Here is a 144,179-nt window from a genome sequence, read left to right on the forward strand (position 1 = left end):
ATTTTGTTTAAAAAAATAAAGATGTGCTTTTTTCTCCCCCCCCCGGGACCCGTTCCACCCTGTCCCATCCCCCTCCCCAGTTCCTCTCCCCACCATTGTCCATGTCCTTCGGTTGTGCATATATGCATTTAAATTCTTTGGCTATTTTCTCCCCCTCCACCCACCCACCCTCCTCCATCCCTCTGACATTCGTCAGTCTCATCTATGCTTCCATGTCATTGAATCTGTTCTGTTCATCAGTTTATTAAGTTCTTTAGATTCCAGGTATAAGTGAGATCATGTGATGTTTGTCTTTCTCTGCCTGGCTTATTTCACTTAGCATAATTTTCTCCTGGTCCATCCATACTGTCCCGAAGGGTACAAGATTCTTCTTCTTTACAGCTGTGTAGTATTCCATGGTGTAAATGTCCCACAGCTTTTTTATCCACTCATCTACTGATAGGCACTTGGGCTGTTTCCAGATCTTAGCTATTGTAAACTGTGCTGCTATGAACATAAGGGTACATATATTCTTTCTGATTAATGTTTCAGGATTCTTAGGATATATTCCTAGGAGTGGAATCACTGGGTCAAAAGGCAGCTCCATTTCTAATTTTTTGAGGAACCTTCATACTGTTTTCCATACTGGTTGCACCAGTCTGCGTTCCCACTAGCAGTGTACTAGGGTTTCCCTTTTTCCACACCCTCACCAGCACATATAGTTTGTTGATTTGTTGATGGTAGCCATTCTGACAGGTGTGAAGTGATACCTCATTGTGGTTTTAATTTGAATCTCTCTGATGATTAATGATGTAGAGCATTTTCTCATGTGTCTCTTGGCCATCTGTATGTCCTCTTTGGAGAAGTGTCTATTCAAGTCCTTTGCCCATTTTTTAACTGGGTTGTTTGTCTTCCTCTTGCTGAGTAATATGAGTTCTTTGTGCACTTTGGAAATTAGTCTCTTATCAGATACATCCTTGGCAAATATGTTTTCCCAGACCATGGGGTTCCTTTGTATTTTGAGCCTGTTTTCTTTTGCTGTGCAGAAGCTTTTTAGTTTGATGTAATCCCATATGTTTATTTTTCCTTTTGTTTCTCTTTCCCTAGGAGATGTATCAGTGAAAATTCCACTACGTGGGATGTCTGTGACTGTACTGCCTATGTTTTCTTCCAGGATTTTTATGGTTTCGTGACTTACATTTAAGTCTTTTATCCATTTTGAGTTTATTTTAAGTTATGGTGAAAGTTGGTGGTCTAGTTTCATTTTTTTGCATGTATCTGTCCAATTTTCACAGCACCACTTATTAAAAAGACTCTCTTTACTCCATTGGATACTCTTGCCTCATTTGTCAAATATTAACTGACCATAATGGCGTGGGTAACCTTTGTCAGAGCTGTTGCTTACAACTATCTTCTCCCATTTGGATGATTGCTTTTTTGTTTTGTTGGCAGTTTCTTTTGCTGTGCAGAAACTTTTTATTTTCATTTAGACTCAATCATTTATTTTTGCCTTTACTTCCCTTTCCTTTGGGATCAAATTCATAAAATCCTCTATAAGACCAAGGTCCATAAGTTTGGTACCTATGTTTTATGTTTTCTTTTATGCAATTTATTGTTTCAGATCATATATTTAGGTCTTTGAACTGTTTTGAATTAATTTTGTCTATGGGGCAAACAGTACCCTCATTCTTTTGCATGTGGTTTCCCAATTTTTCCAACACCATTTATTGAAAAAATTTTCTTCATTGTATGTCTTTGGCTTATTTGTTGAAGATTATTTGCCCATATACATGTGTATTTATTTCTGGGATCTCAATTCCATTCCATTTGTTCATGTGCCTGTTTATCTGCCAATATCAAGCTGTTTTGATTACTGATGCTTTGTAGAATAATTTTAAGTCAGGGAGTGGGATACCTCTGGCTTTATTCCCAAGATTGTTTTGGTTATTCAAGGTATTTTGTGGTTCCATACAAATCTGATGATTTTTTGTTCTGTTTCTTTGGGATTTTGATGGGGATTGCATTAAATCTGTATATTACTTTGGATAATATAGACATTTTGACATATATATTGATTGCTAAAATCCACGAACGCCGAATATCTTTCCATTTCATTGTGTCTTTTTTCAATCTCTTCCAATAATTCTTTGTAGCTTTCACTATATAGGTGCTTCACATCAAATAATGAGGGCAAGTTTATTCCTAGGTATTTTATTTTTTGTTGCAATTGCAAAATAATTTTTTCCATTTCTTTTTCAGAAATTTTACTGTTAGTATATAGGAATTCAGTGGATTTTTGTACATTGGTTTTGTATCCTGCAACTTTACTGTATTTGTTTATTGTTTCCATTAGTTTTTTGGTGATGTATTTAGGGTTTTCTGTATGAACAATCTTGTCATCTGCAAAAGTGACAATTTTATTTCTTCATTCTCAGTTCGGATGTCTTTTATATCTTTCTCTTACTTGATTGCTTTCACAAGGACTTCTATTACTATGTTGAATAAGAGTGGTGAGAGTGGACATCCTTGAACTTTTCCTGATCTTAGAGGAAAAGCTTTCAGTTTTTGCCCATTGAGTATGATATTAGCTGAGGATTTGTCATATGTAGCCTTTATTATGTTGAGGTACTTTCTTTTTATATCCATTTCTTTGAGTGTTTTAATTGTAAAAAGATGTTGTATCTTATAAAATGCATTTGTGCATCTATTGATATGATCATATAATTTTTTTGTTTTTATATGTCTGATTATTTAGATGATGTATTTTTAAATTTATCTTTATTGTTGAAAGTATTACAGATGTCCCCCCTCTTTGTCCCCAATGACCCTTTCTACTCCTCACCTACCTCCTGCCCCAGGCCTTCACCACACTGTTGTCTGTGCCCATGGGTTATGAATATATGCATAAAAATTCTTTGGTTAATCTCTTCCCACCCATGCCCACCTTCCCTATGAGATCCATCAGTCTGTTCCATGCTTCTATGCCACTGAATCTACTTTGTTCATCAGTATTTTGTCCTTTAGATTCCATAATTTTTAATCTTTATTTTATTAATATGGTGTACTACATTCATCAGTTTTCATATTTTGAACCATCCTTGTGTTCCTGGAATGAATCCCACTTAATTGTGATGTATATATGATTTGCAAGTATTTTCTCCCTTTTTATTGAATTTATTTATTTTTATTTATTTATTTTTATTTTTGCTATGCAGAAGCTTTTAAGTTTGATGGAGTTTTACTTGTTGATTTTTACTTTTGTGATCTGTGCTTTTGATGTCATATCTAAGAAATCATTGCCAAGGTTCATATCCTGGAGCTTTTCCTCCATTTTCTTTTTGGAGTTTTATGGCATCAGTCTTATGTTTAAATCTTTAATCTATTTCGAGTTAATTTTTGTTTGTAGTTTAAGATAGGGTCCAATTTTATTGTTCAGCATGAGTTTATTCAGTTTCCCCACCACCATTTGTTAAAAACAATATCCCCTTCCCATTTAGTTCCCTTGCCAAATATTAGTTGATGGTACATGCAGAGGTTTAATTCTGGGCTCTCTATTATGTTCCCTTGGCCTATGTGTCTATTTTTATGCCAATACCATGCTGGTTTTTTGTTTTGTTTTTATTGAGGCATAATTGACATATAACATTGTATTCATTTCAGGTGTACAACATAATAATTCAATATTTGTATACACTACAAATGATCACCATGATAAGTCTGGTTACCATCCATCACTATGCAAAATTATAAATTTTTGCTTGATTGTTTTAATTACTATAGCTTTGTAGAATTGTTTCAAATCAGGAAGTGTGTGGCCTCTAGCTTTGTTTTTTCTCTGGATTGCTTTGGCTCTTCAGGATTTTGGGGTATCCATATAAATTTTAGTATTTTTTTCTATGTCTTTAAAGAATGCCATTGCATTTTTGATAGAAATTGCATTAAATTTATAGGTGGTTTTAAGTAGTATAGACATTTTAACAATATTAATTCTTCCAATCCATGAACAAAGACATCTTTCCATTTGTTGTCTTTGATTTATTTCAGTAAGTCTTGTAGTTTTTATTGTACAAATTTTTCACTTCCTTGGTTAAATTTCAGCCTACTCATTTTATTGGTTTTGACACTATTTCAAATGGAATAGTTTGGGTTTTTTTTCCAGATGCTTCATTATAAGTGTATAAAAATGCAATTTATTTTTGCATGTTAACTTGAGATCCTGAAACTTTATTGAATTCATTGATTAGGTGCAACAGTTTTGGGGTTAGGTTGATGGGATTTTCTATATATAAAGTTATATTGCCTGCAAATAATGATTTTTTGGATAAGTTTGAGGAGAATAGGTATTCTCCTGTGAATGTTTAGTAGAACTCCCCCGTGAAGATGTCCAGACCAGCGCTTTTGTTTGCTGGAAGTTTTTTAATTACTGCTTCAATTTTTTCAGTTGTTATTGGCCTATTCAGGTTTTCTGATTCTTCCTGATTCAGTTTTGGAATATAGTATTTTTCTATGAATTTGTACATTTTGTCCACAATGTCCAGATTGTTACCATATAGTTTTTCATATTTTTTTCTTACAATCCTTTGTATTATTGTGATGTCGGTTGTTACTTCACCTCTTTCCTTTTTGAATTTGTTTATTTAGATACTCTCTCTTTGTTTCTTGATGCATTTGGTTAAAGGTTAATCTATCTTTTTTGACTTTTTAAAGAACCAGGTCTCTTTTTCATTTATTTTTTGTATTTTTTTTTTTTAGTCTGTTGCTACTCTGATCTTTAGTCTATTTCTGCTCCGATCTTTGTTGTTTTCTTTCTTCTACTTTGGGCTTTTCTTGTTGTTCTCTTACTAAGTCTTTAAGTTGTAAGGTTAGATAGTTTATTTGAAGTTTTCTTGTTTTTTGAGTTAAGCTTGTAGTGCTATGAACTTCCCTCTCAAGACTTCTTTCATTGTGTTCCATGGATTTGGGGTTGTAGTGTGTTAATTTTAATTTGTTTCCAGAAAGTTTTTTATTTCTTCCTTGATGTCTTTGGTTATCGGTTCATTGTTTAATAACGTACTATTTGACCTCCATGTGTTTGAATGTATTTTAGTGTTTTTATTGTAGTTGATTTCTAGTTTCATGCCATTGTTGTTCGCAAAGATGCTTGATATTATTTCAATCATCTTCTGGAACTTGTAAAGACTTGCTCTGTGTCTTAACATGGGGTTTATCTTTGAGAATGTCCAGTGTGTACTTGTGAAGAATGTATATTCTGCAGCTTTGGGGTGGAATGTTCTGCAAGTTTCAATTAAATCCATCTTGTCTAGTGTGTCATTTGGGGTTACTGTTTCCTTGTTGATTTTTTGTCCAAAAGACCTATCCAGTGAAGTCAGTGGTGTGCTAAAATCCCCTCATCTGCATTGCTGCAGATCTCTCCCTTAAAGTCTTCCAGAAGTATTTTATAAGTTTAGGTGGTCTTATATTGGGTGCATATATGTTTATCAGGGTTATATCCTCTTGTTGAATAGATCCCTTTAGTATTATTTTGTGAGTTTCCTTGTCTCTTATTATGCTCTTCATTTTGAAGTCTATTTTGTCCGAGACAAGTATTCTTACCTCAGCTTTTTTTTTCATTTTCATATACATGGAAATTTTTTTTTCCATCTCTTCACTCTCCTCCTGTGTGAACCTTTTGTTCTGATGTGGGTGTCTTATAGACTGCATATATTGGGGACATGTTTTCTTATCCACTCAGCTACCCTATGCCTTTTGATTGGAGCATTTAATCCATTAACATTTAAGATTGTTATTGATAGGTACTTATCTATTGCCATTTTGGTTTTTTTGCCTATATTTCTCTCTCTCAATTTCTACTTCTTATTATAGCAATCCCGTTAACATTTCTTGCAATGCTGGTTTGGTGGTGATAAGCTCCTTTAACCTTTTTTTGTCTGGGAAACTCTTTTATTCACCATCTATTTTGAATGATAGCTTTACTGGATAGAGTAGTCTTGGTTTCAGTTCTTTGTTTGGCCTTACCTTGAATACTCATGCCATTCCCTTCTGGTCAGTAGCGTTTCTTATGAAAAGTCATTTGATAGCCTATGGGAGCTCCTTTGTAGGTAATGGATTGTTTTTCTCTTGCTACTTTTAATGTTCTCTCTTGGTCTTGAATTTTTGGCATTTTAATTATGATGTGTCTGGCAATGGGCCTCTTTATTTTCTTCTTGCTTGGGACTTTCTGTGCCTCCTACACTTGTGTGACTTTTTCTTTCATCAGGTTAAGAAAGTTTTCTGCTATTATTTCTTCAAACAAAATTCTCCATCCCTTGCTTATTCTCTTCCCTTTCTGGCACTCCTCTACTGTGTATATTGTTACATTTCATGTTGTTCCACAGCTCCCTTAAACTGTCCACCTGTCTTTTAATTGTTTTTTTTCTTTTTGGATCTCTGATTGAGTGATTTTTTTCCCCATCCTGTTTTCTAATTCACTGATCCAATCCTCAGCTTCCTCTAATCTGCTGTGTATTCCTTCCAATGTATTCTTTATTTCTGCTGTGCCATTCTTCATTTCTGAATGGTGATTTTTCATAGTTTCCATATCTGTTTTCATCCTGTTGAGCATCATTGCAATCAGTATCCTGAACTCTATATATGATATATTGCTTATCTCCATTTCACGTAGCTCTTTTTCTGAAGATTTCTCTTGTTCTTTCATTTGATACTTGTTTTCTTTGTCTCCCCATTTTGGCTGCCTTTTTGGATTTGTTTCTATGTATTAGGTGGATCTCTTAGTACTCTCAGTTTTTTTTAAGGGTCTCTGGTGCAGGCTAATGTCAGATGCTGTTTGTGACTGGTCTTGAGTACCTTGCTTGACCCTATCAAGAACCCACAACTTGTAGTTACCTCTGCTGGGCTGACTTGTTCCCTCTGCTGGGGCTGGGTGCTGTTGGACAGGACCAAGATGCACACCAAAGTCTGCTTTTCTAAGGCTTCGGTCCAGAAGCAGAATAAGCAAAGACTCAAAGCAGCCAGATATCTGCCTCTGTCTGCAGGCTGACTGATCTTTGTCTCTTAGTGAGCCTCAAGCTGTAGACTACAGCAAGGTATAAATTCCATAGGGTAGGGCAAGAGGTTTTCCAGAAGGGCAATTGCTTCCCTCCCAGGCAAAAGCTGTTTGGATAGTAAATATTTGCCTGAGAAAGATGTCCTCTGACATATGGGGGAATGAATCCAGATGTTCACTCTCTGAGTTCCATCTCCAGAGCCCCAAACCCCAGATTCTCCTCACATTGCTCTAGTCCACTCTGCCTTGCTTCTGCTAGAGCCCAAGGTGAGTGGTTGCACACAAAACTTTGTCTATTGGCTCTTTAAAAGTGTGCTTACATTTCCAGTCATCTCTCCCTGGCAGACAGAAATCCTCCTTCTTTTCACAGCCAGATGTTATGTGGACACCTTTCTTAGTTTTGGTGCTCTTGGTTGGAAAGCCCAGTCTGGGGTTTAGGCCCCAGAGTCCTCAGTAGGAACCCCCGACATCTGAGATATCCCTCCAGACCTTCAGCTGCTACCTGTGAGAGCCTAGCCAGCCCTCTCTCACTTCCACACTACCTAGCAGTCTCTATGCAGTCTCCATTTTGGTCTTTGGTTATGAGGGTGCTCTCCAGCTAGTCTTCAGTTGATTTTTCAAGATGGTTTTCCTATATGTTAATTGTAATTCCAGTTGGATCCTAGGAGGGTATCACTGTAGCTTCCACTCAGTCCACCACCATCTTGGAACCCTGGGTTGCTGGTTTAATCCCTGGCATTGGTTGGGCAGGTAAGGGAGGCAACCAATGTGTCTCACTCACATCAATGTTCCTCCCTCTCTCTGTCTCTGTCTCTCTTCTCTCCCCCTCTCTCTTACCCTTGCTCTCTCTCTTCCACTCTCTCTAAAAATTCAATGGAAAAAATATCCTCAGGTGAGGATTAACAATAACAAAAAAAGTAAAGTGTTGTCCCATTTGAATTGTCCATTTGATTTTGAATCATTTTAATAGTTATAACAAAATAAATTCATTAGAACATTCAGAAACCTAACTAACCTGCTTTATTTACTATTGGCAGAAAATGAAAGTGACTAATTATCATATATTTTTATATATTAAATCATAAAAATGGGCAGAGTATTCTATGGTTAAATTGTAACAAACACCTGTGACTCATGTGTACAGTTTTAATTGGATTTATTGGGGTGACACTGGTTAATAAAATTTTATAGGTTTCAGGTATACAATTTTACAATACATCATCTGTATATCATATTACATGTTTACCACTTAAATTCAAGTCTCCTTCTATCACTATTTATCTCCCCTTCACCTTCTTCTACTTCCCCAACCCCCATTTTTTCTGGCAATCACCATTCTGTTGTCTGTGCCCACGAGTCTTTCTTTTTTTTCTTTGCTTAATCCCTTTCCTTCCTACCCAGCCCCCAAGCCCCTCCCCTCTGACAGCTGTCTGTTCTCTGTATCCATGAGTCTGTCTTTACTTTGTTAGTTTATTTTGTTCACTTGGTTACACATACAAGTGAAATCAGGAGCCATTTGTCTTTCTCTGGCTGACTTACTTCACTTATAATACTATACAGGTCCATTCATAAGGTAAGATTTCCTTCTTTTTTATAGCTGAATAGTATTGAATTGTGTAAATGTACCACAGCTTTTTTGTCCACTCATCTACTGATGGGCACTTGAGCTGTTTCCAGATCTTAGCTATTGTAAATTGTGCTGCTATGAACATAGGGATGAATGTATTCTTTCTGATTGGTGTTTCAGGATGCTTAGGATATATTACCAGAAGTGGGATGGCTAGGTCAAAAGGCAGTTCTATTTTTAATTTTTTGAGTAAACTCCACACTTTTCCACAGCGGCTGCATTAATCTGCATTCCCTCCCACAGTGTATGAGGGTTCCCTTTTCTCCACATCCTGGCAAACACTTGTTCTTTGTTGATTTATTGATGACAGCTTTTCTGACAAGAGTGAGGTGGTATCTCATTGTGTTTTTAACTTGCATTTCTCTGATGATTAGTGGCATTGAGCATTTTTACATATGTCTCTTGGCCATTTGTATGTCTTCTGTTAAAAAAGAGTCTATTCAAGTCCTTTGCCCACTTTTAAATTGGATTGGTTTTGCCTGGCCAAGCGTGGCTTAGTGGTTGAACATAGATCTTTGATCCAGGAGATAGAGGTTCAATTCCTCATCAGGGCACATGCCAGGGTTGTGGGCTGGGTCCCCAGTGTGGAATGTGCAGGAGGAAGCTGATCAATGACTTTCTCATCATTGATGTTTCTATCTCTCTTCCTCCCTCTCCCTTACTCTCTTTGAAATCAATAGAGATATATTAAAAAAACAAACAAAAAACCCCACACCTATAAATAAATAAATAAATAAATAAATAAATAAATAAATAATTGGTTTTGGGTTTTTTTTGGTGCTAAGTTTTATAATTTCTCTTTTTGGAAGGTTTATTATAATGGATTCTAGTTCTTTTATAGATGCCGAGTTAATTGGTTTGTTTATTTCAACTTGGGTGGGTTGTAGTTTGTGGTTTTCAAGGAACTGATACATTTCATTTAATTTGGAGAATGTATGTGCACAGAGTTGTTCATAGGGTGCTTCATTATCTTCATGTCTGTGGAGTCAGTAGTGATATTTCCTCTTTCATTTATGATTTTGGTTATTTGTACTTTCCTTTTTCTTTATCTTGTTTGAGGATTATCAATTTTACTGATTTTTTTTTCAAAGAATCATCTGTTTTTATTGATTTTATCTATTCTCTTTTGGTTCTTAATCTCATTGATTTCAGCAATATTTATGATTTCCTTTCTTATGTTTGCTTTGAGTAATTTTGTATATATTTTTAAAATAATTAGATTACTTTAAAATTATTCCTATAATTTTTCTACATTAGAACACAGATATCTAGAATATATATCACAGTACTTTATCTTTTAACTAACCTTTTACACCTTAGCCAAGCTTTTCAAATTATAAATGACTGCTTTACAATCAAGCTTCATTCGACCCTCTCTTTTTTGTTAAGTTGCTTGAGCTTTCTCTGTTATTATGTCACTTGTAATTTCCCCACTTCTGTTGCCTCATATAATTCTTTATACTATAATCTGATTTCTATGTGCAAAACCACATCAAGCCCTTTCTTCCTTTCTTCCTAATAAAATCTAGAGCATAATGTTGAGGATTGCCATTATTTTGTAGCTACCAGGTACCAGACATTATGCTAAACAATTTACATCTATTTTATTTAATCTACACAACAAGTCCTTTGATAGTGGTTATCTGTTTCATTAAAAATAATAGAAGCTCAGAGAAGTAACATGATTTACCAGCTCATAGAGCTAATATGTGATAGAGCCAAAATTTAAATCCAGGTCTGCCTGATTGTAAAGCTACCCTCATCAACACCACACTATAAAACCTTCTGGTACACTGCAATATTCCCCTTTTATTAAAATAAAATTATTTTATTATTTTTAATATTAAAATAACTTAAGTACCTATTACTAATGTACTACAATATAGTTTGTTCTCATCCTAACTTCTCCATATATGTAGAAAAGTTTGACTTTTACCCAGGGTTGTAACTGAACTCTACTTACTCATAGACTTTTAATGACACACTTCTGAGATGCTTACAATTTTTTGCCCATTACATTGGAAGTCTTATCTTTCTGGTACTACCATCTTCCTCTTTTGTCCAAGCTTGCCTCCAAATATTGGTATAATTTGGGGATTTTCAGTCTTTAGTGTACATCAGAATCACTAGGAGGGTTTGTTAAACAGATTGCTAGGCCCCATTCCCCAGAGTTTCTGACTCAGTAAATCTGGAGTGGGGCCCAAGGATTTGCTTTTTTTTAAAAAAATCCCAGGTGAATCTCATTCTTCTAGTTCAGAGACCTCACTTTGGGTATCACTGGTATGGCAATATGGCTGATCAAATTGTCTTTGGTATGTTTTTTTAAACATGTGTTACAATTGAACAGTTTTATTTTTATTTTTTTATTTTAAGATAGAGGAAGGGAGAGAAACATCAATCAGTTGCCTCATGCATGTGCCTTGACAGGAGATTATACTCAAAACTTGGGCATGTGCCCTGACCTGGAATCAAACCTGCCACATTTTGGTGTATGGGATGATGCTCCAACTAACTGAGCCACACCAGTCAGGGTTGTCTTTCGTGTGTTTTTATGACATTGGTAGAATAATAGACTAAATATGAATTTCACTTACTTTATGAGTTTAATTTAAAGCATATAAAGGAAAAAAGTATAAAGATGAAAATAAAATCTGAGGAACATAAGTCACTGAATGAAGAGTTTTGGTCACAAACTCTTTTTTTTCCATGCAGAATACACTATGGACTAGTGTTATTCAGGACACACTTTGAGAAATTCTGTTCAAAATAATCCCTTTTGCAGGAAAGGTCAGACATCCTTGAAGGTCTGCCAGAATCGTAGAGCTTGGTGCCTGTTCAACTGTGTTCAGATAATACAGAGGAGTTATTTACTCTGCCCAGAATCTAGGTCTGGTTTCCTCTAGTTTGGCTTTTGGAATATTGGATTTAATTCTGAGAAAAATTATGCCACAGGTAAAATTTACTTAAGGACAGAGACAAAAGCCAAGATAGGGGATACCAAAGGTATTTTCAGGGATCACCTAACTCTATTCTAAGTATGTGTATCATCAGACAGCTGATATTCTGATGTAAACTTTTTACTTGAATTGATGTCACACTAAACTGTTTTAAACTTTACCATTTGTTTGTTTAAAAAATCAAGACAATATTTTTTCATATATGATATTCTGAAACATTGCCTAGTCAAAAGTTTCCCAGCAGCAGTTAAGCAAGCTCAACTTAAAGTTCTCTCAGAAGACTAGAATGGAGTTCTGTTGGATCAAGTTACTTGTACCCATTTAGTAAAACATAGGTGCTTTCATACAATCATCTCACTACCATAAGCTTCACTTCCTCTAACAAATGCCTATTGATCCTTTGTTTATGAACAGGCTTCTCCTTTATCATAGAGAAGGCAGAAGTAGAAAGACTAATCACTTTAACTACCCTTTTCCATTATACCATTAACCTCAAGCAGTGGACCTGGGCTAGAGATAGATTTGAGCATCATCCCCATAAAGCAGGAGTATAAAATTAGTCATACACATAAAAACTCCACTGTTGGTTCTGATGAAATTCATTTGGTGTTAAATTTATAATTACTTATATTGTTTCATATTCTAAGACAGTTCTGTACATCAATTTTGATACATTAATTACCAATCTGTTTACTTTAGTGGTTTTAGGTAGGCCTATAGCCTCTTGGGACTTTCATATTTGCTTTTCAATGCCTACTATTTCACAAAAATCACACTACACCATCTGTAAATAATATATTTTAAAATATTATGTCTGGATTGTGTATTATAAGTAGTGAGCATTTTCACATTTGATCCTAGTAACAATGTTATGAAGTAGGTAAAATCAAGACTTTTTCAGATGACCATAAAAACAGCTTAGTCAAAATGTAATTCACTGTGTTTTTTTTTTTTTTTTTTTTTTTTACCAATATGTATACAGTAGACATTCTTGATCTTTATTCCATCTCTTACTTCAACCATCAATATGGGAAGTTTCATATTCTACTTTATTTATGCCTTTAGTTATTTGACTTTTTAATTATTTTTTTCAGTTATAGTTTACATTCAATATTACTTTGTATTAGTTTCAGGTGTATAGCATAGAGGTTAGAAAAGGCTATAGTAATCAAAACAGCATGATACTGGCATAAAAACAGACATTTAGATCAATGGAACAGAATAGAGAACCCAGAAATAAACCCACAACTTTATAGTCAATTAATATTTGACAAATGAGGCAAGAACATACAATGGGGTAGACAGTCTATTCAATAAATGGTGATGGAAAAATTGGACAGATACATGCAAAATAATGAAACCAGACCACCTTCTTACATCATATACAGGTATAAACTCAAAATGAATTAAAGACCTAGACATTAGAATAGAAACCATAAAATTCCTAGAAGAAAACAAAGGCAATAAAATCTTGAATATTTCTCTTAGTCATATTTTTTCTGATGTCTCTGCTTGGGCAAGGGAAACAAAAGGAAAAAAATAAACCAATGGGACCACATCAATCTAAAATGTTTTTGCACAGCAAAGAAAACCATTAATAAAATTAAAAGAAAACCCAATAAATGAGAGAATGCATTTGTCAATGATACATTTGATGAGGGGTTAATATCCAAATTTATGAAGAACTCATACAACCCAACACCAAAAAAGCAATTCAATTAAAGAATGGACAAAGGACCTGAATAGACATTTCTCCAAAGAGAGTGTACAGATGGCCATTAGACATATAAAAAGATGCACAAAGTCACTAATCATCAGAAAAGTGCAAATTTAAAACCACAATGAGATATCACCTCACATCTGTCAGAATGGCTATTATCAATAAATCAACAAACAGCAGGTGCTTGTTGAGGATGTGGAGAAAAGGGAACCCTCATGAACTCTTGGTAGGAATGCAGATTAGTGTAGCCACTGTGGAAAATGGTTATTTGAATTTTTAAAGAATGAATTATTTTTACAGTCAGAAACAATAAAGTTTTTAAAAATCTATTAGAATTGAATTAGCTTCTCAAGGGATATCATTTCTAAGGGGAAATAAAATTCATTGTCATTAATTTTTTCGGTACTGAACACAAAATATCTATATTACTGAGTGAAACAAAGTAAGTGCAAAAATAAATTAAGGATTCTCTGAACAAATTTGGAGCTAAGAATAAGGAATCAACTCTTACTATCCCATTCACCAATATTGGAGGGGTAACATAATCATGAAGTTGGCAGAATGCATACCGTCAATCTGCTGGGTTTTTTAAGTAGAAAACAGAGGAAGTGCCATTATAAAACAGTCAAATATATTTATATGTATTTATTAATAAAATAAGTGAGCATTAGCTTCATCTGTATAAAGAAGAAATAAAACAATTGGAGATGCAGATCATTGAAGGCACACATGAATTCTCAGAGAAGAAGCAAAAACTTTGGTGAAAATGATTAATAAAACTCTCTGAAGTGAGTAAGGTTGTCAACATATGCATCACAGTTAGATGTGGTTTATCTTCCAGTTAGTGCTTAATCTCATTTCTTATAGACTTCATGAGCTTCAAGTTCTCTGTCTCTCTCTCTCTCTCCTTTCTCTCTTTCATACCCAGCAATGGGGAATAGTGATGGATTAGACGAGGATATTAATTTCACACAATTTTTGCCCAACTGCATCTGGGTGGCTGCCTTCAAAATACTATACAGCAAGAAAATATGGAGGGAAGGTATGGTCACCAATTAATGGATGGAGAAATTTTTAATCTTCATTTCAGTCTCTTTATTTACTAGGTCACCTCTTGGTTGCAGATATTAACAGCACAGTGTTTATGTGTTAACGTGTTTGTGTGTGTTTTAAATTCAGATTTCAATAATCAGAGCTAACTAGATGACCCCACTTAATACCCATATCTTGGCCACACATAAAAAACTTATTCAAAATGTTACTGTTAATGATATTAACAATTTATTGATTAATATTTTGCCAGGCTGTTTGGCATGTCACTTGTTTCTAATTAAGTTTTCATTGATTATTGAGGAACAGCAATAAAATAAACAAAGGTTAGATTTGGGATCTCTGCACACAACACACACAAATTTAAATGTAAATATATGGTAAATAATTTTAAAGAGTTTTAAGGTCTATTTTCAGCATTTTGGACACTTCTGCCCATAAAATATCCAACAATTCCTTTTAAAGTCACTTACGAGTTAGCAGTCCAAAACTGTTGTGTGTGTTTTTTCCATTTAGAAGATTTATTAGATGGTCAGATGCAGAACATACTTTTAAAATTTATCTAGCACTATAATATAGATAAGAGCTTAAACTCTAAAATGAGTTGCTCGATGTTCAAAACCCAGACCCACCATTTACTCATTGTTTAACTTTGGAAAGTTTTCAACCTCTCTGTGTACCTCAGTTCCTCATCTATAAACCTTCATAAAGTTGTGAGGATGACAGATAATCCATGTAAAGCTTCTTTCACAGTATCTAGTCATAGTAAGTGACCAGTAGTAAGTTACTATCTTTTGTTCACCCAGCAGATAAAAGTTGGCTAGCCAGCTTAACGATATCTACCTCCTCTCCAAAATGGTGGTGGTAAGCTATATTCAAATGTATATACAGACTAGAAAGATACCCCTTTCTGAAGACACCCTCAGTGGGTACTCTAGTGTTTAGTGGTGCTGAAGTATCTTGTAAGGCAAGATGTAGTGGGTTAAGTAGGCATTATGATTGTAATTTCAAGTAGTAATAAATATAAGTGCTGAGCACATTTAAATCTCATATCAAGACTTGCCAAACCCTTAACAACTAGATATTTAAAAGTAATCAAACTCAGTGTTTCCTAGGGCACAAATAAAATTGAGGTACATTCTACTGTAAAAAAATGCAAAATAATAAATCTAAATGCTAAAATGCAAAGCATTTGTGGAATTGTTAGGTTTTTTTTACCAACCCCCATGTATAAACAGACATACATGTCAAAAATTTAGACAAATCTACTTCAATGTAAGTTATAAAGCCATACTAAGCTTGGAACAAGATAAACAGGTACATAAATTAGAGAGTTTCCAAGAGATCCCATAATAATCTCTCTTAACTGCAGTTATCAGCTGGATTTTACAAAGAATGCAAATTTATCTGTGAATTAGTATGTTCCTAGACTAACACCATATTTTGTTCTGGGACTCAGGAATAATAATAATCAAGCCTTTGTTAAGTTTCAAAAGAACCAGGTCAAAGCCACTTCTATGTCATGTTTGTTACTTTTTGTTCTCTAATAACTTTTGGCATGGGCATCTCTTTGTCTGCCTATTTACAGTTAAAGTGAATTTCCTAGCCCCTGGACTTGGAAGCTCTGGCTTCAGCCCTAAAATTCCACATTTCTGCACTTTCCAGATTCCTTTACTTACTGGGCAGCCTTATAGCTATCTCCATGGCAATGCAGGGCCTCTCCTGGCAGGTAAACCTGTTTGGTGAATCCGCCCATCAGAGGCGTGTCAGTACCATTTCCTGGAGCAATTTCACAGGGTGGCTCCACTTTCCATTCGTTTTCAAATACTTTGCTGCCTCCTCTACAGCTGCCAGACCTGCTCCTGCTGCTGCTCAGGTAACTCTCATTTCCCCCTGGCACCACTATAGACAAGTGGTTGATAAAAGGCTTGTACATGTGCCTGCCTGTCTGCCTTCCTATCCCTTCCTTTCATGATCTCTCTCTCTCCTTTTCTCTCTCTCTTTGTTCCTTAGGGAGAGCATCTGGAGTGTACCTTACTGACCACTGAGAAGATGATGAGTTCAAGCTACTGGAATGAGATGAGCAGCAGCAGCTGTGGGACTCAGCAGCTCCCAGAGGTGCTGCAGTGCCAGCCCCAGCATTACCACTGCTACCATCAGTCAAGTCAAGCCCAGCAGCCTCCAGAAAAAAATGTAGTGTATGAGCGAGTGAGGACCTACAGTGGACCCATGAATAAGGTGGTTCAGGCCTTGGATCCCATCGGCTCACGGGAAGTGCTCTCCCCTCTCAGAACTTCCTCTTCATACCAAAATTTGGTTTGGAGCAACCATTCCCAGGTACCAAAGATAGCTATGTAAGGCTAGTAGAAAGGGGACATTTTGAACCTCATTTCTTGTCTTTCTGTTTCTCAGCCTCGGTTATAAAGGATGTTATCTCTCAATGGAATACAGCTACATATTCAACATACAGTAATCCAAAATTTCATCTCTTGGCTGTTCTTTCACTTACTAGTGCCTGTGGTTGTTTGTTACCAGTTCCAATGATTTGCATAATCTAAGTAGAGTATAAAATAGCTCATAATTTGTTTAATTTGAGTAGAATATCTGATCTGAGGTAGTCTTTTGCTCCTACTACAAAGCAATACTCAACTTGAATACAATAATTTTTATAGAATGCATTTTCACTGATTCACCTCATATCAGAAGTAAACAGATTTTTCTGTATCAAATATGATGGTTTAGGGACAGTGAATGGCGTGTATGGAGTGACAAGCAAATATTTGTGTTCAGCAAATAGTATACTGTTCTAGGATAAAGGACAGCCACAAATCCCTCTTTGAATTACCATATGGTTTCATATTCTGAAAATGACACATGGCTCTTGTATAGCTAAGGTGAATAATTTATGAATATTGGTAAAAGAACATTGAAAAAGTGGATATAAAACTAAGGAAAGCAAGATGTAAGCAATTGTGTATATGAAAGCTAAAAAGAGTAGACTTCTAGGACGCCCTTTAAAATTAAATAAATTTGTTTGTAAAATGATTATTTCAGCATCAGGATCTGTGCTAGTAATCATCCCAACGAATGTAAAGGAACATTACAAGACTATATAAAATTAACAACTCTACCTTTTCATTCTTTGACTTGCTTTACATTAAATTTTCATGTCTTTAAACTTTCTGGAAATTTCTGTCCAAACTGAAATTGTGTTTTCAAGATACAATTTGTACTGTGAAGAGCTCAAAAAGAGAGAAAGAAAAAATAATACAACCATTGCATATTATCCTATGTTGCATTATCATACCAATCTGGAATAATAGGAATTATTTTCCCCCAAACCTTAAAGTCAGATATAAAGTAACATTTCTCAAGTATATATTAAAACTATTTTTTTAAATAAATTTAAAAAAATATATAGGTAACCCAACAACTACAAAGGCCATAACCTTACTTTTTTTTTTTCCACCTTTAGCTTAATTTGAGGGGAAAATATAAAGAAAAACCCATGATTTACTGTTAGTAATTTCTTAGTTGAGAAAAACTCCACCTATATTGAAGTCAAAGGGAAGAAAAGTATAAAGGTTAAAAATACTAGTTTGTATAATAATGCAAAAGTACATGCCAATAATCTATATTAGATGTTGATAAACAATGAAGTGGATGTCCCCTGTGTTTCTTAGTAGCACCAAAACAATGAGAAGGTCAGAGACAACAGTTACCATTTTCATAAGAATGCTAAAACCACCCTACTTGTCATAATAGTTATTTAAACAATTAACCCCTGTTCTTGTCAACTTGCTAGAAAAAGAAAAATGAATAAATAGACAAAAATTTTAAAGCTGAAATTTGGCAAATCATAAATATTGACTAAGGAACAATTTTTAGGATCACATTTTGTTGTATGCTCCTTAGTTCAACTTACTTTTTTAATAATCCCGGAACCAAGTTGGCTGAGCTTTTTACAAGACTTTCCTTATTTCTACCTGATATTTGTTTAAGTGATCCTTACAAGACTGTCTTCATCTGGAAATGTTGTTCTCCATAGAGAGCTCTATAAAGAACCTTAGGGACCAAAAATATGGTCACAGAAACTAGGATAAGAGATTGGAATGGATGGTGTTGTAAAGTCTGAAATTATTTGTAATTGAAAAGAAAGAAAAATAAGGCCTGGGTGAAAATGATTGAGGTGAGATTCTAGACATGTGGTAAGGTAAAACAATAAGTAACTTCATTCCCTTAGTGAAACAAGAAGAGAGAAAATTTGACCATAACATTTCAAATTGAGTTAGATATCAAAGGGCATTCACAAATCCACTAAAAGATAATTTGTCAAAAAAAGTTTTAGATAGCTACCACAAAGAACATGACTAAGAAACTTTTCTATTTTATTTTTCTTTCTCCCTGTTTATTGGCAGGATGGCATTGTATAAAGTAGAACCTTGATTTGATCTGAAATTACCTTCATGCTAACAAAACGGTTAAGATGTGGCTGAGCAAGATGTGGTGAAGCCTTTGTTATGCACCATGCTAAGCACAAACAAGCAGTATATATTATTCAAAATTCTTTTGTTTGTCTTATGTTTTAAAAAAGTCTCTCCTTAATATGCTAAGTTTCAGAGACATTTTGAGTTGGTATGGGGCAATAATTCAGATGCCAGAATTTGTGACCATGTCACCTAGGAAAATGGTTGGTCATTATAAATTCAATTAAACTTTTACTTTAATTGTTTTTAGTATTTTGGTGTTTGGATGACATTCAAAGAGTTCATAGATTTTTAAAAGTATATAATTGCCAGTAGTAAAATATGTTCATTTTGAGAAACTGAAATTGATGTTACTCTGCTTTGCTTCCTGAATCTTAATTTTAGCTTATGTGTTTAATTTTAGATTTAACCAAATGCTTTTTGCAGCCTTCAGTATTTTCTATACCCAGCTTTTTAGTATATGTTTTTCCTCGATTGCCTTTTTGTGCACTAAAATGATGTTTTTAGATTTAAACATATTTTCAATTTCTCCAGATATAATGTTGCTTTCTTTCTTGTCTATAATTGATCAGATATATTTTATGATTCTCTTGGATATTATTTTGTCTTATTGATAGAGTATTCCTCAGAGTACCTTTACTATAGAAACCAGTTGCTGGTGAAATATTCTAAATTGATGGTATAATTAAAATTACCTGGTTTATTCATATGAACAGGTAAAATCGAACACAGGTGTAATCAAGGTCATGGGTGCATTTTAGAATGTGGTACTGTGAATAAAGTATTTCTAGAAATTATATAAAACAAAAGAAATCAAAAAAACTTTATGGCTCAACCTTTTTAAAAGCTTAAATATTAACCTACCCTCACAACCCAAAATTACATACTGTCTTAAAGGAACAGCATTGATGTTAATTATTCACTGGACATGTAATTTTCCATTCCATTAATTTAGCTTTTCATGAAATTCAAGGTATTTTTCTTGCATTCAGAGGAACTATGTGGTGTGAGAAATAGATGAAAATAATTTTTTAATACCAGTTATTCATTGAACAGATATTTATTAAGTACCTATTATGTAGTAAGTACTGTGATTATCTGGATAAATACCATTTGTTTATCTAAGGAGAGGCCACATTGAGGACAGATATACAGGACCTAGTCTGTAGGTATCTCATATGTCTATATTTCATTTTTAAATATTATTTTGTGCTTTGGCCATTGATTATTTTATTGAATACACCGAGTTTAATGAAAGAAGGAACCTCTTAATGTATGTGTTATATGGGTTACCATTCTTTTGAATTTTAAACTTGCAAACGAATTCATCTCTAGAGGGAGGGCCAGGGGAGAATGGGTGTTTATAATTGGCCTCTGCTTTCAGTAATTATTCAGCTGGGCTTATCTTTGTTACATGATTTTTTTCCTTTTTCTTTTGTTACAAAGATTGTGGATAGCTCTTCCTTACTGTGCTGGGATTTCTATCAGAAAATTTTCCTGTTCTGTGGGGAAAGATGTGGTGCTTTGATAAATTGTTATTCAAGGGTGTGGTTTGTTCAAAGGTGTGGTCACTAAAGTGAATGATTGTTCAGGGAAGTAGGTTACCTGAAAAAAGAATGAGGTCATAAGATAAAGAAGCACATATTTTCAACTTTGGTCATCCCCTTTGTGTTTACAATTAAATGAAGCTATAGGAATTGTGAGTGCAACTAATTGTTAGGTAAAATTCTCCATGCCAGTTGTCTTTGCCTTTTGTTTAAGGGAGGTCTGATAAATTTCTGGGGTCATTTTCAGTCAATGGCACTCACACACAAGCTGTTATTGTGTGTGTGTGTGTGTGTGTGTATGTGTGTGTGTGTGTGTGTGTGTGTGTGTGTGTGTGTGTGTGAGTGTGTGGCAAGGTAGGGAGCTTAGGGCAAGGGGAAGGGAGGTGAACTTGTCCTTTAAGTGTCTTGATCTAAATTTCTTTTCTTGACTATTCATGGTAAAACAACTGGGAGATTTGTCATGCTTTTAAACCCCATTTAAAAGTGAAAACCTTTCTAAACTGGCCTATTTGAGCTAACTTTTTCTTCCTACCAGCAGCTGTTTCAATAGTGACCCTTTTTTGGCTTCCAGTGGAGCATATATACTTCTCATTTTTTAAAGTCAAAAAGCATGCACTGCAAAGAGACTGTATACTTTATTTTCTCTCCTAGTTTCCTATAGGAAAAGAAGAGAAATTACCCTGGAATGAGTCTCTTAAATGAGAATTTCTGTTGGAGGAAAGGGATGAAGGGAAGTAGTTCTATTACTAGTACATTCTAGTAATTTCTATTGCTTTCTTTACATGAGAACAGAACCATAGACTTTAATTAAGGAAGTGTTTGTTTCATCTAGAGAGAGATTATTATAATTTACAAGTTTCTTCCTGTACAAAGTTCAGAATAACATTTCAACAATAACCTAAAGCAGGTGGTTAATCACGTCATTGGCTTTGAAAGGTTCTAACAAAACACCTCCCATACTATTCAGGGAATTTATTCAAATGGAAGTTTGCTTTGGCAAATTTTGCCAGCATAAATGTCAGTTGGTTTTTAAAGATATTCCCTCTTTGAAAACTGTTCAGCCTAGGATGTTACTATTATTACTTTCAGTGATTTTTCAGTCAATTAGGAATGACAGTAGCATCCACAAGGCTCCCATGATTTTTCTTCTTCAAAAATTATATTATTTACTAGTTTACAAGTAAAGTTTTAAAATTTAAATTAGACAACATGAAAAAGTCCCCTGTTCATTTCAACAAACTTCCAAATATTTAGAGAACAAAGTCCTGCACTATGTATGTAATCTTCTCTGTTTATTACCTAATTCTCATTCCCAGCCATTTCAAAGTCTCTCGTGCATCTATTGCACCAAGGTCTTGAACTCTTTGATCAGAGATATCAATAAGAGAATGAAAGCCAATAGGTATTTGCTGAAGAGGTTCATATTTTGCAGAATCTAAAGATCAGCCGCAGAGATCATTGTGTGTAGAAAATGTCCATACAAGTAAATCTATGTGGAATGTGTCTACACATGTGTCTCTGGAGACTTGCAAATAATAAATGTGCAGTGACTGTTTTGGCAGAAGTGAACTATGACACTGTCTAATGTAATGGTTAAGAGTGTGGTCTTAGGTTTTAAACTTCTTGGTTTTAATTCCTGGTTTGAGAGCTTGCTAGCTATATGCCTCAGTTGCCTCATCTGTAATATGGAGCATTAATATCTAACTCATAAGATAGTTGTTAAAGGCAAATGCAATAATGTATGATGGATAAAACAGAGCACGGTGCCCTGACACATAGTAAGTGTTAATGCTGCATTACCTAAAATAAATTACTTGACCTCTCAGGACCTCAGTGTCTTCATTTGTAAAATGAGGACAATAACACATTCCTTCGAGGTTGTAGTGAATATTGAGTAAAATAACAAGTGAAGGTGTCCAGCACAATGACTGGGACACAGTTGGCACTCAATAATTCTTTCCATTGATATTATTAACTTATAAAAATGTTGCCAACAAAAGCCCCTAGCTGCACAGACAAAATAAGTTAATAAACTTAATGACTAGACTATAAAATAAGAGTTCCTTTCACATTGGAAAAACGAGGTAAACACATATGCTTGAAAAGCTTGTTAGGACTCTACTAGCTAAGAAAGACTAATGAGGAAAAGCATTAAAGCATTTTCTAAAATGCATGGTATAGCCCGACCAGGTGTGACTCAGTGGTTGAGCAGTGACCTAGGATCCAGGAGATCACGGTTTGATTCTCCATCAGGGCACATGCTCAGGTTCTGGGCTCAATCCCCAGTCGGGGGAGTGCAGGAGGCAGCCGATCAATGACTCTCTCATCATTGATGTTTCTATCTCTCTCTCTCTCCATCTCCCTTCTTCTCTCTGAAATCAATAAAGATATATTTTTTAAAAAATAAAAAATAAATTGTGTGGTATATTATCAAAAGACTGGAACAGCAGAAATGTATTTATAATATTTACTGGCATAAATATCTTTTAGAATGAATAATTTGGAAGTTCCCATGCTCTTAGAGTCTTAGAACTTGAACCTCAATATTTGATATGGAGTATTTTTGCCTATTTTTTTTTCCTTTTTAAAACGTAGTGACACTGAGCATGAAAGTTTGTTTACAGTCTGCCTCTTACCTAATGTTTCCTATAGAATTGCACTTCCAATAAGGTAGCATGTGGTTATTTACATTTAAATTAATTAACATCAAGTAAATTTAAATACATACTCAGTTCCTCAGTGGCTCTAGCTACATTTTGAGTGCTCAACAGCCACATATGGTTAGTGACTCTGCATTGGACAGTACAGATAAGGAAAACTGAAGAGAAGTCTACTGGACATGGCAGATCTATATATTCAAGCTGCTCATTTAAGTATAGAAATGTCTCTAAGATAATCACATTCAAAGAAATTCCTGGAGGTACAAATGTGTGGTCAAAGTGCTGCCAATTTGCATGATCAGCTGTACTGGACACATAAGAATGAAACATAAAATGAATGCACAAACTCTCAAAGTATAAGTTTAGAGTGACTATTTCAGTAGAAGAATTAACTTAATAAATCTTCAATGAAAAGAACTTGAATAAAAAATTTTTTATGTACATATGCATGTATCTATACTTTTGTCAGTTTGTCTGTGAAATTTTCCCAGAATCTCACTTTTTGACAGAGCAAATGGTTAAGAATAAAAATAAGATTAATAATATCCCTCCTAAAAATACATCTTCTTTTCTTTTGGGCCCATGTTTTGTAGTCTCTCTGGAACTGCCTATCACCCTTAACCTACTGAATTTTTAAACTTTACTAAGTAAAGTTCAAATATCATAACCAGTTTTTGCAGATGAAGTAATCAAGGCAGAGAGATGTTATGTGACTTGCTCAAGTTCATACAACTAGTATGTAGTAGAACTAGAATTTAAATCTAGCAGTTTAGCTTCAGGTCTGTGCTTGTAACCACTATGGTAAACTGTGTATTCCTTGTCTACACATTTGACGGTTATTTATGTTACACAGTCTCCAATATCTGATTCCCACTTATACTTCATGATCATTTTCATATAGGTGCTCCCATTATGAGCCACTTAAAATTTTTTGAGACATAAACCAGGACATAAATAAATTATGTAAATGAACATTTCAATGCTTTTAAAATATTTTGTTATTTACCAAGAAGGCAGATATTTTTTTTGTCCTAGTTCAGAATTTTTATATTTTTTCTCATAAATTTTATTAATTCTTTTGTATAAAAATATATAAGATTCCATCACTGGGTAATAACTTGATTAATTTTTAGTTATTTAAAGCTCATAAATGCTTTGGCAGCACTTTAATAGAAATATTATGAAGAAATAAAATCAACTTGTACCTTATTGTAGAAATTATTATCAACAATAAAATAGCATTAGGTTTGTAATTTAAAATCTTTTAAAAATCTCTGATAATCAAGTTCCAAAGTTAGGTTCAGACTCCTTTCCTTGATGTTAAAGGACCTCTTTAAGATGGTCTTATCTTATTTTTACAGTCTTATCTCACAGTACCCAACCCCTCCCACCTTGTGTTCCAGACACATTATACTACTCTCAATTTCATAAATAAACTGATAGTTTTGCTTCCTTCCCACCCACTCCCATTCCCAGTTCTGGCAACATTCACCCTTCCCTCACATTTCTGCTGGAATTCTACCTTTCCCTCAAAATCCATCTGGAAAGTCATCTACCTCAAAACATCTCCAAACTTGAATCTTCCTACCGTCTCCTCTATGCAGGACTTCACTTCCAAATTTCTTCCAGATGTGGTCTTTTAAAGCAAGTATCACTTTTCATCATTTAACTATTTGTACTGATATCAAGTATTATATTATTTCTGTTGTCCTTCTTTTCCACCACCATGGTTTGTTGAGGGTTGAGATTTTTAAAAAAATTCAAAACACAAACACAAATTGAAATAAATTTTTGGAGAAATAGAATGGAAATTCTCTCTCTCTGCTCACTCCCTTCCTTTTCTCCCTCTTCCCCTTCTCTTAGTGATTATGGCTTGCAAAAATGTCTGAACGTGGCTGTCAGCACTGGCTATAATAAAGATATATGACTAGGATTGTTTGTGGGTTTCACTCTTCTATGCCCTCTTTTTTAACTGAAAATGGATAGTAGGACACAAATTTTCTCTTTAAAAAAGTGAGCAACACATTAAACATTAAGGACCATTTTATAAGTCAATTAGTTTTCTATTCCTGTTTTTATGTCCCATTAAGCATCTGGATTTGACTTTTTTATTTTTTATTTATATTTTTCCTATGGACAAATATTTATGATTACTTATTGTGTCCAGTGCTTTAAAGCATTAGTGATTCTGATTTATCATTATATTATCTTCCTGAGATTTGTTGTGATACTTCCTTTAAGCAAATAAGTTTGAAGGTGCTAATGAACAGTCCCTCTACCTCCCCTGCTATTGAAATTCTGTTTAAGTAAAGTGTTTTTATTTATTGAATCATATTCAGTTATTCTGTAGTTGGTTTAGTTATGTTTCCTAAAATTCCCTCATAAAAACTACTAATACTGTTCAGTACTTACCCATACACCAAAATACATTTAAAACATTCCAAGGAAATACTTTTGCCCTCAAAAATAGTATTTACCAATTTCTCTTCTAACACATACTTCAGCTTGGATGCATAGGTTCCTGCATACAATTATTTTAAAATCTTCACAAGCGTAGTTACATCTAAGAATAGTGCTTTAGAAAAGTTGCTTAAATCTCCTATAAACATCTCATATCACTCTTCTGCCCCAAAACCTTCAAAGACAATATCTATAAATTTCTCACTCTGACTTTCAAAGCCCTCCACTTCTGGTTCCTATGGACTTAATTCCTGGAAATCCCTGTTTGGTGTTATATGTTTCAGCCAAAATGTTGTTCTCTAAATATAGCCTCCAATTTTCCACAGTTATACATTTGCTCATGTTACCCCTGAAATGACTCTATCCCCCAGCTTCACCATCTAGATATGCTGAAATCATACCATTTTTACAAGACCTTCCTCAAGTATAACCTTGTGATGAAATCTGAAATTATCCCATACTGAAGTTATCTCTTAGTCCTCGGAAGTTCCATAGTAAATTCCTTAGAGTTCTTTTATATCTCTTTAAATACCATTACATAGCAAATATTGAACAAATAACTTTGTTGCACATGTAACTAATGGAGTAAAATTAATTCCTCATATTAATAGATGATATGTTTTATTTTTCAAAATTCTTTTACATACATTATTTGCTCACTAGAACTCCAAATATTAAGTACAAAAAAACATTATTGCAGCCACTGTACAAATTGTACAGTGTTTGAATAAAAATATGCTCTGTGTATTATTTGTCTTGGACAAATAAAGGAATCAAGGCTCAAATAGCCCAAAATAACTTTTCCAAGTTACACCAGCTAGTTAACAAATGTCCTGAGTTTAGAAACTAGCTCTTGATATTTCTACTGTATCAGCTATCTTATTTAACCTTACATACTAAAGTATTTTCATTTTAAACAAGTTTATATATTTTTTTGTTTCAAATCATTTGATGATTACCTTTACTGTATATATTTTTTTCCATTCTAATGGTCCATTAGCTGAGGGGAAAGTATAAAAAGTATATTAGAGGAAAAGTTTCTGTTCTAATTTTCAAGTTCTTACCCTGAGATAATCCTGGAATTTAGAGTATATGCTAAGTTTTTAAGGTTTCCCTTCTACTGAGGGGGGAGTAACACCTTTCCAGCTTCTGCTTTCCTTTATTTCTCTTACTGCACTGAGCTATTCAAAAGCTCTCTCAATGAGGTAAGTAACTGGGAAACTTGGGCCATTTCCATTTCATATGATTTGAGAACTCTGGAAAACATAGCTATTTTAACAAACAGAATAAAGATAGTATTGTGACTAGCTCTGATTTAGGGTATACCAAGTTATGGACAATTATCTCTAGTGATGTAATGAAATTATTTTATAAAGCAGACTGATTTTAATCCACTTTGATCTTAAAATTAATAATGTCATAACTAGTCTATACAAGGAGGAAGAACAGGTGGAGGAAAAGGTATGCTACAACTTTCCCAAAGTTGAAAATCATTACTTTAGACAGTGTTGGAAAAGAAAACCTAGATTTTACACTAAGGCTGAGCCCACCTAATTACAAATAAAATTATTTTTCACCATACCTCTACCTAAAGAAAGTTGCCAACAAAACAATATTTATGTATTTAGCAAATCTGAGGCACAGGAATAAATGACTGAATACTATGTTTAATATTTGTCACAAAAAGTAAGACTTTCTTGAAAAATTGAAGGGTTTAAGTGATATGTTTACTAAGTAAAAATTATTTTTTTAATTGAGAGGCTTCAAAGTACATGCTATAAATATATTGTGGGGGTTATAAAAAAATCTATTGAATTTGTAGAAGTTTAAATTATTATTATTTTTAAGTACTCTTTTTATTGAAAATTAACCCACACAAGTTTCGGCATGCAAATCATAATTACATGAATCATAAGCATACAGATGCAAGAATTTTTACACAATGAACATTTGTAGCTTGCACCTAGATTAAGAAACAGATCCTTAGTGGCATCTCAAAAGCTCTCCTTTGTACCCTCTCCCATCACCCCCTCACATGCACACACACACACACACACACACACACACACACACACACAAGTTTAAATTATTTAATCAGAGCCATTCTCTCACACAGTCACTTTCCAGTGGATCTCTTGCTTTTAGGCACTCAAAAGTTGCCTTTGACAGTAAATAATAGAACAAATATCTAACTTCCTATTATAAAGACTAGTAAAATTTAACAGTCAAATTATGTTCCACAACTTGAAAAGCAGAAAATATAATGACATATGCTATATATTTGTCAAAGTATAGTGATTAAGAGCATGAGTACTGGAGTCATGGTACTTGAGTTTCAGTTCCAGCACCATAGTATTAACTGTGTGGTCTTCATTTGGTTAGGTAATCAATGTTTGTCTAACTTTATTAATATGTAAAATGAGGATATAGTAGTATCATCCTAATGGGATTGTTTTGAATTTTAAGGTAATCTGTGTAACATTTGTCATAGAAAACTTTTAATAGGTGTTAGTTATCATCATCATCAAAAGAAAACAAGACTGACAAGTTTAAAGGATTTGAAATTGTTTTGTCTCTATGGAAAAATACATTGGGAATGATCTCCTCCTGGAAATAGAAAGGAGAGCTTAAAGTACTCTAGTCTACACTAACCCACACCCACATCCCATTTCCCACAGGAGAAAACTGAAGTTCAGGGAGATGACATGAGTTGTTTGACAGCACACAGCTGGCTGATAGTATAACTAGAAGTAGCACCCAGGGCTCCTGATTCCATGTCTAGGTCCCTTTCCACTATATTGTGTTACTCATCACCACCCCTTCTCCAACTTTTAATTATTTTGTCAAAAGGAATGTGGGGCTGTGGCACAGTGGAAGGGCATAAGAACAAAAGATGTAACTATTCATTGAATTTAATGATTTCAGCATGAAGGATTTAGGTAAGCTACCTACACATCAGTGATCACTGAAAATTAAACACTAATACAGGTTATCAAGAGGGAGGGCTAGACTCATTCCTGAGATGCCTCTAAAACTAAGGCATCCTTTTCATTCACATTTTCTATCAATTCCTATGGAATAAGCTATTATTATTTGTGGATTGACTTGCTGCAATTCATGCCTAAAGCTAGATACGACTGAAGTCCTTTCCATTACCAAGATAACGTTTATTTTGGACATTTACTCAGATTATCTTACTTAATTCTGTAGACTTCCAGGGGGGAAAGGGTTTTATTTCACAGGTCTTTCTGCAATTAATAAACTTGACATTAGATTGCTTTTCTCACTTTATAATCAGCTTGATACTGCTACAAATTTAAGTTCATTCTGGTCAACATAATTTGTCTTAATGTCTTTGATACATATTAAGCTGCCACCTTAATATTTTACCTTTTGTAGCTATCCCATTTTTCCTCTTTTTATGAGGGTGTAAGCCACATTTGCTTAAATCAATTCTGATAACAAAGACTCAAACTAATTAAGTTATAATCTATGGAATTAATGTGCCAATTTCTAAATATAAGAAATTTTTATATTTATTTTAGGATCAGACTAGTCTGTGCAAATGTACCAAATTACCTTTTTTAAATATTTACTATCTTTGCATCTGAATAAAGTAACCCTGCTTACTATGATAAATAAATGTCCTAAGGGTATGAGATAGATAGATGATATAGATATAGAGATAGAGATGATGATAGAGATAGAGATAGACAGAGATAGAGATAGAGATAGAGATAGAGATAGAGATAGAGATAGAGATAGAGATAGAGATAGAGATGATAGAGATAGAGATATAGGTATAAATATATATAATATTGATATTGATACAGATATGTATGTGTGTATGTTTTTGTGTCTAGGCCTACTTGTGTTAATTTCTGCAAGTTTGTAAAACTTCGCAGTACATTCTTTTATCTTAAAAGCTAGTCCACTTGGCTAGTAAGTTTCATTTAGTTTAATTTGCTGATGTCATCAGATTTGAATTGGTTAAAGAGAGGAGGAAAGAACTACCATTTATAGAGCATCTACCCGGTGCCAAGCAGTGTGCACAAACTGTCTTCCAGAAACGATTAACCAAAAAAGGTTAATGGTTGCAGAAAAGCATCCTCAGACATGAGTAGTTTTATACACTGCCGGTAGATGTGTATTAGTATAATCATTTGGGAATTGAATTGAGCAGTATCTGTTACAACAAATAGTGCATATAATCTGTGCCCCAACAATACCACTTCTTTGTGGGATGTTAGAGAAATAATCACATTGCACAAGAATGAATGCTCATTGTAGTATAGAGAAAACCCAGAAACAATTTAAATTTTGATTAAGTACTAAACAAACATTATGGAACATTATGTATTAATTTAAAATAATGAATTAAGACATATATCTAATCTATAATACAAGAGATATTGTTTGCTTCACATTGCAGAATAATAAAAGCAACAAATATTATTATTTATACATATATATTTATGTAAACATACACTTGACAATGATGGTTACTTTGAGGTAAGGGATTTGGATGTAATGAGGATGGTTAAGGGAAGGTTTTTGACTTCATGGAGAAAGATCTATATAAAATTTTATGTTAGAATGTGTTCATGTACTATTGCATAACTAAAAAGTACTCCCCTTTTTTCCTTATCTCTCAGAACCCACCTGAACTTGGTTGTATTTGTATCCATTTTCCCAAACTGAAGTACATGTACCTGTTTGGTCTGCTATCTTAAATTCTCTGCATTTGTCAAGCAATTTCCCTCAGCTACCAACAGGAAATCTGGGAACACAGTCAAAAGCTTCCTTGTAACATTAAGCTTGCATTATTGCTCTTTATGTAACAGGGAGAGGGAGAATGAAAATGCTACAAGTTGAACCAAAAGAAAATCAAAAGGAAAACCAGAGTGTGCAGAACATTTGGCAGTTTGAGTAAATGCATTTTCCTGTTTTAAGATCAGCATGTCACACCTACATTATGGCTATACTTCCATATGAGTCTGTGTTTTCTCTGTAAGCCCATATTCTGATATTTAATAGCCCCTTGTTCTAAAAGAATACTTTTATCATTATGGAAATATATCCTGGAGTTGTGTCAATTGTTTGTAAATTATAGGAATGTATGAAGAGGTTAAGTAATGTTATCAACTCTTTTTTTAAAAAAAATATATCTTTTTTATTTCAGAGAGAGGAAAGGAGAGGGAGAGAGAAAGAGAGAGAGAGACAGGGAGAGAGAGAGAGAGAGAGGGAAACATCAATGATGAGAAAGTCATTGATTGGCTGCCTCCTGCACGCTCCCCCCTCCCCCAGACTGGGGATTGAGCCTGCAACCCCCGGCATGTGTCCTGACCGGGAATTGAACCCTGATCACGTGGATCCTAGGTCCACGCTCAACCGCTGAGCCACGCCCAGTCGGGCTGTTATCAACTCTTTGCACACTAATAAAGCTAGGCATCTTTACTGTTTTGAGGAAAAATCAAGAATGCCAAGATAATCAATAGAGTGACTTTCAGCTACTCATTACTAAAATCATACTCTCACTTTTATCGATTGTTTTTAAACATCAGAATCTACTATTTGAAATTAAACCAGAAGCAGACCAGATAAAGCATGATTAAAAGTCAGCTTGAAGGAATATAAGGGGAGTAGTCTCAGTTGAGTTTTCAAAGGGAGTTTCCTATACTGGTTTGAGAATTTTTACACTTAACATTTTTGATTGATAAATATTGCATCTTGTTCATTGCAGACATATTATACACTGAGGTATATATTAGCAGAGTTCTCAAAAAAGAAAAAAAGAATGCATTATTATGAAAGCACTATTGAAATTATTTTCTCATTAGGTTACTTGCAAAGCTGACAAAGGAATTCAGTAATTTGCTGTTTGGATAGATGGACATCATGTAGGAAAGCATAAAATAATATTCTTATTATGATAAATAAGGTTATTATAAAAATAAAGACAATAATACCTCAAGAATGTAAGGCATTCAAATGATACTGCTCAGTAACAGTTTCTGAACCCCTTTTTATTTCTCTCAACAGGAACTCCATTCTCCAACTCTGAAAATATCTACTTGTGCCCCAAGTACTCTACACATAACCCCAAATACTGAACAGGTAAAAAATTTTATAAATTAGATTTTATTATTTTCTTTTTATGTAAGCCTTGCTCATATGGTTAAACAATCTTTAGGCCCTTGTAAGGTTTTACACATTCAAAAATATCAGGCACTTAAAACTAGAAAGGGAATTCTCACATGAGCATCAGCTCAGCCCATCAAAGAATGGGAAACAAGTGCTGAAATAATTGCTATGAACTGGGATTTTTCATTTCATTGTCTATTCTATCTGATTGCTTTTAGTTTGAGTGCAGTTTATTTTTAGCCAAGATCTCCTTGTGATTATGTATATTTTAAGGGTCCTTGATTTGAGCACAAATGAAGTACACAGATCTTGGATTGATTGAGCACCTAACTGTGTGTGATAGTACTATAAGTTTACATTCAGAGAGAATAACTTATAGGGTCAGAATTAGCCCTTCTCAAAAGTTCATGTTTTAAAAGACTCACCAGGGTCTAGATCCCTTAGTATTTATGACCTAATAATCCCACTTTTAGGATTACCCTTGAGCCTAAACATTATATCTTCAAAAGGCACTATAATAATGATGAAATACCATATGAACAAATATATGTTTAATGAGCTAGTCACCATATCTCAAAAAGTAAATTCTAAGAGCATAAAATATAAAACATTCAAACTTTGTACTACATACGAGGGGAATATAAAATGTGTGGGATTTGGAGGATAAGAGAGAGAAAGATGAGGTTTCAGGGTATGAACTTGGACAATATAGGAACAAATGGACAAAAAAGAAATGGTAGCTAGAACTTGAGTACAGTAAGGAAAAGGTGATATTGTGTAGAACAAATAAGATTATCAAAGAAAAGTTTGCCTACCTCATCCCAATCTGGCCTAACCTAGAGCTAGGTCAGTTAGTCATGCATTTATTCAGCAAATATTTTCTTAGTGCCAAGTATTTACTAAATATTGCACAAAGATGAATTAGACCCCATCATTATTCTCAGAGAGCTCACAAACTTGCATAGGTCACATACATGACAAAACATAAGACAGTGGGATAAAGGCTACAGTTGAATTAAAAATAAAGTTCTCTGGGACCACCAAGATAGAATTACCTCAGAAAAGTAAGTCCACTTAAATCATAGTGCTGTTCATTATACTCAAATCGAGTCAGAAAATTACATTAATTGGTATTTTTCATAATAAATGGGTTTTAAAATTGGGTTTACTGTATGTTTTATTTCTGATAGTAAAAATATGTGTTAATTGTAGAATTGTAGCACTATAAAAGAATATAAAGAAGAAAAAATAAAACTCAGTCATGATTTTCTCCCTTACTGAGATAGTACTCAGCATTTGGTTGTTTTCTTCCATTCAAATAAAAAACTGCACTCATGCCATATATGCAGTTTTATATCTTCATTTTTCACTTAACCTTATATATAATATTATGAGCTTTTTTCATGTAAATTTGTGTTACTCAAGATGGTTATTTTGGCGGCTACATATTTTGGCCTATATGTGATTATTTAATCTTTCCTTTCTCCATAGGAAAGTGCCTCTCCAACTGCATCCTATCAGCATTATTATTTTAAAATTTTCTCCAATTAAAATATGCTGTTATTTTGTTATATTTAGTTGATTCTTAGTTTGGTTGGATACTTTTTATTATTTAATAACCATTTGCTTTTCTTCTATTAGTGTGAAGATTTTTTCTTATTTAGGTATAACTCTCATTGTATTAATAATAACTCTTTTTTCATCAAAAGTTTGCAAATGACTTTGTTTTAGTGCTTTTAATGTTGTCTATGGTCCTCCTCAGCACTACACTGAAGATTTAAATGTTTAAGTATACATGCACATTTTTTTTCTCTTTGTATCTCCTTCCATGTTTTAAAATACAGGATGTCCTTTTCAAACAGAAGATCTAATTAATAAATATTATGTTATATTTTTCTAATCATGTGGAAGCATTTACAATGAAATATTTTGAAACTCTCATCAAATATAATTTAGATGTGATGAATTTACTATGAAATGAATATAATAGAAATAGCCAGCACAGTGCCAAGCACATAAACATAGGCTTTCATATATGTTTTTGAGACTGAAATTAATGGGAACATTAATTCAGATGTCATAATTTATGCAAAATGACTAAACATTTTACTCTGAAAATTGCTCCCTATTATTATTGATGGCTCCAAGGTCACTAAATAACTATAATTATATGCATTTTTTATCTTTTCTTTGTAGGAACTCCATTCTCCAACAGTAAAAGTCACTACATATCCACAGACCACTATTAGGAGATATATAGTGCAAAATCCTGAACAGGTAATCCATGTCATGAAAATCTTGTCCCAATCTGTAATTCCTTAGAAGTGTGAGTCAGTTACCATATCCCTAAAATCAGATTGTTGGACTTTCTTCTGGTTATAAAGTTAATTTTTAATCACCACAATTCTAGACAACTATGTGCCCATACATTCTGAGGCAGAGCTGCAATAGTTCCAAGCAGTATGGTTATAAAGTCTTTCTACTTCTATAACCCCACCCCTATGCTACAAAGAATTTTTGCGCACTTTGAACCAAAGAAAAAAGGAACAAAGTTCTTTCATAGGCTTCACATAAAAACTATCTGTTGTTACAACAGGGGTTGAAGTCTTTAGTGTATATAGATATGCTATTGAGATATGGGTGAGGAAGAAGAAAACAAAAAGTCAAAAGTTCAGAAGTGTCCCCATGCTTTTGTTGTATATGATGTATGGACTTTTGTGCTTATTCATGAGCTCTTTTTAAAATTACATAATTATATATTGTACTAAATCATATAACCTTATATTTTACAAACTAAGATATTATTATGTGTATATCTTTGAGGGTAAAATTAAGAAAACTTTTTCCCCCACAGTAATAAGCCTTTTTCAAACACACAGTACACACTTACATACACACATGCACATGCACACATGGCCCTTCTTTAGCTGCAATAGGAGTTTCTTCTATGGGGTTATAAGGACAAAAGTTTCACAAATAAAAACAGTATGCCCCAGATAATAACACAGCAGTTCTTTGCTTTGCTCTTTATTGTATAACTCCACTATTGCAGGAAGCAACCTTTTCCTTTCTCACAAAATAAATCTGGTCATTTGCTTCAGATGTGGGAAGCAAAGGGTTTAATTAGGGCAACACACTTGGTACTATTCTAGGTGGATAAGGAGGGTGTACTATTCTTCTGCTTGTATCACTCTCCCCTCTTCTTTCTTTCTTTATTTTAAAATAATTTTCTCATGTCTCTTTAGCTAAGGAGGCTGTTAGTTGTGCTTGTGTGTGTGTGTAAACCTGTGAGCATGCAGTCTCTGTGTTGGGGGTGATTGTTTCAGACATTCACTTGAGTTTTCATATATCTATGTAAATATCAAAAGAGAATATGGTTGCAGTAAAACAGCTGCTTGCTCCTTCTTTTGCAGAATCAAATGTTTAAGCCACAAATCTAAAAAGTATGGGGGGCAGATGCCATGAGGAGGGCCTGGAAGATGAGAGTGTGTCACTTTGGCCCACAAACTGAAGCATGTGCATATTAGAATGCATATTTTATTTGATAACCCTGGATTTCAAATAATTAATTCTAAATAGTGCTTTTTTTATATAATGTGAGAATTGCTGTGTTTGCTTAAGATATATCCACAGAGAGATTTAAAAATCAAATCATTTTAATTCCACCCACTTTGCCAGCAATTCTTATGTGACTTTGGATGAATTATTTATTTAATGGGGAAAGGGAAGAATTAATATTTATTGAAAATACACTCCATGCTAGGCAGTTTGCATGTTTTATGCCATTTAATTCTAAAAGGTGAGGAAACAGAAACACAGAGAAATTAGAAGTATGTATGCAAGTGTGTAACATATTTGTAACACTGCATCTGCTTATTATTATGGCTATGTTCAACTACAAAGAAGCAAATAGTTTTTTGGGAGCAGACCCAATAGAAGGTTAAAGAAAAATAATAATTTTAATGTTTTTAACTCTTTCCATTATTGAGAAATAAAACAAATTTCAATCCAATGCTTTGTAAACAAAAATAATCTAACCAGTTTTACAGAGCAGCTTGAAAATCCTGTCTAGATATATTCTCCACTTTATTTATCTAACTAAGTACATGCTTTTTTGTTTGTTCTTTTAAATTTCCCCAGGAGGAGATTCTGCCTTAATTACCATATTTATAATGAGTTGAGCCTCCTAAGTGGCAATTCCATCCTCTTTCACCTCCCAGTTTGTCTAATCTTTACTTCTCCTCCCTGTAATTAAACTGATATCATTCCACTTCTCTCAATATGATTGCTTTCAACTTCTGTTCAGCCTTGTTATTTTTGGTTCTTCCTGACCTTTTTAATTCTTCATTTATTGTCATTTTAGTCAAAGGATTTTTACATTATGGCATATAACTTGACCCAGAAATGAGAGAAGCATTTTTGTTGCTTTAAGTAGATAGAGTCTAATTGATATTAATCAGTTTCATTAATTTTCCAGAGTGGAGCTACTGCTGTGGGGAGGGCACTGTATAGCTTTCAAATCAAAAAGGGAAATAAGGCATCGTTCCCAAACCAAAGGAGCTTACAATTCCTCTGAGGAAGAAAAATAAGATGTACCCAAAAATAGCTATGTAAAATACATGAGGTGTATGAAAGATGCCATGAGAGAACCACGGATGAAGTCTTATTGAAGTTGAGAGGTTGGCGATAACACATTTGTTTAGGGAGAATCAGACAGGGATTCATTGTGGTATTTAAGGCATTTTTACAATTAACATTGTTATTAGTATCATTTTACTAATGAGGAAGCTAAAACTTAAATAAGTGTGACTTGCTCAGCTTTTCTCCAAATCTATCACTCTTTATCTTTTCTGACAGCTATTCTGGGAGTAGTTTTGACAAGATTTTATAACTTATATTGGATATGGGATTAAAAGACCAGTCAAATATGATTGTAAGCTTTTCAATTTTAGATACTGGGGGTGTGGTAGCCCAATTAAAAGGATGAAGAAGTTAGGGGGAGAAGAAGCTGGTTTGAGCAAAGCAGAGAGTTGATATTTCCTTGAACCAGTGACATTTGAAGTACATAGAAGGGAAGATGCCCAGTGGGCAGTTAAAAATGACTTAGAGAAAGGTCTTATTTGAGATAGAGACCATGGTAGTTATTCCTCTTAAAATTATTATTGTTGCTGGGGAATGGATGAGATAACAAAGGGGTAATAGAGAGGATTGAGGTTAGAACCTTGAGAAATTCCTACTTTCAGGGAACAGAAGGAAGGAACCACTGACACAGGCAGAGGATCTGCCACACTGTGATGTCAACATAGAGTAACTGAAGCAAATTCAGAATGGGGGTGATCAACTGACTCAAATGACAAAAAAGCCAAAGAGGAGGATGTTTGAGAATACAGTTTAACCATTAAGAAAGCAGTGGTGATATTCAAGAGAGCATTTTTGGTATACCTGTGGAAGCAAACTCCAGATGCAAAAAGTTAATGTGTGAATAGATCAAGAAGCAGGGGAGGAAGTAAGTGAGGGTTACTCTTTTAAAAAAAGGTATTGGTCAAAGGAAGAAGAGATGGAATAGTAGCTAAAGGAAAAAACAGAATTTTGGAAATCTGAGAAGATTTGTAGACAGAGGGAAAGAATCAGTAATAAGGAAGGCTAAAGCTGCATCAGAGAATGGGGACAATTGGGATAAAATTCTGGAAGGGACATGAGAAGATAGGATTCCAGGTACAGATAGAGAAGTGGCTTCAGGAGAACAAACAAGGAGCATGTCTTTCTCTGTAATGAGAGGAAAATGAAGGAATCTCAATGGATAGATTATCTTGACTTTCTCAATAAGTAGAAGGGAAATGAGGCAACATGAGCATAGATTATTGAGGAAAATTAAAATATTTTAACCATAATTATGGAGAATTTAAGAAATACAAGTATGACCATGAAGATTTGGAGGGCTTCTTAAATTTGGATAACTTGAATTTGTACTGAACCAATTCAGCCAATATTTTTTTTTCTCCAGTAAATTTTCATGGCCTTGGAACAGTAAAGTTGATGTTGATGTTGAGGTTTATGGACTTGGTTAGATGTGAGAACTATTGCCAGAGGTCCTAAAAGTAACAATTATAATGATAAGATAAGCCATCTTTGAAAACACCTGTTAATTTTTAAGGTGGATCTGGCACCATTTCAAATGTACAGATAGAAAAAATAAGCTGCCAAAACAGTAAAACTGTCCAGTAGCTCATTTGTGAGAAATCTATGACTTCTTCTTAAATTTACTTTGCTAACCTGTTTTATTCAGAATGATTTGTTCATAGTACCATTTGGTTTTACCTTCTTTTCAATTTTGGTAAAATAATGGTTCCCTAAATTTGAAAGTATTTTTTCAGTAAGTCATTTAAAATAATAAGTCCAACACTTATTTCAGAAAGAATCAATACCATCACCACATAAAACATTTTTCTTCTTAAAAATAATAATCGTTCATCATTTACAGTGAACTTTAGTTCACAGAGAACATTTCATTCTTTTGGCTAAATTTGTTTTTCCCCTCTTAGAAGATGCACATATCCTTGAGATAAAGGTTCAACTCATCCCTTCTCATTCAATCATCTGTTCATTCTCTGTGTGGTATTCAAGATGGATGAAGTCCCTGTCTTCAATAAGTCTACTTTAGTATATTTTTTAACTTGGTACCCTAGAAAAGTTCTAACAAGATTATCATAAATTATTTTAAATCAGTATTGATTTTAAATATTATATTACTATATTTTTAAAAATTATGTCCTTTGCACATTAAAATTATGGATGGAATGTATTTTAAAATATATTATTTTGCTTGATATAAAGTACCCTGCATTACTATCCCTATGATAAGAAAACTGAACCTTAAAGAAAGTAAATGACTTGCCTAACTTTCCACAGCAAGTATGTAGTATAGGAAGAACTGAATACAGGTTTTATGACTCTATAATTTTTTTCCCATTACACTGGCTGCCACTCATTTTAGTCATCAAATTCAAAGGATTTATAGTAGTTCAAAGTGAATCCACTTTGCTATTCTCACTTGTTGAGTTCTCTGAATCATTTACACCTTCAGTCCCTTCCCACTGATTCTTTTTTTGTTGTTGTTTATATTTTTTATTAAATTTATTGGGGTGACATTGGTTAATAAGATTATATGTTTCAAGTATATATTTCAATGATATATGGTCTGTATAGTGCATTCTCTTCTCTTGATTTTATGACATTTTTCTTTTCTGATTCTCATACCTCTTAAGATTTGTCTAGTTCTGTGTTTGATCTTCACTTGCCTTTTCAGCAATGCAATGGTTTTACTAAAACTTATAGGCATATGATTCTGAAATCTAAAACCATAGCCATGAGATTCTCATTAAGTTCTAGACATGTTTTCAACTGTGTGCTGGACATCTACATCTGAATGCCCACCTGCACATTTCTGTAAAAGAGTCTCTTTGCTAGTTCTTTGCAATAATTTAACACATGTTTAGGTGATTATTATGCACTATATACATTGCTAAGTGCTATGAGAAATAAAAACATGAATCAGACCTGGATTCTTACCAGGAACACATAAAACTCAGTATGTCTCAACTTTTTTTTTCTTCCGTTTTTGTTTTTGGCATCACTGGTCGTATAATACATTCCTCATGTTCAAGATCTCAGTCATCTTTGAACAACACTGTCCTTAATAATTTAGAATAACCTGCTAACTGTTCTCCTCACATGTACTCTTTCCATTCTTCAATTACTCTTCCTGAAATTTACCTCACACCCTGTTTTAAAAGCATTCTAAGACTTCTCACTTCTCACTACTTGCAGAACCAAGATTCATATGCCATGTTCCCTACATACAACTTATACTTTTCCAACGTTGGTGTCTTGACTTACTTTGTTCCCTTCACTTATAATACTATTTTCTTCCATTTCTCCATGTCCAAAGCATACCTTAACCTTTTCTCAAATGCCATCTGATCCAAGTAACGTACTGGATCATTATTAGATAAAACTCAGATTTTTCTCTTCTGAATTTTATCCCATAAGTTATTTTTCTGTACCTCTTACACTTGCAAGTCTCTACCTTGTATTATAGATATTTGTGTTCAAATATCTAGACTACTGATTAGCAAAAATTTTCTGTAAAGGGTCATATAGTAAATATTTTAGTCTTTGCTGACCACATAAGGTCTCAGTTCTTCTTTTTATTTATAGTCTTTTAAAAATATAAATACCATTCTTAACTTGAGGATATCACAAAAATAGGATGCTGGCTATAGTTTGATAAACCCTGATCAATATTCAATGCTCCTGGTAATAATCTAAGTTTGACTGATGCTTTTTAACACTGAGCAAAGTATATTGTGCATAGTAACTCTTAAACATGTTATGTGATTGCAAATAACTACCAAAGAGGCTTCCCCCCCCCCCCCCAACAAACAAACAAATATAAAATAGTTTCTAGGGGAATTTATCTAAATATATTTATCTAAATATATTTTCTTCAGCTAGTCAAATTTAATCACTTATATGCTTTTTACCAAAGTATCACAGGAACGTTTAGGTTAAAGCACCCTTTATTCAAAAGTGAATATAAGAAACATATAGCTTTGGGTTCAAGAATGTCTTGTGTTCTCAACAACCAGGGTTTTAGTTCTGTTGTTCCAAGATATTTTACATTAGCAGACTGCAAAAATACTAGAACCTTTTGTTGATTTTGAAATGGTTCTAAACACATTAACTGGTAACAGGTTTGGCCAATCTCTTTCTAAACTGTTACTCCTGTATCACAGAAACAGATCAGTGCAATTTTGGGTTTGTAACAAAACAACTCCAACTACCCATCTACAAGTTAAAGACTCATGAAAACCAAAGGGAAAGGAATATAATAAACATTATATTTATTTCAGACCCCTGGTCTGATTCTTATTAGCTCTTCCCTGGTTTCTTTCAGATCTTGGACATGTCACCAGCCTTTATTTCACTGGTTGGCATCTAAGATAATACTACATCAATTTAGTTGATTATATGGAGATACAGTGGCTCTTAAAACCTCTACTCTGTTCTCAGTATTCAAAACATATGTCGTACTGAGAGCGTTTGCTTTGATTATAATCACAAGTGAGAACTGTACACTTCAAGGGTACCCAAATTGAGTTCCAGGAAAAAAAGTTATTTAATATAGTTCTGCCTACTTTATGGCTCAGTGGTGCTGAATTGTGTTTATTTTTCATTTCTCCAATAATACTTTTTCATAGAGAGAAACTTGCCAGTGAACCCAATTTAAATGAGGTTGACCTCATGCCTGTCTACCTCAGAGAAAATTCATTATATCTTGCCTTAGAAACGGAAAAAAATGATCTTTACCATCCCCTTCTAATTTCCCCAAAACACTGTGCTAAGCCTCGTTAAATGGAGTAGGAGAGATCCAGATTTTTCGGATTGAGAAAATAGGCTATCTTTATTACTATTTCCTTACATCTCTCAAACCTTATTGGAATATCATTCCACTCTTCTGCTAAAGTCTGCCACTACCTCAGAGTTTATGAGAGACTGAATATTTGCTTAAGTTAATGTTTCCCTGAAAAGGTACCTTTCAAAGCAGAACACAGTTTTTACTGTCTCTATAGGAACCACTGTCTCCATTCCTAAGAGGAGGCCATTTCTTCCCAGGAAACAACGTTATTTATGAAAAAACAATACGAAAAGTGGAGAAGCTAAATACGGATCAGGTATGTAAAATTTAAAGCTTATTTTGTAAGTGTATACTTTTCAATTATGAATATTTTAGTAGAGCTAAAATGACATTCAAATGTCAAGTGCTAGGCAAGACCACTATGAGTTATAATAATATCTTATTATGTCTACAGCTCTTCAAATCATCCTTAACACTTTCATATCCATTTCTTCATGTGAAGTATTACTGTCCCTGTTATACTGAATGGGAAACTGAAGTAAATATATACCAACAAACATATAAAAGCAATGGTAGAATCTCAACTTAATACAGATATCCCATGCTTTGTATGTTTCTTTTAAACTGGTCTCACAAATATCATAATTTAAAACATTATAAATTTATCTTAATTCATTTAATAAAAAATAAAACATTAAATGAATATGTGTGAATAGAAACAGAAAATACTGTATACTGTAAAAGATCTAGAAAACTAAAGCTTCAAGTCACATTTTTAAAATTCTTTTAAGCTTAATTGAGAGATCAAGTAGAGGGTACAAAACTGCAGCAGAGGAATGCTAATTCCATAGCATCTAGAGCCCCAGTCCATCAAAGAAGAGTTGTTACTGTAATCAGCAAAGGTTTCCACATGATCTGCTTAGTGGATTGAAGCATGCCCAGCCCAGACAAAGCCTGAGGGTTATCTCTTGGACATTCTTGAACTAGATAGTGTATTATTTTCTTAGGGTTGCTGTAACAAACTACCAAACTCTGGGTGGCTTAAAACAACAGAAATTTATTGTCTCACAGTTCTGAAGGTTAGAATTAGGACATCACAGTGCTGGCAGGGCCATGCTCCCTTTGAAACCTTTAGGGAAGAAACTGTTCAATACTTACCTTCTAGTTTCTGGTGGCCTTACACTTATAGATACATAACTTTAATCTTTCATCTTTAAGTGACATCTTACCTGTGTGTCTTAACATCACTTTCCCTTTGTGCATGTCTGACTGTGTTGAAATGTCCTCTTTTTATGTGTCACTAGTCATGTTGGATTAGGACCCATCCTAATGACTTCACTTTAACTTGATTATACTTCTGTTTCTTAATAAGGTCACATTCGGTGGTACTGGGGGTTAAAACTTTATCATATCTTTTTGGGAGGCAGGGAGCACAATTCAACCTCAAACAGGCAGTTCAATAATACTGAATGAGGTTTGATTACAAAATAATGTTTTCGTATACAAAATGAAACATTAATATATACTAAATTTTCTTGGCATGAGGACACATCTTATTTTTATGAGCACTTATGGACAGTTGTTACCAGAATTATGAGAACTAATGCATATTACTTAGATGTTGCCGAATATAAATTAAATAGAGTAAACTCTCAGAATTATAAACATCCAAATCTTGAAGATTCTGGGATGCTGAGGAAGCTGGAGATAGTCTAAAAAATACGGTACATATATCTTCCACAGCAACAACAAAATATTTCTGAACATTATGATACCGTATAGAAAAATTTCGTGAAATATGTCAGTTCTTCAAGCGGCACTTTCCTCAAGCTATCAAATTATATCATTTTTCCTTTATCCAACTGGACTGACAAAACAAAGTGTAGCACATTTTAAATAGCAAGAAATGTTTGAGACACATCATTTCATGCTGCTTACAACTTCTTGTTTCAAAGAAAATAAAGAGCTTTTTTAAATTTTGGTCCCTAGAGAAAAATATTAAATATCCTGTACATTATTATTGCTTTGCATCTGGAACAATTAAAGAAGAACCCTTTTAGGAGAAAACTGCTGCTACTTACTATTAACTTAAATATCCACATTTCTATTTCCACTTTTCTTATGAGTGACCTAAATGATTTGGGAGTTTTAGAACTACCATGGAGATTGCCCAAGGTAAAAAAAACCATGCATATAGAACAAACTACAACTGCTTTGTCATAGTTGAGTTAACTAGTGATAGAAATACAGTAGGATGAGCTGGATAAAGCCATAGTCTGTATGAATCTGTTTAATATGACACAAGACTAATTCAGATAAGACTACTCTTAGGTGATGGGTCCTGTCCAAAAAAGAGATCTTTGTCATGGAAGGCTGTTATAACGGTACCAGTTGCAAGATATTATCCAATTCATATCAATTGTACTCTGTGTATTTTTTCTCTATCAAAGAAGACATAATATATGATAAGTCAGAAATGTTTGATCTCGTGTACATTAAAAATTCAGCTTATGGTATGCTTCAAAAGTATGCATAACATATGCATATCTTGCTTTGGAATAACAATTTTAGTAGTCATATGTGAGAATTGAGAACTGAATACCTGCTAAGACTGCAATGGTTCCAATGAGTGGGTCAGAGGCCAAACAGGCTCAGGGGAAACTTCAAGGCACCCCAGACTGTTACCATTCTATTCAAGAAACAATTGATATTTTAATAAAGGAAGATGAGTGAGAAATGAGTTTTGTTTTGTTTTCTTTTTTTTAAAGAAAAATCTTATTTTATTGATTTCAGAGAGAGGAAGGGAGAGAGATAAAAACATCAATGATGAGAAAGAGTCACTGATCAGCTGCCTCTTGCATGCCCCCTACTGGGGATTGAGCCTGCAACCCTGGCATGTGCCTTGACCAGGAATCCAACCATGACTTCCTGGTTCATAGGTCGATGCTCAACCACTGAACCACTCTGGCCAGGAGGTTTTGTTTTCTTTATTATTCCTTATTGATATGTCCTTTCAAACTGTTTCTTAACTTGCTTTTTTGAAGAAAAACATTTTTTTCCAAGGGAAATTCTATTTCAGTAGTGTATGAGCTCCCCATTGAGTGAAAATTTTCTCAGACTTTCACTCTGACTTATTCTAATCCAATGTATGAAAGTATTTTGTAACATAAAAGAACAGATGATACATTTACTTCCTAAATTAGTGTAAGAGTTCCTGATTAGTATACAGCCAGACTCCTAAATTGGAGACATCTTAGGGCTAGCATATTTGTAAAGTAAGTCATGTTTGAAAAGAGCCTAGAGAAAACAATTTTATGAACTGATTCTACAGCCTTTATTATCTCTGTCTACCAAGGCAGTTTCCATTTGTAAAATGTGTTTCTTTATATATTTTTCTTTCTTTCAAAATACTTTTTGTATATATAAAAAGATAATTTGTACACATGGTTAAAAACTTCAAGGCATAAAAAGTATTAAAAGGTACAAAAAAGTACAAAAAGAATAAAAATGTATACAGTGAATAAATAGCCTGCTTATCCTGATCCTCTTGTCCCTCAGTTCCTCTTCCCATAGTCAGTCACTCTTAGAAATGTTTTACTTATGCATTTAAAAGCTGTCATGATTTGTATGCATATATGCACAACCCAAAGGCATGGACAATGGTGGGGAGAGGGACTGCAGAGGGGGATGGGACGGGGTGGAAAAGGTCATTGGGGAGAAAAAAGGACATCTGTAATATTTTAAACAAAAATAAAATTGAAAAAATAAAAATAAATAAAAGCTGTCATGTATATTTGTAAATATACATGTATGTACATTTTAAAAAATGTTATACAAAGGGAGCATACTATATTCTTTCTTAGGCATGTTGTTTTTTCCATTAAGATAGTTTGAAATTGTTCCATACAAAAATTGAAGATTTTAAGTGTTTTATTTTATTAATACAGGTCAGCTTTCCACAGTCAAAGGAAATAGAGCACTGAATTTAGATTTTTACAGTTAATTGTATGTGCACGAATGATGCACTGAGTCAAAATAGATTAGTTTTTTCTTTGAAAGTTGTCTTTCAAATGCTTGTTATCAAAGTAGAACATTAACAAAATAATGCAGGAAATTCAAATAAACCTGAAGGTCCTCAAACTGAAATAACCAGATATCTTTTCTTATTCTGTGGTCTACACTTATGAGAGAAAAAAAGCTATGACAAATGAAGAAGCAAATAGCAAAGATCTAATTTAAAAACATGTTCCAGAATATTTTAAGGACAGTACAAATTTAACTTAATGTTCTGAAAAAACTCTAATCTAGAAATCATGAGTTCCAGTCGCAACTTTGCCACTGATTAGTTGTGTAATTTTAAGACAATCATCCATTAGTTCATTTACTCCTAATAGCAACCCAATGAGACACGTATTGTTTCCACTTTTGCAAATGAGGAAACTGAGTTTTATAAAGATTGCATATACAGTTTCTCAAGATCACAAGCAAGTGATAAAGTAAACTTAGAATCCATATTTTCTGGATCTGAATTTTTATTCACTGTTTTCGAATATTTTTCTTAATTCATGCTCGATTTTCATAAGAGTAAGAACTTCCCCCACCCCTACTGTGATTCCTAACATTGAATATCACTACATTATATTACTTCCTAATTTTATAATTCATCTACAGCTTCAGTATTATAGTATTATTATGTAATTAGATGCTGAAATACCTGTTGAATCATCAAAAAAGGTGATTTAATATTAATATCAATTATAGTTTTAGTGATAACTATTAGTGGAATATTAATTTAATCACAACATGCAAATTCATGGCCCATTTAGGTAAGTATTTGGATGGTCACAGCCACCTAATCAAGTAAAAATAGAATTCAATAAAATTTCCCTTAATGGAATACTTTGAAATTGATAAAAATAAACAAACAAACAAAATAGAAACAGATCCATAGACACAGAGAACAGATTGAGAGCTGTCAGTAGGGAAGGGGTTTGGGGAACTGAGTGAAAAAGGTGAAGGGGTTATGCCAAAAAAATGACTCATAGATACAGACAGCAGTATGGTGATTTCCAGAGGGAAATGGGGGTGGGTGAATGTAGAAGGCAGTAATGGGGGGATAAGTGGTGATGGAAGGAGACTTGACTTTGGATGGTGAACACACAGTATAATAAACAGATGATGTATTATAGAATTGTACACCTGAAACCTATATAATTTTATTAACCAATGTCACCTCAATAAATTTAATAAAAATTTTAAAAATAAAAGAAAAAGAAAAAATTAATACATCACTTCATAAAGATACAAATCCTTGAGCTTCAATTATCTTGTGAAAGAACACATAAAAATTTTAGAAATAGTTTCAGTTAAGTTTTTCTTGATAAGTAATTTTTATTCTCAGTGGCTGTTTTTGGCATGTGTGTGTGGTTTAGGAATTCTACCCTCCAGTTCAGTGCCATCATCACATTGTCCAACAGCCTCAGATCATCCACTCTCCGCACTGTCAACAATCCCATTCTAGCCAGCAAATCCAAACCATCATGGGAGGTGATTCATTATCTACAAGCACTGGAAGTGAACTGTGCCATGGTGAATCAAGCCATATACATGAACAGGTAAGATCAATGAGCTGATACCTTACAAAATTGAAATAATACCTTTAAACCCTTCTCATTCTGTCCAGGTACCCATATTAAATTTTCATAAAAATATTGAAGAGTTATACCACTGTTGTTTGTATTTTGTTATAGCATTTTTAAAGCTAAATTTCCATTTCCCCTCAGAAGACAAAATATTTCAACTCTATTAATGAATTAAATATATGAAGGAAGTCATGAATTGATCAATAAATACCTAATTTCTAGCTGATCCTCGGTTCTTAATTGGTCTAACAGTTGTTAAACATTAAATATTTTTAAAAAGCATTAAATATTTTCATGAGGTAAATGAACAGTGAATTGCAAATGATATTGTTGAACATGACTGTAATCACATTTCACAGGCTGGTAATTCCTATATGTCTTTTTTTTTTTTTTTGGTATATTAAGTCAATTTAAAATGCATACTTTTGATTGTATATTACATCAACAAAATAGAAACTAAAACTGAGTTGCTAAGGAATAATCTCTTTGGATACAATTGTCGGCAACTAGTTTATGTTCTGAAAGCTTTGGAAACTTGTAAACATCTGTTATACAAATGTTAAAGGAAAAAAGATTATCTTGTATCTTGGTAAAACTAACAATAATAACTGGAACAATGGGGATTCAACATTATTTGTATGTTTTCAGAGTGTGTTTTTTTTTTTTTAGTAAAGAATAACTTGCTCAAATTGACCCTTTCATAGGCAACTCTTGCTAAAAGACAAAAAGAATAAGAAAAAATAAAGAAAACAGTCCACGTAAGAATTTGATTGTTTTAGATTAAATACACATGAGATTACTTCTAAGGACTGTGAATTTAAAATATGCACCTCAGTTGTATTTGTCAAAAAGAACCACAATTGATTTTAAAAATCCACATTTTCCAATCTAAAAATGCCTAAAATGATATTTTCTCTGAATATCATGCATGAAAATATTGGCCTTTAGAATGACTCTAAGATGTGATCCAGATGGTGTTGAATTTCTTACATAAATTGGATTAATAAAAATCATTAAAAACCATCTTATTAGGTTAAGTCATTTGAAATAATCATTTTTATGAGTCAAAGCTGGTCAAATAGCAAACATTTCATATGGTTTAATCTAATAATTTGCTTCAATTTCCTCATTGTAAAATAAAGATCTATCATCCATTTCTTATAGGTTATTCTAAGAATAAATTATATCTTGTATGTTAAGCACTTACCATAGTTGAGTGTCATTGGTAAGTACCTAAGAAATAGTAATTATTAGTTTTTAGTAGCAATTATTATTTATAAACATTAAATCTTCATGCCAAATACTATGAAAAATACTAAAGTGGGTAAAACATTATCACATTTCTTATAGGTGTTTACTGTCTAGTAGAGGAAATGGCAAACACATAAAACATAATACAAAGCAAAATGCCTTCTGTCATAAAAGAGGAGAAAGCAATGTGCTTTGGGAACAGAAGAGAGAAGAAATTAATTTCAGCTGGGAGGTCAAAGAAAGCTTTGTTGAGGAGGCAGAAATTGAACTGGGATTTGACGAGTGAGCCAATTTTTATATGTGGTATTATGGTGTGGCATGGAGTTGACATCGTAAGAGGGAATTACATGAAAATGTTATAGATTTGGGAATTTACATTTTGGGCTTCAGGAATAGGCTTTCGGTTAGTGGTTTGGTTTGTATAGAAAGGAAGACATAGAATGAGGAGTACCAGATCATGAGGTCTAAATGTTAAGTTTAAAATGTTGAACTTTTTTGGTAAGCAGTGCAGAATGAGTGAAGGTTATTAAGTAGGAAAATACTGATAGGTGTGTTTTAGGTTAATCTTAGAAGCTTTGTACAAGATAGATTAGTATATTGATTAATTTTCTTCTTACAGTGATCATATGAAGAAGGCTCTTTGTTATTCTTACTGTTCAGATAAGGAAACTAAAGTTTAGAGAGAGGTTAAGTTACTTGCAAAGGCTTGCACAGCTAGCATGTGGTGGAACAGCCACGAGTCATACATAGGTAGCCAGAGTTTATTGAGAGTTTCCTTTTGAAGTTGAGTCAGAAATGTGGAGAGTATTTGATCAATAGTGTAAACATAAATAGAGCACTAGATTAAGAGTCTGCTAGTGGGGAGGTATTGGTGATATAACAGAAAGTGGACTAGCTTCCAGGTAGGAAGACCTGGGTTCCAGTTTCAGTTCTGTCCCTTTCAAGCTGTGTGTTCTTAGTAAATTTCTCAGAAACATCCTCATCCACAAAATTTATATAGTAATGTCTACTTCACAGGATTGATGTAAAGACTAAATGAAAATATATGCTGAAAGTGCTTCATAAACTATATAAAGTCTACAACATGAAAAAATGCCATGCAAGATTTACAGAGGGAGGATTATTAGAAGCTATTTCAGTAGTCTAAGTGTGACACTTAAGCTAGAGTAATGACAGTAGAAAGGGAATGAGGGACAATTATCAGAGATGGGAATAATATATAGGATTAAGAATCTTGACCAGTGGTGATGATGATGCTATATTGTTTCATTAGCTTAGTACAACTCATAATATATTTGACCAGACCAGATATTGTTTATTTAGAAAATGAGTAGAGTTGGGTAATTAATATATTACTTTCTATTTTATTATTCATACTTCAGTTCGAGATTTGTTAAACACTGGTGGCTTTTTGTATAGATAATATTTTTCCAGTTTTTCAATAGTTTATGATGATAAAGTTGAAGTGCTACAGAAAATAGAACAGTGCCCTGGGAAGCTTAGAACTGGTAATTCCACTTGTATGGGGTTACATAGAATTGGGTTCATTCTTGGACAGAGTGAAGATGGGGTAACCTGGTTGTGCAGATCCCATGGACAAAGGATGACAGGGAGTGAGTTCTGTCATCTAGGCTCCTTGGTGTTTATATTTCACTTCCACATGGCGGAAGAGTATCTTTAAAGAGTAATAGAGCAGAAGTAAGTTAGCCTCTTTTAAAACTAAAGGCTGGACAATTTTTAGTTTTGTGTTTAGAGTTAAATTGTAATTGGAAGTAGCATAATAAGGTGGGGAAAAACATAGACTTTCAATTTAATTATTTGGGGTTATAAAAACTGATTGTACTGAGCTGTGTGATCTTAGGTGATTGATTTAACTGGACTGAAGTCATTGACTTAACTGTACTGAACCTCAGTTTCCCCATCTGTAAAAGAGACAGAATCATACCTAATGTGTAGTGTATCTACAACACAGTTTAATGAAATAAAATATGTAAAGTGCCTGGCTTAGTGCCAAGCACATAGCAGTTGCTCAAATGAATGTTCAATTCTCTATCTTCTTCCTCCCCCAACACCAGGCTACAGATCTTTCCAAGTATCAATATAAGAACCAAGTATCAACTGGTTCTCATTGTAATGATATTTTTTAATGAAACTAAAGTGCTTTCCACAAAGCAAAAGATATTAAAATATTTTTGAAAATAAAATGCACCAAAATCTGGTTTCAAATTATTTTTTAGAAAACTAATTTATGTATGTTTTCCATGGTTCTACCTAGATGCATGCATCATCATTTTGGTTTCATATTCAAATGACATTGTACCTAAAATGTATTTAATTTCACAGGGATTAAAGTCCACTAGATTAACTGTGGTTTCAATCAGTCTAAAAGCTATTAAATGTACCAAATCAAAGCAAGATAAATGAAGCAGTAACCTTATCTAAAATGTTATCGTATCATTATGTGCTTTGCAGGATAGTAATCTATACATTGTAACCTTTTATTAATAGTGATGTTTTGTTTTTAGCAAAATGTTACTACCCACTAAAGTCTAAGCAGAGCAGACATTGTTACTTACCATGTTCATGACCTTTTAAAGGGGTAAGCATTTATGTATAATCCCTTTTATGTAACTGGCATTTTAAATACTTAATAATCTGCTAAGCAACCCTTCTAAAGAGGTGAAAAATGCACACACTTAAGCCAGTTACCTAGTGGGAATACATTTAATTAAGCCAATGCCCTGTACTACTGGGTTGTGACTGTACCTTGCCTACAAACTATCCCTAGTCCTGAGCAACGTTTCTCACAAATGTGTGGCACTAAGTTTGAGGAGAGTGGGCAGGTCAGAAAATTTAGATAGCTCAGCCAAAATCTATAATTATTGTGTGCCTACTATCTGCAGGGCTCTATTATCACTACCATTAAACTTTGTAAATATGGTTGGTCAAAGGTATCATCTTTGAATATGAAAGTTTATATAGTATAGATGTTAGCAAGAAAATTCCACTCCTGGAATCTCATAGACCGCAAATAAAAAAAAAAATGGGGGCCCGGCCGGGCGTGGCTCAGCGGTTGAGCGTCGACCTAGGATCCAGGCGATCGGGGTTCGATTCCCGGTCAGGACACATGCCCGGGTTGCTGGCTTGATCAATGACTCTCATCATTGATGTTTCTATCTCTCTCTCTCCCTCTCCTTTCCTCTCTCTGAAATCAATAAAGATATATTTAAAAAAAAAAAATGGGGGACATCTGTAATACTTTCAAAGATAAATTAAGTTAAACACACACAAAACCCCAAATTGGAACCAGGACAGGAACTTTTGAGGTGAGACCTATGGTTTCCCCTTACAAAGTACTTTCTTTCTACAAATTTTCTGAGAAATGATAAGTAATTTACCTCTGCTTTCACACCTAAACATTGTTGCCTTGCCTTGGGTTTGTGGCAGCAATTTTAATAAAAGTTTTTTGTTTTTTACCTGCACTCAGAGACAATATGTTGGACTGCTTGGCCATTATTATAGTCAAATAGTGATCGGAAGTGTACCTATGCTCTTTTTTGGGTTTCTTTTTCTTTTATTTTATTTTTAATAATTATTAGTTAGCTGCTTTAAGATAGAGATCTTTAAAAACACACACACTATTTGTAGAATCATCTGGCATCTGGGGTCACTTCTAACCAGGCAGATAACTTTTTCAATTTAACAAGTACTTAATGAGCAACTATAGGGTGCTCAATAAATATTGTGCTAGATACTATGGGATATACCAAAAGGTATGACTCATTCTTTTACTCTTAAGTTTGTTTATTTCTTTTAGTTAGGGAGAGGGTGCTGAGAGAACAAGGTTTACGTATGTAAAATAATATGAAAAATTCAAGATAATTGAGCACGAAGAGCTCAATTGAATTAGCTTACTGACTAGAATAGTTTCAGTTTTCATGGTGGTAGTAGATCTTGAGATGGATTTCAAAGGATGGGTAAGATTTGGATACACAGGAATTGTTAGAGTATTCGAAGTAGTCAAAATGTGAGTAAAGACTAGAGGCCAAAATAACATGATGTATGCCCAAGAAAGTGAAATCTGCGATTGCTGAAACAGAGAACACCTTGGGAAATAGAATGTATTACTATGGTCATGTAAGCATTTAAAGGTTTTATACTGAATACACACAACTTACTAATTCTATGGCATTTTAATATACTGTGTAACAAAGACTACCCTGTTTAAGAAGCAATCATTACTTCTCTAAGAAAGCAACTTGAAAGAGTACATGGACAAGAAAACATTTTCATGTATTCACTCAGACTTTTTTAAATGTGAAAAATGTATATCTTAACAAAAACATGATCATACTATACTGTATCTTGAGTATGGCTTTTTCCTATTTATCTGTATTTTATAAATAGATTATAATATCACAGGCGTAATTATGAAAGCTCATCTTTGTTTACTTTGCAATCCTTTTATTTGCCTCAGCATGCATGATTTTTTAGGGTTTGCAAACAGTGGACAGGTTGAAAGGAAGTATCATTGGTGAAATTTGAAACCCATTTATCATACATATACTTAAGAATATCTGTGTTTATAGGAAACCTTTGGTCCCACATGCAATATCAAAGATAGTATGAAATGCAACCTAAGTTATTAACCTCCAAGGTAGTGTTGTTTTGGGGATGAGAGGCAAAGTGGATAACAATATTAAAAAGATTGGGACCAAAGAATATGAAGTTAATAGAATAGGTCTTATTTAGGACACTATTCATAGTAATTTGTATTTAAGATTTCAAAAGTCTCTGGGGTCTAAGAATTTTCTCTTTGGCCCTGAGCTACTCTTTCCAATGTCATATTGATTGAATATTCAGTCCAAATAATAAATGGAGGGAATTCAACAAGAAATATATTAAAAACGCATTGCATTAAGAAGGTTTATTTAATCTAACTTAAAGATATACTAATAAAACAAGCTTTCACTGAGAAGATGCAAGTCCAAATGAAATTAATTCTTCTATAGTCAGTATAATTCAAGTAATTCACATTTTATTTTCCAAAATGGGACAGATGTATAAGCCAGGTGGTGATAATGGACAATTCAGAGATTTTCATTTACTTGTTTTACTGTTTTACTTAAGCATCTATTTTCCAGAATTATTATGTAAATTATTCAAGTTTTGCATTCATTAGGTCACTTAGACTTGTAGGAAATGAAATTGAAAATGTTATTACAATGTTGCTTTTCCTTTAAATTCCTCCCATATTGAAAATGTATACCTTAGATATAAAAAAATTTTGTAGTTTGATTCATAAGGTGAATTTGTAATTAGTTACTCATATTAATTGGTTATTTCACTTTTTTCATTTCATATCAAAACATCTGTGAATGTAGAAATGCTGACTATGGTTTATAATTGATGTTGATGTTTTCTTCAGGTGATAATTCAGGATGATGGCCCTGAAAAATTGGATCCCAAATATTTTGGAGAGTTACTTGCTGATCTAAGTCGCAAAAATACAGATCTATATCACTGCCTATTAGAACATTTGCGGAGAATTGGAGGAAGGTGGGGTAAATATATAATTTGCTTTGATGGCGTACCTATCAAACATTTCACAATACTCTAGTATTTTTAACAGACTATTTTTAGAGCCATTTTAGGTCCACAGCAAAACTCTAGTACTTTTAATGGAGAAACAGAACAATTATATGGGCAGATATAAGTAAATGTCTCATTTTAAGAGTTAATGTACTTTATGAAAATCATCAAAGAGATCACACCAGCCATTTTAGGATCAGTAAAGAATTCTATATACCTTCTTTTGTAATGTATTTTGATGGCAAATGCAGCCTCTTGGTCAAGGAGCTCAAAAATGCATGATAAACTATAACTTGTTTTAAGATATTACACTGATGATACAAGATACAATCCCATTGCCAGTACATTACTGTTTATCTTCCACTGATGTGTGCTCAACATATGAAGACCAGAGTTTAATATACATTCAATCTTATATATTACAAATATTATGTAATATTTTAAAACTATATTGTATATAATATATCAAATATAAATATGATTATGCATTATATTGTATATTACTGTGTAACATACATACTTTTATTGCTTTATATGTATGTTACACAATAATATACAATATAACACATAATTATATATTTACATACAAATAAACAATTTATCAACTGTTCATGTGTAGATAAGAGCTTATTATGTCAGAAATTCTCATAAGTATCACCTCAAAAATTGTCTTCTAATACATAGTCACATTTTACAGGGTAGGGCAAAAGTAGGCCTGCAGTTGTGAGGACGTGAAACAAAGTGTTTATACTTGTATTTTTTGATTAATTATTGTATTATTTTCCATAAGAACAATTGTAAACCTACTTTTGCCCACCCTGCAGATGTGATCATCTATCAGGCAAAATCTAGGAAAACCCCACAAATTCATAAAAATCTGGTGGAGAAAGTCAGTAGAATTTTTTCTAGTTGTGACTCACTAACTAGATTCTTGTATTTCTTAGAGAGCTTTAATCTGTTGTGCATAATCTGTTCTATCCATTGATTACATTTATTTCTCTCCATTTATTAGCTCCCTCCTCCTTTTTGTTGCTTTTATATTTATGACTGCAACCATTCTCTTATCATCACCCTCAACTACCTTGCCTCGTCTTATTGTCCTTCTCACTTAGAAAAATCTCAACTCAGGATTAGTTTAGCTCTCTGCTTTATTTATTGTTTCTTTTTATCACCATCCCATCCATCCAGTACCCAACCTGCACTACTAGAATTCAGAGAGCTCTATGAGGGTTGTTTTATTTACCCTGGTTTCCTTGGTGACTGGTTTAGTGTGGTACTCAATAAATATTTGTTGAATGAATGCCTTCTTTACTGTTACATCCATGCAATTAAGCACTGTTACAGCAAAGCACAGCATTTATTTGAATTGGGGTCATTATAAATGCATGATTCCCATTTTCGAAGCTAAGCCTTCATTTTTGTTTATACTAAACAACACCTTCTCTGATTACCCAAACAACTATTTCACAGATTGATCCATTTGTGTAACTCACTACCTTAAAACCTTTTCCCTCACTCTAAGTAGTTAATTATTTACTGTCTACTATGTGCCACTGTGTTTTTTTATATTATATAATTCACACAGTAACCCTAGAAAGTTTCAAATGAGGACTCAAAAAGGCTAAGTTATTAACTTAAAGTCACACACCTTCTAAGTGCTTGAGATGAATTAAAACATTTTTGAGTACTCTTTAGCTATAAACTACGATTTAGCTTTTCCACAGTCTTCCTTAGATGCTCATTTTTGTCTCGGTGTTCCTCTTCTGTTCATTAAGAATGCCCAGTGAATATTTCTATCAAAATGTCACATTATGAAATCAAAAGCATATAGAGACATAGTCTTAAGTACCCTAATTCTAGATCCAGAGTTCATAGGTTGAATTCACATCCCAGCTTTTGTTACATGCTAGATGTGTAATATCAAGTAACATGTTTAACCTCTCTGTTACTTGGTTTCTTCATGAGGAAAACAGGGCTTATAATAATAATGCTTATCTCATAGTTTTCTTATAAGCAATAAATGGTTCAAGATATGTACTCACAAGCAGCATCAGCAGCATGTGAAAACTTGGAAACAGACCTATAGAATGAGAAACTCTGAGGGTAAGGCCCAATAACAAGCACCCCAGAAGATTCTGATATTTTCTCAAGTTTGAGAACCATTGACCTGGGGCAGTGATTTTTCAACCGGTGTACCTCAAGTACTTTTAAAACATGCAGTGCTTGACTATTTTAGTCAGGGGCACTGACCTCTTTCCCTTAGATAGTTAAATTAAAAAGTGACAGCCGTCAACACAATAGCTGTCTGGTGTGAATGAATCAAAATTATACCTAATTTTTGTCACATTGGCAAAAAATAGAATATATTTTTTGGTGTGCCGCAGAATTTTAGTAATTAGTTTATGTGTGCCATGAGATGAAAAAGGTTGCAAATTGCTGACCTAGAACTACAAAAGTGGCAAAATCTGGGACTAGTACCTATACTCTGAGAGCATTTCTCTTTGGGCAAATCACTTAACCTTTCAATACTAGATATGTATCTCCAAATTTTTTAAGTATTGCTGACAATTTAAAGAAATTATCAAAATTTTGAATCATCAAATGTCTGAGGACACAGAATTTAGACCAATTTTATATTGTGCAAATTTTGTCTTGAAACAATTATGTTTGTATAAAGTACAGAACAAGATAATATTTGTGTTTTGTATTGCCCCCAAAGAGTTCAAAGAACATGGCTTTGACGAAGTTGCTACTCAAAAAGGTTTACAGAATGAGAGTTCAATATATTCTAAATGTATTAGTCTCATACTAAATAGAAGTAGAAATAATAACTAAACAAGGAAAGTTCAATTATTTCATAATAATCATCTAAGGAAAGATATAATCTGGGGTTTTGAAAGCACTTCCTTTCATTTAGGGGTTTTGATAAATATACATGGATGACCTAAATGTGTAATTAAACACTGCAAAGCTTTGAATTTAATTCCTAGAGCAACTAAAAATAACAAAAACAAAATCAAAAAATCAAAAGCTAGCATCTGCACATTAGTAAACAATCCAGGATGGAGAAGGTCTCAATTTTGGTGTTTATATGTTTCTGTTTGTCATAAGGTTGTTGGTTTCTTTCTCTTCATTTTTTCCTTCTTTCCCTTCTTTTTTTGTTTTTGTTTTTCTGTGCTACATTTCTTTCTTCCTAGGAGATGAGATCGTATAAATTGAGTGCCACTCTATTTTTTCCCCAATGTAATTCTAGCCACCAACCCCCAGTGCTGAATAGAGATGTAATTCACACTCTGACCTTTCCACCTGCCTGCTCTGCTCTTTTTCCACTTTCTCCCTCTCTCCTTCCCCTTTTGTCTCCACTTTTCTTTCCAAATTGCAATTCAGCAAGGAGTGGGCTCCAGGGTCAAAATGAAAGAAGGTTGTCTCATAAAAACATTCTGGTTACTGTTTAATATTCCAGTATTAAGGGCTGTTGACTGTTTCTTGTTTTGTTTCTTTGTATTATTTTCTTATTTGTAGAAAAAAGTAAGGTACTAGCGACATGTGTACTAGGTTGAAATTGGAATTGGAATTTTAAGCATAAAAGGCCTATTAATAGTGATGATTTAATTTAACAGTAATGCAACATTACTAAAACAGCATTATGATTCATATTTAACTTGTTTTACCTTCCAATATATGCATGCAGTTACTTTAGTAAAACACTAAATAAGTAGAAGATATTTCATTTTGTTTGCTAGGGCTTCCCCACAATTTCTATTATTTTGAGCAACACAGAAAATGCCACATACATACATATATACATACATACATATGATTGCACATAGGCAGTCATGTCTTGGTAAATGGAATCTTAATTTCTTCTCCACATTAGCTCAGATATTTTTTATAAATGCATGCAAGAGGTTTTGCACAGTGAGTGACTCATTTATTTCATTAAGGAATATATTACTCACAAGCACTTACTTAGAAGATTGTAAATGTAGGAGCTAATGTACTAGCTTAATATCTCTAAATCACTTTTCTGTTTTACTGAGGGTATGTCAATCATATATCTGTGATTTTCTAAGACTATCTTACTTTAAGATATTCTATTTTGCTGTCAGAACATGTGTACTGTTTGATTTTTTGTTTGAGAAATATGGTCACTAAATGTATTTAGGGCCCAATTCTTCCACTAAGTGCAGAAGGAACAAGTAGGTTAAAATAAAGCCCTGTCTGCTGCCACTTACAACACTAGAAATTGTACCCTTCACCACATTCACCACTCCCCAAAGAAGCAAGTGCCAGACTGATATAATTACTAGCAATTCTCTTCTAGTACTTGCCTACGTAACATGGCTTCAAAAAGGAGGTGAGTAAAGGGGATGATGGGGACATCTGTAATAGTGTCAACAATAAGGAAAACAGGGAGGCCTTCCAACCCTCGTGGCCAAACCTTCATTTTGATGCTGGAAATTCTATTATTATACTAAAATTTTAGTCATGTTGCTTAAGATCTATACCTATGCAAACATTCCAATATCCCTTTAAGCTCTGTCTCTGCCATTTATACTGTCATGTTGATTGAATGAATTACTCAATCTTGTCTTGCACTTTTGGATTTTGATAAAACTTGAAGACACTGTAGAGAGAAGCTGGAATGAGCGCTGAAAAGGAGCAATACAAAGAGAAAAAAGAGGTGTAAATACAGAACAACTATTATCATTATTTATTCACTCAGGTAGCATTTAGTGTCAAGCACTTAGGACTTATACATCTAGCTTCAAAAGATGGTTAATGGACGGTAAAAACCAATTCTGCATATTCTATTGGTTTGTTATTTGGGTATTGTTTATTTTTAACAGATTAGCTGGTTACAGGAAAATTATCTTTATATTTGTGAAATGACATTTTAGTTATTTTAAAATTTTTCATTTGGATTACAAATTGAATTGGTGCTATTGTGATATATTGAAAAGTGAGATAAAATTAGAACATTAGCATTTATGTATGATCAATGTATACATTTCCCTAAGGTTGTCTGTCCTTTTTTTTCATTTTTGCAGTAAACAGGAGTTTGAGTCCACAGATGAGGTAAGTGTAAAGAGTTAAAAATCAAACATAATTGGTAACAAAGCAAATTCTGATATTTGCACTAACAATATTATTTTAGTTTGGTACCTTTGTTAGACTGGGAACACAGGTTAGTTTGGTAACTTTACTAAACTTGGAACCAAAAATAATCATATTGCTTTTAAAATGATATAGCCATTTATATGTTTGTAATGAATGTAAAAATAATAATCTTAAACCTTTCACACAAAAGTGTTTATCAGCTACCACTTTATGATTTAAATTGTCTTTATCAGTACATTTAAAATTTCATTGACCACATATTGTCTGCTTTATAAAACTGAAATCTACATTAACTAAATAAATAGAAAATTCAGTTTTAAGGTATTTTGAAACCTTGTATGTCCTATGATAAATAGTTAGCAACTCAAAAAAATTTTCCAAGTATTAATTCTATTATATATTCACATTTTGTTAATAATTACTTTTAATGGAATAAGTCATCAAATAAAGAACATATTGCAATGTAATAAACCACAATGGCTTCTTTTGTGTTTTTATCTTTTTTCCAATTTATTGATATCCTGCATTTCTTACAATTTTTCATTAAGCCCTAAATTGCCTTTTAAAATACTGACTTCAGTTCACCTTCTCACTTAAAATTGGTTGAGGCTTCTCAGTATTGCTGTGGCAATATCATCTTTCCAAAATCACCACAGCTCTATGTAAATTTTTCATAAACCCTTAATATTATTTTATTTCTCCAAATTTTCATTGTTTAAAATCATCTTCTAAAATGTCATATCTACCATGCAACAAAATTTCCAGAAGGTTGTTGAAAGATACATTGAAATAAAGTGTTTAATGGGATTTAAGAGGTCATCCTCTTGTTTTTATCTTTTTTAATTTAGTTTATTGTTTTTAAATCCTCACCCAAGGATATGTTTTTGCTGATTTTAGAGAGAGAGGACAGGAGAGAGAGAGAGAGAAACATTAATGTGAGAGAAAAACATCAGTCAGTTGGGTCCCTTGCACGTCCTGACCAGGGATCTGAACCAGCAGCAACCTTTTGACACCCCAACCAACTGAGCACCTGGCCAGGGCCATCCTATTGTTTTTTAAATTACTCTTTTGAAAAAATAGAAATGGAATATATGATTGGTTGCCCAAAGCTTTTACCTAAAATGCCTGAAATTCAGGATTCTTTCCATGGTGCATGTAGTATAAACTGTTTTTAAAAAGTAAGAAGCTATAAGGCTAGAAACGAAATTTGTAGCAACTAATACCCAAAAAGTGAAATAAGCTTTTGATGTCCCTAAAAATAAGTCCGATGCACAAGTTTGTGGACTACTGACCCTAAGATTAAAATACTAATGTGTAACTAACTGTTCAATGGATAAGTATCTCTTTTTTTTTTTCTTTTTTTTTTTTTTACAGTCAGAAGACATTGAATCCTTGATTCCTAAAGGATTGTCAGAGTTTACTAAACAGCAAATTCGCTATATTTTACAGGTGAGATGGGGTCAAAAGTGGGTGTGAGAACAACACTAACAAACTGTTAGGTTAAGATGCTTCCCTTAATTAAGAACAGAAATTTTCAAATAAAAATGTTTTTTTAACAAGAACTGATTACACTGTATTTTGATGAAAAAAAGGTTGCTTTATAGTTTGGTCAGATCAGCAAACACTGGTTAGTATGTGACTAGCATTCAGTAAAGTGTTTGGGAAATACAGGGTGGGACAAAAGTAAATTTATAGTTGTGAGTGCGGGAAACACAGAGTTTATTTTTGCATTATTACTTATTTGTTACTGTATTATTTTCCATCTGAAAAACTGTAAACATACTTTTGCCCCATCCTGTATTATTCTTTAATGTGAAATGCCCTTAGCCTCTCCTCACTGCTATAGCAAAACCTGACTCTAATTTATATCTGCTGCCCTGCTCTTCTCCATTCTACTTTCTACCCCTTCCCCACCAGACCCCTGGCAGTGAGAGATGGAAAACCAAGTGCCTTGCTTTTCTTAAACTGTGGAAGGCTAGAGACCACTGGAGCAGTAAATTCCCCTACAATGAAGGGAGAAATAGACCAAGAGAGATTCTGTGGGAGTATGACTTAAAAGAATACATGTGTTTGCAAGAAAGGATTCTGAAGATAATCTGGTTTTGTCTAGTGAAGACAATTTCTAAATTTGATATTTGGTCTCAAACCTTTGTTACTCATACAAATTTTGGAACTGGTGTCATATTTGTAAAACTTAAATATTATATTTAGTGGCACACATTCTGTATTATAAAGAGACAGTGATATGGGGAACATATGCTCTGCAGAACCTGAGCCTTGGAAACATCCTTAATATTATCTCTGGATGTGGGATTCTCATCCGAAGTGCATTCATGACCTATTTCTACAAAAAACTCCTAAGGATTTTTGCATCTAAAATTATGAGAGACAATGGTCTGTAGTTTCTCTTTCTTGTATTATCTTTGGTTTTGTTATCAGGATAATAATAATAATAGCTTCAGAAAATGAAATGAGAAGTGGTTCTTCCTTTTCTATTTTTTGGAAGACCCTGAATAGGCTTGGCATTAATTCTTCTTTTTAAATATGTCTTTATTGATTTCAGAGAGAAGAAAGGAGAGGCGGGGAGAGAGATAGAAACATTAATGTTGAGACAGCCATTGATTGGCTGCCTCCTGCACGCCTCATGCTGGGGATTAATCCCCCAACCCGGGCATGTGCCCTGACTGGGAATTGAACCATGATCTCCTGGATCATAGATCAACACTTAATAGCTGAGCCACACCCAGCTAATTCTTTTAAACATTTGGTAGAATCCTCCAGTGAAAATATCTGGACCTGCATATTTGTTTGGGAGTTTTTTTTAATTCTAAATTCAATGCCTTAATAGTTATAGGTCTATTCAAATGATCTGTTTCATATTGGGTGAGTTGTGGTAACTTCTGATTGTCAAGTAAATAGTCTATTTCATCTAGACTGTCAAATTTATATGACTATAATTGTTCACAGTATTCCCTTATTACCCTTTTGATGTCAGCAGGGTCTTTATTACTATCCCTTATTTAATTGCTGATACTAGTAATTTGTGTCGCCTCCCTTTTTTCTTTGTCAGTCTTGCTGGTTTATCATGCTTATTGATTTTTTCCCCAAAATGACTATATTTTAGATTTATTGATCTCTTCTACTATTTTTCTGTTTACACTTCCACTGAAGTGTATTGCTTTTGTCTGTATTATTTACTTCCTTTGCTTGCTTTTGGTATATTTTGCTCTTTTTTGTATAGTATCTTGATATAGGAAGTTAGATTATTGATTTGAGACCTTTCTTATTTTCTTTTTTTAAATTATTGGGGTGATTGGTTAATAAGATCATATAAGTTTCAGGTATAGATTTCTATGATACAAGATCTGTACATTGTACTGTGTGCCAACCACCCAATATCAAATCTTCTCTCACCATATATTAGGCTCCTTTAACTTCCCACTCCCACTCCTTTCCCTCTGGCAAGCATTTAGTGCTGTAAATATCCTTTCATTATGGCTTTAGCTGTGTCCCACAAATTATATGTATTTATATTTTCTTTCAGTTCTATGTATTTTTATTTCCCTTTTAAAATATTTTTAATGAATTTATCGGGGTGATATTTATTAATAAAATAATGTAGGTTTCAGGTGCACAATTCTATAATACATCATCTATATATTGTGTTGTGTGATCACCACCCAAAGTCGAGTCTCCTTCCATCACCATTTATCCCTCCTTTACCTTCTTCTACCTCCTTCCATCCCCCTTTCCCTTTGATGCCTTTATCTCCCTTTAGATTTCTGCTTTGACCAGTGGATTATGTTTAAGTATATCGTTTAGTTTTCCAAGTGTTTAGAGATTTTCTTGTTGTCTTTGTTATCAATTTCTAGTTTGATTCTATTGTGGTCAGAGCACATTTCTATATGAGATCAATTCGTTTGAAATAGGTAAAATTTGTTGTATAATAAAGGATATGTCTTATTTTGCTGTATGTTCCAGGGGCACATGAAAGGAATGTGAATCTATTGTTGGATAAATGGTGATTAGATCCTTTGTTTTTGATAGTGTTCTTGAGTTCTTCTATATTCTTGCTCATTTTCTGCCAAGTAGCTCTCTATCAATTGCTGAGAAAGGGGTTTAGAAATCTTCAGTTATAACTGTGGGTTTGGCTATTTCTCCTTTTAGTCTATCAGTTTTTGTTTCATATATTTTGCAGCTCTATTGTTTGGTGCATAAAAATTTAATATTTCTATGTCTTTTTGTTGGATTGATCCTTTTATCATTCTGTAATGGCCCTCTCTGTCCTTGGTAATTTTCTTTGCTCTGAAGTCATTTTTATCTAAGATAAATATAGCATGCCTGTTTTCTTTTGATTATTTTGATTAATGTTTGCATAATATAACTGTTTTCATACACACACACAATGTTATTTCATCCTTCTTAATGCTGTGAATTCCTTCTATCATTTTCTTTCTCTTCAGAGAACGTCCTTCAGTGATAAATTCTTTTCACTTTTCTTCATCTAAAAATGTTGTGATTCCCCTTCATTCCTAAAAGATATTTTCATTAGATACAAACTTTGCAGTTAACAGTTCTTTTCTTTGAACATTTAAAAATGGTATGCCACTTTCTTCTGGCCTCTATTGTTTCTGATGAGAAGTCTGCTATAATTTGAAATGTTTCTCCCAACAGTAAAGATTTATCTTGCTGCTTTCAATATTTTGTTTACCTTTAGTTTTAAGGAATCTGACTGACAGGAGAAGTTTGACTTTTGGTGGTGGGCACATAGTGCTATATACAGATCTTGTATCATAGAAACCCACACCTGAAACCTATATGATCATATTAACCAATGTCACCTCAATAAATTTAATTTAAAAAATAAATAAATAAATAAAAAGGTGGCCAAAAAAGAAAGAAAGAAGAAAAAGAAAGGGAAGAAAGGAAGGAAGGAAGGAAGGAAGGAAGGAAGGAAGGAAGGAAGGAAGGAAGGAAGGAAGGAAGGAAGGAAGGAGAAATCTGACCTATTTGGGTGTGGATTTCTTGAATTTATTATATTTGGACTTTGCTCAGCTTCTTGAATATGCATGTTTATGGCTTTTGCTAATTTGGGAAAGTATTCAGTCATTATTTCTTCAAATACATTTTCAGCTCCACCCTTTCTTCTTTCTTTCTAGGACTTTGATGATGTGAATGTTAGATATGTTTTATACTCTCTATTTTCTCTCTGATGTTCAGATTGAGTACTTTCAATTTTTCTATCTTCAAGTTCACTGATTCTTTGCATTTTGTTTTCTAGTCCATCCATTGAGGTTTTTGTTTTTTAGTTACTGAGCTTTTCAATTCTACAATTTTCATTTATTTATTATATATATCTTCTATTTCTTTTCTGAGACTTTTTGTTTTGTTGCATAGACTTTCTATTTTTTATTTGTTTTAAGTGTGTAATTTCTTGCTGAAGCATTTTTATGATGTCTGTTTTCAAATTCTTTGTAGACATTTCTAACATTTCTGTTATCTTAATGTTGACATCTATCTTTTTTTTTCTTTCTTTCTTATCAAGTTGAGATTTTCCTGATTCTTGGAATGATGAGTGGTTTTTTAAATTGAAATTTGGACTTCTTGAGTATTATGTTATGGCTTTAGTTCTTATTCAAATCTTTTGTATTAGCAGGCTTCCTCTGATATTGAAACAACAGGGGAAGTGAGGGTACTGTCTGTTATTGCCAGTTGGGGGTTGAAGTCCAAGTTCCCCACTTAGCCTTTATTGACACTGATCATAAAAAGAGCTTCTTGTTCCTCCTGAGCAGGGGTAAGAATCGTGGCCCTCTACTAGACCCTCACATTTTTAGGGCTTGGTTTGCACAGGAAGAATGGCTTATTACTGTTCCCCACTTGTCTTCTACTGACACTGCAAGCTGAGTGGTCTTATTTCCGTTAGACAGTGATAGAAGTCCTGACTCCCCACTAAACATCCTCTGATATCATCTTAGCAAGGAGCTGGAGCAGTGCTTCATTACTGCTCAATAAAGCAAGAGCCTGGGCTCCTCTCGTAGTCTCAACTGACACCACAGTGCTTGTGGTCTCATTTTTGCCCAGTGGGGATGAAAGATCCATCTTTCCACCCTACCTTTTCTAACACCAACCTGGTGAGTGGTGTTGATGCACATTTTTAAGGCCTGGTGAGGGGGAAAGTCTACACTTCCTTCCTGGCTTTTGATGGTTTGAGTTGTAGTAGAGTTGCAGGGTTTTTTCTGTGGTGTTTAGCTGGAGTACAGTGATTATTAATAAAAGTTCTCCACCTTGCTAGGCTACTCTTTTCATGGTCCTTTGGCTGAAGAGAGTGGGTTTTTCTAGGGGCTTTTTTTATTTGTACCCATTGGTGTATCTGGGTTACTGATTTCCACACCACCAATCTGTGATATATGAAGCAAAAAGAAAACCCGGGAACTTACTTCTGTATCATTCTTCAGATCCCAGTGTTCCTAACCAGAATTCTTTCTTTTCACTTTTCAGAGTCTTTTTATACATAATGTCCAGGGCTTTTAGTTTTACTTAGCAGGGAAAATTATTTCTACTTCATCTTTCCAGAAAAGGCAATTGCCATAATTTTTTTCTTTGAAGAAAGTAGTTTATCCTAGTAAAAGGGCTTTTTTCCAAGTTCTTTAAAATTTGAGATGTTTCTATACTTTAAGGTTAAACTTAACTAGTATTATTTTCTTCTCAAGTTAGGCAAAATCCATGCATTTGGCAGCACACTTAAGAATGTGCATTTTATTATTTGAAGGTTGACTGCCTCATCTTTTCTAATCTTTAAATAAAGAATAAAAGTAAATTTGAGAATTTGCTGATAAATTTTTGTCTTGTGAAAAAGATGATACTTCATCATGGAAAAAATAATACACCCTGTTTTAATTACATAGGTGTGATCTCTTCAGGAGAATTGCTTGAATTATTTATACATGTTATTAACAATATTGCCATACTAAAAATAAAACTGTTAATAAGTTTACTTGTAGGAACAGAAAAATAAGATCACTATCACTTATATTGCCTATTTTTAAATGCTAATAAAAATAAACTATTAATTGTTTTCTTCCTTCAGATGAGGGGTATGTCTGATAAATCACTCCGGCTAGTGCTGTCCACATTCAGCAACATAAGAGAAGAGCTTGGACATCTTCAAAATGACTTGACAGTAACATTTATTTTGATTTTTCTTTCTAAATCCTTTCTAGTTCCTACCTTCCTAAAGCAGAAATCAAGGGGTTCAGTCTACCTTTTAAAAATTTAGTACAACACAAAGTTATACTTACCCAGACATAGTTATTTTCTTGAAACACTTAACTGAGCCTGAGAGGAGAAAAGAACTGCCCCATGTAAAAAGAAAGAAAATTGGGAATGCACTTATTAATTAGTTTACCACTAAAGTAATTTACTGCTTAAAGCCAGGGAGTAGTTTGGAAAATTAGAATAATCTGACTCATTGAATGGGAATTTCCCCATTTTCTGTAATAATAAAGCATACTGTGAATTTCTTTGAATACTTGAAAATGTCTTTCTCCAAGTATTTAACCTTTTCTATTTTAATTTGTGTTCTTGGTGCCATCAGCTAGATACATTCAGAATGTTTTTCATACAATTAATAATTCCTTGAGGACTTTAGAGTGGGATTTTTTGTTTCTGGGTTCTGATGAATACATTTAGACTCTGCTTTGAAAATTCATCACCTGTTGGGATTAACCAGAAGTCTTTATAGATTAAGGCAAAACATTAAAATCATTCAGAAGTTTCTGCTTCATTGCATTCAAATTAGCCAATCCATCAAGTTGTCTCTTTCAATATGCAGGTTTTTAAAGTTTCAATATTTTTGTATCCATACTTTGCTTAACTTTTAAGAATTCTCTTTATTAAGCAACTACAAATGAAAAGTGTTTATTTAAACCTTCCAATGTAAATAAATCTTTGTATTATGTGACTTTGGACAAGTTTCTATAATTCTGATTCATAACAAATAATTTTGTTTCAGTGCCTGGAAAATGACAAGTTAAGACTTGAAAAAGACTTAGTTTTCAAAGAAACTCAAATAAAAGAATATGAAGAACTCTTGGCATCAGTGAGAGCAAATAATCGGCAGCAGCAGGTAGCTTTATATTTTTATTGATGATAAACAATATTGATGCCCTTTCCTATGTATAATTCCTGGTACACTGGAGTTATGAGATACAATCCAGACACAATTAAGATATGATGACACCCACACACTTTACATCACACTTGTATGAGAAAATAAACATGGACGAAGTAAAAAATTTAAAAAAATATATAATGGAATAATTTGTTCATATGAGAATTGAATGGCTTTGCCTATTTCCAATGACTGAAAAGCCTCTCAGAAAAAGATAACCTTACATATTGTAGATATAAAGTTTATACAGTCCACAATTATCTATGCTGTTGGGTGACAAGAATTGCATAAATATCAAAAATCTAAGTTAACTCATTGATTTAATCTGCTAACGTGTCATGAAAAAAATTGTTTTTTGTTTGTTTTTGTTTTTCCACTTTTTTTATTTTTGTTTAAAATATTATAGATGCCCTTTTTTCTCCCCAATGACCCATTCCACTCTGTCCCACCCACTCTCCTCCATCCCTCTGAGATTCATCAGTCTGATCCATGCTTCCATGTCACTGAATCTATTCCATTCATCAGTTTATTAAGTTCTTTAGATTCCACAAATAAGTGAGATCATGTGATGTTTGTCTTTCTCTGCCTGGCTTATTTGGCTTAGCATAATATTCTCCAGGTCCTTCCACACTGTCCCAAATGGTATGAGATCCTTCTTTTTGATAGCAGTATAGTATTCCACTGTGTAAATGTACCACAGGTTTTTTACCCACTCATCTGCTGATGGGCACTTGGGCTGTTTCCAGATCTTAGCTATTGTAAATTGTGCTGCTATGAACATAGGGGTGCATATATTCTTTCTGATTAGTGTTTCAGGATTCTTAGGATATATTCCTAGAAGTGGGATCACTGGACAAATGGTAGTTTTATTTTTAATTTTTTGAGGACCCTCCATACTGTTTTCCATAGTGGCTGCACCAGTCTGCATTCCCACCAGCAGTGTACTAGGGCTCCCCTTTCTCCACAGCCTCTCCAGCACATGTAGTTTGTTGATTTGTTGATGGTAGCAATTCTTACAGGTGTGAAATGATACCTCATTGTGGGTTTTTTTGTAGATCTTAGCATGTGTTTGTTCAATGAATAAACGAAAGAATCAGCTCTAGAAGTGTTCTCCAGATGTTTGAACAGAGTTGGTTCCTAGGAAATTGTAATGAGTCTCTAAGGCTAATCCCTTCCTAACCTTCACTCCCATGACAGTCTCAGTTTTTTGCTCAGCTTCCACTTTCCCATAAATAATTAGGCATATGGTCATTTTGGCATCTGTTAGAAGGCAGGGTATAATACTGTCAAAGAGTAGCAAGAGTCAGATTGCTAAATTGGTACAATGATACTTCCTTGATTCCTTCTTATTCAAGATAGGTAACTCAGAATAAGGGCAAGAATCTAATATTTTACATGGCTTATTTAACTTAAAATTTATGGATCAATTCTTAAGAAAACTGGGCATGGAAAAATATTTGCTTTATTTCATAGAATTAATCAACTAAAAGAGTGTTCTTCCCCCAAAGTAGACCCCATTTGTCTTATTGTGTCTTCTCTACAGCAAGGACTTCAAGACTCAACTTCAAAATGCCAAGCTTTGGAAGAAAGCAATCTCTCTCTTCGACACACACTATCAGACATGGAATATAGATTAAAAGAACTGGAATACTGTAAACATAATTTAGAACAAGAGAATAAAAATCTTAGAATTCAGGTATTAAATTTTTGTTCTAAATACTTGTTATTGCTTTAGTTATATTATTGTGATCTTAGCACTGACAAATATATATATATAATTTGTATATATAAATTTATAATTAAATTTCATATATATACATATAATATACATATAATCCTATTCATTTTGAGAAAATACATGGACTGCTTTCTGATGTTCTCACATGCACTTAGGTCTTATCTCACTGTCATTTGGGCTGTATAATACAATTTCTAAAAATTGCTTTCATTATTTCAGTTTCTGATTTAATCTTGATTTTTATCTAATAAATCTTATAATATGTTTCCTTCATAACAATACAATTACAGAAAATTATGTTGTCTTGGGTAGGTTTCTGAAACATGCACAGGCCCGATGCTACAGGCTAAAATGGATGAGATTGGCAACCATTACATGGAGATGGTAAAAAACTTAAGAGTGGAGAAAGACAGAGAGATCTGTAAGCTAAGGGTAAGTTGATCCTACACTGCATAAATACACAGGCCAGCACAAAATTTGTAATAATATAATGATGGTTTCAAGTTTAAAGCTACAAGGAAAATCAAGTGAAGGTAGAGTTTTAGGAATACACCATAAAACCTTTCATTTAAATACATATCACTGTGTATAGAATATTGTTAAATTGTTTTCTAATTTAGCTTATTCTGTTCTAAGAAATCAAAAAATACATTAAGTTCATAGTTTTGGTTTTTAATTTGTATCTATTTATTTGATAGCAGGGGGACCCTTTATGATCTTGCCTAAAGCATGCTTATGCAGGAAAGAACAACATTTGAGATTATCCAGCAAAGCCACAGTTGGACCCATAAAAATCACTTGACTTTGATTTTTGTTAAGCATAGGTATCAAGCATAGCAAGGCCTTTGTTAAGCATAGGCATCAAAACAGTGTTGAATTATGTACATGTAATTGGAATCAAAATTAAGATGACATTTGTGAGAATAAGTATACATTGCCTTTTCTTATAATTTTAGGTCAAGTTGACTAACTTAATTTAGTGATTCCTAAATGTAGCTAAATGTACTTAAATATATATATATAATCCTACGTGAGGATATTTTTTCCATTGCTTTTCAGAGAGAGTGGAAGGGAGAGAGAGAGGTAGAGAGAGAAACATCGATGTGAAAGAGACACATCAATCGGTTGCCTCCCGCACGAGCCCGACCAGGGCCAGAGATCGAGCCTGCAACCAGGTCCGTGCCCTTGACCGCAATGGAACCTGGGACCCTTCAGTCCTAAGGCCAATGCTCTAACCACTGAGCAAAAACTGGCTAGGGCATATACTTAAATATTTTAATAGAAAAATTGACCACAGATTTTCTCTCCAAATACAATCTTGATCAAAAATCAAAATGAAACAAAATATAATTTGTTCAAATGCTTAGTGATTTTTCTAGCAGATTTCCTCCACTAGTTTCTTTTTCATCCCAAAATTACTAATAACACTTCAGCCTAACAGCATCTATGCACATATAATATACTAAAGAGGAAAACGGACAGGATGGAGTCAGAAGATCTGTCTTAGAGTTAGTTGCAGCTATGTTTCTTATTAGCCGTATAACTCTGTGTCATTTAACCTCTCTGTATCTCATCTGTTTTGTAAATAAGTATTGTAATAATATTTCACAGGGCTGCTGTGAGAACTGAGATAAGTCATGCAGGAGAAATATTTTGTGAATTACAAATCATAATATAATATTAGTTATTATTATTGAGTTTTCCTCAATTAGAATTTGAATGAATCTAAAGTGCCTGTTTTCTTAGCTTTATTTTCATTATTGTGGCCTAAGACTGCTACTTACAGAATGCATAGTCCTAAATAGTAAAGGCACTTTGAAAAAAATGAGAAATTTCTAATTTGCATTTTAATTCATATTTTGCATTCATAAAGCTCTATAAATGTTTATAACTATTAGTATCTTGCTCTTCATTTCAAAGCTAGTTATATGACTTTATGTCACTTAGCCTCTCTGGAACTCAGTTCCCTATTTTGTAAATGAGAATTATAATAATTCTTATTTCTTTTTAAATTATCAGACTCAGTTAAATCAGTACCAAAAAGATGTTTCAAGAAGAGAAGGAAGTTGCAGTGACTTCCAGTTCAAGATTCATGAACTGACAAGCTTGTTGGAAGAGAAGGATTCCCTTATAAAACGTCAGTCAGAGGTAAGAAAGGAAGGGATAAGGGTAGAAAGGAACAATGCAACTCAGTCCTGTAGAATAAACACTTCCCATGTATTAGAGGAGGGCACAATTCCAAGATTCACTTTATTCATGAAGCAGAATGTGAGTGTGAAGAGGTAGAAAATTCATATTTCAGAGGAAACAATTCAAGTGAAACTAAAATTGAAGCAAAAATAAATGCCATTGTGCACTTAATATTTTTAAGACATCGATTTTATCTCATTAGTGAAACTCCCAATAAGACTGTAAGATCCTTATTAGATGATTAGCTGTTTCAACAAGGGACTGTGTTATATTACTCTATGTACCTGTAGCATATAGCCAGGATCTATTATAAAATCAGTACCAAAGGAAGGAACTACCAAAAATGGTGGCTAATGTATTGCCGTTATTGAACAAATGGTACTTGTAGTCACGTTCAGTGATTGACTTTCTGTTAGAAAACAATACCTGCTTCCATATTGAAGTTTCAGTACTTTTCTGCTATGGCTATACTTGTCAGACTTTTTAGGACAAAAACTTTTACATCATCTTGAGAACTATGTCCACTCAATCTAATGTTGTCCCTCAAGTATAGAAATCCTATACCAGTTAGTGGATTGCTGCACAGACGTATAATGTAGCTTATTGGGTACCATGAAGCAATTATATATAGTATTCAACAAGTGGGATTAGAACATTTTTACCTAAAGGCTAACAAGGAATAAAAACAAGTAATTATTCTTAGCAACCTTGTTAAACGATCAATCATACTTCTTACCTCATCTTTCTACTGTTTTCAAATGATTTTACTGCCCTTTATTTGTAAGGAACTCTCGAAGTTGAGACAAGAAATATATTCATCTCATATCCAACCCTGCAGTAGTGGAAGGACTACAATTACTACTAAAAAGTAATGTATTTTTAATGAAGTTTAATATGATTTTGGTTATTACATAATTCAAGTTATAGCATTATAATATATGTGTATGTATATATTATACATACATATATCTATCAATGTATCTCTATCTCTACCTATCTCTATCATCTCATCTATATCTATATCACCTATATCATCTATCTATATTACCTATATCGATATCTGTATCTATATCATCTATATATCCATATCAACTATATATATATCTATATCATCTATATCTATATCATATATATCAATATATCTATGTCTATCATCTATATCATCTATCTATATCTATATCCTTAGACAGAGTTTAGTGTCTTTTGCAGACCGATAATTTTACTTAAGAATAAATATTCACAAAAACATATTGCTATTATGGTCAATAAGATTCTGTAGAACACCTTTCCTGTATTTACAATATATTAAGTACAATGGAAGTGAAGAGCAAATAATAGGTTGTTTTAAAAACTATGAATCAAGACTCTTTCAGTTGCACATGCCAGAAACCCAAGCTAAACTGGGAATTAGTTAACTCATTTAATTGGTATTGCTTGATGTCCACATGTACTCTTGTGCTGAAAATACATTTTCAGAAAGCTTTCTATATTGGCTGCGCTCTTTCCTGTTTAGATGTCATTCTTAGGCAGTGTTTCCCCTCATAGCAGCAATATGACCACAGCATACATTCCAACAATTTAGCATAACCAAATAGAAAGTGGCTCTTTATGCATAAATAGTTTCAGCAAACGTCTATTTTGGATATTCCATATAAACAGAATGACACAAAATGTGGTATTTTGTGATTGGATTCTTTCGCTTTGCATAACGTTTGCAGATTCAACCATATTTTAGCATGTGCTAGTACTTCATTGCTTTTTGTTACTAAATAATATTCCATTTTATGGATATACAACATTTTATTTATCCATTTATCAATTTATGGACATTTGGGCTGTTTAAAATTTGGGGGCATTATGCATAATGTGTACAAATTTGTGTGGACATATATGCTCATTTTTTGGTTTTTAGTATGTACCTAGGAGTGGAAATACTGGGTCACATGGTAACTATTTACTTTTTGAAGAACTGCTAAACTGTTTTACGAACTAGCTGCACCATTTTACATTCTTACCAGGAGCATACGAAGGCTCCAATTTCTCTCTATCCTCCCAAACTTGCATTGTCCATTTCTTGGATTATAGCCATCCTAGGGGGTCAGAAGTGGTATTTCATTGTAGTTTTCATTTGTGTTTATCTAATAATTAATATTTAATATTTTTTCATGTGTTTATTGGTCATTTGTATATCTTCTTTGGAGAATGACTATTTAAGTTATTTCTCCATTCTAAAATTGGATTATTTGCTTTTTTATAGTTGAATTGCAAGAGATATTTATATATTCTGGATAAAATACTCTTATCAGATATATTATTTGCAATTATTTTTCATTCTATGAGTTGCCTTTTCACCATCTTCATATTATCATTTGCATCACAAGTTTTTAATTTTAAGGAAGTCCATTTTTTTTCATTTCTTACTTGTGCTTTTGTTATCATATGTAAGAAATAATTGCCTAATCCAAGGTCATGAAGATTTAAACCCATGTTTTCTTCTAAGAATTTTACAGTATGTGGAGATATCTAGTTGTCCCAGCATCATTTGTGGAATATACTATTCTCTCCCCTGTTGAATTGCCTTGGTACACTTCTCACTAATCAATCATAATTGTAAGGGCAAATTTGTAGACTCTCAAGTAATTTATCAACTTTACTCCATTGATCTATTTGTCTGTTTTTATGCAAGTACCACACTGTCCTGATTACTATAGCTTTTTTTAAGTTTTGAAATCAGGACTGAGAACCTTCAAACTGTTCTTTCAAGATTGCTTCAGCTATAATCGATCTTTTGATTTTCCATATGAATTTTAGGATAAGCTTGTCAATTTCTGTAAAAAAATCCACTGAGATTACTATACGAATTTAATTGAATATGTAGAAAAGTTTGGGAATTACTGCCACGCTAACAATATTAAGTCTTCTGACCCATGAACATGGGATCCATTTCCATTTAGAACCTCTTTAATTTCTTAAAAAGTACTGTGTAATTTTCATCTCACAAGTCTTCCACCAATTTTGTTAAATTTATTTCTAAGTATTATATTCTGTTTGATGTTACTGTAAGTAGAACTGTTTTCTTAATGTCATTTTCAGATTTACATTGCAAGGGTATAGAATTAAAATTGATTTGGGAGCATTGACTTTGTACTCTTTAACCGTGTTGAACTCATTTATTAATTGTAATAATTTTATTGGATTTCTTAAAAATGTCTATATACAAGATCATACCATTTGCAAATAGAAATAGTTTCACTTTTTCCTTTCCCATCTTAATGCATTTTCATTCATCTTCTTATCTACTTGGCTTAATACCTCCAGTAATGCGAAAAAGAAGTGGCAAGAGTGAATATTCTGGTTTTTTGTTTGTGTCTTTCAAGGAATTTGTGCACTTTATCTAAATTATCATATTTTGGGGGCATAAAATTGTCATAATTTCCTCTATTATACTTTCAAGACAAAGGCTTTTTTATTATGCTTTAAAGACAAAGGATCTCTCTTTTTTTAAAAATCATTTAGATATGATTGACATAAACATTATATTAGTTTCAGGTGTGCAACATGATTCATTATATTTATATACTGCAAAATGTATAAATCTAAGTCCAGTTAACGTCTTTCACCACACATAGTTATAAAATTTTTTTAAGAAGAAATTTTAAGATCTGCTTTTTTAGCAACTTTCAAATATACAGTACAGTATTAACTATGGTCACCATGCTGTACATCACATCCCCAAGACTTATTTATATTATAAATGGTAGTTTTTACCATCTTCACCCATTTCACCCACCCCTCACCCTCTTCCTCTGGCAATCATCAATCTGTTCTGTTTCTGTGAGTTCTTTTATTTGTGTGTGATTTTTAATTCCACGTATAAGTGAGAGCATATGGTATTTGTCTTTCTCTGACTTATTTCACCTTGCATAATGTCCTCAAGGTCCATCCATGTTGTTATAAACGGTAAGAGTTCCTTCATTTTTTAAAAATGTTTTTATTGATTTCAGAGAGAGGAAGGGAGCGGGAGAGAGAGATAGAGACATCAATGATGAGAGAGTGACTGATAGGCAGCCTCCTGCGGGCCCCCTACTGGGGATCAAGCCTGCAACCCGGGCATGTGCCCTGACAGGGAATCGAACTCTGATCTCCTGGATCCTAGGTTGATGCTTCACCTGTGAGTCATGCCGCCCAGGCAGGTTTCCTTCATTTTTTATGACTGTATAATATTCCATTGTGTGTTTTTGTGTGTCTATACATTAATCGCTATATCGTATGGTAGATATATTTTTTATTTTTTTGAGGAGCCTCCATACTCTTTCCCACAATAGCTGTACCAGATTACATTCCCACCAACAGTGCACAAGAATTCCCTTTTCTCCACATTCTTGCCAACACTTGCTATTTCTTATCGTTTTTATAATAGCCATTCTAACAGCTGTGAGGTGATAACTTATTTTTCTTGTTTTTTTGAAATTTGTGTGCTATTTCTTTCTTTGATAATCAGTTTGGTTAGATATATATCAATTTTAGTAATATTCTTGAAGAACCAGGTTTTGTTTTAATTGGTTTTTCTCCACTGCTTTACACTTTTATATTTCACTGATTTCTTATCTTTATTTTCTGTCTTATGTTTATTTTCCACTTAATCTTCTCTTTTTTAGTTTCTAACCTGGAAGCATAAGGCATTGATTTTAGAGCATTTCTAATATAAGCTTTTAATGCTACAAGCTTCTATTTAACCACTCCTTTAGCTGTATCTCCCAATTTTAAGTTGTAGTTTCATTTGCATTCAGTTCAAATAATTTTAAATTCCCCTGTTGATTTGTTGTTTTGATCCATGGGTTATTCAGAATTGTATTCTTTAGTTTCCAAATCTATGGGAATTTTTTAGATATACTTCTGTTATTGATTCTTAATTTATTTTCGCTATGGTCAGAGAACATACTTTGTATTCATTATAATCATTTTTAATGTATTGATACTTGTTTTGTGGCCCAGAATAGAGACTCTTCTGGTAAATGTTCCACGTCCTTAAAAAGAATGTGTAATCTATTGATGATAAGTGGAGCATTTTTAAAATGTCACTTAGCTCAATTTAGTTAATACTGTTGTTCATAGCTTCTATATCTTAACTGACTTTGTCTCTTTCTAATATCAATTATCTTATAAGGCATGCCAAAATTCCAACTCACAATGTGAATTTGTTCATTTCTCCATTAATTTCTATCATTTTTTGCTGCATGTATTTTGAATTTCTGGTGGGTGGTACATAAACATTTAGGATTGTTATGTTCTATTGAATAAAAATGAAGGACTGTTATATCTTATGGATGAATTGACACTTCTATTATTATTAAGTGAACCTTTGTATCTCTACTAATGCTTCTTGCTCTAAAGGCTACTTCATCTGATATTATAACTACTCTAGCTTTCTTTTGATTACAGATTGCATGATAAATATGTTTCTATTCTTTTTAATTTATTCTATTAATTTCTTTATACTTAAACTTTGTTTAATAAATAATATACATAGTTGGGTCTTGTGTTTTTATCCACTGTATCAATATTTGCCTTTTAATTGGAGTATTTAAACCATTTATATTTAATGTGATTATCTTTGTTTGAGTTTAAATTTACCATTTAGCAATTTGTTTTCTATTTGTCCTATATTGTCTTTCTTCCACTTTTCTTTTTTTTCTTTTGGATTAATCATTTTTTTCATTATTACATTTTATCTATTTTACTGGCCTATTAAATATACTTCTTTTTTTATAATGACAAAGGCTTAAAATATTTGTCTTATCACACTCTACCTTCATATAATATTATTATACCTCATGACATATAACATACAAACTTTATGATAATATACTTCTGTTTCCCCCCTATGATCTTTATGCTACTTTTGCCATATATTTACCTTTACACATATTATAAACCCCCAATACAGTATAATTTTACTTTCAATAGTCAATTATCTTTAAAGAAATATTAATAAGAAAAATGTCCAATCTTGTTTTAAATTTACCCACTTATTTTTCTTTTCTGTTGCTATTCATTATTTGGCTTAGCTCCAAATTTCTATCTGATATAATCTTTCCTCTGCCTGAAGAACTTCCGTTAACATTTCTTGTCATGCTGCTCTACTGGTGAAGACTTCTCTTGTCTTTTTATGTCTGAAAACCATCTTTATTTTGCCTTCATTATTCAGTTATTTTTACTAAGTATAGAATAGTAATTCAATAGTTATTTTTTCTATCAGTACTTTAAAGATGTCATTCCACTGTTTTCTGACTTTCACTGTCTGATAAGAAGTTTGTTGTTTATCTTATGATTGTTTTCTACTTTGAGTAATGTTCTTTTTTTTTCTGGGTGTCTTTAAGAATCTTTATCACTGGTTTTAAACAATTTGATAATTATGTGCCTCTCTGTGTTTTTCTTCATCATTCTTTTCCTTGATGTTCATTAATCTTCTTGGATCTGTGTGTTTGTAGTATTCAAAAACTTTAGAAACAGTGTGGCCATTATTTATTAAATTATTTTTGTCTCCTGCCAATCTTGTAGGACTTCAATTACACATATCCAGGACACCTGGTATTTTCCATAGCTAACTCATACTCTGTATATTTTTTCAGTATTTTTACTCTCATGTTTTGTTTTGGATAATTTTTCTTGATGTCTTCAAATTTAGCAGTATTTTCTTCTGTAGTGCCTAAATGTTGTTAATCCCATACAATGTAACTTTCATCTATAGAAGTTCAGTGTAGATCTTTATATCCTTCATTGTTCTACACATATTGTTCATACTTTCTTCTATTTTTTTTTTTGTATAAATTTTATATTTTTGTATTTCTAATAGTTATACCCTTGCTTACTTCTTTTATCTACCATTTCTTGGACTATTTATACAAATTTATTTTCCTCTTCATTATTAGTCATACATACTTGCTTCATTGCATGCTTACTCATTTTTCATTGAATGCCATATATTGTGATTTTTACGTACTAGATTTCTGAATATTTTTGATATCACTCTAAGTATTTTGTGGTTTTATCCTGAGATAAAGTTGTTACTTGGAAACAATTTAATACTTCAAACAATTTAATACTTCATGCTTTTAAACTCTGTTAGAACAGCCTGCAGGCTAGGTCTAATGTCATCCCACTAGTAAAGCAGTACTCTACTATAGTCTCTGCCTGTTTTCCCCCATACTAAGAGTTCTTTCCACTCTGGTTAGTGGAACACAAACTATTTCCATTACTATGTGAACTCTAAGAATTTCCATGCTACTCCTTTCCAGTGGTTCTTTCTCCACTCTCAGTAATATTTTCACATGCTTACAATGATCAGTACTCACCCAAAGACTTGTGGTGAACCCCCTACAAGTCTCCTGACCTCTCCTCATCTATGTAGCTTTCTCCTGTCTATTATTCTGCTCCACAAATTCTCACTGCTTTGGCATATTTTTACTTGAAATTTTGTCACCTCAACTTGGTGAGACTGCTAGGAGCTGTTTGGCTTCCCTTTCTCTATCCTGTGCCCAAAGAAATCTCCAAGCAGTTGTAGAACTTATGTCATTTGCTTCCCTTCTTTGTTATCACTCTCTTGTGCTGCCTGTGTTCCATCATTTCCAGAAATAGAAGTACCTCCCTCTTACTCTTTTGAAAATAATAGTAAATCTTTGTACATTAACAGGGGATTTTTTTTTTTTTTAGAAAAAGTTAAAAGTTATGCAGAGCCAAATTAATTTAATAAGGGGAATCAAACTAGGAGTGACTAAATAGGAATGAAAACTATTTTTTTGTGCATCTTGTTAACTAACTTTTTTCCTGTGTAGGTACAGGACACAATATCCAATCCTAGGCCTCCTGTACGATGATTATGAATATATACCACCAGGTAATGACACACAGACGATTGTGATTGAGAAAACAGAAGACAAATGGACCTGTGTAAGTTCACTTGTGTGTATCTAATCCTATTAGTACTAAAAATTTATACATATTATTTATATACAATAGCCTTCAAAAATTCTGGTAAAATATCAGAATGAACTAAAATCTTATAAAATTTGTTTTATTCCTAAGACTTTTCCATAATTCCCTTACTGATATGTATTAAAAGATGAGAAACTTTGAAATGATTCATACATGGGGTATTATAATTAATTATCTAAACTATCATAAATTAGATATGATTTCACCCCAAAGAGGAACGCAATTAACATTGGCAATGTACTAATTTTATTTCCTTGTACATCTTAGGAGTTATTGAATCAATTCTATTCAAATTTTCAAAAAACATTATTGTTTCTAAAGCAGATTAAAAATGTTATAGACAATTATGAATGGGAATGGAAGATGAAGAAGCAGGTTTTAATATAATTTTCTTGCAATCTTGTATGTGGTACTTATTCCTGTAGATTCTAATTTTTTAAGATTTTGAAAGAGAAAAGGTGTGTGTGTCTTTCTAACTAGATAATAAGATTCCCTAGCTTTAAATCCCGTAGTTATATAGTTAGGCTGATGAAAAGTACTTTAAATGTCATGTACTCTAATATCTACTTTCTACAACATTCTCCAGGATGACAAGATGATACATACCTTAACATCTTTCTAAATAGTCCTTGCTAGGGGGGCCAATTACTAAAACTCCTTCTAAAAGACTGAAAGTTACTTTCTTAAAACTTCTACTTATTTACCTATTAACTTTTAAAGTAATAAACATCAAACAAAGAATATATTTTTTCTAGCTTAGTGGCTTTCTACCAAAGGCAACATTTCCTCTTAGGGGACATTTAGCATAGTTTGAAGAGAGGGGGGAAGAGAGAGAGAGAGGGAGAGAGGTGTGAGAGAGACACATGGACTAGTTGCCTTCCACACGTGCCCTGACCTGGGGTGAGGAACGAACACGCAACCCAGCCATGAGCCTTTGACTGGAAATCGAACCCACAACCCTTCAGTGTGTAAGCTGACGTTCTGACAACTGAGCCACACTGGCAAGGGCTGAAGACATATTTGGTTTTCTCAACTGGGAGTTGAGTACTATTGGCATCTGGTGGGTAAAGACCAAAGATATTATTAAACAAGCCTACAATGTACAGGGCAGTCACCACCAACAAAAAATTATCTAGCCCAAACTACTAATAGAGCTGTGTTTGAGAAACCCTACTAACACAACAGAATGACCTCGAAGTTCTTTTTCTCTCTAATTACATACTCCTTAAAGTACTTCCAAGGGGCTGTAACAATAAGCCATTGATAGTAATGGGAATGTATAATATCCTTCAGGTGCAATGGACAGAAAAAACTGAGAATCCTAGCTCAGAAACAATACAGTATCTGACTTTAACACTGAAAATGACAGCCGTTATTTTGTTAAAAACTGCTTAAGTACTAAAAGCAGATAACACTAACCTATGGTTATTAAAGTAAGGAAGTGGTTATCCTTGAGGAAGGGAGCATATGGAAGACTACTAGGGTACTAATAACATGCAGTTTTTCAATCTGGGTGATGGCTGCATGTGATCGGTTTGGGAAAATTCATTTAGTTGTAAAATTATATGTGCACTTTTCTCTACATGTTTATTATACTTCAATAAAAGTCTTAAAATGCTTAAATATGCCATGATGAGCAATAGGTAAATATACAAATGCCAATCATTTGCAAAAACTTTTGAAGAAAATTTAAAATCACAGATTTATAATTAATAAAATACTATAGACTTATAGTTAATGAATAACTGCAGGTGTATAGTTAATAAAATTAAGCATCTATTAAATAGTTCCTTTAAAATTACCTTTTGGTTGAACAAACTCAAATATTTAATTTAAAAATAATTCAGACATTGTTTAGCTTTGAAGCTCTTTTCTAACTACAATTAGGCCATCAATCTTGTATACATGATTGTCTATCATCAATAAAAGCAACCAACATTTAGCAACCCCAAAATAAAAATAATTTGAGCTTTGACATATTTTGTGTTTCTTGGGTCATTAATTAGTTGAGAATTACTTATTACTAATTGTTAATTAATAAAGGGTACCTGATAGCCCAAGAACTGCATGAACAGCAAGAGAAAGTCAGTGTAGGATTTAAAATTTGTCACTCAAAGATTATTTGTTGTTGAAATTTAAGATTGAAAAGCAATTGCTGCTACTATCCATATGTGCCCCAGAGGTGGCACTAATGTGAAGATCTGTCAAATAAAGGGTCTACAGAATGGTAGCCATTCTTACTCTCTCCATTAAAAATTTGCAGCAATAAATATCAAACTTGATATCTTAAAGGACTAGATACTGATAGCAAGTTCAAAATATATTTAAATTCACATATGAAATAGCATATATTTATTAACAGTTAAAGACATTTGGATATATTCAACCTCTAAATATGACACCAAGGAAGAACTCTACTGAATCCTCCCTCCCTACTGCTTGAAGTTATTTGAAATATATACCTTGACTAAAGTCAGACAAACCATTGTATCATTGAATATACATATAAAAAAGCACCACAAAAATGTAGTACATTTCCTTTGGTTGTATATCAATTTAAATCATTTTTCAAAACTGTGTTCATAGCATGACAATGTCTAAAATTAATTATTAGCCAGTTGTAAACTAACATTTTTTGTCTTTTCTAGCCATGAATGACTCTCCAACTCAGAAGAAGTTTTTTGGGGATCTGCATTAGTACTTTAATTTTTATTTTTCCACAAGAAAATGTCAATCAAAATTTTGAAGCATGGTACTACCCAGTGAATCTAATGGAATGAATTAGTTCTGCAGATGAGTGCCTCCAACCATTCATGAGGCCTGTATCCTTTCTATCACATTCTTGTATTCAATATAGCCACACACCACTTATTTAAACTTCCATTGTAGTCAATGTAGGACATAATTCACTATTTTTCAATAGGATGCTTCCTAGATACTAAATTAATTTGCTGGGGTAGAGATCTTACAAGTTATTCCATTAGAAGCTTTTCTCTGATATTAGATATGCAATTCAGCTACAAGGATATATATTGTTTATTACCAAAAAAATAGGCAAAAGACTATTGGATTTAAAAAAAAACAACAAAACAGTTTCATGCATGGTATATACAGCATATATTTGTTTTTCTCACATTGAACCTTGTGACTAAAAGAGCTGCTTCATTACATGTTATTTATACCTCTTAGAGACATAACTAAATCAAGGGTGATGGTTAATTTCATTAAGTAGGGAAGTGGGATAATATCTTTTTAAATGAATAAATCCACTAATTTGCACATTGTGCTATTATGGTTCTAAATACATATCTTTGGTTTGGCAAATCTGTTCTTTCAAAGCATATCATCCCCAAATGAACCCACCCACTTCCTTGAAAACATATTACAATATATTGTAGTAGTGAGTAGAAAAAAAGTAGACATTTTTATAGGGGGATACATAATGTAACATTGAAATATTGTATAAAGGCTTAAGAAATAAAAATAGAAACAACAAATTATTGATATCTGTATCTTACTTGGGAGAAATATTTTATAGTAGAGTATTTACTGTACTGAGAAGGTGGTTGATTAATTAGGTTCTAATGACCTTACAAAGTGAACAAAGGATTTTCTAAATACATTAGTAAATAAGAATGACATTTCTTAAATTCAAGCCCTTTGCTTAAAGTTAAGAATTAGCAAAAATTAAAATGTTTGCATTTGACAAAATATAGATTAAGGTAACAAATATATTTGGGTTACATTTGAATGAGATTTTACACTGAAATATCTCTGCAAATATCTATATAGAATCTGTCATGCTTTATAATTATACTTTAATACTTATTCATTATACTGTATTAAGATAGGAACAGGTGAGGCTCTACACTAAATCAAACCATAAATAAGAAAAATGCTTTTAATACTCATAATTTTCAAATAGGTTTTGATATGAAGCTAAAAGCCTTATTTTATTATCTTAATACTTTGACTAAAATATCAAGTTCTATAATATGGGTTGATACAATTCCAATTTTATCAATATTTTGTGATAGACAATGTTAACATTCTTCATGAGCTATATAGTCTTTACATTTTCTTCCTTTGGTGTGGGAACAACAGGGCAGTTTCTCCTTTGCTAACTACTCATATATGTAACTGTAAGAAAATTATGTCATGTTATCTGCCCATTACATATGATATAAATGAAATTTTTAGTAGCCTAATAGAAAACTGCAACCATAACTGTTTGAAAATTAGAACAAGTGTAATTTTCCCCAAATAAGAATCCAAAATAACAATCCATAACTTCTGGCAGTTAAGAAATCAGCACATCATTGTCTCACTTGATCCATGTATAGTGATTGAATTTGGTTGTCATAACAAGGTATTTATTGCACTTAATACATTTAAATGTATGTTTTTCTTTTCCAATTTGTAACTAAGATCAATAAAAATAGTAATGATTTCCTTTCCCTTACAAGTTTCACATAGCTTATCTCCGAAAATTGCAAAAATGTTGTCAGGTGAGAAATGCCTATCATCTAGTTTCTATTCCCGTATGTTTCACTTTAGGTATTGAATAAAATGGAGACTGTGCAAGAAATGCAAAACAATCTATTTAAGCATCTAAATAAAATATGTGAATTATCTGTATCATCTTTACGGAAGTCCTAGTAAGAAACATGCAGGATGGATTTTTAGCTTAGCTGTACATTTTTGTCAGGAAGTTACTATTATGTGAATAGTTTATGTTAGAGCTAAACCCCCCCCCTCTAATTGGGAAAAAAAAAAAAAAAAAAAAAGGCCTGATGTGATGTACTAGTGACAACAATTCAACATAGTTAGAACTCTGTTTGTTGCAGGTTTCTGCTTTAAAAGACTAGCCTTACAAACCTAGTCGTCTAATTTCCATAACTCATTTATTGTAAATATGATTCCATAAAGCATTCTTCCCATCCTTGGAATAGTAATTTAACTAATATTTTTCCTTAACACAAACAGTCCAAAGGGATCAAAATGAAGCTTAAAAAATTTCATCTTACCTGAAATTTAGATTAAGCAAAAATCCATTCTCACTTCTTTCTGGTTATTTTAATCTACAAAGATGACTTGTAGACATCATTTTTTTGACTAAGTAAGAAGACTTACCACCACACACCATTACTAAATTTATTGGATTTCTATAGTACTTTCTGTCCAATAAAAAATACAAAATATTTCATGCCCATCCTAGGATAAAATAGTAAATATGTTTTTTAAATAAAGTAATAAATAATTGCATCTGTTTTAATAAAACCTTTACTATTGTGTCAAATAAGACATACATCTTTTGAGTCTACAAAGGAACACTAGAATTGTTATATGAAATAATTGATAGCCAGGCAGTCTTGGTAATCTTCTTGGATTGGTCTCTTGTAGATGAGATGCTAAGTCCAGGGTCTTTGGTTTCCCATCCCATTACACTGAAATAATTTTTTGTTATTAAATTTTATGTTCCAGAGCTCCTTTATGTTAAGGGATAGCTTTTGCAATATCATATTGTGATTCAATATCTGTTTTGCTAACATAATCAGTGTTGAACGCCCCTAACTCATGTGTGCCAAGATATAACAAGTCAGACCAATTTCTGAAAGTGGAAGAATATATAGGTTTTATGAGGTATTTCCCTAAAGGAGTCCAATGAGCCAACCATGTTATAATGCGCAGGTGTTATTTGGAACTAGGATGACAAGGTTTTGGAGTCAGATGGTAGGTGACTGTTACTTACATTATGGGCTAAATGGGATAGTTTAAATATTGCCAATTGGTACAGAATTAAAAATGAAGCAGAGCTCTCTTTGAAATAGTTATTTGGGTAATGTTCAAAGAGAAAGGCTTAACAACTGGAACAAGGCAGGTGAAAATGTTTTTCATTTGGGATTATCTAGTGCTACAGTTTTGACCCTACAATTGTCACAATTTCTTTTCCAGGGCCTCTAAACTGCTACTATCACTAGCGAGTTCTTATCTAGGATCCAAGATTCTAAGAGACCTCCTTAAACCAGTATCAGATTTACAAGCTAATTATTTTGGAGGAACAGAGTGGAACTGAACAAAGTTGGAAACATTCCCTAATCCAATGATATTCTAGAATACTAATCTAGTTCTGCATTTTCTCCAAAAGAAGACTTATTAGCCAAAACACCTTATTGGATACAATGCAAAGTCTAATTAGCTTTTTTTTTTTTTTAAATTCTCACAACAAAGGGAAATAGTCAAATATCTGAACAAGAGGATTCTTTTGTTCTTCTGACTTTATGTGAGTTGAGTCACTTTTTCTGGAAGTAAGCTAGGCATAGTTAAGATTAAGAATTTTGCTATATATTCTTCCAAAAATTCTTTAAAAGATGTCTGAGATTTACTTCAAATTAAAACAGTGAGATTAAGGGGCTTCGTAATAAATCAGTTGGGTAGGTGAGTGCATGGAGGAGTAAGGAAGAATATAAGTGAAACAAAACTGGCCACGAAAATGATTGTTGAAGCTGGGTGGTGGCTATATACTATAGAGGTTCATTATATTCTTCTATTTTTATATGTGGTTGAAAATTTTCTGCAATAAAAGTTATACAACATGTCTATCATACATATATATATATATATATATATTCTCAATCCTCACCTAAGGGCATGCTTAGAGAGAGGAGGCGAAGAGAGAGAGAATCAGGGATCGAACCCATAACCCAGGTATGTGCCCTGATTAGGAATCGAACCATCGAATAGGCAGCCTTTCGGTGCACAGGATGACACTCAACTGACTGAGCCACTCCAGTAGGGCTCTATCATACATATCTTTAAGGGCAATTCAAGTTTCAAATTGGTGGTTGTCCTGTATAAGCATGAGTTGAATTTGAGAGCCATACCCGAATAACTGACAGTAACAATCCTTTCCTTTCCACCATGGTATAGGACACTTAGAAGTGAAAGTCAGAAAAATCCATTTCCACAAAATGGTCCTGAACTGTTCTGGGAAAAAGCTTTTAAAATAATTACCGCATTATTTCTCTTCCTTATGATGGCATTTTGACCTGCATTTTCAGGTGAAATCTGTTTTGTCATAAGTCTGTGCCAGGAAAATTTGTATTTTTAAGACAATTTTTGTTTGTAACATAAGCTAAGTTTTCATTTGTTCTATCTTGAATGAGGTTTTCTAGATCCAATTTATAAGTGAAAGAAAGAAAACCCACCTATTTTTCTCCAGCTCCACTGTAACCATGAATAACTGGAATAACTTTTTTACATGGCTCCCTATTTCCTTCAGCTCCTTTACAATACATTCTTAACACAGCTTCTACAGTGATCTTCAAAATATAAATCATATCACATATTCCCTTTCTTAAAATCCTCCAATGGCTTCCCATTCCAAATTCTCACAGGTTTCATCTCTCATCAGTCTCCCCCACCATGATCCAGCCAAAGCTGGTTCCATTTCAGGTTATTTGTATTTGCATGTTTCTCTGCCTTGAATGCTCTTCCACAGGATCTTCACATGACTTGGTCTTTCTTGCAGCTCATATGCCATGTCCCTAGTACAGAGTACCTCTGTAGACTCACCCATAGCTATCTGTTTAAACAAAGTTGCCAAAGTGTACCAGAAACACACTGAGGAGTTTTTGTCTAACACCTTATTACTCTTATGATGGAAACACTTGGGAGCTTATTAGAAATGCAGAATTGAAAACCCCATCCCACACTTGCTGAATCAGAATATGTATTTTCTGATACATTTTAATGAGATTCCTAGCCTAGGCAAACTCTATAGATATTAAAGTTTAAAAAAGCACTGGTCTAACATGTAATGACTAACATATTCTTTTTTTAGACATCATTAAAGAATAATTAACCAAACTCACAGAGTCTTAAGCAATAGTGCTATATATCTAGGTACATGAATTCTACTGAATGGTGACTAGTTTGAATATAGCAGATTATTTTTATGCTCATTTGCAGAAATCTTTCCCGAATACTTGACTTAATAGTTTTCCTTTTAAATGTACATTGCTCTATTAGGAACATTATTTTAGATTCATTTATCAAGATTGTGTTACTTAAGCAGGTTAAGAATTTTTAGTTTTCTCTATAATACTAAATATCAAATCTTAACATGGGCACTTTTATAGTATTCTGTCATGGTTTTAGCAAAAACTTATATTTTTGAGGAATAATCATGTCATAGTCATTATAATTGTTTAAGTTATTAAGTCATATTGTTGCAAACGCACAAAATTCTACAACACGTTAGACTGCAGACCAAATTGCCTAAGAGAAACTTTAAGTGAAAAGTCTCTTAATGGGAATGAACATTACAACAAAACTTTAAATAAATTTGTACAACCTTGAAGTGCAATAAATGCTTTTTATTGTATGCTCATTTCAATGAGTAACATTTAGAAATTATAATCCCACGTAACAGTGACAATCTTATTTTACAGCGTGTACATAATTTACAGCCACATAACACACAATTTTAGATTTTCCAAATTTAATATTCTGAAGTTAAGAAAGATAAAAAATTTATTCTCAAGAAACTGATTCTTATCTGGTGCAAAAACAGAAAGGTGAACATTAGTTGAAACACAAAGCCACAATATAGCATGAAGTAAAATTACATTTTAATAATGTTAAACAGCTGAGTGTAAACATGAAGCAACTAAAACTTAAAAGTACACATCATGTGCATTACATTTATGAACAGGATTTCATTAAATTTCCCTAAACCAGCTTTTTATATTAAGCGCCATTTTGATTTGTAGCATGCTAACACAAAGCATTGTTAAAGGGATGCATATTTTAAATTTATACACTGTAAACTGAATATCCACTTCTGAACTCTATTGGCAGCACAGTGTTTTGTTAAATACTGCATAAACACTGCCTCATATTGAAAATGTATGTTGATTATATGGTATATAGATTTTTAAAATCAAAATTTTCAATAATGGCATAAAATTGCACCTTTAAACATTAGAGCAAGTACGACTAGAACCATCATACTTACTAAGACGGTCCTAAAAAACCTTCTAAACATTATAATATTTAAGAAAACTGTGTTCTCTCAATTTAATCTTTAGATCATTAAGAAATATAGTGCTAACTTTGTTTGCAACACTACTGGTTGCATCCGTTTTAAAAAGCCATGTTTGACTCAAATATATGTTTGTCATATATGCCATACTGAACAACAATCAACTCGAACATCAGAAAAAAGGGAACTTTAATCCTTAGACTTCACCTTAAGACTTTAGCACAGAATGCTATTATTTCAAACATCCTGTCTTATAATAAAAGTTTAGCAGCTCTGAAATTCTTTTTAATAGTATTGAATTCATCTAACCTGTTTTCCAGTGAAATTTATTTTAATGAATACATAAACTTTTGGATTTCTGGAATTCAATTTCCAGGTACCATATAAAAGGCTCAATGACTAAATGCCTGATGAATGACTGCATTTTATTTCCCACCCCATTTCTAAAATTGCATAAAAGTGAAGCTTGCTTGTCATAGCAAAGCCTTTCTAAACTCCCAAATTATGTATGATTTTTTTCCAGAATCATATCTCTAGTATGATCAGCCAAATAAAGTCACTGTCTTTGCTCTTCCCTTCTGTAGTTTATACATATAACCCTATTAACTTGACACTTAATAAATTTTTCTACAACCATTCTATGGTGCTTCTTAAATTATTTAAGTAATTTTCAAAGGGCTATGAGATACCCTATCAATTCAAATATTTTTAATACAAAGAATGTAAAGTTATGATTTAATATCAAGTTTGTAACCAGATGAAACAGTTTATGAAGTTTTACTGCCATGTAGCATATCATATTTTCCAAAGAGTTTCTTTCTTTATATTGGTGTCTTATTGCATAAGAGCCTCCTTGTGGTGCCTCATAATATGCTGATTTTTTTCTGACGGTCTGCGGAATCCTTTTTTGCAGAATTCACACCTGTGTGGATAGTCTTTTGTATGTATTGATATCACATGTCGTTTAAAGCCAGATGCATCTGTAGTACTGTACTCACAATACTCACATTGGTAAATCTTCCTTCCAGTGTGGGTCTTCATATGCTTTTTGAGCTCATTTTGTTGTCTGAACCCTCTCTTGCACCTTTTACACTTCAGTGACTGATCCTTAGTATGAACTGAAAGGATATGACCACTAAGAATAAATGGATCTGATGTTTTAAAGTCACAGTGCCTACACTGATGAATCTTTCTACCTTTATGGATATCGCTATGCTTTTTGAGCTCAGAAGGTCGATGGAAACCTTTATCACAGACCTCACATTTGTGAGGGAAATCCTTAGTGTGGACAGATATGATGTGCCGCTTAAGGTCACTTGAGTTGGTGCTCTTATGGTCACAATGAGGACACTGGTGTGTCTTATGTCCTTGAAACAAATCCAGATGGCGTAGAAGCTCCCTCTCATCACCAAATGCTTGGGGACAATGCTCACATTTATATGGCAAATTGTTACCATGCTTAGATTTAATGTGAGTTTTCAGATTTGATTGATCTGCACACCTGAAAACACAATACTGACACTGATATGGCTTCTCACCAGTGTGGGTTCTCATATGTTTTTTGAGTTCAGAAGGATGTCGAAAGCCCTTCCCACACTCAACACAAACGTGAGGAAAATTCTTGCTGTGAACGGCCAGTAAATGTCTGTTTAATAGTCCTTGTTCTGCAGTTTCATAGTCACAGTATTTGCACTTGTGCATCTTCGGCTCCTTGTCTCTTAGTATAAGTTTATTTGAACTCAGTGGACTAGCCTCTCTGTATCTTCGTGTATATTCTGTAAATTCATGGGTTTTGTCAACTTTGTTTATAAGCTTATGGCTTTCTAAGTGGTTATGGAAACTCACTTTCTTGTTAGTTGTAAAGTCACAATCTGTACACTGATATTTTTTTCTCATCAAATGATCAGGATGATTCTTCATGTGTCTTTTCAAGAATCCCCTTGATTTAAACTTTTTTGTGCAAATATGGCAAGGGTATACTGTCAAGGGCTGTCCATCAGGGCCTATTATAACAGCTAGATTTAAAAAAAAATAAGGAAGTTGTGACATTTGGCCAGACTGTTCAAAAGGATTTTACAACAAAAGTGCCAAAATTAGCTGACATTCACAATGTGAGAACTATACTAGTGGAATAAAGTATTGTAAGATAAAATGCACACTAAAAGCAATTTATGATAAAGTAGCTCATTAAAAAGTAATGAGTAGCACTCTACAGATTACTCATCTGCCAAAATACTATATCACACGCACTTTGTAAACTAGAAACAAGCACCCTTTATTGTCAAAGCAACCTGAAAATTCTCTTTAAAAACACCATTTGGGTAAAGAGCAAACAAGCATTGTTTTATTAAGTACCAAACACATTTTTAAAAACACAACTATTTAGATCAAACACAAACAACTATGTGGGAGTTTAGAGCTATACTATAAACAACTGATATTTTCTTCAGTTACAAAAAAATGATTCCACTTTTCAGATGATTATAATATTCATAAAGCAAAGTGTTAGTATTTTACCTGTTTGCCACTGCCTCGTTTCTCCCCTTCTCCTCTTCTTGGTTTTTTGTTTAAGTACCTTATTCGTATTAATGCTATCACAAATTTGAAGGTACTGTGCTGTTGTGCTACTTCTGTTTTCTAATGTTGAGTCCAAAGTATTTCCTGAAAAATTGATACACAATTAAACTATATATATTTATATGTTTCTGGATTTTGTTAGATGAATTACTAGAGATGATGTGGCATCAAGTTGCCATTATGGTACTGAATTTAACATTGTGGAAGTAAATTTCACAAAGTATAGCCATGCTATCCTATTTTACACTCTTACATACACACACACAAGTTTATGTAAACACTTTAAATATTACATGAAATTAATTTTAAAATATTCCAATTTATTCATCCTAAAGGAATAAACTGATAAGTGAATGTAATATAAAAAAAACTGTTATGACCAAAAAAAAATCTTGGTATCAGATCAATTTATCACCAATGAAGGCTGATGAAATTAAAGAGATTTAGAAAAAAATACCTGTGTTGGTGAACCTATATAGTCATGATGACCATGTGTAACACATAACAAACAGATCTCTTGTGTATATGCATTAAAATAGTTTACTTAATGTTAAAAGCATTAAGATGTATTTTAAGATAGAAGTGGCAGGCAATTTACCACAATTTCAGTGTGATCAGTGTATACAGAATAAAGCACTTAATAAAATCTCAATCCTCACAAATCTGTTGTGTTATGCAATTTAGTTTAAAAATGTAGACCTACAAAACTCTTTAGCTTAAATGCTGTGATTTTTGCCTCTCATCAAGTCCTCTGAAATCTACATTTAAATTTAGAGAGTCAAATACCTCCTAAGGGTAGAAACAAAACAGACATACACTTTATCATAAGAAAAAGTGTCTTTGTTTAAGAAAATAAACCATTAACCATGGCATAACACTATATAGAGTACATTAAAATAAAACAGACAATTAAGCTGACACATGGGTTTTATGTAACAGTTACATAAATCTACTGGCTGCAATAAAAAATTGGAAAACAGTTCTGTCCCAAGGAAGACATTAACAAGTAGTTGATATCATGGAAAATGTTTACACTTCTGTCAAAATAATTTCTTTTTTTTCCATAGCAGCCTTTTATAAACCATGTGATAAATTTCCTGGTATTGCATTTTCAGGTAAATCTAAATTAACTTCGTTCACAGAATAATACACATTATGTCTGTATATAGATTAATCAATCCCCAAAAGAGGCAAATTCCTATGTAACTAATTAGATATGATCAGTCAAGTAAGAGTCCAACAAATGTATCTGTACATACAAACTAATAACTCTTCATCTGCCAAGCAGTATACAAAATTGGCTATTTAACTTAAGACTCACATATAAAGCTCTCTCACCTGATACTTGACAATCATCATACCTTCTTGAAACTCTTCTTTCATCTCCTAAAAAAAAGACTAATTAAAAACTGATATGCTGAGTATAATGATTACTAGTGGATCACATCTTAATCTACAAAATCTTACTTTGACCACCGTTCCTTGGATTAAATTTTGTTGTTGAGTTCTTCCACTCCTATAGATTAGATAATTTCACACACTCAAAATAAAGCCTGCTGTCAGCGTCGTTGGAACTGTTAAGGTCCAGAAAAACCTTACTTTCTAAATAAAAACTGGGTAGATATTTCTGCAGAGTACCCTTAAAATTGAAGATTTTCAATGAAAGACTAGTGAATGAATGAACCTTTAGAAAAACCAAGTTAAGATAAATTAATACATTTGAACACCGAAATTTTTCAAAGTAGAGTACATCTGGGCCTTTTTATAAATTAGGTAGGAATGAGATAAAATAAAAGAAAAAAATAACTTGACAGATTTACCTTTTATTATGTATTTTCTAGAAGAGCACACCTGGATTTTTGGTCCTTTTAAAAACCTCAAAATCTTATTATTTGTGATGTTAATACACGAAAATAAGAATATCCAAAAAGGGGAGGATCAATTTCAAAGGATATCCCTATTTTAGAAAAATAAAAATTTTATGGCAATCACTTATATAGGTAGGATTTAAAATAAATCCTACTGAAAAACACAATGCATTAAGCAAGGTTCGTCTGTGGTAGAAAAATCATGTAAGTAACTAGAGATGAATCAGTCCACAGCAAAACATTTATAATATTAGCCAACTCATAAAGGGCATTAGCACAGCATATTTAATGACTTAAAAGCTGATCAAATAGATATGTTATGTACTTATCAGGTGAAAAATGTCAGTGTCCTACCATATGCCGCAGCCCAGACAACAGGGACAATTGTTTTATTAACATCAGAGTCCTCAAGCTGAGTGTCAGGGAGAGAAGTTCCTTCCTCTTCCCCTACAATGACTTCCATGTAAACTTCATCTGCTATTTCAGCGCAACCTAAATTTTAGAAATAATTGCTTGTTTATAACCCCAAATATTTAATAAATGGGTAAAAATTCCAAACAATTTAAATCTTTCGACTTTCATGATTTCCATTTGCTTAATTTAAAAACTACATTAGGCATTTTGGAAGCTAGTGCTGCTGGGAGACACTGATTTATTAAAATTCTTTTTCTCCTCTTAGAATCTAGTTCTATAAAAGCAACTTTTAGATTATATAAAATATGTGCACTTGAAATATATTGTGGTACTGTATATTCAATGAAAAATTGTGAAAAGTACTAATAATGAAAAAATTTTAGTTAAAATCACATATATACATATATATTATATATATGTATATATGTATATATATATATGCTCGTGCTCAAGAGTATGTGGACACCCTTTAAGAGGTAGGATTTTCTAAGACTTTACTAAGGAAAAAAGCAACACGTGAGATTCATTTTTAAAAATATAGTACTAAAAATATATATATACATAGCACTGATGTAAAAAATTTAGACTAAGAGGGTCAATTAATACATTTCAGGTGAAATAATCCATTTAAATTTAACCTGTTAAATAGAAAATTGCCTTGGATTTATGCTTTTCCTTTCATTCACAAAATGGGATCTTCTAATCATTATAGAAGAAAGATGCAAAAAAAATATGGGGAAAAAGTGCTCCTCCTCTTCTCAGTTTCCATTCTTTCAATCAACCAGAAAGAGTCGTTGGTCTAAGTTATACACATCCCCATGGGATTCTTGAATCAGGTAACATAAGTCTCCGTCTCCCACCTTCTACTGTGCCCCTTTACTTACCAATGATGAAAAAATAAAAAAAGAATCTAGAGACCAAATAGAAATTATTTCATTTAACTCTACCTCTCCAATCAAATCCTCTAGAATAAATTGTTTTGATATTTTCAGGTGCAGTATATTATTCATGTTTGGGATTGGAATTCAGTTTCCCATGGCTTCTAAGGGAAGGAAATTTGAGGAGTGGGGATCAAAATGCACTAGAAGTAAAGATGGGTACTGTAAAGGTAATGCACGTAAGTAGAAGCTCTTGCCTTTCTAGGGCAAAACAAAGTAGTTTTTGTCTCAGCATGGCAAAAAGAAGAAACCTTAGGGAAGGGCTGCATTCCTAAAGAAGTGAGGAGAAAGTAGGCAGAAAGCAAACTGTCTTCACAAGGAAATGCCAGGAAAGGAAATCTGAGGATCTTTTATCACTCTGTGGTACTCAGCCCTGAGAAGCTTTAAGCAGCAGCTACTTGGAGACCATCAACGGCATCATAAGTAAAGATCCTGGCAGTTTGACTTGGAAAAATACTTACTCAACTAATTCCTCAGGGAGAGTAGGCTAACAGTTTGCATTTCCACTGCTAAACTCAGAGAGAGGCCGACAGTGCTAATTGCCATGTGGAAAGAACACTGGCAGTAGAGTGGGATAGGTAGAAGTTCAAATCCTAACTTCCTCACTTAATATTGGAATGATCTTGGGTAAATACTGAACTTCCCTGAGCATTTTTTTCCTGTATAAAACAGGGATAATATCACCTACTTCAGAGATGAAGCATAAGAATTAAATGAGATAATATACACATGAAATATCTACTAACATACAGAAAGTAGATTCCCAGTAATTCCCTGTACCTTTGTGGGCTCTACTGAAGTCGACAACAGTATGTTGCTGATCTCTGTATCCTTGGTTATCTGGACACAGTATTTCATGTTTGCTGATTTGAACAATACATGTATGCATGAATGGTTAAAAGGACCCTTCTCTTTTAAATTAATTATAGTAAAGGGTCAAGCTTATTTTAGTGACCTCCGTTCTTATATAGAGCTTGTATCTCTGAGAATGGTTTATTTTTTAAAAGAATACATAATGGCTACTAATAAGCCAATCCAGTGCCCTTTTTTCTTACTGATATCATCTTCTTCTTGAGAAGAATCTTTAACTGCCATGTAAACCATCTTCTCCCGTTGCATTCGGCTCTGGTCAAGCACTCCAGCTACAGAATGTCCATTGGTGTACTCACTCTCTGTGACAATTTCTGTTCCACCTTAAAAATTAAAACACATATCAAAATAGAGAAATATCATGGAATAATTTCTTAAATTAATAAGGAGAATATAGAAGAAATATTTTTCTTTAGAAAAATATTCTCCCAAAATATTCCAATATAAATTTCTAAGTGTCAAAAAAATTCTTATAATTTAGTTTAATTGTTCAGTTGTCACTGACAAATGTTAATACATCACACTTATATGACAAGCATTCTATAAGTCCTTTACATGCATATACCCATTTAATCTTTGCAACAGTACTATGAGGTAGTTACTATCATTATGGTTACTTTATGGATGAGAAAACTGAGGCAGAAGGAGGTTAAGTAACTCACCAAAGGCCACTCATCTAAATGGCAGAACTAGGATTAAAATCCAAGCAGGCTATCCAAGCCTGCCCTTAAATACTCATTATAATTTCCAACTGTAAACTAAATCCTCTCCACTCATTCATTTTAATACTTCAACTGTAACTTTCTACTCATGTTTGAAAGAATCTAAGTATGATATATTCTGCATTCCTGCTTTATATTCACACACAATTTTTTTTGTATTCCATCCCCAAAGAAACCTATAAAAAATCTGTACTTTTAAGTCAATTTTAGTATAGTCTCCAAAAAAGATAAGTTCTAATTCTTGACTATCACAACAATAAACTATCATTAGTTTTGTACCTATTTCAACATCATCTTCAGCCTCAGCTTTAAATATATACACTTTTATTACTTCTGAACCAAATCCATCTTCTTTAACATCTTCTTGTGAACCATCACTGCCGATTTTTAATGGTGTGTTCCCCATATGCTCCAATTTTTCCCCAACATCATCCACTGCAAAATATAAAAATGAAACTATTTCAGTCAAAAAGTACCATGGACATTTAGTGGGTGTTAAGCATAAGTGCAACAAGACATAATGTGTTAACCGCCTACCCACTATATTCACCTAATGAACTATTATGCAATCATTAAAAGTAGTATATTTCATGGAACAAATAAAAATCAGAAATATAATCTAAAAAAAAAAAACCAAAACGGTGTACAAAATCAGATATACTACATGATCACAATTATATAAAAAACTATTCACAGATTTCAATAAATGTATCTAACATATTAAATAACAATACAGCTTTCATTAAAATGGTTTGAGAAAAAATGAAATAATCTTCCATCACATTCAACATTTTAAGTTAAACCTTAATACTAAATTTAATAACATAAAAGTAGAACACAAAATACATGGTGTTCATAAAATATGCTCACATAAACAATTCCCAAATTGAAAAAGCTGTATTTCTAAAACCAATTAACATATGAAATTTAGAATTGGGGAAAAAAAGGAAACAGAAAGCACCTAAATGATTTTATAAAAAGGACTTTTCAGAAATCATTACAAAAATAAAATCTTAGTAAATACTCTTAATTTCTGTTGATTCAATGGAAGACATCTTCAAACCAGAAATTCTGTAAACTTCTAGATTTGCCAACATATGCTTTACTTTAAAATCATATACGTAGGTAAAGCAACATTATTTGAGAATATTACTTACATTTTAAGTATACTTAAAAATTTTGATTCTCTGTTATACAATCTTTAAGAATATCATTTAGTTTCACATGAATACTATGCACAAATTGTGCAATGAACATATTAATAAACTTTTTTTCTATCATAAATATTAAGCAATTTATTCTCACCAAATATTAAATGCTTACCAATTTTTATTTTAAAATTTGTCCCTAAAAAATGGAAATATAATCTAAATTGAAGATCTGTTCCCCCTTATTATGTACATCATAATAGTACCATATATGAAACATGAAATTGTGAAGCCTCTAACTACACCTAAAGAATTCCAGAAGTACTGAAAACAGAATAGAAAATGACACTATAAAGTTTGGGAAGCATGGGTCAAAGTCTAGATTTTCCCTACCTCACTTTCAAATTTGATACATACGTTTTCAAAAATAGTCCTTTTGCCTTTCAAAACGGTGACAAACAATAAATTTTAGAAATTCTTTTAAAATGCAAAGCTACTTTAACTTTGTGATTAAATATAAACTTAATACTATTTAAGAGTTCAAACTGTTTACTATCAATAAAAGAAAGCATCAAAGTGATCAATATAAGTAAGCTAAATATTTTCATTCTTGCATAGCCTCTAATCCTATTACTACATTTTTGGCAAATATTTTGGGGAAACAATAGAACAAGTTAAAATGAAAAAAAGATGATGACATATCTGATAATATGGCTTAATAGCTTCTCTTTTTAAATAGAGGTTATTATGTTCAGTAAAATAACTCAGTCAGAGAGACAAATACTATATGATTTCACTTATATGTGGAATCAAAAGAACAGAATACACAAACAAAATTGAAATAGACTCATAGACACAAGGAATGGACTGATGGTTTCCCAGAGCGGACAGGGGTTGGGGGAACTGGGAGAAAGAAGTGAAGGGATTAGGAAGTACAAATTAGTAGCTACAAAATAGTCATGGGAGATGCAAAGTACAGCATAGAAAATATAGTCAATAATATTGCAATGACAACGTATGGTGCCAGTCTATTTCTGGGCACTCTATTCTGTTCCACTGAGCTTTTCGTCTGTTTTTATGCCAGTACCATGCTGTTTTGTCCTTGTACTATAGCTTGATATCAGGTATGGTGATAACTCCAACTTTCTTCCTCTTTCTCAAGATTGTTGAGGCTGTGCTGGGTCTTTTGTGGCTCCATGTAAATTTTTTGTTTGTTTGTTCTAGTTCTGTGAAACACGCCAATGGTACTTGATAGTAATGGCCTTGAATCTATAGATTGCTTTGGGTAGCACTGATATTTTAATGATGTTAAGTCTTCCTATCTATGAACACGGTATATGCTTTCATTTATTTGTATCTTCTTCAATTCCTTTCTTCAGTATCTTATAATTTTCCAAGTACAGGTCTTTTATCTCCTTGGTTAATTTATTACTAGTTTTTGTTGTTGTTGTTTTGTGATGCAGTTGTAAATGGGATAATTTTCTTACCTTCTTTTTCTCATAATCCATTATTGGTGTATAAAAATGAAACCAATTTCTGAATATTAATTTTGTACCTGCTACTTTACTGAATTCATATATCAGTTCTAGTAGTTTTTGGTGGAATTTTTAGGGTTTTCTATGTATAATATCCTGTCATCTGCAAATATTGACAGCTTTACTTCCTCCTTTCCAATTTGGACACCTTATATTTCTTCTTGTCTCACTGCTGTGGCTAGGACTTCCAGTACTATGTTGAATAAGAGTGGTGAAAGTGGACAACCTTGTCTTGTTCCTGATCTTAAGGAAAATGCATTTAGTTTTTCCTCACTGAGTATGATGTTGACTGTGGGTTTACCATAAATGGCCTTTACTATGTTGAGGTATGTTCCCTCTATTCCCACTTTGCTGAAAGCTTTTGTCATCAATGGTGCTAGATTTTATCAAATGCTTTTTCTGCATCTATTGATACGATCATATGATTTTTATCCTTCATTTTGTTTATGTGATGTATCACATTTATTGATTTGTAGATATCAACCTTGCATCCCAAGAATAACTCTCACTTGATCATGGTATATGACCTTTTTAATGTATTGTTGGATATGGTTTGCTAATATTGTGTTGAGGGTTTTTGCATCTATGTTCATCAGGGATAGTGGCCTATAATTTCCTTTCTCTGTCGTGTCCTTATCTGGTTTTGGAATTAGGATAATGCTGGCCTCATAAAATGAACTTGGAAGTCTTCCCTCCTCTTGAATTTTCTGGAATAGTTTAAAAAAGATAGGTATTAGTTCTTTGAATATTTGGTAACATTCACCTGTGAAGTGACCTGGTCCAAGACTTTTGGTTGCTGAGATTTTTTTTTTTTTTTTTTTTATGACTGCTTCAATTTCATTAGTTTTATTTGGTCTGTTCATATTTTCTGTCTCTTAAAAAACATTGGTAATAATCTATTTTATTCTGTTACTAAACTTTTTAATTTTTTAAAAAATTTTTAATGTTGACATTATTGCAGAAGTCCACCTTTGCTCACCTCCACCCTCCTCCTCCTCCCTCTTCCTTGGCCTTTACCAGATTATTGTCTGTGTCCGTGGAGTATGCATATGTTCTTTAGCTATTTCCTTCACCTTCTTTATACAGTCACCCCCCATCCCCCTCCCCTTGGGCATGGGCCAATGTGTTCCATGTATTCATGCTTCTGGTTCCATTTTGTTCATCAATTTATTTTGTTCATTAGATTCCACATATTAGAGAGATCATCTGTTTCTTCTTGATTCAGTTTTGGAGGATTGTATATTTCTAGGAATTTATCCATTTCTTCCAGAATGTCAAATTCTTGTCCAATGGCATATAGTTGTTCATAATATTTTCTTATAATCCTTTGTATTTCTGTGGTGTCAGATGTTACTTCTCCTCTTTCATTTCAGATTTTATTTATTTGGCTCCTCTCTCTTTTCTTCTAAATGAATCTGGTTAAAGGTTCATCAATGTTGTTTATCTTTTCAAAGAAACAGCTCTTGGTTTCATTGATGTTTTATATTGTTTTTTAAACTTTATTTCATTTATTTCCACTCTGATCTTTATTTCTTTACTTCTACTCACTTTGGCCTTTGTTGTTCTTTTCCTAGGTCCTTTAAGTGTAAGGTTAGATAGTTTGAGATTTTTCTTGCTTCTTGAGGTATATCAAGATCAACTGCCGTCCAATGGGTGCTTGCAGACCTTTGTGGTAGGGTAGGGTAGGGTCTCAGAGAGTTGTTAGGGTGAGGCCAGCAGAGTTTATCAGACCCAAATAAATCAAGATTTGGCCATCTGAAGGGAGGGCTCTGCACAGGAATGGTGACACTGGTTGGACGTAATAGGAAAAAATGGCCCCTACCCAAGAGCCACACAACTCATTTTTTCTCAGTCTGCCTGGACTTCCTGGAGCCTTTTTTGCACCTAGGGAACAAGGTGGCCCCAGCTCACTGACAATATTGCACAGTCACCAGGAGTAGGGAGGGTATAGATAGTGGTTCTCCTATTGTTGAGCTAGTGGATCTCCCTTGAGGTGGGGGGGGGGTGCATAGCTGCTCTGACATGCCAGGGAGTGCTCTGTTGTTCTTGGGGGGCGATGGGGGTTTGCAGATGGGGAGGGCTGAGGAAGGGGCTCTTCTGTTCTAGCAAGGGAAGTGGGGAAACAGACACAGCAGCTCAGTGGTGCATGTGTGGGGGAAATGGTGGAAGGAGTTGGGGGAAGGGGCACCATTGCTTGAGGAAAAGGGAACAAGACAAGAGCAGCAGCTCTTTGTGTGTGTGTGTGTGGCAGTGTGTATATGGCAGTGTGGAGAAGGAGGTGTGGTGGAGATGGGAGGGGTGCCGCTGGTAGTGGGGAGAAACAGTAGGGGTGGGGTGGTAGTGGTGGTGGCCAGGGCACCACTGGCTGCTCTATTATCCGGTGCACATGCGGCCACTGTTATGGACAATCAATTGATTTTATAAATAGGTCCTCAAAGACTCTTTTTTCCCCTCCTATAAATACACAATTTTATTTGCTATTTTCAGGGGAAACTTAGGCATTAAACTGTAAGCTGATAAAATACAGATACTTTAAAAAGTATAAAAGTATAAATATCCTCTTAGAATAAATTTTAGTGAATTAAGTCTTCTTGATGCATTTAGTATTCAAAATACCCCAAATTCAAACATAAACATTTTGCTTGTTTTAAGGCTTGCAATATTCAAGTCTCAGGGTGCTGTTTCTCAACTCATATGCCATTCTACCCAATAATAAACAGGTAATATTACATACACAATAGAATTGTATTGGCACTAAATATAACATAAATGAGTAAGGTGCACTGTTGGCGAACACTGCAAAGTGATAACGTTTGATATTCTTTTATAACCCATTGACACAATATGATAAAAATTTTATTTTAGTAAAATGAATATAATATTCCTTTTTAAAGCTAAGTAGGCCTTTTACTGTACCCTTTTTATGTTATATTCCAAAATTATATGGTGGGTACGATAGCAGATAGCAGTATACAGTGTCTTGATGTAGCTCAGGGATGGGGTCAAGATATGTGTAAAATATTTGTATTTCAAAATGCTTTAGTGAACAAAAATTAGTAACATTTTATTACAAAGGTGTTCTATACCTAGGTATATACCTAAAAGATCTGAAAACATATATCTGCAGAAAAATTTGTACATGATATTCAGAGCAGCATTATTCATAATAGACAAAAAGTTGAAACAATCCAAATGTCCATCATATAACAAATAGATAAATAAAATGTATATCCATATAATGAAATATTATTTGGTAATAAAAATGAAGTACTGACACATGCTACATGGATAATCCTTGAAAGCATTATGCTAAGTGGCAGAAGCCAGACACAAGAGGCCACATAGTATATACTTCCATTTATATGAAAATTTTAGAATAGGCAAATCTATAGTGAGAGAAATTGAATCAGTGGTTGTCGGGGGGGGGGGGGGGTGAAGTGGGGGAGGTGACTGATAGAGGGTATCGGGTTTCCTTGTGAGGTGAAGAAAATATTCTAAAATTGATTATGGTAACAGTTGTACAATTCCATTGAAAATGCACATCTAAAAACCATTGAAATGCACATCTTAAATGGTGAATTATATGGCATGTGAATTATATCTCAATAAAGCTATTATATTAAAAAGATTATAAAAGGCATTTACTTTTCTCTTTTACCCCTGAAACTGATGAAGTTGATGAGACCTCCCCTAATGACCTTATCAAGATATTGCGCTTCATATAAAAATATGTTCATGAAGAAAATATAAACTGATTTTATACATCAAAAATAATTTAAACACAGAATATTGGTTCATTATTTAAAGGAACTTCTGTCTTTCAGTGATGCTTTTTAAATTTTATTTTTATTTTATTATTTTTTATCTTTATTGTTGGAAGTATTACAGATGTCCCTTTTTCTTCCCATTGACCCCTTCCACCCCGCCCCACCCACCTCCCCAGTCCCTCACCATACCACTGTTTGTGTCCTTGGGTTATGTAATTATAAATTCTTTGGTTAATCTCCCCCCCCCCCTCCACCCCTCTGATATTCATCAGCCTGATCCATGCTTCCATGTCATTGAATATATTCTGTTCATCAGTTTATTAAGTTCTTTAAATTCCACATATAAGTGAGATTATGTGGTGTTTGTCTCTCTCTGCCTGGCTTATTTCCCTTAGCATAATATTCTCCAGGTCCATCCATACTGTTCCAAAGGGTACGAGATATTTCTTCTTTACATGATGGGCACTTGGACTGTTTCCAGATCTTAGCTATTGTAAATTGTGCTGCTGTGAATGTAGAGGTGCGCAAGTTCTTTCTGATTGGTGTTTCGGGTTTCTTAGGATATGTTCCTAGAAGTGGGATCACTGAGTCAAATGCCAGTTCAATTTTTAATTTTTTGAGGAAACTCCGTACTGCTTTCCATAGTGGTTGCACCAGTCTGCATTCCCACCAGCAGTGTACTAGGATTCCTTTCTCCACACCCTCGTCAGCACTTGCCATTTGTTGATGGTAGCGATTCTTACAGGTGTGAAATCATACCTCATTGTGAATTTAATTTGCATCTCTCTGATGAATAGTGACTTTCAGCATTTTTTCATGTCTCTTGGCCATATGTGTGTCATCTTTATAGAAGTGTCTATTTAGGTCTTTTAACCATTTTTTAATTGGATTGTTTGTCTTCCTTTTGTTCAGTCGTATGAGTTCTTTATATATTTTGGATATTAACCCTTTATCAGAGGTGTCATTGGCAAATATGTGGCCTTCCTTTTCATTTTGTTGATGGTTTCTTTTGCTGTGCAGAACCTTTTTATTTTGATGTGGTTTCATTTGTTTATTTTCTCCTTTGCTTCTCTTGTCCTAGGAGATGTATGGGCAAACATATTGCTACAAGATATGTCTGAGATTTTGCTGCCTACGTTTTCTTCTAAGATTTTTATGGTTTCACGTCTTACATTTAAGTCTTTTATCCATTTTGAGTTTATTTTTGTGTATGGTGTAAGTTGGTGGTCTAATTTCATTTTTTGCATGTACCTGTCCAATTTTACCAACATCATTTACTGAAGAGACTATCTTTACTCCATTGTATATTCTTGCCTCCTTTGTCAAATATTAATTGACCACAAGGGCGTGGGTCGATTTCTGGGTTCTGTTTTGTTCCACTTATCTATATGTCTGTTCTTGTGCCAGTACCAGGCTGTTTTGATTACAGTGGCTTTGTAGTATAACTTGATATCTGGTATTATGATCCCTCCAACGTTGTTTTTCTTTCTCAAGATTGCCGTGGTGGAACAGGGTCTTTTTTGGTTCCATATAAATTTTTGAATAGTTTGTTCTAGATCTGTGAAATATATTGTTGGTATTTTAATAAGGATTGCATTGAATTTATATATTGCTTTGGGTAGTATAGACATTTTAGTGAAGTTAATTCTTCCAATCCATGAACACGGTATTTTCTTACACTTGTTTATGTCTTCTTTTATCTGATTTTGCAGCGTCCTGTAGTTTTCCGAGTACAGGTCTTTTACTTTCTTGGTTAAGTTTATTCTTAAGTATCTAAATTTTTTTGTTGCAATGGTAAATGGGATTGTTTTTTTTAGTTTCTCTTTCTGAGACTACATTATTGGTGTATAAAAATGCCATCAATTTCTAAGTGTTCAGTGATGTTTTTTATAAAAGAAATCATCACCTATAACTGTCTTAATGGGTGTTAGGTATTTTTAAAGAAAAACAAATCTAAGGTAACTTTAGACAGATACAGTTATCTTATTAATATCCAAGTTATTTAGTAAAAGTGGGAGAGCTTAACCATCTACTAAGACAAAAAATTTGCAAAGTGTGCCCTAAAAGCAGGAAAAATTGAAAATATCTATCTTTAAAAAAAAAACAACAAAGAAGAGGACTTTTAAAGTTAATTTAACTTTGAAGCCTTTCAAGGAAATTTATTCTCAGATTCCTGAAAGATTCAATGGCCGACAGAAACCAAGAGGTAAGCAAAATGAAGTAAAGATTAAGAGATGGAAAAAAAAGCTACATTAAAGTATGATAAAATAAAATATGTGAAGATGGTAAGAGTACCTAGTCTCAATTTGAGTATCATCTTTATAAAATATAGTAAAAAATCTGGATGGTAGGAAAATTGGTGATATAATAAATACTTAATTTCTGTATATTTGTATATCTCATTTTCAAAATTAAAAAATGCTTAAGTTTTAAAGGTATTTTTTAAAAAGTGTTATTGTTTCTCTGCTAATGAATAAAGAGTTTATAAATCCTTAGTTTAAATTCTTCTTAGAATGACCTTGTTGCAGTTCCAATATTATTCAAACAATACAGTATTTTGTATAATCTTCAATATATTAAAGTAGAAGGATACAAATCTTCTGTATTTGACATATATAGCAATATCAAGATAAATAAACTAAAATATTCTGGAGACTTAAAAGAAACCTTTTGTAGAATTAAGTCACAGAAGATATGTTAAGGGATGACTATTCACAATATATATGATGTCTACATTTTAAACCATGGTAATACCAAAGAGTTTAATTTGACAAGTGCCCTTTTAAGGGCACATTGAATTTATTTTGGTACAGAAAGACTACCAACTTTGCCACAACATTTTATACAATCATAACCATAGGTTTTTTTAAATGTCAGGTTAAGATGTAAATGTGGACTTGCTTTAGTAAACCACATTAATTTAAAAAGAGATAACATTTGCACAGTCCTTTAGTGGCTTGAATCATTCTCTTAAAAACAATGTAAATATTCACCTTCAAAACTGCATATAGAGGGAAAAGTTAACACACTAGATTTCAAAATCATATTTAAAAATTAAATTAATCTAATTTTTTTAGTTTTAAATTCACTGATACACACGTATAACATACAATCACTGTATACATACATACACATACTTTAGTTCCCAATCAACCTTTTTTTAATTTTGTAAAGAAAAGAACAAAATCCTCTGTGGAAAAATGAAGTCTTTATCGAATCTTTACTACTTCCAGCACAATCCCTTCAAATTTTATAAAGTATAGAACTATTTCTATATCTAGCTCCATCAATAACTTATCATTAGATTTTTATTATTGTTGCTATTCAAGCAAATGGACCACTTAGAATGAAAACAAGATATTTCTATCTTCCTCCTTCAGACAGAATAAAATAAACACACATATTTACACAAAGAGAAAAAACAACACGGGGAGAATTGTACAACACAATCTGAGTCTATAATTTACTTTTCAAGTATTTCATAAAAATCTAATTACACATTTATGAACATATTATGGTTAAATTCCTAAGCAAAACTGAACTAACATCTCCAGTACCTGCCATATTAAAAACAAAGCAGTGGCTACCGAAAATAAATTTCCCATTTTAAAATGTACACATTTACCATTAAAATTTTGTATCAATGTTCTTATTGTACCTTCCATATCTGTATTTCTGTTCTAAGATATTACAAAATTGCATTATTTTATTTTATTTTGGGTACGAATTTTCATTGATTAAATAAAAAATATGAGCAAATTCAAAAAAGTATCTTAACAATAGTTTTGAAAAAAAATATTTTTAAAAAAAATTACCCCCATGACTTTTATTAAATAAACCCCTCATCCATCCCTCAAAAACTTTCCAGGTTATATATAAATCAATCTCTCAAGTAATTATGGACTTTGTTTCACTTACATGATATCATTAAGTAGTCTTCAGAAGTACTCTTGACATCATCTTCATCCTCCTCATCATCATCATCTTCGGTTTTAATAGTAACTGTAGATCCAGGAACACCACCAGCTGTTTGAATCACGGTTTCTGTATCTGAATTAGTTACAAGAACCTCCTCTGATACCATTGTGGGAGAGTCAACTCCTGAAACACAGTCTTGGACCACATGTTCTAAGTGTCCATCAGGACCAGTAACAATGTCAGCCACAAAAACCTGCTCAGGTACTCTAACAGTTTCTGTAATTAGCTCAGAAGTCAATATGTGTTCACCATCATCTTCCTCTAAATCTTCTTCAATGGCCACATCAGCTTCAAGTACAGCTTCAGGAACAATTACACCTTCTGTTACTACATCGGTCTCAGTGATTATATCAGGCCCATGAACAACTTCAGCTGCAAGGCCATGATCAAGAGTTATCCCATCATCTGTGACAACATCAGAAACTAATACAGCCTCAGGAACTGAAACAACAATATGGTCTCCATCGATATGCGCAGTACCAGCCATTCCAGCCACTATAATACAAACAATTATCCAAAAGGTAAAGTCATGTTATTAATTAAGAGAACTGTATTTAATGTTAGATGACATAAATATTTTTAAAGTATGAAATAGGCCTGTCCAAAGTATCATTTAACAAAAAAATCACTGACAATTTGAGTTCAATAAAAACCATTACCAGCCAAGAAGGGGGGTGAAAGTGGATGAAAACAAAATTGGTAAAATCTAAATTAGGACCTTAAAAATAATGTATTTTATTTTTATGTAAAACATAAAGTCACAGTGATATATCACTACACACCAATTAGAATAGCTGAAATAAAAAACTGATAACGGGTTGGTGAGGATGTGGAGAAAGTTAGTATCTCATATACTGCTGGTGGGAATGCAAAATGTAGAAAATAATTTGGCAGTTTATTATAAAACTAAACATGCATTTACCATAAAACCTATCAACTGCACTCTAGGGAATTTTCTAGTTATTAAAACATGTGTTTACACACACACACACAAAAAAACTGTACATGAATATTCACAAAAGCTCATAGTAACTATTATTCATGGTAGTAAAAAATTGAAAATAGCCCAAATGTCCTTCAGCAGTGAATGGTTGGTTAAACCAACTCTGGCACATCCTTACCATGAAATACTACTCAGCAATAAAAAAGGATAAACTATTGATACATTCAACAACCTGAATGAATCTCCAGAAAATTATGCTCAGTGCAAAAAGTCAATTACCAAAGTTTACAATACTGTATAATGTATAAATGGAATCATTTCTATAACATTCACAAAATCAGAAAATTATGCATATGGAAAATAAATTAGCAGTTGCCAAGGGTTTGTGTGTGTATGTGTGTGTGTGTGTGTGACGAGATTGGCATAACATATCTATGGTGATGGAACAGTTTGTATCTTCATTGTGGTGGCATTTACACAAATCTGTATATGGGATAAAACTGCATAGAACTATATACACGCACAAGCAAATGTATGCAAAAAATGGTAACAACTGAATGAAGTGTGTACTCTAGTTAGCAATAATGCACTAATGTTAATTTCTTGGTTTTGATATTATACTACAGTTATGAAGATGTCAGCATTGGAAGAAGATGAGTGAAGGGTAAACAGGACTCTACTATTTTTCTACTTCTGATGAGTCTAGTATTTCAATTAAAATTAAAGTAAAAAGGACACATAAACATAAGAGTGCTAGCTAATATGTTAAATTAGGTGACTTAAAAATGACAAGGTTAATATATTATAAAATATGTATTATAAGCCTAAAAGTCCTTGAACTTCTTTATTTTATAAGAATTAAAGGCCTTTTTTAACACCTGATTTTGGGGGATAAAACAAACTCATTTTACAAAGTTTTGTTTTTGATAAAAAATTATACATATGGAACTTTAAATTGTATTAAATTCTAAATTAACCTGCACTGAAAAAAGCTTTAAATAACTTGGGAACTATGGTAAACATCAAATCCTACTTCCCTTGTAAATATTGTTAGTGTAAAATTCTTTCATGAGGATTTCTTTTAAATTCTGCCTCCCTGAGGTGGTACAGTAAACAATTTAATCAAGTTTAATAAAGTGGACCAGGTTATAACAAAATTATCTATATGAAATAATCCAGTACAAAAGCTTTTGCATATAATGATCACTTTCTTTTTTTTCTTTTTTTTTAAAATATATCTTTATTGATTTCAGAGAGAGGAAAGGAGAGGGAGAGATAGAGATAGAAACATCAATGATGAGAGAGTCATTGATCGGCTAGCCCGCAACCCAGGCATGTGCCCTGACCGGGAATCGAACCCTGATCGCCTGGATCCTAAGTCGATGCTCAACCGCTGAGCTACGCCTGGCCGGGCTAATAATCACTTTCTATAAAGTAATACCTGAAAGAATGTCATTTGCTACAGAGTATTCACTATTATAAACCAATTCATTATGGCAGTTAGTTACCAAGTTCAGATGGAGACCAGTAGACACTGTTAATACCCTAATCCATCAAAAAAGCTAAGTGAGAAGGGAAAGCTGCCTTTGAAGATAATCTCCCTTTCAATCTTTATGTATCTGTCTCACTATTCTCAAACTGTCACCTACATCACCATATTATCCTAAAAGAACACAGCCTCAATCAAAATCTGGTAGAAAAAAGGAGTATGTATACAAGTAGTACTTCCTCTTCATTTGTTACTCCAGTGGCCATTTTGGAGACAGGGAGGGCAGGTTTCAAATTTAGCATTCAACCAGACTGGCAATATCATTTTTAGCAAGGAAAAATTAAATGTTAAACCTATAAAATTCAGAGCATGGAAATTCTATGTATATAAACAATAAATTAATATTTTATAAAAACCTTTTCACAAGTCAGACTTAAATTATAGGAAATTCTATTTATTTCAGAGTACTGCTGAAGGTTAGTTTGGTTCTTGAGAGTAGATACTAAGAGAGGATGGAATAATGCTAGTGCTGGCCTGGGTTCCAATAAACCTGGTTGGGAAGATTCTAAAACAGATGGAATAAGTGCTTTTCCATTCATCTAGCCTCTACTCTAGTAGGAATTTACAGGTCAAAATAAATCTAATCCAAAAGAAATCCAAATAAACTTGCTTACTCTGAACTAAATAATCTCAAATAGCCTAGACCAAGAATCGATGAGTTTTCCACAGGGTACTGACAGATTACTCAGACCAAGATCCAAGACTCCTATGAAATTTTGCTCTTTCCTCTTACCAGCTCATCTGTTAGATTCCACCGAATATCTAAACAAAGTCACATATTTAGCCATACAATAGCTATATTTATTGAGCACTGACTATGCACCAAGCAACCTGCTAATGCTTTTACATATATTATCTCATTTAAGCCTCAAAACAACTGTATAATAAAGTAAGTTGTTATTACCCCCATTTTAAATATGAACTATGCTTTAGAGCGGTTAAAGAAGCTTGCTCTAGGCTCAAGCTGGGAACTAAACTCATTGTTTGACTCCAGACTGGACTTTATTTTTATACTTGCCTAAAAAAAGGAGAAGAAAATGTATTTACTCTAGAGGCTGCTTTTTAAGAGATTTCTAAGATCAACCAAGTGAATAGCTACTAAAGGAATAGTTTGAGAAAGAGTAAAACTATCACTTAAATTTCAAAGCATTTAGTAAGCAGCATTAAATGGCATTAATAATTTATCTCACTAGGTAACAAAATTATAAACAGTAAGAAAAAATAATTTAAAATGTGTGAAATAAATAAGATAACCAGATAACAGTAAGAAACAAGTCATCATTTCAAGCATTTTCCATTTACTAAAGTTATTTCATTTAAATGTGAATACTTGGAATTTCACTATAGGGGTAGTATAAAATTTGGTATTTGTTAAGTCTATCTTGGGCCACTATCTAAGGCTGTTTTTCTATTTAAGTCCCAAAGCAACACAGACTTTTTGCAGCAACAAAATCTTAAACAACTATTAAATTCAGTGGCACAGATTCCAAGGGCAACCATTATACTGAGACATGACAAAGTTATTACATAATTTTGTAAAGTTTAAAATCTCAAATATCCTTAAAAAAACTAGTGTAATGAGTTTCTGAATTAAATTCATGTTTCAGATTCTTTTTTCCCCAAATAAAAAAAAAAAGTAAAGTTCTTTTATATAAAAATTAAAAAAAAAACTGTAAACTGGGGAACTTATTTAAAATTTGCAACACAAAAACATTATTGCTCTTATTTAATTAGAAAGCACTTACATATTTATAGTAGCCATCCCATCCCCAACCAAGAATCTTATGGAATTTAGAGATCCTGTGCCACATAATATATTTACTTGGCTAGCTCTACCTGTATATGCTAAACTCTGTTTCACAAATATTATTAACTTATGATATTGCAAATATCTAAGTTTTATGTTTGCAGAAATTTAAAGAGAATATATCTAATTTCTAATTAAATTTTAGAATTAGAAAAGTTTACTGGATGGAGTGAGTACTAACCACAGGACGGCTGGTTTCAGAAAGAAACTCAAATTACCAGAGCTAAAATTTTTATTGTCAAAAATACTCCAAATAAAGGTCCCTTTAGATTTAGACCTGTTTGATACCTTTGTATTTCTTAAAATAACGTACAAAAAATGAAAAGACTCATATATGAAATTGAGCTCGTTACTGTACATAAAAAAATATAAATAGTTCCTTCTTACCTTCTAAAAATTTCAGAATTTATTTAGTAAGGACAAATGGAAACCTAACTTATATTTTGGGCCAACATCATCCCTAAACACAAATGAGTGAAAATTACCCATATTAGCCATTTCTGATATAATTCGATATTCAACAAAATAATTTAACCAAAAATGTAAAAGCAATTTAGTTGCCATTAATTTCTGTCTAGATTTTAAAAAGCATAAAATTTAAAAAAAGAATTTTAAAAGAATGTATCATTTTAAAAACTAATAATCACAAAATTCTACTAAGAAGTTGAATTATGAACAGCTGTATAACAAAAAACTGGCTTTAAATTTTTTATGGTGTAAGTTGATTTACTCTATTAAATTCATTTTAGAAAAAGACTTTAAATTTAAAATCTGGAAGTAGTTTGCAAATTTTCACTTTTTATTACTCATAAAAAGAAAGGGTACAATAGATGAAAATTTTGCTTTCTATCCCATAACATGTTTACATGAGTATAACTGTGTCTATGTGTATTTTCCCCAATTCAAATAAAGGTATTCCAAGATATGTTCTTTATTCTGTGATTTCAGTTACAAATTGGTACATTCCTCAAGGGCACTCATACTCCAGTCCGAGATGCAAAGCTTTAGATGAAATACAAAAGCATTCTAATGCATCAAAAATATTTTAACAAGTCAAATGTCTACCAACTAATGAATGAACAAATTTAGTTTACCCATGCAGTAGAGTATTATTTAACAGTAAAAAGGTATGAAGTATTAATATATGCCACACATGGATGAAACTTGAAAATGTTATGCTAGGTGAAAGAAGCTAGACACAAAAGGTCACATATTATATGATTCTAATTATATGAAATGTTCAGAATAGGTAAATCCATAGGCAGAAAGATAAGTAGTGGCCTACTCTGGGGCTGGAGGTTAGGTAGAGAGAAACTGCTAATGAGTATGAGGTTTATTTTTACCATGACAAAATGTTCTGAAATTAGGTAATGGTGACAAGATGCACTTTGTAACTATATGAAAAATCACTGAATTGTTTTTTTAACAATGGGTGAATTGTATGGTATATTAATTATATCTCAATAAAAATAAATTAGAAAAAGAATGTACACAAAAATATTTCAATATGCATATTCTACTTCCCTAGAAACTAAAAGGAAATAAAGTATTAGATGTAATAAAGGATTAATTAACCATCGAAAAATAACACTGAGGAGGAACAATGAAAAGGAAGTTAAGAGGAACACCAAATAAATATTTACCAGAACCAATCAGACATTTTTTTTCAATCTTTGAAAGGAATCATGCTTCGCTTGCTAACAGGCAACTTCTTCAGGAATGAAGGGGGTCGGGCACTTTTCCAAATGCTACAGTGTAGGTAACATTTTGTACTAAATGGAGAAAATACTGTATTTCTTCCATTTTTAAAATGTCTATTACTAACAGGTAACAAATTAAAGTCGACATTTCAACCAAAACTTATTTAGCATATTGAAGTCCAAGTGTTCCAGTATTTTAAAAACTATCTCTAGCAAAGAATTCACAAAATTATTTGTGAAATCTTACTCTTCACCCTTTACCTTACTTGTAAATTTTTTTCCTGTACTTTTTTTACCCCAAATCATTTCTAAGTCATTCATAACCAATACAACTCACTTCTGACTCTTAGCAGAATAAATTCATGATTCTTTTCTATTTCATCAATTAACTACACAGTCATTTTGATACCCAACACATTCAGTCTTAAACTATATACACTGCGCCCCTTTATTCATCAGGCAGAAATATCAAGGAATCAAAGAACTGGAGAAGACCTTTAATGTTATCTTGTTCAAACCCCTCAAAAAAGTGAATTAAGTAATTTGTCCAAGTTTACATATAGTTAATAAGACTGTCAAGATTAGAATCCATTTTTTTCTGGGCTTTACAACAGAAAAAAAATAATGTATTCAATCATATTACCTAAAAACAGTAGTAGCAATTTTTTAATTAAGCAGAGTTCTCATCCTTAATTTCATCTTTGATAATTCCATAATACCTCAGTTTACCATTTTACCCATAATATCCCAATTTACCATTTGTCTTTTTTACTCTCATACTCTCACTTTGATCTTTTCTTCAATTACTACTACCCTATTCCTGCCTCTTATACTTTAGATACCTCTATCTTCTATCATTCAGATTGACCTTGCCCAAATTCAGTTTCTTTGTGGACTCTCAATGGAGTCTTAGCATTTTCATCAAAATGATTACTCTTAAGAGGCTACTGAAAAATGTCCACAAAAATAGGGAATATTTTCTTTTATTTTTCAAAATGTAATGTTATTAATAACAACTTTCTGAAAATATAGTATCAGAAAACAATTAATCACCTAGTGCATAATTTCCCTATGTCACTATATAAGCATCTAATTTCTTTGACTGAAATATTTCCTTGTCCAGCTTTATTAACAATTCAAATTAAAATATATTTTAGAAAGCTAACTTAATATTTCCTACATGTAAGAACTAATGATTATTTATGCAAATTGAGGTTTACATTTCCAATGGCATATACCACTATATTCCAAGTTTTCTTACCTCAACTTTCCACAAAAGTTTAAGAATGGTTTTAAGTAGACTATAGATATATAGCTTTACTCTAAGTAAACAAGTCCTACAAATATATTTCCTAGCAAAAGAGTAATTTTTCATTGTAACTATCCCCTTATACAATGTAATTTTGATATTTAGTTCTGATTTTTAAAAAAGAAAGAAAAAATACAACAAAGAAAATGTTTTACCAAAATCCTGCATAATCATGGTATGGGCCATTCTAGAGTCTGATGTGTGCAATCCAAGACTGCCTCCTCCACCTGAATCCATACTTAGCAAAGTTCATTCACAAATCTCTGTAAAAGAAACGGTTTTTAAAGGAGTTTAAAAACATTTAGGCCAGTCAGTTGTTTTGAGAAAAAAATGCAATTGAAAACATGCCTCTCAACCAGGTGTGCAAATTTTATTACAAAAGAAAACAAAACAAAAACCTTGATTAGATGCTTTATGTGACAACCATAAATTAAAAAAGGGCCAAGTGGAAGTAAACCAAAGATAATGGAGAATGAGACACAGCAAGGGTGGTGAGCCATAGGGAAGTGAAAGCAGCAAGCAAAAGAACAAAACTGTACTGTTGAAGTTCCAGTTAAAATATATGTTATAAAAGCAGAAGAAAAAGAACAAGATGACAACAGACAATAGTTGGAATATTTATACATTACTAGAGGACTCAGGTGTCTAGTATTAGTGAATTTCATCCGGTGGCTCTTATCCATTTCTTCCAGACCCAGATCAGCCCTGCAGCAGAGCTCTGCAGATAAACTTGTTTCACCTCTGGCTCCTGGGGTTCTACTTATAATGTAATATGTTCTATGCCAGTTTCCCTGGAGTTCTTTGAGTCAGTAAGGACTTCTGAGCTCACTCTACTATATTCTCTTGTCTCACAGTTTTGAGGACTCATGAAACATTACTGCTTCCTAAATATGGTAGAAATAAGATTAATCACATACAAGCATTTTAGCAAATTGTTTCTTACAGAATATAGTTCACTTGTAATCGTAAGATGGATTTTTTTCATTAATGATTAATAAAGTCATGCCAGCCTCATACTAATTTTGAAAACAAGGGATCAACTTATTTCATTTCAAATGAATTATCCTGTATCTAAGATCACCAGATAGTATGAAACTTAGATGCTGTCACTCAACATATTTTTATAACTACCTATGTGTATTTCCCGTTCAAACATAAGATTCTAAATAAATCTACCAAAAAATCTGTGAATTTATAAAACAATTATCTCATTTTTAGATAAGAGTGTTTAATAGATAGGGCTACACTGCACAAAAATGAACATTTTAGAATGCTTTAGAATGCTGCCATGTAAAATAACTTTATCCTTAAGTACAGGAGATCACTAAGATTTTTTCCTTGCCTTAAAGTTTTGTAGATGTACAGGAGGCAGGAGAGTCTCACAGAGTAATCTCTATCAACATTTGAGTCATGTATATAAAAACACTACAGCAAGTAATATTTCTGCATATCAAATATTTGAGACAAGATTATTTTGTTTATGTGTGAGCCAAGTTACAAAGTTTAGAAATTCTTAGCTGTATTTTATCTTTTTAAAAATACCACATTGTTTTCTGCCTTCAAAATGAAGTCAAAGAGTGTTCACAATAAACTACTTGTGTGTTTAGAGGTAAATTAAAATACCATGAGGACTTATTTTTAAAATTAAAAGCAGAGTACTATTTCAACTTTAATTAGAGCAATTGTTTTCTTTATTACTAACAGAACAATTATAAATGTCTTTAAAATGTTTTAAACACTTAATTTTGTTTAGTTATTAAGTAAGATAAAACACTGTAAATTTGTTAATCACCTTAATATAGAGTCTTGAAGTAATTGTAGGTTTTTCTTACATTGTAAAATAAAATCTGCAGCAATTTCTTTTTATTTTTCCTTCTGAACTATATTATTTTCTTTGGAAAAATTTTTTCTTTACCTATTGTAAAAATACATTTAGAATTAGATATTTTAAAACATTTTAAACCAAATCTCTTACACAACTAAGAATTTTCTTTACACTTTTAATCTGAGCTGATATGCTCAAATCTGTTCATCTAAACAGCAACCGTAGGGATTACAACAGAAACAACTACCTACCACGATATAAGCAACACTATTACACTTAGAATTCGACCACTTGTTTAAACCAAAATTTTCTCTAAATCACATTTTAAAAATCACCAGCAGCACCATACTTTGAAAAGTGAAAGAGAACCAACCAAGGGCAAGCTTTATCCTTGCCAAATCCATAGAGAAAAAGCTGCACTAGCGCTCAAATGAAGTGTAAAAATTTGAACACGTAATCCAACTATTATGGGAAGTGCCACGCTGTATGAATACCAAATAAATTGGAGCACCTTTATTCACATATAGGCAGTTTCAATAAAATCAATAATAAATTAGGTGTGAGAACAGCAGTGTAAGTATTCAATAGCCAATAGATCGCTAGGCTTTTCAGTCTTCCAAAGAGTCTATGTCACTGAATGGAGGTAACCACCAAGTACGCTTCAAGTAAACATCTTTCCAGCAATGTAGGGGAAGCAGAACTCACATACACACACAAATGTTACTCTCAGCAATCTCCTCTAGACATAGCTTATTTAAGACCGAGCTTCTCAGTGATGTAAATAGGGTAAGGGATGGAAGAGAAATCCTAAGAAGGCAGAGCAAGAGAATGCGAAAGTAGTATTTGCAGAGATAGGAGACAAAGGAGCCCTGGCAAATAGCAGTATTGCAGCTTTGGATACAACCTTCTTCCCGCATACGTCTCCCTTTCCCGAGACCATGCCAAGTTTCAATCTTTTCGAGCAGAATGCACACACGTGCCCTTTCATATATTACCCATCTAACTGGATCCTTAACCGAACAAGAGCACCTTCGCCGCGGAAAGGAAAAGAGTGAAGAGACATGAATACCCTTTCCCCTCCTCCCTCCTTTCACTTGGTGCAGCGGTCACCACCGCTGCTACCCACGCCGTGCTGCTCAACTCCTCATCCTCCTCCCGCTCCCTCTGCCCCGCTATGTGGGAGAAGGCTAAGAACCAAAATGGTGGTGTATTAGCAGTGGCGACACTTGCAGCACACGCCACCGCCCCTTCCTGGCTCTGATGGCTACCTATGCCCTAAAATGCCTGATTCAGTGCCACCTCATAGCAAATGCCGCCATCCCTCGCGAATTCCAAGGTTACCATTCGAGGCAGGCGGGGGCAGGGGAGATGTGGCGGGGGGGGGGGGGGGGGGGGTGTCGGGGGCGCTAGTGAAAGGAGTATTGGCAGGGGGCGGGGGTAGCAGAAATAAAATGCCAGGGGGACGTCGCATTCTTCACTTCACCGTTTTTGTTTTCCGCCATTTTCCCAAAACCACTGACGGCCTCCAGGAGGGCTCTTGCCCCCAGGGGCTCTGGTGTACTGAAAGAAGAGGTCAGCTGAGGAGGAGACACTACCCTCAATTCTTCCAGCCACCGGCCGCGGCTGAGGAGTAGAACTGTGCGCCCGAGGGGGAGGGTAGCTTAGGGACTAGACGCCTCTTCCATTGTTCCCTTCGCCCTACAGTACACGCTGGGTACGAGCTTCTCCTCTCCTCACTGGCGAGACACTGAGCGCAGGGGACCCAAGTCCCTCTATTTCCTCCTCAGGAGTCTCCTTACCTGCAGATGGCACCGCCGCCGCCTCCTCCGCCAGTAGGATTCTGACCGCGCTCCGGATTTCTGCGGGGGGCGGCAGCTGTGGAACCGTAAGGTCCTCGCTTTCGGGTTTCCGAAGTTCCGCAGCCAGAGCCAATCACAAGCTACTCTGCGTCTGGGAGGCGCACCGCCCCGTCCTTCTTTATATCGCTGCTGACTGCTGAGGTTGCATTACGTCACGGTACCACTGCTGCAGGGTAAGGGGCCGGAGGGGAGCTCGCGCAGGCGCGCGCTGGGGAGACCAGGAAGCCCGCGCTGGGTTGGTTTGGGCTTAGAGACCCCGCCAACCGGCAGTGGAGGCTGCAAAGCCAGACGAGTACAAGTCCACAAGCCTTGATCTTGGCGCGCTTCTGAGGAGTTTCTTTGGGAAGATTTTCTGTTTTCCAGGTTTCCCAAGGGAGTGGAAGGGGGGAATCAATGACTGAATGGCTACTCGCTGAACCTCTAAAAAATGTTGTACTACGTTAAAAAAAACTCTGCCCTACCCTCGAGGATTTGACCAATGAAGCTGACCAGAGTGGTAAGAGGTATGCCTCTCCCCAGTAAATCTATGTGCGTTTTGCAGTTTTCCTACCTCCCTACCTTCCTTTTATATTCCGTAATGGTAGACAACTAGTTGAAGAAAGTAGAGTGAAGAAAACCATACAAGGGAAAGGTGGAGAAGGGACCTAAATTAAATGAACACTAAAATATCTCTTGAATATCTCACTTTGAACTTGTGCCTGCACATAATGGGAGAACAGTGGAAAAATTCAGTGGTGACCGGTAGGGGAAAAAAGTGATGGAATGTGAGTCAAAGGTTGGATTTGCAAAGAGCCTTATGCTGTATTCTGAAAATTTACGTTTACTACTATGAGCATTTGAAATAAATAGCAGGGAAAGGATAGAATCCTTTAAAAATAAAGAAGGTAACTCACTACATTTGTCTAAATAATTTGAGTATTTTATAAATAAAACATGTTATTGTTCTCAATTAGCTAGACAATTTCTCCAGGTCTCTTAACCTAATGCACCACTAAAGGTTTTGAGAAAAATAGAGACATGATGTGAAAGCCCTACCTCAGTTCCTGGCTCATAGTAGACCAGGGATCCTCAAGCTTTCTCTGGAAAGTGTCCGGTAATAAATATTTTAGGCTTTGAGGGCTATAGTGTCTCTATCATAACTATTCAAATCTGCAATTATAGCACAAAAGTAGCCATAAATGTTACGTACACAAATGAGCATGGTTCTGTTCCCGTAAAACTTTATTTAGGAACACTGACATTTGAATTTTATGTCATTTTAGCATGAAGACTATTAAAAAATGTAAAAACCATTATTAGTTGCAGGCCATTAAAAAAGGCAAAAATAAAAGAAAGTATAAACAACAGTTTAAGAAAAGCAGACAGCTATACAAATTTGGCCTGTGGGCTGTACTTTGCCAGCCCCTGTAGATGTTATATATTTACACTTTTACATTTTCTCCTAGATGAAGAAAGGTATTTCTATGAGTCTATTCCTATACATGATGTGTTTCTATGTTGTATACTCTGGCAAGTACTACTTGAAAGGTCTTCTACCAGTGACAACTCCAATAGGACCTTGATGGAAGAAAGCTAAGAAAGATGTGGAGTTTTTACATCAATTACCTTTGTGAATGGTACATTGTAGTAGATAATTTTTAAAACCTGAAGATCATTTTTGCTCCTCTCTCTTTCTCCAAACATCTGGTCCATCCAAATGTCTTCAGAATTCTACTTCCTTAATATCTATAGAAGTCATCCCTTTTTTTCCCATTCCCAATGTCATTACTTTGTTCAGGTTCATATCCCTTCTTACCTGAATTGTTGTAACACCTTCCTAACTGGTTTCTTTGTGTCAATTTGCTTATCAGGTTCTGAAATCAGAAATCACCAAATCATAAAAATATCTCAAATCAAGCCTCCTCGCTCCATTTTCACTTCAGCAGAGGCCCTCAACAAATGGACTGCAATAGCTTCCTGATTCATTTATCTGCTTCAAGTCTCCCTTTACTCCAGTTGGTATCGTTTCTAGTGTAGAGTTTACACTACCACAGAGATCACTTGCATAAAAAAAAAAAAAAAACAACAAAAAAAACCCCACACAAATAAAGTTGATTATCTCACTCCCTTGCTTAAACATTGCTGTCAACTCCCATTAGAAGTCCAGGTTGACACCCAGGCAAGGACAGAAGGCGGCTTATGGGAATTCCAGCTCGGCAACAATGTGGGAGACGATCCAATATATGTCTTTTAGATATATGGTCAATATTGATTTAAAGGAGTGCATTGAATGCTACGTTAAGGATGGTTGTTTGTGCTATTATTTTAAATAGTGGTTTTGTCTGTGTGTGTGTGTTGTTGTTGTTTTTACATCCACGCTTCTGTATTTTTGTAATTTCTTATTAGCCCCAAGACCAATACTATTAATTAGGTGCCATAAACTCTTTGTAATTTATATCTTGCTTCGTTTTGTAGCTTGTTCATTAATTCCCTCTACTCACCCCAGTAATCTTGGCTAACAGTATTTTGCTATGTACATCTAAAAACCACATATTGTTGTTTCTTCTCATATGCTTCTGGAGTCACAGTTTGCCATGAGCTATATTCCCTTTAATGTCAACCTCTTCTATGAAAATTCTTAGCCTTCTTATTGTAATAGTAACCTGACCATCTCCCAAAGGAAATAATTTAAAATAAATTGACATAAGCACATTCTGGGTCATCTAGAAGACTACCCTATGACTGAACACTGCCATACATTATCAACACTCACTTTTGTATTTGTATTTACAAGCACACTGACACCAGATAGTACCACTTTAATTGTTTTGGGTTGATTTGAAATGATGAAGTCAGACTTTGTTTGTAAATGATATTATGCTCTACCAGGTGTACTGTACATAATACAATTACTTGGTAGTTAGAATAAAAGGGCCAGAGAAATGAGTCATCCCATAGTGTATAAGACAAGCTGCACTCAATATGCCATTGTGGAGTCACATTCATGTTGTGAACTGTAATTTAGTTTCAGCAAAACAATATAATGCATAACATTAAATTAATGCTGTCAATTTATTAGTTTTGCTGTTTATTGTTTTGGTTTTATAATTGATAAGCACTGTAAGCCTAAGGCACTTATTCATACACAGGTCTACTCTTGTTTATGTTTAAATAACATTATAATAAAACAATTCAGATCAACATTGAGAGTACAATTTTTTTTCTTTAAATTAGTCTTTAATAAACAATACAAAATTATGCACAGAAGGGCTCTAAATACTACCTTACATAAAAAGTATTGGGACTTTTGGAGGAGGAATAGCTAATTTCAGATTTGCAATAAGAAATAAATAAGAAGAGATTGTGTTATATTGTTGGGTCTGTGAGCAAGAAAATAATCAGACCAATGGGATCATGTCAAAAGTACACAGAGTATTGAAATGTAATAGTAACTGCAAGTGTTTGAAACACAATGAATATAGAAAAAATCCTAAGTTCATTAAAAATACTGAAAGAGGGGAATAAAGGTCCCTCTCCCTTAATCCCAAAGAGACCATTGAGTACTATTTGAAGTGAGTAAGACAACTCCTTACTCTGACAATTAACAATTAAAAGAAAAGAACTCAGTATTTTATTCTGCTTTTCCTGTACAAACTATTTCAGGACAGCCAAATAGCCTCTAATGAGAGCAAGCTCTTCTTTTCACAAAAAATGCAATTAATAACTGTCAAAAATATAGAAATAAATATAGAAAAATCACAATTTTATAACCTCTAATGAAGTAAAAGATCTAGCAGTGATCATCAGTGAGTGAGATATTAGATGTAAAACTGATGGAATCTTGATAAAGGAGTTCAGGCTGTCATCACTTGAACCCACTAATCAGTTTCTGAGCATTCAGTATTTGGTATTATCACTATTTTTTACTTCAACTGGTCTAATAGATATGTAGTGATATCTCGTTATGGGGTTAATTTGCATTTGTCTGATAGCTAATTATGTTAAACATATTTTCATGTGTTTGTTTGCCTTACTTTTTTGGTGAAGTCTTTGTTCAAATTCTTTGCCCATCTTTTAATGTGATTGTTTCCTTATTGTTGAGTTTCAGAGTTTTAAAAATATACAAAAAAATATATATATAAAAATAAATAAATAAATAAATAAATAAATAAATAAAATAAAATAAAAATATACATTGTAGATACAAGTCCTTTATCAGATATGTGATAAAATAATGAAATATTTTAAAATATAATAAAAATCCAACTGTTGCAAAATACTGTTAAATATATAACCAGTTTTAGATTATCCAAATGAAGTCATATACTTTTTCCTTTTAGTTTTAGGTGTTCATCATAGAGATTCAATTTTAATATACATTACAAAATGATTCCCATAAGTCTAGTTACTATTCATCACCATACAAAGTTATTACATTATTGACAATATTCCCTATGCTGTACATTACATCCTCATGATTTCCTTTACAACAGGAATTTTGTACTCTCAATCTCCCTCACCCATTTTGCTTGTGCCCCAACCATTACCCCTTCTGGTTTCCTGCATTTATGAGTCTGTTTTGTTTGTTTGTTCATTTGTTTTGTTCTATAGATTCCGCATATAAGTTGAAATTATCCGGTATTTTTCTTTCTATGTCTTGCATTTCAAATTAGCATAATATCTTCTAGGTCCATCTCTGTTGTCACAAATGACAAGATTTCATGTATACAATATACATACACATACACACACACACACACACACACACACACACCAACACATACACACACACACCTTTTCTTTATCCATTTATTTATTATGGACACTTAGATTGCTTCATATCTTGGCTATTTTACATAATACTTCAATTTATACTTATATAATGCTGGTCACATAGGGGTGCACATATCTCTTAAAATTAGTGTTTTTGTTTTCATTGGATAAATACCCAGAAGCGGAATTGCTGGATCATGTGGTAGTAGTTTAACTTGTACTTTTTTTGAGAAATTTCCACATTGTTTTCCACAGTGGCTGCACCATTTTACATTCCCACCAACAGTATGCAAGGGTTCACTTTTCTCTACATCTTTGCCAACACTTGTATTTTAAAATTTTGTCTTTCTAAAAATAACCGTTCTGACAGGTGTGAGGTGATATCTCATTGTGGTTTTGATTTGCTTTTCCTTGATGATTAGCCATGTTGAGCATCTTTTCATGTGCCCAATAGCCATCTGTATGTCTTATTAGGAAAAATATTCATTCAAATTCTTTACCCATTTTTAAAAACTGGGTTGTTAGTATTTTTGCCATTAAATTTTGTATTTTCTTTTTATATACTTTGGATATTAACCTCTTATCAGATTATGATTTGCAAATATTATCTCTTATTCAGTAGGTTGCCTTTTAATTTTGTCAATGGTTTTCTTTACAAAAGCTTTTTTTAAAAATTTGATGTATTCCCTTTTGTTTATTTTGCTTTTGTTGCCTTTGACTGAGGAGACTAGTCCGAAAAATATTACTAAGACTTATGTCAAAGAGTTTATTGACTGTACTTTCTTCTAGGAGTTTCATAGTTTTAAGTCTTACATTTAAGTCTTTAATCCATTTTGAATTTATTTTTATATATCGTGTAACATAGTAGTCCAGTTTTATTCTTTTGCATGTAGCCATTCAGCTTTCTCAACATTATTTATTAAAGAGACTATCTTTTCCCTGTTGTATATTCTTGACTCCTTTGTCATAGATTAATCGACTCTATTTTTGTGAACTTATCACTGGGCTCTCTATGCCGTTCCACTGATCTATACAATTGTTTTTGAGCCAGTACCATCCTGTTTTTATGACTATAGAATTGTAGTCTAGTTTGAAATCAGGGAGCCTGATACCTTCAGCTTTGTTCTTCTTGCTCAACACTGCTTTGACTATTTGGGGCCTTTTGTAGTTCCATACAAATTTTAGGGTACTTTGTTCTAGTTCTGTGAAAATGCCATTGGAATTTTTATGAGAATTGCATTGAATATGTATATTGCTTTGGGAAGTATGGAGCTTTTATCAATATTAATTCTCCCAATCCATGAGCACAGTATACCATTCCATTTGTGTTGTCTTTAATTTCTTTTAACAATGCCTTCTAGTTTTCAGAATACAGGTCATTTACCTCTTTGGTTAAATTTATCCCTAAGTATTTTATTATTTTGGGTGTAATTGTAACTGGGGTTGTTTTCTTAAATTCTGTTTCTGATAGCTCATTATTAGTATATAAAAATGCTACTGATTTCTGAAAATTAATTTTATTTATATCCTGCTATTTTACTGAATTAATTTATTAGTTTGAATAGTTTTTGGTGGAATCTTTATGGTTCTCTGTATATAGTATCATGTCATCTGCAGATAATGACAGTTAAATTTCTTCCTTTTTTATTTGGATGCCTTTTATTTCTTTTTCTTGCCCAATTGCTGTGGCTAGAACTTCCAAAACAATGTTGAATAAGAGCAGTGATAGTAGGCATCCTTGTCTTGTTCCTGATTTTAGTGAAAGAAAATTTCAGCTTTTCACCATTGAGTATGATATTAGGTGTGGGCTTGTCATATATGGCTTTTATTATGTTGAGGTCCATTTTGTCTATACCGACTTTGTTGAGAGTTCTTTTCAAAAATGGATGTTGAATTTTGTCAAATGTTTTTCTGCCCTTATGGAGATGATCATAAGGGTTTTACCCTACATTTTATTTATTTTTATTTTTTTAAATATATCTTTATTGATTTCAGAGAGAGGAAAGGAGAGGGAGAGAGAGAGACAGAAACATCAATGATGAGAGAGTCATTGATCAAGCCCACAACCCAGGCATGTTCCCTGACCACGAATCGAACCCCGATCGCCTGGATCCTAGGTCAACGCTCAACCACTGAGCCACTCCCGGCCGGGCGCCTTCATTTTATTAATGTGGTGTATCACATCAATTGATTTGTGGATGTTGGGCCATCCTTGCATGCTTGAAATAAATTTTATTTGATCATGGTGTATGATCCATTTAATATATTTTTAAATTTTGTTTCCTAATATATTGAGGATATTTGCATCTATGTTCATCATTAATGTTGGTCTATAATTTTATTTTATTTTATTTTATTTTTTGGTGTATTTGTTTGGCTTTGGTATCAGGGTAATGTTGGTCTCATAAAATTAATTTGGAAGTGTTCCTTCCTCTTCAGTTTTTGGCATAATTTGAGAAGAATAAGTATTAACTTTTCTTTAAATTTTTCTAGAATTCACCTGTGAGGTTTTCTGGCTCTGGACTTTTGTCTATTGGGGCTTTTTAAATTACTGATTCAATTTTTTACTTGTATTCAGTACATTAATATTTTTTATTTCTTTATGATTTAGTCTTAGAAAGTTGTGTGTTTCTAGGAATTTATCCATTTATTCTAGATTTTTCAATGTATTGGCATATGATTGTTCAGAGTCGTCTCTTATGATCTTTTGTATTTCTGTAGTGTCAGTTTTTATTTGTTGTTTTTTTTATCCTCACTTGAGGACATTTTCTCCATTGATTCCTAAAGAGAGGAAGGGAGGGAAGAGGGAAGAAAGAGAAAGAGAGAGAGAGAGAGAGAGAAACATCGATGTGAGAGAGACACACCTATAAGCAGGGTGTGGTACTTGCAACAGAGGTACGTGCCCTTGACTGGGAATCAAACCCACAACCCTTCAGTCTGCAGGCTGATGCTCTAACCACTGAGTCACAAAGGCCAGGGCTGTGGTGTCAGTTTTAACTTCTCTTTCATTTCTGATTTTTATTTATTTGGGCCCTCTCTCTTTTTTTCTTGATATATCTGGCTAAAAGTTTATTGATTTTGTTTATCTTTTCTAAGACCAGCTTTGGGTTTCAGTGATCTTTTCTATTGTTTTTTATTATCTCTATTTCACTTATCTCCTCTCTGATCATTATTATTTCCTTCCTTCTACTAACTTTGGGCTTTGTTTTTATTTTTCTAGTTTGTTTAGGTTTAAGTTAGATTGTTTATCTGGGATTTTTCTTGTTTCTTTTTTTTGTATCACTATGCTCTCTCTTAGAACTGCTTTTGCTATGTCTCATAGATTTTGGAAAGTTGTGTTTTTATTTTTATTTTTCACAAGGTACTTTTTTTATTTCCTTTTTGATTTCTTTGGAGACCCATTGGTTGTTTAGTAGCATGTTGTTTAGAGTCTACATTTTTGTGATTTTTTTTTTCCAGTTTTATTTTTTTTTTAAATATGTTTTTATTGATTTCAGAGAGAGGAAGGGAGACGGAGAAAGATAGAAACATCAATGATGAGAGAGAGTCACTGATCAGCTGTCTCTTGCACACCCCCTATTGGGGATCAAACCTGCAACCTGGGCATGTGCCTTGACTGGGAATGAACCTCGACTTCCTGGTTCATAGGTCAATGCTCAACCACTGAGCCATGCCAACTGGGCTTGTTTTCATTTTTAAATTGATTTCTAATTTCGTGTGTGTGTGTGTGTGTGTGTATTATTTCTAGTTATGGTCTTTCTTTTTCAGCTAAAAAAAGACCCTTTAATATTTCTTGTAAGGCTGTTTTAGTGGTGATGAGCTCCTTTATTATTTGCTTTTCTGGAAAACTCTTAATGTTGTTCATTTAACCTCCGTATGATAACCTTGTCAGGAAGGGTATTCTTGGATGTAAGTTTTTACTTTCATCACTTTAAATATATTTTGAGAGAAGAGATCCAACATGACAGCAGGCAGGACTGCCGTGAGGGTGAGAGTGTGAGTGGGTGAGTGGGTGTGAGGGGGAGTGTGCATGGGTATGAGTGTGAGAGATCTGTCTGGGAAGCAGAGCAGGAGCTCCATGAGTGGTTTGGGCACTCCTGGTGGGGGAGCTGCCGGTCACTGTGTGCTGCTCTGTGAGTGCTTCTCTTTGCTTCAGGTGGGAGAGTGGACCATTTTGGAAGAACCACAGTGTCTTCCCATGGAGGGGCAGGAGAGCAACTGAGCCCCAGCCCCCGTAGGTCACAGACAGGCACTGGCTGCCCCACAGCTGGGACCCAAAGCCCCAGGACACATGGGCCAAATCTAGAAACTCGGGCACCTGATCTTGAGCCTCAGAGGACCAGCTTAAAGCTTTGTCAGGTGCTGCACCATATTGGAGACTGGAGAGCCCAGCTGCAGGCCTTGCTTTCAGAGGAGCACCAAGACTGCCCCTCTCTTCTGTAAACAGAGTGCACTGCAGGCCTTGCCTTCTCCAACAGCAAGTACTCAGCCAAACATGGCCTCTGCATGAAGAGAGTGCCCAGCAGGCCCAGCGCTCTCTATCAACTCTGGACCTTCCACCAGCAGAGAACCCTGCATACTCCACTTTTTCCAGCAACACAATGTCTGAACTGACCCACCCCTTCCAGCAGTGGAAGGCTAGGCCCAGCTGAGTTCCTCCAGGAGCGGAGCTCAAGGTCAACCCCACCCCCCCCAGCAGTAGAGAACCAGGCTCAGCCCAGGCCCCACAGCTGGCCAGACTCCTCCACCATCTGAGCACCAGGCAAGCCATGTCACCTTGAAAAGTGGCCTACCTGGACACAGGTGCCTGCCCCTGAAACCTAGCATGCCCAGCCCAGCACTCCTGGATAACTGGCCCCAGCACCTTGATGTGGAGCACCTGGCCCTGCCATCGTGACTCAACACTCCCAGACACACAGACCAGCCACAGTGACCCATTGTGCCTGACCCAGTGTCACTGGACAAATGGCCCTGCATCCTGACAACTGCCTGGGAGAGAAGACTTAACACCTCCAGACAGACAGACCTGCCTCCAAGACCTGGCGGGCCTGCACCATCGCCCCTGGAAGACTGGAGCACTAAGACCAGACAACCCTGGACACATGGACCTGCCACAGTGGCATAGCATGCCTAATCTGGCACCACCAGAAGATAATACTCACCCTTGCAACTTGGCACAACCAGTCATATCTGAAGGCACAGAACAGCTCCTACTACCCCACCCACCTCATCCAGCTCACCTGGCACCCCAGGCTACCAGACTTCTAAAGTGGGGAGACAACCCCTGAATGAAAGAAAAGGACGAATAGTCAGGAAAGGAACTAAATGAAATAGAGTTAAGCAATTTGTCAGATAAAGGTTATATGGGTGCTCAAACAACTTAGTGAGAACTACAAGCAACTTAATGAGAATTATAAGGAGCTTAATGAGAGCTATACCACCATGAAAATGAAAAAAAATAGATCTAGTGAAATAGAAGCATGGAACAAAATGATGAATCTCAGAGGGAAAGTGAGGGTGGGGTGGGGGAGAGGTTAACCAAAGAATTTATATACATATATGTATAACCGATGGACACAGACAATAATGTAGTGAAGGCCTGGAGCAGTGGGTGGGTGCAGGGTAGAAGGGGTCAATGGGAGAAAGAAGGAGACATCTGTAATTTTTTCAACAATAAAGATAACTTAAAAAAAAAAAAAAAAAGAATTAATCAGAAATGAAGAATGACATAGCTGGAATAGCTAAGACCTGGAAACAGTCCAAGTGCCCAGCAGTAGATGAGTAGGTAAAAAAGCTGTGGGGCAGTTACACCATGGAATACTATGCAGCTGTAAAGAAGAAGGATCTCTTACTTTTTGGGACAGCATGGATGAATCTGGAGAAAATTATGCTAAGTGAAATAAGCCAGACAGAGAAAGACAAATATTGCATGATCTCACTTATATGTGTTATCTAAAGAACAAAATAAACCAATGAACAAAATTGATTCAGTGACATAGAAGTATGGAACAGACTGACGAATATCAGAGGGAAGTTGGAGGTGAGTGGGTGGATGGGGAGTGATTTACCAAAGAATTTATATGCATATATGCATAACCCATGGACACAGAAAATAATGTGGTGAAGGTCTAGAGTGGGGGGTGGGGTCAAGGCAGAAGGGGTCAATGGGGGAAAAAGGGGGACATCTGTCCCCCTTTTTAATACTTTCAACATTAAAGATAAATTTTAAAAAGTAATAAAACAATGAAAATTAAAAAGAATGGCAGAGGTGAAATAAAGAATAACCTAGAAGGATTGAACAGTAAACTAGATGAAGCTGAAGACTGAATCAGCAAATTAGAACACGAGGTAGAAAAAAGAAATCCACTCAGAACAACAACTGGAAAAAAAAAATCAAGAAGCAAGAGGAAAGTCTTAGGGAGCTTTGGGACAACATGAAATGTAACAGCATTGCATCATAAGGTTACTGTAAGAAGAAGAATCTGAGCAAGGAATGGATAACCTGTTTGAAAAAAATCATGACAGAAAACTTCCCTGACCTGGTGTAGAAAAAAGTCACACAAGTCCAGGAAACACAGGGAGTCCCAATCAAGATGAACCCCAAAAGACCGACACCAAGGCACATCACAATTAAAATGGCAAATGTTAAAGACAAAAAAAGAATCTTAAAGGCTGCAAGAGAGAGACACAAAGTTACCTACAAGGGAGCTCTCTTTAGACTGTCATCTGATTTCTCAATAGAAACACTTCAGACCCTATAGGAGTGGCATGAAGTATACAAAGTAATGAAAAGCAAGGGTGTGAACCCAAGACTACTCTATCCAGCAAGGCTATCATTCAAAATTAGAAGTGAAATCAGGAGCTTTGCAGACAGAAAAAAACCTAAAGGAGTCCATTACTACCAAACCAGCACTGCAAGAAATGCTAAAGGGACTATTCTTATAAGAAGAAAAATAGAGAGAAGGAGGAACATGGACATAAAGAATAATAATGGCCACAAATAAGTTCATATCAATAATAACCTTAAATGTAAATAGCTTAAACACTCCAATTGAAAGACAAAAGGTAGCTGAATGGATAAGAAAACACGACCCATATATATGCTGTCTATAAGAGACCCACCTCAGAACAAAAGACTCACACAGGATGAAAGTGAAGGTATGGAAAAAGATTCTCCATGTAAAGGGAAATGAAAAAAAAGGTGGGGTAGCAATACTCATATCTGACGAAATAGACTTCAAAATGAAGGCCATAACAAGAGACAATGAATGCCACTTCATAATACTAAGGGGAGGGATACAACAAGAGGATATAACCTTGGTAAACATATAGCCACCGACTGTAGGAACACCAAAATATATTAAAAACCTCTTGGAGGACTTTAAAAGAGAGATGGACAACAATACAGTAATAGTAGGGGACTTTATCACCCCACTGACATCACTGGAAATATCTTCCAGACAAAAAATCAACAAGAAAACAGAGACCTTAAATGACACACTAGATCAGATGGTTTTAATTGACATTTACAGAACATTCCACTCAAAATCTGCAGAATATACATTCTTCTCAAGTGCACATAGGACATTATGAAAGATAGACCACATCTTAGGACACAAAATAAGTCAATACAAATTCTAGAGGATTGAAATCATATCAAGCATCTTCTTGGATCACAATGGCCTGAAACCAGAGTTCAACTACAGTAAAAACACCCCAAAGCATTCAAACACATGGAGGCTAAATTACATGCTATTAAATAATGAATGGGTTACCAAAAAGATCAAGGAAGAAATCAAAAACTTCCTAGAAACAATTGAAAATGAAAACACAACAACCCAAAATCTATGGGACACAGTGAAAGCAGTCCTCAGAGGCACTACAGGCCTATCTCAAGAAACAGGAAAAATTTTCTAATAAACTATCTAACCCTATATCTTAAAGAATTAGAAAGAGACAACATGAAAACAGCATAATAAGTAGAAGGAAGGAAAGAATAAAGATCAGAGCAGAAATAAATGACATAGAGACTAAAAAAAAAAAAAAATATATGAAAGATCAATGAAATCAAGAGTTGGTTCTTTGAAAAGATAAACAAAATTGATGAACTTTTAGCCAGACTCACCAAGAAACAAAGATAAGACCAAAATAAATAAAATTGGAAATGAAAGAGGTGAAGTAACAACTGATACTTCAGAAATACAAAGGATTGTAACAAAATACTATGAACAACTATATGCCAACAAGTTGAACAACCTGGATGAAACGGATGAATTCCTGGGAAAATACCACCTTCCACAACTGTATCAGGAAAAATTAGAAAGCTTGAATAGGCTGATAACTACTGATGAAACTGAAGCAGTAATAATTTTAAAAAATTCCCAGTAAATAAAAATGCTGGTCCAGACAGCTTCACCATGGGGGAGGGGGTGATTTACCAAACATTTAAAGAACTAACATCTATCCTCAAATGGTTCCAAAAAATCCAAGAGGAAAGAACACTTCCAAGCTCTTTTTATGAGGCCAGTATTATTCTAATTCCAAAACCAGATAAAGATACCACAAGGAGAGAGAATTGCAAGCCAATATCCCTGATGAACATAGATGCTAAAATCCTCAACAAAATATTAGCAAATTGGGTCCAGCAATATATTAAAAAGATCATACACCATGACCAAATGGGTCTTATTCCAAGGATGCAAGGCTCGTACAGTATTCTCCAATCAACATATGTGATACATCATACAAACAAATTGAAAAACAAAAATCACACGATCATATCAATAGACACAGAAAAAGCATTCATCAAAATCTAACACCCATGTATTATTGTTTAATCCTCACCCGAGGATATTTTTTCCATTGCTTTTCAGAGAGAGTGGAAGGGGGAGAGAGAGGGAAACATCCATGTGAGAGAGACACATTGATTGGCTGCCTCCGGAATGCACCCCAACTAGGGCTGAGGATCAAGCTTGCAGCCAAGGTGTGTCCTTGACCAGAATTAAACCAGGGACCCTTCAGTATGGGGCTGACACTCTAACCACTGACTCAAACCTGCTAGGGTAGCAACATCCATTTATGATAAAAACTCTCAGCAAAGTGGGAATAGAGCGGTCATAGAGCATTGCTGCAGTTCCCTGCTCCTTTGGCAGACACTCAGTGTTAGTAAGTGGATTTCCTTTACTTATAGTCTAGGTGTGCTTTCTTACTTTTTTTATGTTTTTTTTAATTTTTTTTTTTTTTTTTTAAGAGTGAGAGAGGAAGGCAGAGGGATAGGTAGAAACACCAATGAGACAGAAACATCATTGTTTGGCTGACTCCTGCACGCCCCCTACTGGGGATGGAGCCCACAACCCAAGCACGTGCCCTGACTAGGACTCGAACCCAGGATCCTTACTGACACTCTAACCCCTGAGCAATGCTAGCTGGGTCTAGGTGTTCTTTAAAGCACCTTTGACTTTTTTTTTTTTTCTGTGTTCCAGGGCTGGCAAGTTTACATGCAGTCCCTTTAGTGAGGGCCCCCCCTACTGCAGTTGCAGCCTTGAGGAGGAGTTTTTGTTGTTACTATGTCTTCATCTCTCGTACCTTACTCAGAGTGGTTTCCTCTATTATTTTATTTTGTGCAGAAGCTGTTCAATAAGCCCTCAGTTCCTCTTCAGGAAGAATTGCTCATTATGTATTTGTATATTCAGTATGTCTGTGGAAAGAGGTGGTTTCATATGCCACCATCTTGGACCCCAAAATATTTCCTTCTAATTTTAAAATAAATTAAAGTTAAAACATTTTCATGATCTTTAAAGGTATCATGGGTTTGAAACATCATGTCTATTGTATTTAATGAATAAATCAACTCTGCCAGGGTGATTTAGCTCCAACCTAACTCTCTAAATTCATTCACTGTTTAATTGAAAAAACATTTATCAAGCACTTACTTTATGCCAGACACTGTTCTAAGAACTGGAATATATCAGTGAACCAAAATACAAAAAGCTATTACTTTATATTGCTTCCATTCTATTGAGGATAGGGTGGGACCATAGGTAAACAATGACTAAATAAAATGTGTAGTGTTATAGATGGTAAGGAAGTAGGAAAGAAGGGTGAGGGTTTGGGGGATGATTTGTAATTTAAAATAAGGTGTTCAGGAAAAACATTATTGAGAACATGTTACGTAAGCAAAAATCTAAAAAGAGATGAGGGAGAGAGCTACATGGATATCTGGGAGAAAAACATTCTTTTACAAATGTAAAGGTTTTGGGGACAGGAATTTGTCTAGTATCACTGAATATCAAGGAAGCCTTTGTGACTGGAGTCTGAGAGACAAAGGTGGATCAAATCATGGGCTTTTAATCATTCTAATAACTAGACTTTTGCTCTGAGGGAAATGGAAACCTAATGAAGAGTTTTGACAATAGAAGTGATGTGATTTGACACATATTTTTAAAAGTTTAATGCTGGCTCCTGTGTTGAAAGTAGACTATAGAAGTGCAAAGAATGAAACAAGGAAACCATTTAGGAAGTAGCTACAATAAATGATCCAGATGAGAGGAATGGATGTGGGGCAGAGATAAATAAGTCAAGGATGACTCCAAAATTTTCAGCCTGAACAAATGGAAGTATGTGGTTACTGTCAACTGAAATTGGGAAATCTACAGAAAGGGAGCACATTTTTAGTGTGTTCAAGTGTAGACCTGTTAAGTTTGTTATACCTTTTAAATATCTAAGTGGAGTGGGGATTTCAGGGGAAGAGTTCAGGATAGAAACATAAAATTTAAAGATAAGAAAGAGTTTAAATACAAAAAAGTACTGAATTATAGAGAAGCAAATAATTTAAAGATTAGAAAAATGAGATTAAACCAGGAAAATATACTGTGAAGTAGAGAATAGGAAGGAAGGAGGAAAACCAGTAAAGTATGTCACTTAGGAAGCCAAATGAAGAAAGTGTTTGCAGAAGGAAATGATCAACTGCATCAAATGCTACTGATATTTCAAGTAAGATAGTTCTAGTGGACTGAAATTAACCACTAGATTTAGCAACATCAAGGTCATTGGTGACCTTACCAAGAGCAGTTCTGTGGAGTGTTAGGAGTAAAAGTCTAGCTGAAATTGATTCTAGAGAGAATGGGATAGGAGGAATTGGAAACATGAACATAGAAAACTCACTTGAGGAGGCTGAATATAAATGGGATAGAACAATGGGACAATAGCTGCAGGGGGATGCAGAGTGTCTAAAGAAGACTTTTTTGTTCAATGTGCAAAATTATATTATTTTATATGCTTATTGGGGCTGATTCAGTAGAGAGGCAATTAATAAAGCAGGTGAGAAAAAAGGAGGATTACTGGAATGACATCTGAATAGATAAGAGTGGATGAGTCCTAGTGCACAAAGAAGGAACCCACATTACCAAGGAGCTTGCATAATGGCAAGAGGGAGTCAGAAAATGTGTGTACTGTTGCAGGTAAGTCAGTAGGTACTTCTCTTCTGATTGGCTGTAGAAAATCTCTCCTTTTAGAAATTCTTCATTATGGAAAAGTTCAAACATATAGGAAAATGAAGAGAATAGAATAATAAAATTCCATGTTCCCATCACTTACCTTTAACAATTAACTAACAGTTCATTATATATATATACTCACCCACACCCAAAGATATTTTTTCCACTGCTTTTCAGAGAGAATAGAAGAGAGAGAGAAGTGGGGGAAGGAAAAATTGATGTGAGAGAGACACATTGATTGGTTGTTTCCTGCACTAGCCCTGGCCAGGGCTGGAGATCGAGTTCAAAACCAAAGTACATGCCCTTGGCAAGAATTGAACTCAGGACCTTTCACTCCACGGGTTGATGCTTTAACTACTGAGCCAAATCAGCTGAGGCTATTTTTTTTTTTTTTTGTATAACCCCAAATACAATTTCACCTTTTCTCAATTCTTTCAAAGGAAATCACATATCTCATATTATTAAAATCATAAATATTTAATTATATGTCTCTAAACAAAGGCTTCTTAATAATATCACCACACTTGAATGGAAGATGGTGGCACTCTGGCAAAAAGCAGAGCACCCTTGCTCCCAGCCACGTACTGGATTTACAGCTAAAATACTGCTTACCCAGCTTGGAAAAATAAGAGAAATATACCTGAGTGGACATATTTCAAGTAGGGAGCACTGAAGAAACATCAAGGTCTGGTAAGAGAAGGGAGCTGTAGAAAGGGGGAGTCATCCTGAAGCCAGTGCTGGACTCTGAGGCTTGAGGGTTAGAGGCTGCAAAGCTCCCTCCCTTGGGAGTGTGGACTGGCATCCAAAAACTGGGATCTCAAACCCAGAGCAGAGCAGAAGGAAAGGAGAGCCCATGAAAGGTGGGCAGAGGGAGCCAGGGGAACAGTGTGCCTGGGAGGAGGAAATGGTGCCTTCCCAGTGAAACAATGCATCTAACGGTTGCAGACAGGACAGGACACTTTCACCCTGGGTGCTGACCATGGGAAAGGCTGTCCTACAGTGTGCAGTTTCCCAGTATAAAGGGAGCAGAAGGCTGCACTAAGCATCCACCTAAAGGGACGTTCTGTTTTCCTGTAAGGCATTGTGTCGAACTCCAGAGAACATTTGAACTGTATGGTGCAGGGAAGGGGTTGAGAGCCCTTCTGCCACCAGAGAGGCATAAAAGCTGCTGGTGGGTAAGATCAGGTCTCCAGCCACCATAGCTGTTGGTGTGGCAAATTGGGGATTATTGGCCCCCTCCACCAAGGGGAGCCTGGATAATGCACAAAGAGCTGCCCCAGCTTTACTGAGATCAGCCGTGCAGGGAAGCAGCATGGGGCTGACTTTGTGACCCCTCCTGCATGGTACAGAGGCACAGGTGCAACGGGACCTCTCAGGGTGGGTTCACTGCCTGTGTGCTGCTTGGAGCATTTTTGAGTTTTTGATTGCTGAATGGGTGTACACCTTCCTGGCTTGCATTGGGGAGACAGGCCAGCAAAAGCTGGGATTTGTGTCTGCATAATGGAGAGTTTGAAATAAGCACACCATGAGATCAGCCAATCAGATAAAGGAAAGGAAGGGCAAAGCATGTCTATCTCTCCTGTGGGCTAGGAGCACCACCCCCAATAGGAAAGGGGTTGGTTCAGCTCACTGAAGCCCCAGATATCCTTGCAAGGCACAGTCCTGAGAGGGACGGGAGAACAGCTCATAGGATGACAATACAAGTAAAAGACTCTCAGGGACTATTGTTTGGGAACTGGAGGAAAAGCTTGAAACCCCTTCTAAGGATTGGGTAGGCAAAGTGCTCACTTGATTTTTTTTTTTTTTTTATTGAACCTACTGAGCCCAGGCCACTGAAACTTCCCATACAGAAAAGACAACAGACTGAATTCAATCTGAAACTGCAGCAGACCACTGTATGGGGAACTAGAATTGGAGGATACGATAGAGACTGAAGAGTTGGCTTTGAAGCAGAGACTAACTTCCCCACAGTGAATGCCTGACAGGGAAACCTCTCAGTAAAGGAAGAAATAGCCCAAGCTACACTAGCCGGCCTTCACCCTAAAGACTCCTCAGAAGACTCTGGAGTAAGACCTGGCAACCAAAAAGGAGAGGCAAAATAACTGACAAGTGGAAGTCATCCACAAAGAGCCACAGTTCAGCCAACTACCTAAGGACACTAGATCCAAAGCTAGACAGCTCCTGACATTGGCTGATACACAAGTACCCCCCAGGAGAACCAAAATCATCATACAAAACAGTGAGCCTCAGACAACATAAGCTGCATAAGCTGCCTAGACAAAACTCACCTGATTTATTTTTTTGTTTGTTTTTTGAAAAAAGACAGTAAAGAAAAAATTTTCCTTTTAAATTTTTAAATTATTTTTACATTTTAAAATTGTTAATTTATTAAAATTTGTTTTGCATTGCTTCTTTGATTTTTTTTTTTTTGCTTTGATTTCTTTTTCTTTCTTATTATCAAGATTTTCTTGATATTCTCTGCTAAATTGCTAGGATATTATCATTATAACCCATAAGTTCACCGCTTTTCTCTGGTTTCCCTCATATCTCTTATTGGATGCCTTCCCAGCCTTTCCTTTACTTCTCTCCCTTTTCTCGTTCAATTGACATAACATTTTTTTCTCTTTCTTTTCTTTTTCTCCCCTTTTATTCTGTCTTCCTGTTTTTTGGTTTGATTCTGTTTGTTTATTTTGTTTTTATTTTTTTTAAACTATTTTTCTAATCCTATGCTCTACTTTTAATTTTTTTGTCTTCCACTTTTATCTCCCAGTAGCTTCTCTATTTCTTACTTTTTATTTTATTTTACTATTATAATATTTTATTTCTATTTACTATTACCAATAATATCTTTCTCTCCCTCTCTGTTTTGTTTATTTGTTTTTTGGTTTGTTTTATTTTTTGCTTTAGTATTTGTGTTTTGGCTTTGCTCTCCCAATTCGACTTTCTCTTGGGATATTTTGATTGTGATTGTCAGGATATTTTGTAAGATACTGCTTGTTTCCTGGCAGTTTGGTAGTGTTTTGGTTTGCATTGCCAGCACATGGACAACAGCTCACAGGATGTGGTTGGGGTTGAGACACACAGTTAGCCAACCTGAGAGGAGAGTGCTCCTAAGAACAGGTCAACAACAATTTAAACCCAATCACAACAGGAGAGCCCAAAGAAGCCACAAAAGGGACCCCCACAAGAAGGACTTGCCTAGAGCAAAAAAGCTCAGAAGTATAAGGAAAAGACATCTCTGGGCTCCACTGGACACACACTACAAAATCCCACCCAACACAACTGGGAGGAAGCAAATGTATCTAACATACAGAACATAAACACAAAGAGTCACTAAAATAAGGAGACAAAAAAACAAACCCCACACTAAAGAAAAGGAAAAATCACCAGAAAAAGACCTTGATAAGATGGAGTTAAGCAAGTTATCAGAAAGAGGGTTCAGAGTAATGGTTATAAGGATGCTCAAGGAAATTAATGAGAACAACAAGGCACTTAATGAAAAGGTCAAGAAACGGTAAAAACAAGAAAAAAAGCCAGATATTATAAACAAAAATCAGGCAGAAAGGAAAAATACTATATGTGATATCAAATATATGCTGGAAGGAATTAAAAGCAGGCTCAATGAAGCAGAAGATAGAATAAGTGCCTTAGAAGATGAGGTAGAAAAAAACAATCAGAGCAGCAAAGAATAAAAGCACTTAAAAAGCATGAGGAAAGTCGAAGCAAACTTTGGAACTACATGGAGAAAAACAACCTTCGCATCATAGGGGTATCAGAGGGTGAGGAAAGTCAGCAAGAGATAGAGAACTTGGTGGAGGAAATAATCACAGAAAACTTCCTTAAGATGATGAGGGAGAAAGCCACACAAGTTCAGAAAGCCCAGAGGGTCCCAAACAAGAGGAACTCAAGAGACCCACTTCAAGACTCATCATGATTAAAATGGCAAATGTTAAGAACAAAGAAAGAATATTAAAGGCTGCAAGAGAGACAAGCAGTGACCTACATGGGAACTTCCATAAGGTTGATAGCAGATTTCTGAACAGAAACACTTCAGGCCATAAGGGAGTGGCAAAAAGTTTGCAAAGTAATAAAAAGCAAGAACATGCAACCAAGACTGCTTTATCCAGCAAGGCTATCATTTTAAATTGAAGATGACATAAAGAGCTTCCCAGAGAAAAGAAAGCTAAAGGAGTTCAGTACCACCAAACAAGCATTGCAAGAAATGATAAAAGGACTGATTTAAGAAGAAGAAATATTGAGAGAAAGGTACATTATCATAAGGGGGAAAATGGAATCATATAAGTATATGCAATAGAAACTTAAACTGCAAACAGAATAAATGGTCCAATCAATAGACGTAAGGTAGCTGAATGTTTAAGAGAACAAGACCCATATATATGCTGTCTACAAGAGGCCCACCTGAGAGCAAAATATTCACACAGGCTTAAAGTGAAGGGATGGAAAAAATATTCTACCCAAATAGAAACAAACAAAAAAAAGCTGCAATAGCAATACTTATTACTGACAAAATAAACTTCCAAATAAAGACCATAACAAGAGACAAAGAATGTCACTACATAATACTAAAGGGATCAATATAACAGGAGGAAATAACCCTTATAAATATATATGCACCCAAAATAGGAACAACTAAATATATAAAAAAGTTTTGGTTACCTTTAACTAGGCGATCACCAGCAAACACAATCATATTGAGGGACTTTAACACCCCACTGTCATCACTGGACAGAGAATCAAGACAAAAAAGTCAATAGGGATAATCAAAACCAAAAAAATCAATAGGGAAACAGAGAAGTAAATGACACACTAGCTTTGATGGATTTAATTGATGTTTCCAAAATATTTCATCCAAAGCAGCAGAATACTCATTCTTCCCAAGTACACATGGAACATTCTCAAAAACAGACCACATGTTAGGGTGCAGCACAAGTCTCTATGAATTCAAGAAGACTGAAATCATAACAAGCATCTTCTTGGATCACAATGGCAAGAAACTAGAAATCAACCAGTATAAAAAAAACTCAGAAATATTCAAACACATAGAGGCTAAGTAGCATGTTATTAAACAGTGAATTGGTTACCAATGAGATCAAAGAAGAAATCAAACACTTCTTGGGAAAAAACAAAAATGAACAGACAACAGCCCCAAATCTGTGGGACACAGTGAAAGGAGTCCTGACAGGAAAGTTCATAGCAAAACAGGCATACCAAATGAAAACAAGAAACACTCTACTAAACCCTCTAACACAACAACTAAAAGAATTAGAAAGAGAACAGGAAGAAAAGCACTGAGGAAGTAGAAGGAAGGAAATAATACAATTGGAGCAGAAATTAATGAAATAGAAACTAAAAAAAACAAAACAAAAAATCAATGAAGCCAAGAGCTGGTTTTTTGAAAAGATAAATAAGATGGATGAACCTTTAGCCAGAAACAAGGGGACAAAACCAAAACAAATTAAATCAGAAATGAAAGAAGTGATATAACAAATGACTCAAGAGAAATACAAAGGATTGTAAGAAAATACTATGAGCAACTATGTGCTAACAAACTGGACAACATGGGTGAAATGGACAAATTCCTAGAAGCATACAATCTTCCAAAGCTGAATCAGGAAGAATCAGAAAACCTGAACAGGCCAATACCAACAAATAAAATTGAAGCAGTAATAAAAAAATTCTTAGCAAACAAAAATCCTGGACCAGATGGATTTACAGGAGAGTTTACCCAACATTCAAAGAAGAATTAACACCTATTCTCCTCAGACTATTCCAGAAAATTCAAGAAGAGGAAAAACACAGAGGCTCTTTTTATGAGGCCAGCATCATCCTAATCCCAAAACCAGATAAAGACACTACAAAGAAAGAAAATTACAGGCCAATACCCTAATGAACATAGATGCTAAAATCCTGAACAAAATACTAGCAAACCAGATCCAGCAATATATTAAAAAGATCTTACACAACAACCAAGTGGGATTTATTCCAGGGATACAGGGCTGGTATAATATTCACAAATCAATAAAAGTAATAGCCTGGCTGGGTGTGGCTCAGCAGTTCAGCGTCGACCTGGGATCCAGGAGATCGGGGTTCAATTCCGGGTCAGGGCACATGCCCGGGTTGCAGGCTTGATCAATGACTCTCTCATCATTGATGTTTCTATCTCTCTGTCTCCCTCTCCTTTCCTCTCTCTGAAATAAATAAAAATATATTTAATAAATAAATAAATAAATAAATAAATAAATAAATAAATAAATGTGATACATCACATAAACAAAATGAAGGATAAAAATCATATGATCATATCAATAGATGCAGAAAAAATATTTGAAAAAAGGAAGCACCCATTTTTGATAAAAACTCTCAGCAAAGTGGGAATAGAGGGAACATACCTCAACATAATAAAAGCCATATACAACAAACCTACAGCCAACATCGTACTCAATGGTGAAAAACTAAAATAATTTCCCTTAAAAACAGGAATGAGGCAGGGTTGTCTACTTTCATCACTCTTATTCAACATTGTACTGGAAGTATTTACCACAGCCATCACATGGAAAGAAAACATAAGTTATCCAAATTGGAAAGGAGGAAGGAAAAGTGTCATCATTTGCAGGTGACATGATATTGTACATAGAAAACACTAAAGACTATATCAAAGTACTACTAGGTTTGATAAATGAATTTAGCAAGTTAGCTGGATACAAAATTATCATCCAGAAATTGATGGCATTTTTATACACCAACAATGAACTCTCAGAAAGAGAAACTAAAAGAAGCAATACCATTTACCATTGCAACTAAAAACATAAGACACTTAGGAATAAACTTAACCAAGGATGTAAGAGACCTGTACTTGGAAAACTACAGGACACTGAAAAAAGAAATAGAGGAAGATATAAACAAGTGGAAAAATATACCATGTTCATTGATTGGAAGATTTAATATCATTAAAATATCCATACTACCCAAAGGAATGTATACATTCAATGAAATTCCTATTAAAATACCAACAGCTTATTTCACAGAGCTTGAATAAATATTCCAAAAACTTATATAAAACCAAAAATGACCCCAAATAGCCACAGCCATCTTGAGGAAGAAGGGCAAAGTGGGATTGATCACTTTATCAAATATCGAACTATACTACAAAGCCATTGTAATCAAAACATCCTGGTATTGGTACAACAGACATATAGATCAATGACATAGAACAGAGACCCCAGAAATAGACCCATGCCATTATGGTCAATTAATATTTGACAAAAGAGACAAGAGCATACACTGGAGTAAAGACAGTCTCTTCAATAAACGGTGCTGGGAAAATTGGACAGGAACATGTAAAAAATGAAACTAGATCACCACCTTACTCCATACACAAGAATAAATTCAAAATGGATAAAAAACTTAAGTGTAACTCGTGAAAACATAAAAATACTGGCAGAAAACTTAGGCAGTAAAGACACAGACATCTCACGTAGTGAAATTTTCACTGACACATCTCCTAGATTAAGGAAAACAAAAGAAAAAAATCAACAAATGGGACTACACAAAACTAAAATGTTAAACTAAAATACTTCTGCACAGCAAAAGAAATCAGCCTCCAAATACAGAGAAATCCCATGGAATAAGAGAACATATTTGCCAAGGATGTATCTGATAAGGGGCTAATTTCCAAAATGTACAAAGAACTCATACAACTCACCAAGAGAAAGACAAACAATCCAATTAAAAAATGGGCAAAGGACCTGAATAGAAACTGCTCCAAAGAGGACATATAGATGGCCAAGGGACATGTGAAAAAATGCTCAAGGTAGCTAATCATCAGAGAGATGCAAATTAAAACCTCAAGAGGTATTACTTCACACCTGTAAGAATGGCTACCATCTACAAATCAACAAGTGACATGTACTGGCAAGAATGTGGAGAAAGGGGCACCTTGGTACACTGCTGGTGGGAATACAGACTGGTGCAACCACTATGGAAAACAGTATGGTGGTTCCTCACAAAATTAAAAATGGAGTTCTCTTTTGACCCAGTGATCCTACTTCTAGAATATATCCTAAGAATCCTGAAACACTAACCAGAAAAACTATATTCACCCTTCTGTTCATAGCAGCTCAATTTACAATAGCTAAGATCTGGAAATAGCCCAAGTGCCCATCCGTAGATGAATGGATAAAAAAAGCTGTGGGACATTTACAGCATGGAATACTATGCAGTTGCAAAGAAGAAGGATCTCATACCCTTTGGGACAGAATGGATGGACCTGGAGAATATTATGCTAAGCAAAATAAGTCATGCAGAAATAGACAATCATCATAACATCTCACTTATATATGGAATCTGAAGAACTTAATAAACTGATGAACAAAAGACATGCAGTGACATGGAAGCATGAATGAGACTGTCGGATCTCAGGGGGAAGGTGGGGATGGGTGGGTGGGTGGGTTGTTGGGTAGGGAGACATTAACCAAAAATTTATATGAATATATGCATAACCCAAGGACACAGACAATAGTGTGGTGAGAGTCTAGGGGGTGGGGTTAAATAGGTTGAAGGGATCATGAGAAGAAAAGGGGGCATCTGTAATATTTTGAACAATAAAAAAACTTTTTAAAATGTTAGCAGCAATTCATGGTTTTTGCTTAGATCTATGAGTTCATTAGGGGTCACTGAAATTAGCTTGAATATTTCTAAATGATAAATTTCTCCTAATTCCTGATAAAGTTACACTAGTGTACAGTTGCCAGTTTTACGTTGATTGCTTCAGTTTTCTCAGTGAAATAAGAAAGAATGTCATCAGTTATAGTGGGGAGATCGAAGAAATATTAAAGTTTTGAGGAGGAGAACATGATTGGGCAGAGGAAATTTAGAGTGATTGCTAGGTAGTACTAAGAGCACAGATAAAATTCATGGTCAAGAATATTAAGTCAGACGAGTAAGTGTGGTTGTGTGCTTTTCTCAAGCAACCTTCAGCTTCATGGCTGCAGATAAAAGTAGGTGAATAATTGGATTTAACCAGGATTGGGTTTTGACAGATGAGTACAGCCAAGGAACCGGCAAGAATATTGAGGTATGTGCAAGGAAGTGATTAAAATGATGAACCATGGAATTTAAACTAAGTAAAGGGGGAAGTGAGCACATGAAAATAATGAGGAACAGTGACAAACTGATACAATCAAAGGAATGCATATCATGTGTAAAGGTTGAAGAATCTAAAAAGTCAAGTGCTAAAAAGGAGTGTGCTGAAATGAGATGTTAATCAGATAGTGGAATATTTTAAAAATGAGATTATGGACAAGGTAATGACTAGGGCTAGGGAAAAGTGTAGGAGAGTAAGTGGATAAAATGAAATGAGAAACAAATTCCTGGAAGAGAGGATATCAAAGAAATGGGTGGTCAAGGAATTGGAAAATTCATTAATACAGATACTAAAATCATTATAATGATATTTAGTGTGCCACAAGCTAAACTCTTCAAGGGATGAGTAGTATAACTACAACAAGGAGGTGTAGTAAAATATAAGCTCTATATGGGTAAGGGGCTTATTTTTTATTGTTGTATCCCTAGCTCTTAGATTACTATCTGGCATATAGAATGGTGCTCAGTAAGTAATTACTGTGTGAATGAATGGTGAATTAATGACTTGAAATTTAAATTGTGAGGGGAGGTGATTTAGGGAAGAAAGAGAGTAAATGGTCTCCAATGAGGCAATGAGGTATAAGTAGTATGTCTAATCCACCTTTAGGACTATTGATTTGAGGGGTATGGGAAACAGAAAGAGTTGTCACTTGGACTTTAAGGGATGCAGTGTCTTCATAGGACAGCTAGAGTTTCTATATCAAGAAAGTTAAAGGAATGTTCAGAAAAAAAGTTAAAGATATAGAATATTTTTTTCTGGTGATGGGCTGTAAGTTTCAGTAGACACTGTAGGAGAAATTAAGGAAGTTATGAGAGGTGGGGAAAAAAGAGTCAAAAAGAGAAAGTGCAGAGTTGTCTGAAGATTAGAGTCTAGGGATTTGGGATTTGTGGACTTCGTTAATAAACAGAAGTAAACAGAGATAAAGGGTATAATGAGATGATCATAATGATCTCAAAGTGATAATGGTTGTGAGGCTGTGAGTGCTGGGGGTGAAGAAGAGAGATGGGGATTCTGCAAGAATTCAAGACAGATATGAGGTCAATTCTTCATTCAAGTAATGAAATGCTGGAGACCAGGGAAGTGGGGATAGCTCTCTCTCAGCTCCTGGAAAACAAGGAGCTCTGGAGTTCCCTTTTGATTCTTGTGTATCATAGTGTGGTATGCCAGGGATCCCTTTGACCACTACTAAAGTTGAACATTTCAGGAAAAGAGATATCTCCTGCATGTGCTCTTTTTGCTTCATTTATACTTTAATTACTTGCAGTTCCCTCAACCCAGCATGCTCTCTCAGATTTCTTTCTCTGCTAGTCCCTCTTCCTCATACATCCCCTATATCTGTTCCCCATCTACTGGGAGTGTTTCTACTCATTCTTCAAGACTCAGCTTAGGTATCTCTTTCAAAACAAATTATTCCCACTTCCCCATATCCAAGTCAATTTTAAGTACTTCTGCCTATTGCACCCCTAAGAACTCTACAAATATACAATAAAGACAATGAATTTTTATTGAATTTTTTATTGGTATAGTGTAGATTCACATGCAGTTGTAAGACATAATATAATAATATCATATGTACCCTTTACACAGTTTCCCCCAATGGTAATATCTTGTATAACTATAGTACAATACAGCAAGTGGGACTCTTACATTAATACAATTCACTGAACTCATTCATATTTCTCCAGTTTTATTTGTAATCATGTGTGTGTGTGTGTGTGTGTGTGTGTGTGTGTGTGTGTGCGTGAATTTAATTCTATGCAATATTATCAGATGTGTACGCTCTTGTATCCACTACCACAGTCAAGATATAGAAAAGTTCCATCACCCCAAGGGTCCCATTTGTTGCTCTTTTATAACCACAGCAAACACTTTTCCACCCTTTGCAACCCAACTCCTGGCAACCACTAATCTGCCCTCTATTTCTAAAATGTAGTCATTTCAAAAATGTTATAAAAATGAAATAGTACAGTATGGAACCTTTTAGGATTGGCTTTTTGTGCTCAACATAATTCTTGGAGATCCATCCAAGTTGTTACATGTAATAGTAGTTCATTCCTCTTTATTGCTGAACAGTATTACATCGTATGGAGGTATCACAGTTCATTTACTCACCAATTCAAGGAC

At 34.0% G+C, this 144,179-nt stretch overlaps 2 protein-coding genes across 6 annotated transcripts; one reads left to right on the plus strand and one right to left on the minus strand.

The window, feature by feature from the left end:
* The first annotated feature begins 16,226 nt into the window (after nt 1–16,226).
* POF1B (POF1B actin binding protein) lies at nt 16,227–83,376 on the plus strand. Its single transcript, XM_081125790.1, has 17 exons — nt 16,227–16,251; nt 16,389–16,712; nt 31,572–31,646; nt 33,870–33,950; nt 41,306–41,407; nt 46,524–46,706; nt 53,413–53,543; nt 58,628–58,655; nt 60,072–60,146; nt 65,785–65,877; nt 66,709–66,822; nt 68,411–68,563; nt 68,918–69,037; nt 70,625–70,753; nt 71,581–71,663; nt 78,631–78,745; nt 81,439–83,376. Exons 2-17 carry the CDS (start codon nt 16,428–16,430, stop codon nt 81,442–81,444), a joined length of 1,773 nt encoding a protein of 590 aa, XP_080981916.1. The 5' UTR covers nt 16,227–16,251; nt 16,389–16,427; the 3' UTR covers nt 81,445–83,376.
* Nucleotides 83,377–87,148: 3,772 nt separating this feature from the next.
* On the minus strand, nt 87,149–116,738 carry ZNF711 (zinc finger protein 711). 5 transcript variants are annotated; one of them, XM_081125846.1, is made up of 10 exons: nt 116,586–116,738; nt 114,754–114,876; nt 113,591–113,845; nt 113,117–113,224; nt 105,594–106,148; nt 95,505–95,660; nt 94,689–94,826; nt 91,752–91,799; nt 90,354–90,497; nt 87,149–89,851 (listed from the first exon to the last, which is right to left on the minus strand). In XM_081125846.1, exons 4-10 carry the CDS (start codon nt 113,196–113,198, stop codon nt 88,671–88,673), a joined length of 2,304 nt encoding a protein of 767 aa, XP_080981972.1. In that variant the 5' UTR covers nt 113,199–113,224; nt 113,591–113,845; nt 114,754–114,876; nt 116,586–116,738; the 3' UTR covers nt 87,149–88,670. The 5 variants fall into 5 exon arrangements, with proteins under 5 accessions (XP_080981972.1, XP_080981973.1, XP_080981970.1 ...); XM_081125847.1 differs by lacking the exon at nt 114,754–114,876; XM_081125844.1 differs by lacking the exons at nt 113,591–113,845; nt 114,754–114,876.
* Nucleotides 116,739–144,179: the final 27,441 nt, after the last annotated feature.

This window comes from Miniopterus schreibersii (genome assembly GCF_964146895.1).
Source record: "Miniopterus schreibersii genome assembly, chromosome: X".
In the NCBI taxonomy this organism is placed as follows: domain Eukaryota; kingdom Metazoa; phylum Chordata; class Mammalia; order Chiroptera; family Miniopteridae; genus Miniopterus; species Miniopterus schreibersii.

Excerpts from the sequence above, each read along its gene's own strand:
- POF1B (XM_081125790.1), top strand. The coding sequence starts at position 16,428 with ATGATGAGTTCAAGCTACTGGAATGAGATGAGCAGCAGCAGCTGTGGG. Across the intron at positions 33,951-41,305 it reads TAGTGCAAAATCCTGAACAG|GAACCACTGTCTCCATTCCT; the intron begins GTAATCCATGTC and ends CTGTCTCTATAG. Across the intron at positions 71,664-78,630 it reads ACTACAATTACTACTAAAAA|GTACAGGACACAATATCCAA; the intron begins GTAATGTATTTT and ends TTTCCTGTGTAG.
- ZNF711 (XM_081125844.1), bottom strand. The coding sequence starts at position 113,198 with ATGGATTCAGGTGGAGGAGGCAGTCTTGGATTGCACACATCAGACTCT. Across the intron at positions 91,800-94,688 it reads TCAAGAAGAAGATGATATCA|GAGATGAAAGAAGAGTTTCA; the intron begins GTAAGAAAAAAG and ends TCTTTTTTTTAG. Across the intron at positions 89,852-90,353 it reads AACGAGGCAGTGGCAAACAG|CTGTTATAATAGGCCCTGAT; the intron begins GTAAAATACTAA and ends TTTTAAATCTAG.